This window comes from Prionailurus bengalensis, chromosome E2, assembly GCF_016509475.1.
Source record: "Prionailurus bengalensis isolate Pbe53 chromosome E2, Fcat_Pben_1.1_paternal_pri, whole genome shotgun sequence".
NCBI classification, from domain to species: Eukaryota; Metazoa; Chordata; class Mammalia; order Carnivora; family Felidae; genus Prionailurus; species Prionailurus bengalensis.
Window position 1 is genome coordinate 16,708,690 of NC_057352.1, and position 106,725 is coordinate 16,815,414.

The 106,725-nt window shown below is 37.1% G+C and overlaps 2 protein-coding genes across 6 annotated transcripts; one reads left to right on the forward strand and one right to left on the reverse strand.

The window, feature by feature from the left end:
- Positions 1 to 12,775: 12,775 nt before the first annotated feature.
- LOC122494977 (zinc finger protein 569) lies at positions 12,776 to 47,190 on the reverse strand. Of its 3 annotated transcripts, none has more exons than XM_043600582.1 (6): positions 47,015 to 47,190; positions 45,630 to 45,785; positions 34,327 to 34,384; positions 21,664 to 21,790; positions 21,256 to 21,351; positions 12,776 to 15,881 (listed from the first exon to the last, which is right to left on the reverse strand). In XM_043600582.1, the coding sequence occupies exons 3-6, from the start codon at positions 34,339 to 34,341 to the stop codon at positions 14,056 to 14,058; spliced, it is 2,064 nt and encodes a 687-aa protein (XP_043456517.1). In that variant the 5' UTR covers positions 34,342 to 34,384; positions 45,630 to 45,785; positions 47,015 to 47,190; the 3' UTR covers positions 12,776 to 14,055. The 3 variants fall into 3 exon arrangements, with proteins under 3 accessions (XP_043456517.1, XP_043456518.1, XP_043456516.1); XM_043600583.1 differs by having other exon boundaries at positions 46,899 to 47,190; XM_043600581.1 differs by lacking the exons at positions 34,327 to 34,384; positions 45,630 to 45,785; positions 47,015 to 47,190 and having other exon boundaries at positions 21,664 to 21,914.
- Positions 47,191 to 47,242: 52 nt separating this feature from the next.
- ZNF570 (zinc finger protein 570) lies at positions 47,243 to 86,434 on the forward strand. Of its 3 annotated transcripts, XM_043600649.1 has the most exons (6): positions 47,243 to 47,369; positions 48,051 to 49,092; positions 56,431 to 56,514; positions 62,811 to 62,937; positions 63,263 to 63,358; positions 82,623 to 86,434. In XM_043600649.1, the coding sequence occupies exons 2-6, from the start codon at positions 49,090 to 49,092 to the stop codon at positions 83,978 to 83,980; spliced, it is 1,668 nt and encodes a 555-aa protein (XP_043456584.1). In that variant the 5' UTR covers positions 47,243 to 47,369; positions 48,051 to 49,089; the 3' UTR covers positions 83,981 to 86,434. The 3 variants fall into 3 exon arrangements, with proteins under 3 accessions (XP_043456584.1, XP_043456586.1, XP_043456585.1); XM_043600651.1 differs by lacking the exon at positions 48,051 to 49,092 and having other exon boundaries at positions 47,246 to 47,369; XM_043600650.1 differs by lacking the exons at positions 47,243 to 47,369; positions 48,051 to 49,092 and adding an exon at positions 55,294 to 55,633.
- Positions 86,435 to 106,725: the final 20,291 nt, after the last annotated feature.

A 106,725-nucleotide genomic window follows, 5' to 3' on the forward strand; every position in this document is an offset into this window, starting at 1 on the left:
TGCCCCGCAGTTCCGCACCATTCCAGGGACTATCCAAAATGACCAAATGGAAGAATTCGTCTCAAAAAAACCTCCAGGAAATGACAGCTAACGAACTAATCAAAAACGATTTAAACATAACAGAAAGTGAATTTAGAATAATAGTCATAAAATTAATTGCTGGGCTTGAAAACAGTATAAAGGACAGCAGAGAATCTATTGCTACAGAGATCAAGACACTAAGGAACAGCCAGGAGGAGCTAAAAAATGCTATCAATGAGCTGCAAAATAAAATGGAGTTGACCACAGCTCGGATTGAAGAGGCAGAGGAGAGAATAGATGAACTAGAAGATAAAATTATGGAAAAAGAAGAAGCTGAGAAAAAGATAAAAAAATCCAGGAGTATGAGGGGAAAATCAGAGAACTAACTGATGCACTAAAGAGAAATAATCTACGCATAATTGGTATTCCAGAGGAGGAAGAGAGAGGGAAAGGTGCTGAAGGTGTACTTGAAGAAATAATAGCTGAGAACGTCCCTGATCTGGGGAAGGAAAAAGGCATTGAAATCCAAGAGGCACAGAGAACTCCCTTCAGACGTAACTTGAATTGATCTTCTGCACAACATATCATAGTGAAACTGGCAAAATACAAGGATAAAGAGAAAATTCTGAAAGCAGTTAGGGATAAACGTGCTCTAACATATAAAGGGAGACCGATAAGACTCATGACAGATCTGTCTACTGAAACTTGGCAGGCCAGAAAGGAATGGCAGGAAATTTTAAATGTGATGAACAGAAAAAATATGCAGCCGAGAATCCTCTATCCAGCAAGTCTGTCATTTAGAATAGAAGGAGAGATAAAGGTCTTCCCAAACAAAGAAAAACTGAAGGAATTCGTCACCACCAAACCAGCCCTACAAGAGATCCTAAGGGGGATCCTGTGAGACAAAGTACCAGAGACATTGCTACAAGCATGAAACCTACAGACATCACAATGACTCTAAACCCATATCTTTCTATAATAACATTGAATGTAAATGGACTAAGTGCGCCAACCAAAAGACATAGGGTATCAGAATGGAATAAAAAAAACAAGACCCATCTATTTGCTGTCTACAAGAGACTCATTTTAGACCTGAGGACACTTTCAGACTGAAAGCAAGGGGATGGAGAACTATTTATCATGCTACTGGAAGTCAAAAGAAAGCTGGAGTAGCCATACTTATATCAGACAAACTAGACTTTAAATTAAAGGTTGTAACAAGAGATGAAGAAGGGCATTATATAATAATTACAGGGTCTATCCATCAAGAAGAACTAACAATTATAAATGTCTATGTGCCGAATACGGGAGCTCCCAAATATATAAAACAATTACTCACAAACATAAGCAACCTTATTGACAAGAATGTGGTAATTGCAGGGGACTTTAATACCCCACTCACAGCAATGGATAGATCATCTAGACACACAGTCAATAAAGAAACAAGGCCCCTGAACGATACATTGGATCAGATGGATTTGACAGATATATTTAGAACTCTGCATCCCAAAGCAACAGAATATACTTTCTTCTCAAGTGCACATGGAACATTCTCCAATATAGATCACATGCTGGGTCACAAAACGGCCTTTCATAGTATACAAGAATTGAGATACCATGCATACTTTCAGACCACAATGCTAAGAAGCTTGAAATCAACCACAGGAAAAAGTCTGGAAAACCTCCAAAAGCATGGAGGTTAAAGAACACCCTACTAAAGAATGAATGGGCCAACCAGGCATTAGAGAAAAAATTAAAAAATATATGGAAACAAATGAAAATGAAAATACAACAATCCAAACGCTTTGGGATGCAGCGAAGGCAGTCCTGAGAGGAGAATACACTGCAACCCAGGCCTATCTCAAGAAACAAGAAAAATCCCAAATACAGAATCTAATAGCACACCTAAAGGAAATAGAAGCAGAGCAGCAAAGACACCCTAAACCCAGCAGAAGAAGAGAAATAATAAAGATCAGAGCAGAAATAAACAATATAGAATCTAAAAAAACTGTAGAACAGATTAATGAAACCAAGAGTTGGTTTTTTGAAAAAATAAACAAAATTGATAAACCTCTAGCCAGGCTTCTCAAAAAGAAAAGGGAGATGACCCAAATAGATAAAGTCATGAATGAAAATGGAATTATTACAACCAATCCCTCAGAAATACAAGCAGTTATCAGGGAATACTATGAAAAATTATATGCCAACAAACTGGACAACCTGGAAGAAATGGACAAATTCCTAAACACCCACACACTTCCAAAACTCAAACAGGAGGAAATAGAAAGCTTGAACAGACCCATAACCAGCGAAGAAATTGAATCAGTTATCAAAAATCTCCCAACAAATAAGAGTCCAGGACCAGATGGCTTCCCTGGGGAATTCTACCAGACGTTTAAAGCAGAGATAATACCTATCCTTCTCAAGCTATTCCAAAAAATAGAAAGGGAAGGAAAACTTCCAGACTCATTCTATAAAGCCAGTATTACTTTAATTCCTAAACCAGATAGAGACCCAGTAAAAAAAAGAGAACTACAGGCCAATATCCCTGATGAAGATGGATGCAAACATTCTCAATAAGATACTAGCAAATCGAATTCAACAGCATATAAAAAGAATTATTCACCATGATCAAGTGGGATTCATTCCTGGGATGCAGGGCTGGTTCAACATTCGCAAATCAATCAACGTGATACATCACATTAATAAAAGAAAAGATAAGAACCATATGATCCTGTCAATTGATGCAGAAAAAGCATTTGACAAAATTCAGCATCTTAATAAAAACCCTCAAAAACGTCGTGACAGAAGGAACATACTTAAACATCATAAAAGCCATTTATGAAAAGCCCACAGCTAACATCATCCTCAATGGGGAAAAACTGAGAGCTTTTTCCCTGAGATCAGGAACACAACAGGGATGTCCACTCTCACCACTGTTGTTTAACATAGTGTTGGAAGTTCTAGCATCAGCAATCAGACAACAAAAGGTAATCAAAGGCATCAAAATTGACAAAGATGAAGTCAAGCTTTCACTTTTTGCAGATGACATGATATTATACATGGAAAATCCAATAGACTCCACCAAAAGTCTGCTAGAACTGATACATGAATTCAGCAAAGTTGCAGGATACAAAATCAATGTACAGAAATCAGCTGCATTCTTATACACTAATAATGAAGCAACAGAAAGACAAATAAAGAAATGGATCCCATTCACAATTGCACCAAGAAGCATAAAATACCTGGGAATAAATCTAACCAAAGATGTACAAGATCTGTATGCTGAAAACGATAGAAAGCTTATGAAGGAAATTGAAGAAGATATAAAGAAATGGAAAAACATTCCATGCTCATGGGTTGGAAGAATAAATATTGTCAAAATGTCAATACTACCCAAAGCTGTCTACACATTCAATGCAATCCCAATCAAAATTGCACCAGCATTCTTCTCGAAGCTAGAACAAGCAATCCTAAAATTCATATGGAACCATAAAAGGCCCCGAATAGCCAAAGTAATTTTGAAGAAGACCAAAGCAGGAGGCATCACAATCCCAGACTTTAGCCTCTACTACAAAGCTGTCATCATCAAGACAGCATGGTATTGGCACAAAAACAGACACATAGACCAATGGAATAGAATAGAAACCCCAGAACTAGACCCACAAAAGTATGGCCAACTAATCTTTGACAAAGCAGGAACGAATATCCAATGGAAAAAAGACAGTCTCTTTAACAAATGGTGCTGGGAGAACTGGACAGCAACATGCAGAAGGTTGGAACTAGACCACTTTCTCACACCATTCACAAAAATAAACTCAAAATGGATAAAGGACCTGAATGTGAGACAGGAAACCATCAAAACCCTCTAGGAGAAAGCAGGAAAAGACCTCTCTGACCTCAGCCGTAGCAATTTCTTACTCGACACATCCCCAAAGGCAAGGGAATCAAAAGCAAAAATGAACTATTGGGACCTCATGAAGATAAAAAGCTTCTGCACAGCAAAGGAAACAATCAACAAAACTAAAAGGCAACCAACGGAATGGGAAAAGATATTTGCAAATGACATATCGGACAAAGGGCTAGTATCCAAAATCTATAAAGAGCTCACCAAACTCCACACCCGAAAAACAAATAATCCAGTGAAGAAATGGGCAGAAAACATGAATAGACACTTCTCTAAAGAAGACATCCAGATGGCCAAGAGGCACATGAGAAGATGCTCAACGTCACCCCTCATCAGGGAAATACAAATCAAAACCACACTCAGATATCACTTCACTCCAGTCAGAGTGGCCAAAATGAACAAATTAGGAGACTATAGATGCAGGAGAGGATGTGGAGTAACGGGAATCCTCTCTCAGTGTTGGTGGGAATGCAAACTGGTGCAGCCACTCTGGGAAACAGTGTGGAGGTTCCTCAAAAAATTAAAAATAGACCTACCCTATGACCCACCAGTAGCACTGCTAGGAATTTACCCAAGGGATACAGGAGTACTGATGCATAGGGCCACTTGTACCCCAATGTTTATAGCAGCACTCTCAACAATAGCCAAATTGTGGAAAGAGCCTAAATGTCCATCAACTGATGAATGGATAAAGAAATTGTGGTTTATATACACGATGGAGTACTACGTGGCAATGAGAAAGAATGAAATATGGCTCTTTGTAGCAACGTGGATGGAACTGGAGAGTGTGATGCTAAGTGAAATAAGCCATACAGAGAAAGACAGATACCATATGTTTTCACTCTTATGTGGATCCTGAGAAACTTAACAGGAACCTATGGGGGAGGGGAAGGAAAAAAAAAAGAGGTTAGAGTGGGAGAGAGCCAAAGCATAAGAGACTGTTAAAAACTGAGAACAAACTGAGGGTTGATGGGGGGTGGGAGGGAGGGGAGGGTAGGTGATGGGTATTGAAGAGGGCATCTTTTGGGATGAGCACTGGGCGTTGTATGGAAACCAGTTTGACAATAAATTTCATATATTACAAAAAAAAACACAAACAAAAAAACAAGCATTAGCCTTAAACACATTAGAACAGATGGATTTAACAGATACATACAGGATATGCCACTCCAGAATACACATTCTTCTCAAGTGCACATGGAACATTCTCCAGGATAAATCACATTTTAGGGCAGAAAACAGGTCTCAGTACATTTAAAAGATTGAAGACAAATGAAGCATCTTTACCAACCACAATGGTATGAAACTAGAAATTAAGTAGAAAACTGAAGAAACAATATGTGGAGACAAAACAACATGGCTATTAAACCAATGGATCAACAAAGAAATCAAAGAGGAAATTTAAAAATACGTTAAGGCAAATAGAAATGAAAACACAGTATTCAAAATCTGTGGAATGCAGCAAAAACTGTTGTAAGAAAAGTTTATATCAATATAGGCTCACCTCAAGAAACAAAAGGAAGGAAAGATTCCAAACTCATTCTATGAAACCAGCATTATACTGATACCTAAACCAGTCAGGAGGGAAAGGGGTGGGGGGAAGGAGGGAAGGAAGGAAGTAAGAAAGGAAGGAAGTTAGCAGCAATTATCCCTGATGAGCAAGGATGCTAAAATCCTCAATAAAATATTGGCAAACTGAATTCAAAAATACATTAAAAGAATCATACACCATGATCAAGTAGATGGTTCCATATGTGCAAATCAATGTGATATACCATATTAAGAAAACAAAGGATAAAAATCATGAGATTGTCAACAGATCCAGAAAAAGCATCTGACAAAATTCATTATACATTTACGATACAAACTCTCAATGAAGTGTTTATTATACAGGGAATGGACATCAACATAATAAAGGCTATGTATGACAGACCACAACTAACATCATATTCAGTGGTGAAAAGCTAAAAGCTTTCCTCTGAGATCAGGAAGAAGACAAGGATGCCCACTCTCACCACTTTTATTCATGATAATATTGGAAATCCTAGCCGCAGTAATTAGGCAAGAAAACTAAAAGGCATCTAAATCAGAAAGGAAGAAGTTAAACCATCACTACTTGCAGATGACATTATGCTATATATGGAAAATCCTAAAACTCCACCAAAAAACTAATAAATGAATTCAGTGAAGTTGCAGGATACAAATGAATATACAAAAATCTAAAAAAAAAAAAGATGAGTATACAAAAATCTGTTGGCTATCTATATGCTAATTATCAGAAAAAAATTAATAGTCTCATTTACAATTGCATGAAAAAGAATAAAGTACCTAGGAATAAATGTATCCAAAGAGATGAAAGACCTGTACTCTGAAAACTGTAAGACACTGATGAAAGAAACTGAAGATGGGGCGCCTGGGTGGCTCAGTCAATTAAACATCTGACTTCGGCCCAGGTCACGATCTCACAGCTCCTGAGTGTCGAGCTCTGTGCTGACAGTTCAGAGCCTGGAGCCTGCTTCAGATTCTCTGTCTCCCTCTCTCTCTGCCCCTCCCCTGCTCGCACACTGTCTCCCTCTCTCTCAAAAATAAATAAAAACATTAAAAAAAAAAAAAGAAGAAACTGAAGATGACACAAACAAGGGGAAAATACTATGCTTGTGGATTGGAAGAATCTATACCCAAATGTCAATGGTGGTTTGCACAAAACTAGAACAAATGATTCTAACATTTGAGAAGAACCACAAAACACCCCAAAACATCCAAAGCAATCTTGAGAAAGCTGGAGGTATACTGATTTCTAGCTATACTACCAAGCTATAGTAATCAAAATAGAATGATACTGGCACAAAAACAGACATATATATCAGTGGAACAATACAGATAGATAGAAATATACCCAGGTTAATATTGTTGATTAATCTATGATACAGGAGGCAAGAATATACAATGGCAAAAAGTCTCTTTTATAAATGATGTGGGGAAAACTGCACCAGTTTTCTTATACCATATACAGAAATAAAATCAAAATGGATTAAAGACTTAAATTTGAGACCTGATACCATAAAATTCCTAGAAGAAAACACAGGCAGTAAACTCTGACACCAGTCTTAGCAATCCCTTTCTGGATCTCCTTAGGCAAGGACAACAAAAATATAAAAATGGACTACATCAAACCAAAAAGCTATTGCATAGCATAGGAAACCATCAATAAAAAGAAAAAGCAACCTACTGAATGGAAGAAGTTATTTGTCAGTAGTATATCCATTAAACAGTTAACATTCAAAATATCTAAAAATCTCATACAACTCAGTATAAAAATAATCCAATTAAAAGAGGGCAGAAAATCTGAATAGGCATTTTCCCAAGGAAGATGACACATGAAAACATGCTCAACATCACTTAACCATCAGGGAAATGCAAATAAAAACCACAATGTGATATTACTTTGTATCTACCTATCAGAATGGCGCATATATATAAAGACAAGTGTTGGTAAAGATATGGAGAAAAGGGGGCCCTTATGCACTGTTGGTGGGAATGTAAATTGGTGTAGTCACTATGGGAAATACTGTGTAGGTCCTCTAAAATTTAAAAATAGAACTACCATAAAATCTAGTAGTAGGTAATTACTTGAAGAAAATGAATGTATCAACCCAAAAAGATATTTGTACCCTTACGCTCATCACAGAATTATTTATAATAGCCATAATATGGAAATAACCTAAATGTCTATTGATGGAGGAATGGATAAAGATCATGGTTTGTATACAACAGAATGTTACTTGGCCATAAAAAAGAACAAAATTGCCAACTGTGACAACATGGACAAACCTAGATGATATCATGCTAAGAGAGATAAGTCAGACAGAAAAAAATACTGTATTATTTCACTTCTAGGTGAAATATAAAAAAACAAAAAATAGAAATAAACACTCATAGATATGGAGAACTGATGGTTAGTGGGCAGAATGTAGTTTGGACAAAATAGTGAAGGGTCTTAAGTACAATCTTTCAGTTATAAAATAAGATGGGATGTAATGTACAGCATAGGGAACATAGTCAATAATACCATAAGAATTTTGTATTGTGACAGATAATAACTAGATTACAGGGGTGGCCATTTTGTCATGTATATAAATATTGAATCACTATGTTGTACATCTGAAACTAACATTGTATGTCAATTATTCTTCAGTTTAATCAGAAGGGGGAAAAAAGAATGAAAGTATAAAACTCTTAGAAAACAGAAGTAAATCTTCCTTATGTTGGATCTGTCCATTGATTTTTAGATCTGACACCAAAAGTAAAAAAAGACAAATTCGAGTTCATAAAAACTACAAACTTTTGTCTATGAAAGGACTTTATCAAAATGAAAACATACAGAATAGGAGAAAATGTTTGCAAACCATACATTTGGTTTGTCTTCTGGTTGGCTTTTTATTTGATTTTGATAAAGAACAGGGAAATGAAGCTGAATTAAAAGTATCTACTGAAAATATCTACTTACCCAGATTATTAACTAGAAAATGGAAATTCTTCCCGCTCCATTTTATTGTGATACAGTCAGCACACTGCACATATAAGTTTAAGATATAAAGCATAATGAACTTACCTATGTTGTGAAACAACACTTCTATAGGTAAGAAAAAAAAAACTGCGATGAGAACTTTTAGGATCTACTCTCTTAACTTTAAAATATATAGCAGGAGAGCCTGGGTGGCTCTGTTGGTTAACTGTCTGACTTCGGCTCAGGTCCTCATCTCACAGTTCATGAATTTGAGCCCCACATCAGGCTCTGCACTGACAGTGCGGAGCTTGCTTGGGATTCTCTCTCACCCCATCTCTTTCTGCCCCTCTGCCACTCTCTCAGACTTAAAAATAAAACCATATAGCAGTGTTAACTGTAGTCTTCATGTACATTACATCCCTAGTACTTATCTTACAACTGGAAGTTTGTATTTTTTGGCCACCTTTATTCAATTCCTCTTTGCCCTGTTCCTCGCCTCTGGTAACCACAAAACTGACCTCCTTTTCTGGGAGTTTTTTTGTTTTTATTTTTTAGATTCCACAGATAAGTGTGATCGTATGGTATTTGTCTTTCTCATTTGACTTCACTTAGCAAAATGCTCTCAAGGTCCATCCATGTTGTCACAAATGGCAGGATTTCCTTCTTTTGGATTTCCTTTCTTATGGCTCAGTATTCCACTGTGCGTATGTGTGCACGCACCACAAATTCATTATCCAGTTCATCCATCCAATCCATACACTTAGCTTGTTCTCTTATCTTGGTATGAACATGGGAGTGCACATACCTCTTCAACATAGGGTTTTTGTTTCCGTTGGATATATTCCCAGAAATAGAATTGCTGGATTATACAGTTGTTGTTTTTTTAAAAACTGCATACTGTTTTGCATAGTGGCTATACCAATTATGATACCACCAACAGCGCACAAGTGTTCCCCTTTCTCCACATCCTTGCCAGCATTTATCTCGTCTTTTTGATGATAGCCAGTCTAACAGGAGGGAAGTATTATCTCATTGTGGTTTTGACTTCCATTTCCTTAATTACTAGTGATGTTGAGCATCTTTTCATGTACCTGTTGGGACATTCATGTGTCTTCTGCACAAGGGATTCAAATCCTAACAACTCAGCTCGGTTGTAGCTCTGGTCATTTAAATTAAGAAAAAAAAAAAAAAGCAATCAGCTTTTCACTCTCCCCTTTATCAGAGCCCAGTGCAGAATTAAGTTTCTATTCCTACCCAACAAGCTCTAGCAACAAGGTGTGGTGTTATCACTGTTTCCTCTCCATCCTCGACACCTCTGTTTTAGCTGGGCTGAATGGGGAGGTGAACTTCTATCCTTACCCACTGAAAATGAAGTGGGTATCAGTGCTCCACTTTTGCTTGGGTTGAGTCAGTGGGGCTCAGCAGGAACATCCACACCCACCTGTACACTAAAGCTATGCCTAAACTTACCTGCAGAAAGGAGGTTAAGTAGGAGCTAGAGTCTCAGAACACAACACACAAAATGTCCAGGATAAAAATGAAAATCATTCATACATCATATCAAGGAATAGGAAAATCTCAAGCTTTAATGAGAAGACAATCAAGAGACATCAATACTAAGGTAACTGGAGTTATTGGCAAGGAATTTAAAGCAACCATCATAAAAGTGCTTCAGGTGAACAAATCATGTACACACTTGAAACAAATGGAAAAAAAAGCTCAACAAAGAAAAATATAAAGAACATGAAATAATTTGAAATGAAAATTACAGTAACCAAAAGACTCAATGGATGTGTTCAGGAGTAAAATGGAGAGTACAGAGGAAAGTATCAGTGAACTTGAAGATAGAACAAAATAAATTACCTAATATGAACAACAAGAGGAAAAACATGTTGTCTTACAAGGGAAGGATAAAAAGTATGAGGCTGGAAAAGCAGTAAAAGAAATAACAGTGGAAAATTCCTCAACTGTGGCAACAAACCTAAGTCTTCAGATTCAAGAAGCTGAGCAAACCCTAAACAGTATAAACCCAAAGAAATTCATGCTGAGATACATGATAATCAAACTTAAGAATACTGAAGACTAGAAACAATTTTTGAAAGCAGTTAGAAATGATACATTCCTCCTATAGAGGAATGGTTCAGATAAGAGATTTCTTATCAGAAAAAAAAAAAGGTCAAAGTGAAGTGGCCCCTTTTTCAAGTACTGAAACATCTGTCAACCAGAATTCTCTACCAGCAAAAAAACATCCTTTAGGAATGAAGGTGAAATGAAAACATACTCAGACAAAGGATAACTAAGATAGTCTTTTTGTTGCCAGGAGACCTATACTAAAAGAGTGGCTGACGGAAATTCTTTCAGCAGAAATGATGAAGGAGTATAGAACATCTGGAATGAGGATAGAACAGAAACAGTAAAGATATGGGTACATTTAATAGAATACCTTTCTCCTGTGGTTTCCTAAATTATGCTAGATGGGTAAAGCAAAAAATGGTTAACACTGTCTCATATAGTTCTTATGGTATATAGGGGAAATACCTGGTACAATTATATAATAATAAAGGGGGAAAATAAAGAATCTTAGTTGAGATAAAGTTTTGAACTGGTTAAATGACAGTAGATTGTGGAAGTTATATATGTATGATGTTAATACCTAGAACAACTACTAAAAAATCCATAGAGATACACTCAAGAACTCTAAAGTAGAATTCTAAAAAAATATGCTGAAGTAACCCACAGTAAGGCATGAAAAGTGACAGAGGAACAAAATAGACGGAACAAAACAACCAAATGACAGATCAATGTTCATAGCAGGTTTTTATAATAACCCAAAACTGGAAATGCAAATGTCTTTCAAAGGCTTGATGGTTAGAGAAACCATGGTATATCGATACCATGGAAAACTACTTGAGAAATTTTAAAACCAGAAAAACTTTATCTGTAATAACTGGGATTTATCTCAGGGCATCAGGTTGAATAAAAAAACACCAATCTCAAAAGGTTATATAGTGTAGGTTCCATTTATAAAACACTCTTGATATTAAACAGTATATTATAGAATATAATAATCTCGAGATTATATATTAGTGCTTGCCAAAGGTAAGGAGTGGGAAGCACAGAGGGGAAAAGGGTTATGGGTGTGACTACAAAGGGACAGAACAAGGAATATTTGTGGTGTCAGAAGTTCTGTATGTTGATTGTGGTAGCAGAGAAAAAATTGGAGTGGTAGTTAGGAGATAAAATTGTTTAGAACTACATTAACACACACAAGCGCATGCAAAACCAGTGAAATCTACTAACGTACAGATTGTGCCACTGTTAAATTTGATATTGCACTGTAGTTATGTAAGATTTAACATTAGGGAAAATCGGACATAGGGCACACAAGCTAAACAGTACTATAGGGTATTGTTTCTGCAACTTCCTATAAACCTGTATTTCTAAATAAAAACATCTTTTGAAAGTCCCAGTAGAAAACAAATAGACAAAATATACGAATGAGCTATTCACAGAAAAGTTAATTTGAGTTCCACATATATTTGAAAGGCCTGAATATATAACATTTTAGATGTGGTACAAGAAGAGCTTTCACACCCACTGGGCACGTACGTCACACATATAAAATCACCGTCATGTGCATGACCATTTAAGGATTCAGAAACCAAATAAAGCTTTGTTGAGATATGCGAAAATTCCCTCTGGTCTGATGCAGGCATCTATCCTTGGCTTGCTTGACATGTCAGAACATTATTCACATTTTACAGTAGGTATGAATGGCCCCTACTCAATCTGAAACCAAGCCAAATATAGGTTTTGGGTTTTTTTCCCCAAGTGGAGAGCCAGTTATTCCAACAATTAACTATTTCTTTAGTTTCTTCACTGCCTTCAGCTAAGGAAGAAGTTGTGTTTGAAATAAACAATTTTAAAATTGGCATCAACACACACACACACACACACACACACACACACACACTGAATCAACATTGTGAGGAGAGGGTAAGCAAAGTGTCATCTTAATTCAGGTTTTGTTTGTGTATCAGTAAAGAGAATTTCCTACAAATTTTAGTTTTGACCATAAAGAATCCATTTTCAAGTTGTTTCTATAGGTCGTGTGCCATTTTGGTTCTTATTTTAGAGAAATTAGGAAAATAAGGAAAGGCAAAAAAGAATACAAAAATAGCAACATAATCTTGACAACCTGATTTGTTACCACCATTATATTTGCTTTCCTTTCTATTAAAGAAATGTTACAGGTAAATATAACAATTCCATCTAAAACCCTCCCATTTCCTGAAAGGCAACCAATGTCATATGTGGATTTATGACCAATACACAGTACCGTTCTTTGCATTATTTTATTAAACTTATACAAATGTTACATCTTCTCATTGTACATTTTGCTTTTTCCTCTCAATATTATATACTGTGATCTACGTAACTATATGTCACATTTATACCTTCTAAATATTGTATTCTATCATAGCAATAATTACGTGGTATTAATTTATCATTCTACTGAGAATTTATGTCCAATTTAGTGTAATACAAACCACAATGCAGTGAACAGAGATGTGTATCTCGTGCCTCTGTATGTGTGCCTCTGAAGCCAATACACCAAAAGAGAAATGACAGCTTCATATTTATGTGTTCTTAGAGTAATCCTTTTACTCTAAAATAATAAATCTATTTTACTTTCATCATAGTTTTAGAATTTTGCTTATTATATTCTGGTCTTCAATGTATCTGGAGTTTATTTTTGTATATGGTATAGAGAGCTATCATTTTTTGTTCATATGAATCTTCCATTTATTGAATAGGCCATTCTTTCTCCAGTGACTTCAGTAGCACTATCATACACAAAATTTCCATATCTCCTTTCTCCAATCCTTGTATCTGCTAATTTACTTAACAAGAACACATTTAGACACCAGCTTTAAATAAAAGTACATGATGCTATCTAGTAGACTGTGCCTTCTCTTTTTTCACTGTTGTCTCTGCTATTTGTGGTCCTTCATATTCCTATGTAAAACTTTAAATCAGTTTGCAAAATTCTTAAAATATAATTAGTGAAAACTTTGAGTGGAAATACCTTAGAGATGAGAGAATTTTTGTTTTTAAAAATGTCACCTTTTTCAGACAATGTTATTTTTCTCAAAATTTCAGGTGTTATTTTGTGCCCTTGAAAATGTTTTATAACTTTATATGTATATATGTGTGCCTGGTAATTCACTGTTGTGTTTATCCTTAGACATTTTATATCAACATATTTTTGAATCAAATATTTCTTGTGTAAGAGGTTATTTTTATAGCTTCTCTTTTCCGCCAATCTTCTTCTTACTTAACACATTGGCTAGGAGCTCAACTGTAATATTGATATGCTGATAGTAGATATCTTGTTTCACATTTTAATAAGAATGCTGAATAAATATCTTTAGATATCTGTGAAGGTTTTTGATGTTCAGCTTTGTCACCTTGGTAAAAATACTCCTTGTTTCATAAATGTGTGACTTCTTCAAAAAGGCTTTCCACAGTCATAGTTTTCTGTTCTAGAACTGATTATGTGAAAGGAGATGCTAATTCTTTCTAAAGGCTTTTCCATATTCACAATATTCATAGTGTTCTACTGAGTATGAATTCTCTGGTGTCTAACAAGGTGTGACTTTTGGCTGAAAGCCTTACCACACTCATAACAATGATAAGGCTTCTCACCTGTATGTTTTCTCATATGAAGTGTAAGAGATGAGATTTGAGAGAAGGCTTTTCCACATTTACTACAGTCAAAGGGCTTCTCACCTGTATGACCTCGTATATGTATAGTAAGGGATGAGCTTTGGGAGAAGGCTTTTCCACATTTATTACATTCATAGGGTTTCTCACCTGTATGGCCTCTCATGTGGACAATAAGAGAAGTTCTTTGAGAGAAAGCTTTTCCACATTCATTACATACATAGGGCTTCTCACCAGTATGACTCCTCATATGTAAGTTGAGCAATGAGCACTGAGAGAAGGCTTTCCCACACTTATCACATTCATAAGGCTTTTCTCCTGTGTGACTTCTCAGATGAAGAGTAAGGGATGCAATTTGAGAAAAGGCTTTACCACATTCATTACAATCATAAGGTTTCTCTCCAGTGTGAACTTTCTGATGTGTAATAAAGTTTTGCTTTTGGCTGAAGGCTTTACCACATTCATTACATTCATAGGGTTTCTCTCCAGAATGAATTTTTTCATGTGCAATGAGATTTGATTTCTGGCTAAAGGCTTTGCCACATTCCTTACATATGTACGGTTTTTCTCCAGTGTGAATTCTCTGGTGTCTAACGAGATTTGACATTTGAATGAAAGCTTTCCCACATTCATTACATTCATAAGGTTTCTCTCTAGTATGAATCTTCTGGTGTGTAATGAAGTTTTTCTTGTGGCTGAAGGCTTTTCTACATTCCTTACACTCATAAGGTTTTTCACCAGTATGACTTCTCATATGTACAGTAAGGGCTGAACTCTGAGAGAAGGATTTTCCACATTCATTACATTCATAGGGTTTCTCACCCGTATGAATTCTTACATGTATAATAAGCATGGAAAATTGAGAGAAAGCTTTTCCACATTTATCACATTTATAAGGTTTTTCTCCTGTATGACTTCTCATGTGAAGAGCAAGGGATGCAATTCGAGGGAAGGCTTTACCACATTCATTACATGCATAAGGTTTCTCCCCAGTATGAACTTTCTGATGTGCAGTGAGGCTTTGCTTCTGACTGAATGCTTTCCCACATTCATTACATTCATAAGGTTTCTCTCCAGTATGAATTTTTTCATGATCAATGAGATTTGATTTCTGGCTGAAGGATTTCCCACATTCCTTACATGCATAGGGTTTCTCCCCAGTATGAATTCTTTGATGCCTAATGAGATTTGACATTTTAATGAAAGCTTTCCCACATTCATTACATTCATAAGACTGCTCTCTACTATGAGTTTTATGATGTTTAATGAGTTTTTCCTTGTGGCTGAAGGCTTTTCTACAGTTTTTACATTCATAGGGTTTCTCTCCAGTATGAATTCTGAGGTGTCTGATGAGGTCCAAAGTTTGACTGAATCCTTTCCCACAGTGATTACATTTAAAGGGGGTTACTACAAGATGGGATGGATTAATGACAAATGATTTCATAGGTTCATTATATTCAGAATGTTCCTTTCTTATAAAGATTCTATCACTATTATGACAGTCAAAATCATTATGTTCTAAACACTTTCCAAATAAGTCATATTCATAGAGATTGTGACTGGAAGGAAAAAAGTCCAAGTTAAGAGGAAATGCATTGGCAAATTTCTTATGACATTCAATGACTTTTTCTTCAGTCAGTGTTTTTGTGAATTTATCTTCAAACTGTGTCAAAAGTCTGTCCTGGATTTTCTGATGCTCATCAATTCCCCATACTTCTCCTAAAACAGATTGCAAATAAATATCACTTGAAATATTTTCCACTATTGTAACGTGAAGAAAATTTCAGAAAATATGCTATTATGGGATTGATTCTTGGTTTAAGATGTAGTTTCCCATTATAAAGCAAATTCCAAGTGCATGTATCTCCTATTTCCTTAGCTTTAGGAAATTCCAGGAAAAATATGAGTGGAGGAAGACAGGAATACAAATAACTTTGATTGTGTTTAAAAATAGGATCTGAAACAAAACAGATAAACTGTTGCATAAATAAAAGGAAGAATGCAGATGTACCAATAAAGTTAGAAATGACACAGGAAAAAACAAAAACAGGAAGTTAAAAATCATAAAACTATTTTGCAGGACTCTATTAAAACATAACTTTATAAACTGCTTGACATAAGTAATTTTCTGGAAATGCAAATTACCAAAACTGTACCTGTAAGAGGTAGAAACCTATATAAACCAACTTCCACAAAATGAACAGAAAAATACAAAAAAGCAATCCCTCAAAAACAAAACAAATCAAAAGGTCCAGAGAGGTTCACATGGGCATTTGAACAAACATTTAGGGGACATTTGCTTTCATGCTCTGCAGAATGTTATAAAAGAAAAAAAAAAGGAGAATTCCCAGTTTTGTGCATGTGAAACAAACATAACATTAACACCAAAATCTGACAAAGATGACAACCAAAAAAGCAAACTATACACCAATTTTACTTATGAATATCAATGTAAAAATTCTATCTAAAATATAAAAATGACCAAGAAGGAAAAAAAGTGACCTAGAGCACATTAAATATACATCATAATTGAGGAGGTTTTTTTCATGTACATATATATGTTTTGCTACTAGAAAAATCTGTTTCTAATCAGCAAATACATTAATAGGTCAAAAGTAAAAAATCAAGTAATCATTTCCAAAGGTATATTTAAAAGTTATAAAACTAAATATCTATTTTCCATAAAGAAACCCTCAAAAAATGGGACTACTTATTTAACTTCAGAAAAAGTACAGTACAGCTTAAACACTTACAGTACACTTAAATCACAATTTTTAATAAGAAAAATCCCCCCCCTCCACAAAAAGGAAAATCCCAAAGTACTACATTAAAGTTAGTACTATCACCACTACCGTACTGGATAGCGCATTAACAGAAGAAGAAATCAGAGGTATAAAAACTTGGAAAGTAGAAGATTAACATTTTGGTCAACAATAAAACAACTTACCTACAAAATCAAGAGTGAAAAATCATTATAAAATATAAAAACTTCATTATATTCACTATATATAGGAAATTAATATTTAGTTTCAATAATATTCATATATACACAACTATTTAGAAAACATAAGAATCATAATCACAAAAAATATGAAAAACATGTGAACAAATTTAATAAGAAATGTTGCAAAATTACAGAAAACTAAAATGCACACACACGTGACCAAATGGAAAGGTGTTATGGGCTGAACTGAATGTACCACAAAAAAGATATGTTGAACTCCTAATGCCCATACCTCAGAATGTGAAGTTATTTGGAAAGAGGATCACTGCAGATGCAATTAGTTAAAATGAGGTCATTCTGGAGTTAGGGTGACTCAATCTACTATGACTGGTGTTCTTGCAAAAAAGGATTCAATGTGAAGAGACAGAAACACAGAACACCATGTGAAAATAAAGACACAGACTGGAGTTATGGTATCACAAGCCAAGGAATGTCTGGGGCTACTAGAAGCTGAAAGACACGAAGGAAGGGTCGTTCCACTACAGGCTTCAGATGGTGCATGGCCTGCCAACACCTCGATTTAGTATTTTTAAGCCTCCAGAACTGTGAGAATAAATTCCTCTTATTCTTTTTTTTTTAATTATTATTTTTTTAATATTTATTCATTCTTGAGAGACAGTGTGAGCGGGCGAGGGGCAGAGAGAGAGACACAGAATCTGAAGCAGTCTCCAGGCTCTGAGCTGTCAACACAGAGCCCAATGTGGGGCTCAAACTCGTGAACCACAAGATCCTGACCTGAGCAGAAGTCAGATGCTTATCCTGACTGAGTCACCCAGATGCCCCTAAATTCCTGTTATTCTAAGCCACCCAATTTGTTGTACTTTGTTATGGCAGCTCTAGGAAGCTAAGAATAAAGGCATTATCACATTCCTGGAAGAGAACATTCAATACCGAAAATAACACTTACTCATAAGCTAACCTAATTTCAATAAAAATGTTTGAAAATACAGGTAACAGCTCAAAGGAAAATGAAGATAACGGTTGTCACCTTAGAGAGGAAATGTATAAGAGAAAAACTACTTTTCAATATGTCCTTTTGTACTATAAGCACGTATTATGTATTTTAAAAAGTAAATAAAGTTCTGAATACTGCAGTAATAAAGTGAGAAAAAAAAGGGCAGGTTAAAATTGGATCACAGAGCTGGAACATAAAACTGGAAGAGCCTACTTAGCATGACTGGATAGGGAATACATATGTACTGTGAGCAGAAGGGAAAACAAAGAGTGAAAAATTGAGCTTAAATACGGTAGAAGAAATACATGAATTATCTCATCCCACTCCCAAGCACACCAATGTGAGATAAATAAGGAAAAACATATCAACTAACAAAGACAAAGACCACTCTACCCTAAAGGAGATGAAGGATCACTTAAGAAATGAAAGCAGAGGGGCGGTTGCATGGCTCAGTCAGGTTAAGCATCCAACTCTTCATTTAGGCTCAGGTTATGATCTCACTGTTGTGGGATTGAGCCGAGCCCTGTGTCAGGCTCCATGCTCAGCTTGGGATTCTCTCTCTCCCACCCCCCTCCCCTGCTTGCTCAGTCTCTCTCTCTCTCTCTCTCTCTCTCTCTCTCAGGCTCCATGCTCAGCTTGGGATTCTCTCTCTCCCACCCCCCTCCCCTGCTTGCTCAGTCTCTCTCTCTCTCTCTCTCTCTCTCTCTCTCTCTCTCACACACACACACACACACTAAACAAACATTTAAAAGAGAAAAAAATGAAGCAGACATGCTGTAGAGTCAGGGACATGAGGCAGAGGAATACAGAGAAAAGGACCTGGCTCAGCATAGAGAGAATAAGTGCAGGTCTACGTACTGAAGGATTACATTCAGTTCCCTGTTGCTTCTTAGATCTGAGATGGGAGAATGGAGATTTTTCTCTCTCTGCCAGACTGATAATAAAGGAAGGGAAAAATTACTGTGAAATTGTAAAGCAGGTAAAGTTAGACAGTTGGTTGCAGATTACAAATGTAGAAAAGAAGGCAGAATACTAAGCTTTTGGGTCACTTCAGTTAGGGAAAAAAGAGCTTAATTAAGCAAAAGATTTTGAAGAAGGTACAATTAGGTTGCCAAAGTACTATTCCAACAGAAGTGAAAGGGCCAGAAAGATGTAGGGGAAAAAAAGCCAAAAACAAAATAAAGGAGAATTTCTAAAAATACAAAATACTGCTACCGAATATTTTTTTTAAAAGCAAATGAGTTAATAGGGAGCTGCAGAGAGAAGAGTAATTTGGAAGATATATCTGAAGTAATTACTGAGAAGGCCAAACAGAGAAATAAGGAGACAAAAAATAATAAAGGAAATGAAAAAAAATATGGAGGAAAAAAGATCTAGCTTCTATCTTTAGGAGTCCCAGAATGAGAGTGTTGAGAAAATGAAGAAAAGCCAATATCTGATGATGTTAGCTGAGGAATGTGCAGAATTAATGAGGACAAAACAGGAAAATACTATGGTAATTTTATACCAACAGATTGGAAAATACAGATAAAATAAGTTGTTATACAGACTACCCTGGAACTTTAGTATATGGTAAGCCTTTACAGATAGAGAACAAACTTAAATATTTATAGAAATTACATTGTTCAACTCTGTGAAAATTAATTTGAAAACCAGAATTAAGTAATTTTCTAGAACAATACAACCTATTATGTCAAAAACTAATGCCAAAGGAGACAAAACATCTGCGTAAAATTTATAAAGTAATAATGGAAAAAAGCTGTCAAAGCACTTTCCCTTGATAATCCAAAAGGTCCAAATGGGCAAACAAGTAAGATAAACCAAAACTTTAAGGGAGTTATACACCAGTGCTATTATAAGTATTCCAGAACAAGAAGAAATGGTTCTAAATTCTATTTAGGAAACCAGTGTAAAATTGACTTCAAAGCCTGAAAAAGTTAGAACAATTATTTAAATTCATGACAAATATGTGAGGATGAGTAATTACTAAGCAAACATACTAAGAAAACATAATTCACGCATATACATAAAAGGAAAAGATCACAGGGTAATCTCCTGTAAAAAAGATGGTTATTTTAACTAAATGAATATTAAAGAAACTTAGGGTGGCAAAGAGTACTTCAAAGAGGAATGACCAACTGTGAAAAAATACTGGAACAACATACAACAAATAAAAGGCTAATCACATCAATATATTCATACAAATTAAGAATTCAACAGAAAAAAGGGCAGAAGACAAACCATTTATAAAGAAACCATTTTTAAGCATATGAAAACATCCTTCACAATACCATAATAAAGGAAATACAAATTTAAACTGTAATAAATTGTTTTTCACCTATTAAATTGGCAAAAATTTTTAAAATTCTAAGACTGTGTTGGCAGAAATTTTTGGTTGAAATAAAAATGTTTCCTTGGAGGGCAAAAAAAGACTTGGCAATATCTACCAAACTAGAAATATATGTATAAATGTATGTATGTATTGTCTACATGTGATGAATGTATATATAAGTATGTATGTATACATGTGTGTATAACAAATGTGTGCACAAATACATGACAAATGTAGCAGAAAATGGAAGCTAAGAGAAAAGTATCACAGACTTTAAAACTTATTGAGTAAAAGGGTTGTAGCCATTACTAAAGTATGAGAGCAAAAGCTAAAAATACACTGGGAAATGTGCCTGTGAGCACAAAATATAATGCTATGGCATTTACAATGAAAGGAGAAGATAAAGTAGAAAGGGCTACGAACATCAACAGTATCCGAACAACTACAATTCTGTGAATATCTGAATGCAAAGGGAAAGGATCCTATGTAATAAGGTGGGCAGAGACTGAAGATGCTAATAATAGAATGACTGTCAAAGTAAAGATGGAAATGAGTTAGGAAATATTGATATCTAGCACACAAGTAAAAAGGCTAACTGGTCCTTTAAGTTCTGAGGAAAGAAGAATGTTATCTAGAAAAGACATCTTAAATTAGTAAAGAATTCAGAAGTTCACAGAAATTATCTCTATTAAAGTCTACAATCTTTAAGAAAATATTTTTGAAGACTATTTCAGAGGGCCATGGCTTAACCATTAAAGGGGCATGGCCCCTTCTCACCTGTCTGGTTCCCTCCCTGACTAACCTGGACAGTGTCTCCTTAACACTTCTTCCTCCACCACCCAAGGTTCTTCTTCTTGCTCCAACTTGAAAATCACATCAGGTTTGGTGAATGGACAGCCTGTCAAAGAGAAGTAACATAACGTTTGGGCACAAATACCAGGAACAAAAAAATCATTCAAGAATTGAGGCTAGCCCAGACAAACCAGGCTTTCTGAAGGACAAGAAAAGTGTGGTTTTGGGGATGCTGCCTCTGAAACATAAGCAAGGATGACATTTTATTTTAAAAGCTGCAGCATGCACACTCATACGAGCAAAGGCACCTAAAGGCCAAACTCACTCTAACATTTAAAGGTTCCACAAATTTCAGAAATTTGGAGAAAAAAAGGTACTTCACTCCCAGAATTTGAGTTATAAAGGAAACTACCCTTACCCACTGTGATTAAGTTGTTGTAGTTTTCTAGCATCACATTCCGGTACAGGTTCCTTTGAGCAAGATCCAACTGTTGCCACTCTTCCTGGGTGAAGTCAATAGCCACATCTCTGAATGTCACTGTCCCCTGTAACAACATACTCCTACTCAACCTGAAGTCATCCATCTTAAATGATGTGGACAAAACAAATTGAACCATGTTCTCACAGTATGCAAAGGTAATACGTTATTTAAAATTTTTCCTGGTTTTGCTATTTTCTAAAAGAAAAAACATTAGCAACATTCTGTCAGTTTATGTTCATTCACAAAAAAATTTTTTTAATGTTTATTTTTGAAGGAGGGTGAGACAGAGTACGAGCAGGGGAGGGTCAGAGAGAGAGACAGGGAGGCAGAATCTGAAGCAGGCTCTAGACTCTGAGTTGTCAGCACAGAGCCCAACCCAGGGCTCAAACTCACGAACTGCAAGATCATGACCTGAGCCAAAGTCGGACGCTTAACTGAACCACCCAGGCACCCCAACAAGCACGTATCTTTAATACCTACCATGGGTTAAAGAGATCCAGGGGACCAATTTATAACTGAGTATAGAAAATGGGGGGATATAAAACTTAACTGGTCTGGGAACTCACTGGATGCCTGTGACTCACTGAGGCAAGAGAAAATGAAAACTTGTTTGGATGGAAGCAGAAGCAGGGAGAGAATGGTATGAACAATTTGAAGTACAGTAGTAGCTGAAAGTATGGTTCATTAGGAGAAATCTAGAAAAATTAGGATTTATTGTTCATAAGCCTAAAATAAGTGCCCGCAGGAATGAAAACGGGATATGATTGCTAACAAAGTTCACATATATTGAAAAAAGAGGACAATAGCATCATACAAATACCAACAGACAAATTTAAAAACTCATTAAAAAAGTTTTTTAAATAGTCTGAACTGGAATTACAACTAAAACCATGAGAAAACAGTATCAAGAAAGCTTTAGAATACTTTCCAGAATACTTTCCAGAAACTGGTGACAAGTTTCTTGAGAGCAATAACTGCAATGTTCAGAAGAGTATAAACATAAGAAAAAAAATCTTCAACAGCAATAGAACAAAGAGGGCTGTCCAAATTTCCTGCCCTTTGAAGAATTTCTGAGAGACTGGGTGGGATAAAAAGGGAGCTAATTCACAATCAGTGTTTCTAGCATTTTATTTCTAGGTTTAAAAGGACCCAGTGAATATGAACATCTACTAACACTAAGGGTTCGGAGTAGGCTGTGGGATTGATACAAATCCTCTTTTGGAATCCTTCCTAATAAGTATCAAGGCCTTTGAAATAAACAAGTTTAAGAAACCAAAGGCCATATGGCTGAATAAGACATCCCTCATTTGTTTCCCTGCCTCAGCAACAATCTGGCTTCCATCTATGGACATGAAGTACCTTTGCAGGAGCTGTTGGGTAGAGCACCATATGTCAAGAGACTCAGGGGGAGACTTGCCTACTTATGCATTGGGTAACAGGCATACAAGACCTCAGCCCCTGTGTGGACCCTGTAGTGACCCATGAACCAACTCTAGCCCCTCTTGGCTGTGGTCCAGGACTCCTGGAAAAAAAACTGTCTTAAACAATCACCCATGAACAACAGAACTTTTGTGGAAATCCAGGTTTGCAGCAGAGAAATTCCAGCATATTGTCAGAGCAAAAACTGGAGGAGTTTGGACTCATCACAGAGGGTAAGAGGAAGAGTTTGACTTTACTCACATCATCTATCCCTCAAGGCTGCACAGCTTAGGACCATGAGGTATTTTCTTGGCCAATGAATTCATCTGTGGAGTGTATATGAGTGACTTGGTTTCCTAGCTATGTGGGACAGTGCCAGAGTGGCTCATCTCTCTCTTACCCCATCCAGAATACTGAATTCTGGGCTACATGACTAAAGGGTAGAATGAGTATGGGAAAGCGACAGATAGGAGTCTTAAAGGGCATTAACGGGATCCATATCTGGGGCACCTGGGTGGCTCCATCTGTTAAGTGTCTGACTTCGGCTCAGGTCATGATCTCACAGTTGTGGGTTCAAGTCCCGCACTGAGCTCTGTGCTGACAGCTCAGAGCCTGAAGCCTGCTTCGGATTCTGTTTCTCCCTCTCCCTCTGCCCCTCTCCTGCTCATGCTTGCTCTCTCACTTAAAAAGAAACAAACATTAAAAAAATTACATTAAAAAAAAAAGGGATCCAGATCTTACTGTGTTGCAAACTCCACTAAGAAGCCTACTCATGAACTGCTGCATGTATTTTACCTGTAGATCCTCCTCCCCCATGGGCACCCTCAGAATTCTGTAGGCTTCACCCCCCCCTCCCACTCCTATCTTGTAGCAGAGAGCCCCAATCTGAGTGCAGACCAGGGAGAGACCACAAACATGAGCTTTAGTGCCACCTTTGGGAAAACAAAGAAGAAGCTGTCAGCAGTGGTGTGCTGGCAGATCAAGAGAAGGCATCCAAGCTTCAGAATTCTGCCACAAGGAGGAGAAAGAAGAGCGGAGCAGGTACATCCATAGAATCTGAGAAAGCCTCAAAATCCCTAGCAGTGCTGACAGAAGTTATTTTTCTCCTGAACGTGAAGACTGGAGGAGGTGACTGCTACTTCAAATGTGAAGACAGCAATGCAAAACTTTAAGGAACATGAAAACATCAAGGATACACGATACCACAAAAGAATCACAATAATCTACCAGAAACTGATCTCAAAGACATGGAAACATGCAATTTACTCAATAAAGAATTCGAAATAGCTGTTTTATCTATTTTTGATTTTTATTTATTTTAAATTTTTATTTCTTGTTGAGAGAGAGAGAGTATGAGTGGGGGAGGGACAGAGAGAGAGGGAGACAGAATCCAAAGCAGGCTCCAGGCTCTGAGCTGACAGCACAGAGCTCAACACGGGACTCGAACTCACAAGCTGTGAGATCATGACCTGAGCTGAAGTCAGGCACTTAACAGATGGAGCCACCCAGGTGCCCCATTATTTATTTATTTTTAATATTTATTTATGTGGAGGGGAGGGAGAGAGGGAAGGAGAGAGACAGAGAGAGAGAGAACATGAGCAGGGGAGGGACAGAGAAAGAGAGAGGGAGAGAGAATACCAAGCAGGCTCCATGCTCAGTGCAGAACGTGACATGGAGCTCAATCTCAAGACAGTGAGATCATGACCTGAGCCGAAATCAAGAGTCAAATGCTTAACTGACTGAGCTACCCAGACACCCCTCAAAATAGTTGTTTTTAGGAAACTCAAAGAGCTATAAGAAAACACAGAAACATAATTTGATATCAGAAAAACATACATGAACAAAATGATAAATTTCAGAAAGAAATCATAAAAAAGAACCAAACAAATTCTGGAGAAGAATACAAAAAAATGAAATGAAAAATGCACTAAAGAGCACCAACTTAATAAATGACATAAATGACAAGCCTACATGTAACACAATACTTAATGGTAAAGGGTCAGTAACAAGGTGAAGGTGCCCACTCTCACCACTCCTATTCAACACGGTCCTGGAAGTCCTAACCAGAGCAATCAGGCAAAAAAATGAAATAAAAGGTATCATGGGGCACCTGGGTGGCTCAGTCAGTTAAGCATCCAACTTCGGTCAGGTCATGATCTTGCAGTTCGTGAGTTCAAGCCCTGCATCGGGCTCTGTGCTGACAGCTTGGAGCCTGGAGCCTGCCTCAGGTTCTGTGTCTCCCTCTCTCTCTGCCTCTCCCCCCTCATGTTCTGTCTCAAAAATAAAAATAAAACATTAAAAAAAAAGAAATTAAAGGTATCCAAATAGAAAAGAAAGAAGTAAAACTGTCTTTGCAGATGATATGATCTTACATATAAAAAAACTCCCAAAGACTCCAACAAAAAACTGTTAGAACTAATCAATGAATTCAGTAATCAATATACAGAACTCAGCTACATCTATACACTAACAACAAAGCAATTGTAACAATATGAAAGAAAACCCTATCCATAATATCATCAAAAACAATAAAATACTATGAAATAAATTCAACTGAGGATATGAAAGATCTGTATAGTGAATATTACACTTTGATGAAAGAAATGGAAGAAGACACAAATGGAAAGACATCCCATGTTCATGGATCAGAAGAATTAATATCGGTAAAGTGTCCATACTTCCCCAAACCATCTACAGATTCAATGAAATCCCTATTAAATTCCAACAGCTTTTTTTCCACAGAAATAGAAAAAGAAAAAAACACTAAAATTTGTATGGAACCACAAAAGACCCCACATACCCAAAGCAATCGTGAGAAAGAACAAAGCTGGAGACATCACCTTTCCTGATTTCCAACTATAACACAAAGTTAGAATAATCAAAACAGCATGGTACTGGCATAAAAATAGACATATAGGCCAATTAGAATCAAGAATATAGAAATAATCCCATGTATACAAGGTCAATTAATATTTGACAAGGGAGTCAAAGGACAGTTTCTTCAACAAATGGTGTTAGGAAAATTGGATAATCACATGCAGAAGAATGAAATTGAACCCCTAGTATAACAGCCACTAAAATTAACTCACGATGGGTTAAAACTTACACATAAGACCTGAAACTATAAATCTCCTCAAAGAAAACATAAGGAAAAAACTTGACATTAGTTTTGACAACGACTTTTTTGGATATGACCTCCAAAGCAAAAATAATTGAGACAAGAATAAAGTAAAAAGCTTCTACAAAAAAAACAAAGGAAACAATAAACAAAGTGAAAAGGGGATCAGTAGAATAAGGGAGAAATTATTTGCAAAACATGTATCTGATATGGGGTTAATATCCAAAATACACAAAACTCATACAACTCAATATCAAAAAAATCCAACAATCTCTTGGGATACCTGGGTGGCTCAGTAGGTTGAGTGTCCGACTTTGGCTCAGGTCATGATCTCATGGTTCATGAGTTCAAGCTCCGCATCGGGCCCGCCACTGTCAGGGTAGAGCCGGTTTGGAGCCTCTGTCCTCCCCTCTCTCTGTCCCTCTCCCACTCACACACTCTCTCTCTCAAAAGTAAAAATAAACATTTATGTATATATATATACACACACACACACACACACACATATATATATATACACACACACACGTATATACACACACACATATATATATACACACACACACACATATATATATATACACACACACACGTATATACACTCTCTCTCTCCCTCTCTCTCTCTCTCTCTCTCTCTCTATATATATATATATATATATCAGACAATGATTGGAGGACCTGAATAGACACTTTTCCAAAGAAAACCTACAAATGGCCAAAAGGTATATGAAAAGATATATGACATCACTCATCATAAGGGAAATGATGATTAACTCAAAACTACGAGGTTTATCTCACACCTGTTAGGATGGCTGTCATCAAAAAGACAACAGATAAGAGATGATGAGGACGTGGAAAAAAGGCAACACTTGTGCACTGTTGGTGGTACAGCCACTATGCAAAAGAGCATGAAGCTTCCTTAAAAAATTAAAAATAGAATTGCCATATGACCCAGCATATATTTTTCTGGGCATATATCCAAAGGAAATGAAATCAGGATCTTGAAAAGATATCTGCACTTCCATGTTCATTGCAGCATTATTCACAGCAGCCAAGATATAGAAACAACCTATCTATGGATGAATAAATAAAGAAGATGTGGTACACACACACACACACACACACACACACACAGTGTTATTCAGCCTCAGCCATGAGAAAAGGAAATCCTGCCATTTGCAACATGGGTGGACTCTGAGGGTATTATGCTAAGTGAAATAAATGAGACAGAGAAAAACAAATACCCTATAATCTCACTTATATGTGAAATCTTAAAAAGCCAACTCTCAGAAACAGAGTGGTGGCACCAGGGACTGGGGGCAATGGGGGAGATGTTGGTTAATGGGTACAAACTTCTAATTATAAAACAAATAATTTCTAGAAATCTAATGTGCAGCAAGGTGATTATAGTTAAGAATACTATATTATATACTTGGAAGTTGCTAAGAGAGTAGGTCTTAATGTTCTCAACACAAAAAAGAAATAATTATGTGACGGAATGGAGATGTTAGCTGATCCTATGGTGGTAATAATTTTGTAATATACAAATATTCAAATCGACACTTTTGTATACTTTATTATTATTTTTTTCAAAGTTTATTTATTTTTGGGACAGAGAGAGACAGAGCATGAACGGGGGAGGGGCAGAAAGAGAGGGAGACACAGAATCGGAAACAGGCTCCAGGCTCTGAGCCATCAGCCCAGAGCCCGACGCGGGGCTTGAATTCACGGACCGCGAGATCGTGACCTGGCTGAAGTCGGACGCTTAACCGACTGTGCCACCCAGGGGCCCCTGTATACTTTATTTTTTAAGGAATCCCTGTGCCCAGTGTGGGGACTGAACTCATGACCCTGAGGTCAAGAGTCACATGCTCTATAAATTGAGCCAGCCATTTGACCCATCATTGTAATTTAAAACAACACAGTATTATATGTAAATTATAGCTCAATAAAGCTGCAGAAAGAAAACTGTCAAATTTTTAAGATCCTAAAATTCAGGGAGTTGTTGGGAATTCCCCTTAATTGGGATAAAGACCAAACTAAGCTTGAACAAAGCACCTGGTTAAGAAGTAGGGTTGAAGAGAAAACAAAATATAGAAAGCTGGTCCTAGTAACTTCACTAATCACACTGAAGGACAGGAGCATATAAGATGAATTCTTGCTAACACTGCCTCAGTCTCAGATTTCTCCTCAGGAAGATGGATCAATAAACTAGTAAATAAAGTTTAAAAACCAACACCACAGATTTGGCAAGAAAATTCTAACTGCTCAAGAGTGAGAGAACTCAGAAAAAAATTATTAAAATTAAAAAATTTAGTAAATGTGAAAATATAAATGTCTTAAAATTAGAAGTCCAGAACTTATATACATAAATCTCTATATTTAAAAGTTGATATTTTAAGCATAAATAATACAGGCAGCAAATGTTTAACAAGTTTAATGACGGAAACACGTTTAATGATGTTTAAAAACATACAGAATTAAAAATAAATAGAAACAATCTCAATGAAAAATTTCAAGGAAATGAATAATTTCAAAGGTAATTTGGGAGGAAGGAGGAAAGATGGCAGAGTAAGATGGTCCTGAGCTCACCACTTTGTCACACAGACACACTGAGGTAACAGCTACATACATTTATGCAACTAACCGAAAGCAATCTGAAGACTGGTAGAGACTGGTAGAACAAGCCTTCCACAGCTAATCACATAGCGAGAGGGCCACTTTCAAAAGGATAAGAGGTGGAGATGTGGTTGAGAACCAAACCCCTGGTGTGACTAACCGCAAAATGGAGGGAGGGACGTCATAAGCACAGAGAAGCGTTAGGATCAGACACCACACCAGACACACCAGGCACTGGAGACATGCACTGCGAACATGAGGCCTAGTAAAAAGCCTGTATTGAAAACCAGGAAGGCTTAACTCCGGGATCTTTAAAAATCAGTGGGATTAACTCTGGGAAAGCTGGAGGGCAACAGGAAACTGCCCTTAAAGAGCCAGCATACTAAATAAGTTGGTCTGAGAGAAAGCACAGAAACAGCAGTCTAAAAAGCACCTTGGGTATATGTGAAGAAGATTACTGACTAATCTTAGGAAGTGCTTGAGGGACAGGAACAAAAGTGCTGGTGGGAGCCATTTCTCTTCCCCTTTCCCAACCTAGATAAGCCAGAGGCTTGCAAAAGCCAACACTAACATTCTCCATCTACCTGCTAGCCCTGGTGCCCTAACACAATGTTCCCCTACTGACCTTCTCCATCCAACTCATCTACCTCAGAAGGCATCCCTCCAAAGCAGCTCCTATTTCCCCATCCTCGCAGGCAGCTCTGAACAGACTGGTGCCACTCCAATGGACTCCTGCCCCCACGTACCAGTGCACATCAGGTTCTGCAGCAGAGTCTCTTAGCCCTTTCTTCAGGGAGCAAACGTGCCCTTTAGTGCACCTGCAGCTGTAGAGAGGCTAATTGTAGGTAGACAGGCTAAAAGCTGGCCCCACTCACCAACAAGCCCATGCTGGTGGCAGCCAGGCCTCTCAACAAATCAGGGAGCAAACCCTGCCCACTGTGCCCACAACAAGCAAGGCAGGTCATTGCAACTGGCTTGGGTTAAGACAAATGCAGCAAGGGTACTACATAATGACAAAGGGATTAGTCCAATAGGAGGATATAACAATTTAAGTATCTATGCTCCCAATACAGGAGCACCTAAATACATAAAAGAAATTAATGAACATATTTGTAAACTTAATTCAATTCAATGTCAATACCTCAGTAGTTTTAATTATGGAAATAGAGTAATTCTAAAGTTTATATGAAAAATATAAATAGCTACAAGTAGCTAAGGCGATGCCGAAGAAGAACAAAGATGGAGGATTCATTTGCATTATCAGATCAAGATTTATAATATATGGTAATTAAGATAGAGTGGGAGTGACATAAGGAAATCAAAACAATGGAAAAGGACATAAAAGTCAGAGTTACATATATTAACATGAATAGGTCTGAAAACACAATGTGGAGTGAAAAAAAAGGAACTGCAGAACTGTAAGCCCATTATGTTCTCAGTTATTTAAAAATCTCAAACACAGAGCAACATATGTGGTGTTCACATATACAAATCTGTGTGATAAGAATATAAAACCGTGAACTCTATGGGGGCGCCTGGGTGGCTCAGTCGGTTAAGTGTCCGACTTCAGCTCAGGTCATGATCTCGCGGTCCATGAGTTTGAGTCCCACGTCGGGCTCTGTGCTGACGGCTCAGAGTCTGGAGCTTGTTTAGGATTCTGTGTCTCTCTCTCTCTCTGACCCTCCCCTGTTCATGCTCTGTCTCAAAAATAAATAAACGTTAAAAAAAAAAATTAAAAAAACAAAAAAAACCCATGAACTCTATGGATATAGGTAACATTCATGAGAGTGCATCTGGGGCCAAAGTATCTGTAATATTCTAATTATTCTGTTGAAAAAAATCTTGAGGCCAACAGGACAAAATACTAAAATATGCTAATTTGGGGAGCTGGGTATGTGGCTATTTATTCTACTTCTCCCTCCCTCTTCCTAGATTCTTTTTTAAAAGAGAGACAGCGTGCGTGAGCGGGCTAAAGGGGCAGAGGGAGAGAGAATCTTAAGCAGGCTCCCTACTCAGTGCAGAGCCTGAGTGGGGCTTAATCCCATGACTCTGGAATAATGACCTGAACTGAAATCAAGAGCTGGACACTCAACTAACTGAGCCGCCCCATAGATTTTCAAATAATAAAGAAAGGAAGAAAAGAGAGAGACAGAGGAAGAAGCAGCTCTTTATTAGTTATACTATTTTGTGTTTTTCTAACTAACTGACTTGTATTTTATTCTTACCAATTCCTTTATTTTCTTATTTTGTTTCTAATTACCAGAACTATGTATTTTGCTCTTTCATTCTTTTGTTTATTAGCATATTGTTTTCAGCCTGTGCAATGCTTTACTTATTAAAATTTTTTTAAATGTTTTATTTTTGAGAGAGAAAGAGAAAATGCGCGCACATGCACACGCACGAGCAGGATAGGGGCAGAGAGAGCCCGAGACACAGAATCTGAAGCAGGCTCCAGGCTCTGAGCTGTCAGCACAGAACTCGATGTTGTGAGATCTTGACCTGAGCCGAAGTCGGATGCTCAACGGACTGACCTATCCAGGCGCCCCATGCATTGTTTTATTTTTTAAGATGTTCTGTAACATAAAGTTTTATGTCTCTGTTGATTTGAGTTGCTTATCCTAGTTAAAAAATTTCTATGTGAATGTTTTTCTTTTTGAATCTTTTATTATTTACTTCATATTTAATTGTATTGTAGAACTATCACATGTATAGTTTCTACGTTTGAAATGTATTAAATTTTATTCAGGCCTAATACATGGTCAGTTTTCAGGTTACTACATATCCAAGTAAGGGATAGTAACTGAAGGGATAGTAACTGTTTCCAGGCTATAAACTATCTTAATCTAGTAGCTCAATCAAAATTTTTTTTTTACCATTTTTTAAAAACTTTATTTTTTAGAGACAGAGTATGTGCACGTGGGGTGGGGAGGGCAGAGAAAGAGGGAGAGCAAGAACCTGAAGCAGGCTCTGCACTGTCAGCACAGAGCCCAATCTGGGGCTTGAACCCACGAACCATGAGATCATGACTTGAGTCAAAGTCAGATGCTCAAATGACTGAGCCACCCAGGTGCCCCAACTCTATCAAATTATTATTGGTAAATACATTCTTTTCTTGGTCTAGTTTATCTAGCATGAGCTAAGACAGGTCAATGAAAGTTTCCTATGGATATGTATCTTCTTATTTTCAGTGTTCTTTATAGTAACTTTGCTGCAGGTTATTTGATAAAGAAGCAGTCCTAAGCCATTTATCTTTATTAGCTATTGCACTCATCATTTTATTTTTTTAGAGTTTATTTATTTTGAGAGAGAGAGGGACAGCATGTGCATGTGTGAGTGGGAGAGGGGCAGAGAGAGAGAGAGAGGAGGGAGAAAGAGAATCCCAAGCAGGCTCTGTACTATCAGCACAGAGCCAAATGTGGAGCTTGAACTCCTAAACCCTGAGGATCGTGACCTGAGCCAAAATCAAGAGTCAGACACTTAACCAACTGAGCCACCCAGGACCCCTGGACAACCACTTTGGAAAACTGTTTGTCAGTATCAATAAAAGGTGATATATATGTGTGTATATATATATATATATGTATGTATATATATATATATATGTATATATATATATATACACACACACATATATATATATGGTCTATAACTTAGCAATTCTAGTTTTGGTTTATATACAAAAGAATGTGTACATATATGCAACAAAAGACATCTACAAGACAATTCATAGCAATAGTATTTGTAATTGTCCTGAAATAAGAACTACCTAAATGGCAATCAATAACAGAATGGATAAATAAAATTATGGTTTATTTACATAACTGAATAATATACAGCAATCTGAAATTAACTGAACTACAACTACATGCAATAATTCAACATGAACCTGAAAAACATAGTATTAGGCAAAAGAAATCAGACACAAAGTATATAGATGAATAATAGAAATCATCTATGGCGACAGTAGTTGAATAGTGGTTACCCTTGGGTGGGAGTAATGCCTTGGAAATGTGCAGAAGGAATCTCATGGTTTGTTAGATCTATTTCTTGATCTATTGCTTATGCAGGTTACACAGTGTGTTCACTGAAAATTAACTGAGTTTCAGGAAAAAACTAGATATACCGAGAAACTGCGAGATAGGGACACACCATCAAAGAAAGGTACATGTCAGTATAGGAAAGCTTTGAGCTAAGGGTGAAAAGGCAGTGAAGTGAGATATGTTTAATAGCTAAGAGTGCAGGATAAATCTGAAAGAGAAAGATTCCAAAGGAAGTATAAAGAAAAAGATGAAGTTTTGAGGAAAAGGAATTATCCTTGAAGAGGAGGCAAACATCACTTATTCTAAGAGTAAAATAAAGAAGAAACAAGGAAACATGGATTCAATTCACTAAAACCATAAATACTCACAAAAACTATGTATACCAGGCATAGAATGTTCTAGGGGCTGGAGATATATCAGTAGCCAAATAAAAAATACTCTCTGTTCACATTTCAGTGGACTAAAATTATAAGAATTTACCAGAAATTATTAGACTGTGGCCCAATCTATAGCAAATACCCATTGAAAAATATAATTATGTAGGGTCATTTGAAAGACACACATCTTGTCTATTTCTTAGGATATTCTAGTATTCTTCTTTACTATTATGTATGATACATATAGAACAAATGGCAAATATACTAATCTTAAGTGCATAACCTGATACATTTTTATACATTTATATATTTGTGTACTTAGGTCAAAATAAGAACATTTTCAGCACTCCAGAAGATTCTCTCATATCCCCTCCCAGTAAATATCGTAGGGGTAACTACTATTCTGATTTCTATCACAAGGGATTAGTTTTCCCAGCTTTTAAACTTCATATAAATGGAACCATATCTTTTGTTTGTGAATTTACCTATATTGTTGTGACTAACCAGTATCTGCCATTTTTTTATTGTTGTGTGGTCTCCCTTTGCATGAAAGAGATAATTTATCATTTTTCCTGATACTCTTCATTTCCATTCTTTCCAATGCTGGCTATTTTAACGTACATTCTTTGTTTTCTCCTTCATCAAAACAGACCATCAAAATAGCTGGGTTTTTCAACTACAAGAGGTCACACTATAATATATTCACTGACCTACAACAATAGGTGCCAGTGACAAACATACTTCTAAGAAATGTTCATTTTAATTCTTATTTACAATGCAAATTATGTAATGAATTTCTGCTCTGGTTTGGTAATAATAATGAAATTGAAAGTTGAAGCCCAACTTTAATCTCTCTGAATGAATGTTGGTATTACCATTTTCACTCTTTCCTGGACTTAAACTTCCAACTCTGCTTCCTCTGAAAATGCTTATGTATATGCGATTTTCCAATTTACTGTACAGATTGCTGTAATCCCCTTAAACTACACTGTAGAATAAAGGAGAGAATATACTATTTAAAATTTACCTGGGACTCAGTCATTTCCTCTTCTGTCTGGTAATGGAGAGGGCTTAAAAAGGCAGAGCTGGGAAAGAGAAGAAAAGCCATTAGACCAGGTGTGCTTTGTGGTTTCAGAAACCTGTACCCACAAGGTGGATTAAAGGTCAACCTGTAGCAAAATGATTCTTGGATCCATCAGAAAGGCCAAGAATATTCACACCAGAGGTGCTGAGAGGTATAAGGATGACTGGTAAGATCATGTATAGCTTAGGCATAAGGTGGATAAGAATACGATTTCACATGTGGGGGATGTCCCATGAATCTGTCAATAGCTCTGTATCAGAAAATAAATAGTTCACAGGAAGCAGGAAGACACACAGCTTCATGAACGCACATAACCAAGAAAATCAGAAAACTGACAAAACACCTAAGGTATTTTAATGTATTGAGACATTACCAACTAAATGAGAATTTAAACAAAATGGTAATGTAATTATATCCTTTCAAGGAAGGAGTAAGGAGAAGTTTGTGTGTCTGTGTGATATTTATTGGAGATATTGGTGGTGGTAAGAGAATTTCTTTTTTGCCATAGTAAAAAAAATATATAAGAAATCACACAAGAGCTGAAAGAGGTTTTAAAAAAGGTGAAAGTGTTTTTTTCTGGCAATAGGAATTAGGGATGGGAAAAAAAAACAGTACAGTTTTCCTTCTTTTTATTTCAAGTCTAGTAGCACTATTTCATTTTCTTAAATAAAATTCATATTAGGGTGCCTGGGTGGCTCAGTCAGTCGAGTGGCCAATTCTTGATTTCAGCTCATGTCATGATCTCACGGTTTAAGAATTCAAGCCATGGGGTGCCTGGGTGGCGCAGTCGGTTAAGCGTCCGACTTCAGCCAGGTCACGATCTCGCGGTCCGGGAGTTCGAGCCCTGCTTCAGGCTCTGGCCTGATGGCTCAGAGCCTGGAGCCTGTTTCCGATTCTGTGTCTCCCTCTCTCTCTGCCCCTCCCCCGTTCATGCTCTGTCTCTCTCTGTCCCAAAAATAAATAAACGTTGAAAAAAAAAAAAAAAGAATTCAAGCCCTGCATCAAACTCTGCACTCACAGCACAGAGCCTGCTTAGGGTTCTCTCTCTCTCCTCTCTCTGCCCCTCCCCCGCTCATGCACGTGCTCTCTCAAAATAAACAAACAAACAAAAAAGAGAGGACAGAATAAGATGGTATCTCAGTAGTTTCCCAGCACCAACAGTACAAAATTCTGTAAAGAAAATTTGATACTTCGCTAAGCATAGAGAACCAGCATACTCCGAAAGGCCGCATGTGGCAGATAATGTTACTAACAATAGCCATTGCCCTCATCTTATTCCTTGAAAAATAAACCTTAATTTTTTCACATGGCAATATACCTTCTCCCAAGGATGAATCATGATTGATCTAGGTCAATGAGGGTAATCCTACTTCCGTTTGCCAGTTACTCACTTTCCCAGCATCCCCTGCAGCTATGAGTTATAATGTGACAAAATATTGGCTAAAAGGAGAAGGGTTATGGAAAAATTTATATCCCTCCCCCCACCGTACATATCTCTTGCACAGAGCCCCTTTGGCCTGAGGGTGCATACCAGCACATTCTGTTGTCCGGACAGTTCTGGCTCTTGTAGTGGACGTGGGTCTATGTGGGCATAGGTTAAAAGAGGAATTATCATATTAAGGGCATTTGCTTAAGGTGAACTGAAGTCGTCAACTAGCCAGACAGAAGACGCCAATCAGGACTCCCCCCTACTGTCTTTCTTCTTTCTCTGAATCATCAAATTTCTCAAGTACAGGCAAGAAACAGAAAGTGGAGAGAAAACAACTCCAAAATTTCTTTGAGGCACCTTATGATGAATTTCATTGTAGAATTTCTAATAGCAGTATGTGAACTGGAAGGATGGTTCAACAAAAACTACTTTATATATTGTTAAGGACTTACAAATGATGAAAAGAAATGAGAGCTCTTATTTAAAGAGGATTTCTTCCCCATCACCTTCAATGAAGTTATGCCACATTTATATTACAGTACAGGTAAATATATTTGTCTCATTCTGCCTTGCATTTTGGGTTCTACTTCCATCCTCATTGATATCTATAAAAAAGATTGCTAGGAATTTGATTGGGATTGCATTTAACCTACAGATCAAAGAGACATGAAAACATGAGTCTTCCGATCCACGAATGTAGTATATTTCTGCACTTATTTTTTATTTCTTTCATCATAGTATTTTTTTTTTTTCGTTTTCAGCATACAGTGTCTACACATATTCTGTGAGATTTATTTTTAAGTATCTTATTTTGGGGAGTGTTACTAAATTTTTTATTTCAAATTCCAACTGTTCATTGCTGGAATGTAAAAATGATTTGACTTCACATACTGATTATGTATCTTGCAACCATGCTACATTCATTGAAAACATCTAGGAGCTTTTCTGCAGATTCTTTGGGGTTTTCTTTTTTCTTTTTTTAATTTTTTAGTTTCAAACTATGTAAATACATATCTTTTTTTTATGTTTATTTTTTTGAGAGAGAGAGACAGACAGAGACAGAGCATGAGCGGGGGAGGGGCAGAGAGAGAGAGGGAGACACAGAATCCGTAGCAGGCTCCAGACTCTGAGCTGTCAGCACAGAGCCCAATGCAGGGCTCCAACTCACGAACCGCAAAATCATGACCTGAGCTGAAGTCGGACACTTAACCGACTGAGCCACCCAGGCGCCCCTTGGGGTTTTCTATCTAGATAATCACGTTGCCTGCAAATAGAAACAGCTGTATTTCTTCCTTTCCGATTTATATGTCTTTGTTTTTCTCTTGCTTTATTGCACTGGCTAGGATTTACAATACAAGGGTAAATAACGGTGGTGATAGAGGACATCTTCACTTTGTTGCTAATCTTAGAGGTAAAGCATTATCTCACCACTAAGTATAATGCAAACTCCAGTATTCAGGTTTTTTTAGATGACCTTTAGTAAAGAACATTCCCTTCTGCTCCTAATTTGCTGAGAATTATTTTTCATGAATAAATGCTGAATTTTGTCGTGCTTTTTCTGCATCTATTGAGATAATCATATGGTTCTTCTTTACTCTCTTTTGGTGAAGTACAGTCACTGATTTTCAAATAATGAACTTAAAATTCATCTTGTATTCCCAACATGAATCCATTTAGTCATGTTATATTATCCTTTTTATGCTAGATTCAATTTTTCAATTCAATGTTAAGGATTTTTGTATCTAAGTCCGTGAAAAATACTGGTCTGTGGTTTTCTTGTCATGTCTTTGTCTGGTTTTGATATCAGGGTAAGGCTGGTCTCATAAAATGACTTGGAAAGTGTTCTGCTTCTTCTACGTTCTGGGAGAGTTTATATAGAATTGTTATAGTTTCTTCCTTAGATGTTTGCTATTTCACTTGTGAAATTATTTGGGTGTATAGTTTCCTTTTTAGAAAGTTTTTTTGTTTACTGAGGTATAATTGACATATAACATTATATTGGTTTCAGGTGTACAATGTAACGATTTGATATTTGGGTACACTGTGAAAGGATCATCAAAATAAGTCTAATTAATATACATCATCTTACATAGTTACAATTTTTTTCTTGTGATAAAAACTTTTAAGATCTATTCCCTTAGCAACTGTCATATATGCAGTAGAGTATTGCAAACTATAGTCATTATGCTATACATTACATCCCAGGACTTGTAACTAGAAGTTTGTACCTTTTGACCACCTTCACCTATTTGTCTTATCCCCTACCCTACCCCCTGCTTCTGGCAACCCCCAATCTGTTTTCTTTACCTATGACCTTGGTATTTTGGGGAGGGGAGGCATTTTTAATTTTTTTTAGATTTCACATATAAATGCAATCATACAGTACTTGTCCTTCTCTGTCTGGCTTATTTCACTTAGCACAATGCCCTCGAGGTCCATCCATATTGTCACAAATGTATTCTTTCTTATGGCTGAATAATATCCCATTGGATATTATCTGGATCTACTCTACTCCGATATTCAGGATGTTCAAAAATCACCAAGCTGGCTAAACAGCAAAAATCCATACATAAGGATATCATACTCACAGAAAATAAAAAAAAGAAAAAAAAATCCATACATAAGGATATCATACTCATGGAAAATAAAAAAAAGAAGCCAGTAAAAATAAAACACCTTATGTATAACACGACAAGAATAAGAATTACAACAGAATTCTCATCAGAAACCATACAAACAAAAAGACAGTGGAGTAAAATATTTAAAGTATTAAAAGAAAATCCTACCAACATAGAATTCTCTAACCTGGGAAATTATCCTTCAAAAGCAAAGGAAACTAATATTACACTGTATGTCAACTAACTGGAATTTAAATTAAAACTTTAAAAAAAAGTGGAGAAATAAAGACTTTCTCAAATGAACAGAAACTGAACTTTATCACCAGTAGACCTGCCTTGCAAAAAATGTTAAAACTTCTTCAGGCAGAAGAAAAATGATATAGGTCAGAAACTTGGACCTACATAAAGAAAAGTAGCATATCAGAGAAGGGATAATGAAGTTAAAACAAAATCTTCTGGCTCTTTCATTCTTAATTTTTCTAAAAGAGAAATGTTTATTTAAAGAAATAATTATATTAGGTGATTATATGTATTAGGTGATTTTACAGCACATGCACAAGTAAAATGAATGACAGGAATGTCACAGGAATGAGAGGGAGAACTTCGGAATACAGTTGACCCTTGAACATCACAGGTTTGAACTATTTGGGTCTACTTATATGGGGATTTTAAAAAATAAATATAGTACAATATTGGGGCGCCTTGGTGGCCCAGTTGGTTAAGCATCTGACTTCAGCTCAGGTCATGATCTCGTGGTCCATGAGTTTGAGCCCCGCGTCGTGCTCTGTGCTGACAGCTCAGAGCCTGGAACCTGCGTCACGTTCTGTGTCTCCCTCTCTCTCTGCCCCTCCTCTGCTGTGCTCTGTCTATCTCTGTCTCTCAAAAATAAACAAAACAACAAAAGAGTTTAAAAAATACAGTACAGGGGCGCCTGGGTGGTGCAGTCGGTTAAGCGTCCGACTTCAGCCAGGTCACGATCTCGCGGTCCGGGAGTTCGAGCCCCGCGTCGGGCTCTGGGCTGATGGCTCAGAGCCTGGAGCCTGTTTCCGATTCTGTGTCTCCCTCTCTCTCTGCCCCTCCCCCGTTCATGCTCTGTCTCTCTGTCCCAAAAATAAATAAACGTTGAAAAAAAAAATTAAAAAAAAAATACAGTACAAAACTGTAAATGTATTTTCTCTTCCTCATGATTTTAATAACTTTTCTCTAGCTTACTTTCCTGTAAGAATACAGTATATGATACATATAACTTAAAAAAAAATACATGTTAATCAATAGTTTACATTATCAGTAAGGCTTCCAGTTAATATCAGGCTATTAGTAATTAAGTTTTGGGGGAGTTAAAAGTTATAGGTGGACTTTCAACTTCACAGTGTTTGACACACCTAACTTCCATATTGTTCAAGGGTCAACTGTACTGTTATAAAGCTCCCTGCACTTTATCTGAAGCACTATAGCATTTTTTTAGAGTGAACTCAGATTAGGTAAAAACATATATTGTAGGGGCACCTGGGTGGCTCAGTTGGTTAGGTGTCCAACTTCAGCTCAGGTCATGATCTCACAGTTCCTGAGTTCGAGCCCTGCATCAGATCCATGCTGACAGGTCGGAGCCTAGAGCCTGCTTCGGATTCCGCACCTGTCTGTCTGTCTGCCTCTCTCTCTCTGCCCCTCCCTTGCTGTGCTCTGTCTCTCTCTTAACAGTAAATGAACATTAAAAAATTAAACAAAAAAGAATGATAAAAATATATATAAACTCTAGAGTAATACCAATTTTCTTTTTACAAGGATAAATGATACAGTAAAAGAGTGGACAAAATGGAAACATGCTCAGTGAAAGACAGAAGTCCAGAAGGGAAAAAAAGAAACAGAGCAAATGGAACAAATAGAAAAGAGTTACAAAGATGACTGATATTAATTCAACTATATAAATAATCATATGGGGGCGCCTGGGTGGCTCAGCTGGTTAAGCAACCGACTTCGGCTCAGGTCATGATCTCACAGTTTGTGAGTTTGAGCCCTGTGTCGGGCTCTGTGCTGACAGCTCAGAGCCTGGAGCCTACTTCAGATTCTATGCCTCCCCCTCTCTCTACCCTCCCCTGCTAACGCTCTGTGTCTCTGTGTCTCACAACAAATAAAAACGTTAAAAAAAATTAAAAATAAACAAACAAATAATATTAAGTATAAATGGTCAAAATACAAAAATGGAAAAACAGGTTGTTACCAGTGGGTAAAAACACCAAGACCCAACTATATGTGCCTACAAGAAACACATGTTAAATATAAACATCAGATAGGTTAAAAGTAAAGGAATAGGAGTGACATCAGCAAAAATATAAGAGTAGGAAACTCTAGGGGTCTATGTCTGTTCAGAAACTGAAAAAACTAGCAAAACCTGTCAGGATCAGCCTGATAGTAACTCTGGAAGACAGTCAAAGGATACAAACAAGTAAATGCTTAATCAGGAGAGAGGTGAATTAAACGCAGTAGGAGATCTCTGTGGTATTGTAACTAACCTATTCACAATCACAAAAGCAAGAAAAACACTAAGGTACTAAGAATAATGCAAACAAAAGCTGTGTAAGAGCCATTTATTCGATTTCCTGATGTTCATTAAAAGTGGTCTTGGGGCGCCTGGGTGGCGCAGTCGGTTAAGCGTCCGACTTCAGCTCAGGTCACGATCTTGCGGTCCGTGAGTTCGAGCCCCGCGTCAGGCTCTGGGCTGATGGCTCAGAGCCTGGAGCCTGTTTCCGATTCTGTGTCTCCCTCTCTCTCTGCCCCTCCCCCCTTCATGCTCTGTCTCTCGCTGTCCCAAAAAAATAAATAAACGTTGGAAAAAAAAAAAAAAGTGGTCTTAAATAAGTATCAGGCTTTAAAATAGAAGTGAGCATGGTAATGATGACACCTTTCCCAATATTATCTATAAAATTAACATAATTCCAGTAACCTTTCAAAAAACACTTTTCATTCAACTTGTCAAGTCAATCTTCAAATTTATTTAAGATGATCTGAGAAAAGTGAGATTAAAAAAAACCCTAAAATTTATCTAAGAGGGATGACATTGAATATACACATATCAAGCATATTTACTCATATTAAAAAATGGAATAGAACCCAAAAAAACTAAAAAAATTTTTAAAGTTACTAATCAGAGTAGAGAGAAACAAGGTAATAGAGGCACAAATATAATATAAACAAGACTTCTTTACCTTATCTGACCACAATGCTATGAAACCAGAAATGGGTCACAAGAAAAAATCTGGAAAGACCACAAATGCAGGGAGGTTAAACAACATGCTACTAAACAATGAACGGGTCAACATGGGAAATCAAAGAAGAAATAAAAAAATACAAGGAAACAAATGAAAATGAAAACATGGCAGTTCAAAACCTACGGAATACAACAAAAGCAGTCCTAAGAGGAAAATATACAGCTATACAAGCCTATCTTAAGAAGCTAGAAAACTCTAAAATAAACAACCCGATCACCTAAAGGAGCTAGGAAAACAAATGAAGCCTAAAGTCAGCAGAAAGAAGGAAATAATAAAATTACAGCATAAATAAATGATATAGAAACTCTACTCCTGAAACCAATATTGCACTGTATGTTAACTAAAGTTAAAAACAAAAATAAAGGGGCGCCTGGGTGGCTCAGTCGGTTGGGCGTCCGACTTCAGCTCAGGTCATGATCTCGCGGTCTGTGAGTTCAAGCCCCGCGTCGGGCTCTGGGCTGATGGCTCAGAGCCTGGAGCCTGTTTCCGATTCTGTGTCTCCCTCTCTCTCTGCCCCTCCCACGTTCATGCTCTGTCTCTCTCTGTCTCAAAAATAAATAAATGTTAAAAAAAAAAATTTTTTTTTAAATAATAAAATAAAATAAAAACCAGACAATAGAACAGATCAATGAAACCAGGAGTTGATTGTTTGAAAAAAACTGTAAAATTATAAACCTCCAGCCAGACTTATCAAGAAAAAAAGAGACAGGACCAAATAAATAAAATCACAAATGAGAGAAGAGAAATAACTAACACCACAGAAATACAAACATGGATGAATAAATGAGCAAACAGAAGATACATTAATAAAACCAAAATAAAAAGTGGGTAATTCTGAATTTTTAAAATTGGAAATAGCAATATGAACTCATGAAGTCCATTCTGTTAAGAATATACTTCCTGCTACAACATTAATGAACACTGAAAACATGCCAACTGAAAGAAGCCAGTCACAAAAGATGATATATTATATGATTTCATTTATACCAAATGTCTGGAAAAGGCAAATTTATAGAGACAGAAAGCTGATTATGGTTGATTACACTGGGATGAAGAAGGGGAATAGGAGACTGATTGCTAATATGTATTTCTTTTAGGAGGGGCAAAAATGTTCTAAAATTACATTATGATGATGGGTATACCTGTGAATATAGTAAAAAAAACAAATATTGAATTGTACACTTTAAATGGATAAAATATTATCAAGCTATTAAAAAATAAAAGAGTGTATTTCCTAGCTCTGTCCACCAAAAAGGAAAAAAAAAAAAAAAAAAGTCTAGAAACAATGACCATGCCAATAACAATAAGCACTGCAACGGTGGTCTCAAAATATCATTTCCTAATAAAAGGAACCAGAGCACCATAAAGAAAGGCCTGATTCCATGCCTAAGGCAGGAAATATTCAAAATGATCTTGGAATAACCTTCATACCAGAAATGTAGGACACTATCAAAGACTTCCAGAGATGTGTTAAAAAAAAAAAAAAAAACTTAAAAGACATCTTGAAAAGACAACCAAAGATGGGAAAATTTGAGCTTAACAGAGAAAATAAGCACAATGGTTTGAATTACATCAAATATGCTAAAATCTATGAGTACATAACAGTAAAAATAACAACTCATTGGGAAATGCTAAGGAACCAATTCAATAGCCTGAAAACCTATAAAGGGAAAGAATCAATTTATTCTGCTTTTCCTATAAAAACTTTCTTCAAGGTAACCAAAGGGTTGATGAGGGAAATTTTTTTCTTTACAATATTCCAGCCACTAAATGAAGAAGGAATGCAGAACTCAAACACTATTTATACCAAATATCATTTTGTAACCCCTACTGAAATATAGTTGGTAATCTTCCATGTTTTCTTAAACTGATATAGTGGTAAAAAGAGGGATTGTTCTATTTTGAAAACATTTGACAAGTAAAGGAAAAATATGCCCCCATCTCTCTACCTTACTTCCTCTAATATTTCCACCCAACAGTCCTTCAACCCCATCAGGAACTTCGTTCATTCTACCAATTTTTCACTGTCCCTCACCTCCTTCCTATCCTCACTTTTCTACTTACCTGGCCTAAAATTCAGTCAATCAATATAATTAATTCCTGCCAACTTAGACACCCTTACTTCACATTACTCCTAATTAGTTCATGAAACCAACACTCTGGTTAAATCCAACTCCATCTACCCCTCTATTTCACTCCTCTTCCATTTAAAGCAAAACTTAAAGAATTATCTATAACATGTATCTCCAAACTTTTTTCTCTATTTCTCTCTTTAGCCCCATACTCCACTGAAACTCCTCTTCAGGGTCACCAACGACTTTCATGTTGCTAAAGTCAACATTCCTTTCTCAGTCCTCTTTTCACTTGGCCTATCAGCAGCACTGACACAGTTCTTGTTAACACACATTTTTCCTTTGGTTTCCAGGGTATCAAACTCACTTAGCTTCCCTCCAACCATTCTAGCTAATCCCTTCCAGTCCTTTTTGCTTGTTCCTTCTCATTTCCCAGGCTTTGTTGGAGTGACCCAGATATAAGTCCTTTACCTCTATCTTTTTCTATCTATCCTACCCTTTAAGTGATCTCATTCAGTCTATTCACTTTAAATATCTACATATTGATAATTCCCAAATTTATGTCTCTAGCCTAGATCTCACATAATTTTTTTTAAAAAGTTTATTTATTTTTTGAGAGAGAGTGTGCACGTGTGAGCACACAGATATGCATGAGAGCGGCAGTGGGGCAGAGAGAGACAGAGAGAAATCCCAAGCAGCCTCCGTGCTAACCTAACCACTGAGCCACCCAGGCACCCCTCAGATTCTTCTTTTGAACTTCAGACTTGTATATCCCACTGCCAACTTAATATCTCTACTTGAATGTCCAATGGGCATCTCATGCTTCATATACTATATTCCAAACTGAAATCTCACTATCTCCCTTTGCCCCAAGTCAGTTTTTCCTACTTTCTTTCCTTTCTCAGTTAATAACTCTGTTCTTCAAGTGTGCCAGATTGAAAAATACTGTGTCCTCTTGTCACAGTTATACTCCACATCAGTTCCTTCAGCAAACCCCATCAGCTCTATCTTTAAATTATATCCAATACATGACTACTTGTCACCATTTTTACTACTCTGTTCCAGGTCATGGACATCTTTTCCCTAGATTATTGTAAAGGTTTCCTAAATGGTCTCTTCTGCCCTTGTCCCCCCACCCCCATCCTTCTTCGTATAGTTCCTCATCAGAGCAGCCAAAGTGATACTCTTACATTGTAGGCAAGATAATGTCACTCCCATGATCAAAACTCTCCAACAGCTTCCCACCTCATTCACAGTAAAAGCCAAATCATAATATGGCCCATGTTATGAACTTGATCTACCCTTCTTCCCTCCACTTACCTTTTTTCTCTCATTTCCCACTAGTCTCCATCTCATTTGCTCTATTTCAGCCATACCAGCCTCTCTGCTGTTAACAGGCAGGTTCCCACCTCAGGACTTTTATAACTGTTGTTCACTCTGCCTGGAATAACCTTCCCTCAGTTACATGCATAAATAGCTCCTTTACTTCCTTCATATCTTTTGTTTTTTACTTTTATTTTGAGAGAGAGAGAGAGAGCACACACATGAGCAGGGGAAGGGCAGAGAGAGGGAAAGAGAGGATGCCAAGCAGGCTCTGCAATGCCAGCATGGAGCCTGACTTGGGGCTCGAAATCATGAACCATGAGATCATGACTTTAGCCAAAACTGAGTTGGATGCTTACCTGACTAAGACACCCCGGTGCTCCACTTCCATCATATCTTTATTACCTTTTCAGGATGCCTTCCCTAGCCACCCCATCTAAAACTCGAATTCCCTTCTCTCACTGTATATACCATTCTGTTTTACTTTTTCTCTTAATATTTTTCACTACTGAATGTATGTTATACTTAACTCACTTACCTTATTATCTGGTCCACGACAATGTAAGTACCATGACAGCAGAGAGTTTCTCTTTTGTTCAGTGCTATATCCCAAGCATCTAGAATTATTCCTTTCACATAGACAGCATTCAATAAAGGGAGTGCTGATGGATAAATGAATTAGTACCTGAAGAATCTAGAAAATAAATTTGAAAAGAGAATACTGCTTCAGAAAAATATTTTAGAAAACACCTATTTCACAAAGATTTTTAAAATGTAACCAAACTGCAAATTAATGAAATTTTACATCTATGAGGTTAGCAAAGATTACTAATAGTGGATAACCATTGTTATCAAGGGTGTATGAATACAGCAATCTTATACTATGCCAATAATACTGTAAATTATTGGAACCTTACAGGAGAATAATTGGATAGCTTTAAGGAGCCTTTAATAACCACCTACATTTTGACCTATCAGTTCCCCTCCTAGAAGCCTACCCCTCCACCTCCTCCCCCAAATTAGTAAGTGCATTATAACATATGACAACTAGTTGTGATAAACACTTTGTTCATAATGGCAAGAAATTGGAAAAAACAAATTACCCATCAACAGGGGTAAATGTATTAAACTGTAGAGCATGAAAAACTTTAAAATGACGACATACATTTGTAAATGTTTAAATGGGAAGATATTGTGTATTGTTAAATGACAAAGGCAGGTTACAGAACTGTATGTGTAGTGTGATACCAATTTCTTAGCTATTATGGACATATATAATAATATAGCAATGCATGAATGTATTCACAGAGGAGTGAAAAGATGAGAAGTAAATTTCGACGGTGGCTGGCAGAATTATGAATGTTGTTTTCCATGACCTTTTCTGTATTTTGCGACTTGGGGTGGGGAGTCGGGGGCAAGGAGCATGAAGTTGGTACGCACACAAACAACGAGGCTGATACACAAAAATAAAATTTAACGTAAATAAATACCAAGTGTTGGGGCTATCGATATCTCACATAAAAACACATTTCCAATTACCATAACCAAAGAAATGAGGCACTGATACAAACAGTCGCACAAACCTACACACACAACCGTGCTCTACCTTTCATCCACCGAGTTCATCATTCACTCACGATCCCACAATCACGCACGTTCGCACCCACATTCATACTGAAACGTAAAAGGAAAAGCACACCCACAAAATCCGCTTACACACACGTTCTCACGGCCACACTCAGTCACAAATGTCTGGCAAACAGTTCCATCACGCGCCACTCCCACGGCCGCAGGGAACCACCCGCACCTGCACAGCCCTTCCGGCATCCTCCTCCAGCACGGAGGCACGGGGTCCGCAGGCCCCTACTCCCAACCAGCACAAAGGGTCCAGGGCTCAGAGCGCGAGGCCTCCCGAGGACTCACCAAGGAGCCCGCGGATACAGGCCCAATCCCACAACTCAATGCCGCCCAAGTGGCACAACCCCTGCGGGCTGAGTCGGAGGCTCCTGTAAGGTCAGCGTCGGCTGTGACTGAGGGCAGCACGAGCCTCGGTCCGTTAGACGCCGGACAACACTTCCCAGAGGCCCCCGCGGCTCACGGGGGTGGGGGCGGGCCGGCTTTCTTGTTGGCGAGTAGCGGTAATTAGCGTACCGCTGCGTTTAAGGGCGCCAAGATCTGCCCTGGAGGCTCAACAGTTTTGCTGCAGCTGCTTCACTTGAGCCCGGCACTCCGCTAGGAGCCTGGAAGTGCAACTTGGTGTTGAAAAGAATCTGAAAAGGTTAGCAACTTTTCGGCCGAGGACTACATTTCCCAGAGGCCTTCACGGCCAAGTCTATTTTCTGCGCAAAGCGCCTGCCTTCTTACGGTTGGCTGGGTCGCCGGTTTCCCGGTGTTACGGTGCCTAATACGTGAAGGAAGCTCGGCTGAGTGGGTTTAGTTCCGTCTTGCCCGGGCCCCACACGGACTTCAGCAGGGTGAAGACTGGGAAAAGTCAGGGGCCTGTGGCGGGACGAGATGGACCAGCTTGACCCTCAAGTTCCTGGCAGGCAGAAGAGGGGAGTGGTGTTGTGTCGCCGTGTGTGGCAGATTTAGGCCGTGGACCTGGTGGTAGGGCGTCTATGGAGTCCAGAGACTCTCAGGTCCAGTGACTGAGGGTCTTGCGAATTTGCGACCATTTGTATGACAATGGTCGCGTTGTATGTTCTTGTGACCATTTGATTCTGACCCTGCAGTTTTTTCAGATACTGTGTGCTTTTGTCAATTCTTTGTGTGTTTCTGCTTTTCGGACTCGAGCCTGTTACAATATTGAAACTTACAAGGTTCCGTTTATAAACCACAGTCACCAAGATATTAAATGGGAGGAATTTTAAACGTTTGTGAATCCATGTAACTGAAACACCCATGCTTTTTTATTCTGTTACTCCACTACTGCCCTAAAGATTTTTCCTTTTTTTTTCAGCATTTCATATGGTTCAGGCTCTGACTTGAGAAGAAATAAAAAACCATTGACAATGAAAGTTGAATACTCTGCAGTAATTTTGCAGAAGATACTAAAATGGAGAAAATGCCTCTGAAAACACTAGCCCAATGCTTTTCTGCTATGATAGGCTGGCAATGAGAACAAAATGCTGCAGACTACAGCATGCTAAATATCGGGAACTTGTAGTTGTTGGAGATTATCAGAGAGGCTACTGACTCATAAGCTTACCATGAAGCTATATAAAGCCCGTAGGACTATGGTACCTCTAGGATGTCTTCCTTTCACTAGATGATATTGGGCGCTGTTTCAGAGAGTATGAATTGGTCTGGGAAGGGACAAGAAACTCCCAAACACTACATAAAAGGAACGTGCCCTCCAAATGAGTTTTGTTTGTTTGTCTTTACCAATAGTAAATTTTTTCCTGTCTGCTGTAAGAATTATTTTTGCTTATCATTTTGTTAAGAGATGATAAAAGAACAGAATTGGGTGTTCTATGTCCATCCAGCTTCCTGATTTTTTATACTTGGAGATTTGTCTAGATCTCCTTTTATTTGTTAACTTTGCCTTATATATTTTGAAGCTCTCTTATTGGATGGTATACATTTTGAGTTGTTTGAATTGTAATAATTTCCTGTTGGATCAGTCCTGTTGGAGTTTACTCTTTATAATAATGGCTTTTTTTTTTTTTTTAATTCTTGGTCTATTTTGATATTACTATAGTTTCACCATCCTTCTTTTGGTTAGTGCATGGTTTATCTCTATCCTTTTGTTTTTAACCTGTTTTATTTTTAAAGCATGTCTCTTATTAAACAGCATTATTTTAAGATCAATAATGACAATCTTAATCTTTAATTTGACATATTTAGTGAATTACATTTAATGTAGTTGGATTTTGGTCTACCACCTTAGAATATATTTTCTTTTTTGGCCTAGCTTTTAATATTAATTTTTTATTTTGAGATAATTCTAGATTTGCATAATTCAGAGATCCTGTGTGCCCTTTATCCAGTTTCCTCCAATGGTAAGTAACATCTTCCAAAATTATATATAGTGTCACAACCTGGATATTTACATTGATACAGTGAAGGCTTAGAATATTTACATCATCACAAAGATAGTTCATGTGTTCTTTTTAACCACACCCACTTCCTTCCTGCCCACAGCCCCCTGTTTAAGGCCCCACAACCCTAATCTGTTCTCCCATCTCTGTAATTTTACCTTTCAAGAATATTATATAAATGGAATGATATAATGTGTAATTTAGGCATTGGCTTTTTCATGCAGCATAATTCCCTGGAGATTCATAAATGTTTTTACATGTGTAAGTAATTCATTTTTATTACCGAGTGGTATTCCATGTGGATATACCACACATCGTTTAGTCAATCACTCACTGAAGAACATGAGTTGTTTCCAACTTTTGGCTGTTATAACAAAGCTGCTGTACACATTCATGTACAGTTTTTTGTGTGAACATAAATTTTCATTTCTTTTAGGTAAACACGTAGGAAGGATTTTAGAAGGAATTTGTCAATGTATACCAAAAGCACAAATGAAAAAAAAAAAACTATCTGGGATTTTGATTGAGATTGTGTTGAAAATACAGATCAATTGGGGGAGAAGTGCCATCTTTCAAATGGTGAATCGCATGACCCATGAACATAGTATATATCTCCATTTATTTAGATCTTCATTCATGTCTCTCAGCAATATTTTGTAGTTTTTGACATAAAAGTAATGAAATCTTTTGTCAGATTTACCCCTAAGTATTTCACAGTTTTTGATACTATTTTAAATGGAATTTTTAAAAATTTCACTTTCCAATTGTTCCTTGCCAATTTCTGATTGTACCTTGTATTTCATATAAAAACACAATTGATTTTTGTACCTTGATCTTGGAACCTATTAATTTGCTAAAGTCGCTTAGTGTTTCTACTAGAATTTTGGAGGTTCCATTGGATTTTCTACATTAAATGATTATGTCACCTGTGAAAAAAGACATTGGTACCTTTTCCTATCTGTTGTGAATTGTGATACCCATTTATTTTCCAGTATGCAGGTACCACCCACAAAATTTGGGTGGGGTGTTGAGACTCTTGATGCCATACACACACCAAGAGGGTATGAAAAGTTTTATTACTCACATAATGAAGCTTCCTAGGAAAAGCAGGACAGGCTTCCCAAGAAAGTCTGCAAATGGTTTGCAAGAGGAAGGAAAGGAAACTGGCAGGGAGGGTTTTTTTTTTTTTTTAATATTTATTTATTTTCTTGAGAGAGAGAGAGAGCAGGGGAGGGGCAGAGAGACAAGGGGACCAGGGACCTGAAGCAGGCTCTGTGTTTACTGGATTAAGGTTGGTATGATATACTTTGTTTTCCTTTTAATATTTGTAGAATCTGTAGAGATGTCACTTCTCTCATTCCTGATATGGGTAGTTTATGTTATTTCCCTTTACTTCCTCATCAGTCTGGCTAGTTTTATCATATTTATTAATCTCAAAGAACCACTTTTTGGTTCCATTGATTTATTTGTCAGTTTTCTATTTCACTAATTTCTGCTTTGATCTTCATCATTTCCTTTGTTTTACTTACATTGTGTTTTATTTGCTCTTCTTTTTCTAGTATGTCAAAATGGAAAAGTCATTGATTTGAGACTTTGATTTCTTCTTTGCTAATATAGTATTTGTTTCTATAAATTTCTCCCTGAATACTGCTTCAGTGGCCTTCCATAATTTTTATATAGTTTTCATTTTCTTTTGGTTCAAAATACTTTCTAATTTCCTTTTTGATTTCTTCTTCAACCCATGGGTTATTTTGAAATGTATATATGTTTCTGGGGTGCCTTGGTGGCTCAGTTGGTTAAGTGTCTGAATTCTGACTTTGGCTCAGGTCATGATCTTGTGGCTCTTGAGTTTGAGCCCCACATGGGGCTGTCTGCTGCCAGTCAGTACAGAGCCTGCTTTGGTTCTTCTTTCCCCCCTCTCTCTGCCCCCCCTCCCCTGCTTGCATGCTCTCAAAAATAAACATTAAAAATATTTTAATGTATATGTTTCCAAATATTAGAGAATTACCCACATATTTTTCAGTTACTGATTTCTAATTCAGTTTCATTGTGGAAAGAGGCTTGTTTTCTGGTCCAGTATATGTTCTACCTTTGTAAATGCTCCAGGTACACTTGAAAAAAATGAGTATTTTTTTGCTATTTTTGGTTTTGCTCTGTAAATATCAATTAGCTCAATGACAGTGTTTTCCAAATCTTCTGTGTTTTAGCTTATTTACTGAGAGTGGTATTGGAATTTCTGACTTACCACTGTGGATTTTCTCTTTCTTAGTTTTATCAGTTGTTGTTTCATGTATTTTGAAACTATTGTTAGGTGCATTAAACATTTACAATTGTTATTTCCTCTTGATGAGCTGACCACTGTATTATTATGAAATTAACTTTATCCCTATTGTTTGTTCTGAAATCTTCCTTGTAGATATCAATACACCTACTCCAGTTTTCTTTTTTTTTAATAGCTTTATTGAGATATAACTCACATGTCATACAATCCACCCACTTAAAGTATACACTTCCATTTGTGGTATGTTACATTATTAAATTTTTATATGACCATAAAATGTATAACACAAAATTTGTCATTTTAAGAATTTTTTTATGTGTACAATTCAGTGGCATTAAGTATATTCACAGTGTTGTACAATCACCAATACTATCTATTTCCAAAATTGTTATCAACTTATTTTTTTTTTTTAACATTCATTTTTGAAAGGCAGAGAGAGACAGAGCGCGAATGGAGGAGGGGCAGAGAGAGGGAGACACAGAAACAGAAGCAGGCTCCAGGCTCCAGGCTGCAGGCTCTGAGCTATCAGCACAGAGCCCGATGTGGGGCTCCAACTCACGGACCATGAGATCATGACCTGAGCCGAAGCCAGCCACTTAACCGACTAAGCCACCCAGGCGCCCCCAAAATTGTTATCAACTTAAATGAAGGCTCTGTAGTCACTAAACACACTAGGCAATCAAGTCTCAATTCCTCCCTCCCCACATCCCCTGGTAACCTCTTATTTTCTTTCTCTATGAATTTGTCTAATCCAAATATTTCATGTAAGCAGAATACAATATTTGTCCTTTGTGTAGGTTCAGTTCACTTTGCATAATTTTTTCAAGATTCATCCATGTAGTACCATATTATCAGAACTTTATTCCTTTTTATGGCTGAATAACATTCCATTGCATATATATACTACATTTTGTTCGTCAATTTATCTGTTGATGGACATGGGTTGTTTCCACCTAGTGGCTATTTTGAATAATGCTATAATGAACATTAGAATACAAGTATCTGTTCAAGTTCTTGCTATCACTGCCTTTGGGAGTGGAATTGCTGGGTCATATGGTAAACTATGCTAAGCTTTTGAAGAATTGCCAAACTTTGTTCTTTAAATTTTTTGTTAATATTTATTCATTTTTGAGAGACAAAGACAGAGCGCAAGTGGAAGAAGGGCAGAGAGTGAGAGGGAGACACAGGCTCTGAGCTGTCAGCACAGAGCCAGACACGGGGCTCCAACCCACAAACTGTGAGATCATGACCTGAGCCCAAATCAAGAGTTGGACGTTTAACTCACTGAGCCACCCAGGTACCCCTGTTTTTCATTTTGGTGAAGTCTGATATATCTCTCTTTTTTTTTTTTTTGGTTGCTTGTGCTTTTGGTGTTGCATCTAAGAATCCATTGCCAAATCCAAGGTCATTCCAGCTTTCTCTACACAGCATTAGTATGGTGTATCTTTTTCCATCCTTGTACCTTTAACCTATTGGTGGAGTTAAATTCAGTTTCTCATAGGCAGTGTATGGTTGAGTCTTGCTTTTTTATCCCCTATGATACTCTGTTGCCTCTTAATTGGATTTTCAGATAAATTATATTTAATCTGATTATTGATACAAACCTTCCGTCTTGCAATTTGTTTCCCATCTGTTTTTTGTTCCTTTCTCTATCTGACTTCTTTTGGATTGAGTGATTTATGATAATTTATGATTCCATTCTATCTCCCTTGTTGGATTATTAGCTATAACTTTTTGTTTTATTAGTTTAGTAGTTGCTATAGGACTTAGAGTATACATCTTTCACTTATAGTGTTTGTTCAAGTGATATTACTTCACACAGAATGGAGGAAACTTCCAATAGTTTATTTCCATTTACTTCTCTTGGTCTTTGTGCAATTGTTGTCATATGATTTACATTCACATCCTAAACTACATTGTTTATATTTTTGTTTAAACAATAATTTATCTTTGGACAAGATTTAAATAATATAAAAAAAGGTCTTACGTATTTACCCAGTAGTTATTATCTCTGATGCTCTTCATTCCTTGTGTAGATCCAGATTTTTATTTATTAAAAAAAATTTTTTTTTTTAATGTGCATGTATTTTTGAGAGAGAGACAGAGTGTGAGCGGGAGAGGGACACAGAGAGAGACAGACAGAATCCGAAGCAGGATCCAGACTCCCAGCTATCAGCACAGAGCCTGAGGTGGGGCTCGAACCCCTGAGCTGCAAGATCATGACCTGAGCCAAAGTCTGATGCTTAACTGACTGAGCAATCCAGGTGCCCCCAGATTTTTGTTTTTAAATGTTTATTTATTTTTGAGAGCGAGCGAGTACAAGTGGGGGAAGGGCAGAAAGAGAGGTGGACAGAGGACCCGAGGCGGGCTTGACGCTGGCAGCAGAGAGCCCGATGCAGGGCTTGAACTCATAAACAGTGAGATCATGACCTGAGCCAAAGTCGGATGCTTAACCAACTGAACCACCCAGGCGTCCCTGGATCCAGATTTCTATTTGTTACTCAATTATACATGTAGGGACCCATGGGTAGCTCAGGTAAGCATTCAGCTCAGGTCATGGTTTCACGGTTCTTGGTTTCACAGTTAGGGGCTCATAGTTTCATGGTTCTGCACTGGTAGCATGGAGTCTGCTTGGGATTCTCTCTCTCTCCCTCTCTCTCTGCCCCTCCCTGCCCTCTCTATCAAAATAAGTAAACATTAAAACAAAATTACACATGTATTAAGCCTCTTGAGGTTACCCTTCTACTCACTTTCTATTTGCTATTTTCATCTTTATTTTTGTATTAATATATTTTTTTTACATTTATTTTTTAGAGACAGAGACAGAGCATGAGCAGGGTTGGGGCAGAGAGAGAAGGAGACACAGAATCTGAAGCAGGCTTCAGGCTCTGAGCACAGAGCCTGTCAGCACAGAGCCTGATGCTGGGCTTGAACCCACACCCATGAGATCATGACCTGAGCCAAAGTCAGATGCTCAACTGACTGAGCCACCCAGAAGCCCCTCTATTTGCTATTTTTAAAAGTTTATTTTGTTTATGTCTATCCCAGCACCTCCAAGAGCATCTGGCACCCACTAGGTGCTTTCTAATTTGATACCACAAGGAAAAATTCCACACACCATCCACATCCACTAGTATAATCCTCAGGATCTGTCCACACACACTATTATATCACACTTCTACTCCACTTTACACCAGGCAGTCCCTTTCTATTTTAGCACATTCTCACACACAACACAATCTCACACATGGTCACAGAAAAACAGCATGCCCTCCCCAACACCTAGGGTTTTACACGTACACACAATGACAGAATCAGAGGGTCGTGGCACCACTCACAAAATTAGCCAGGTTACAGAACTTGTTCAAATTTAAACACCATTCTAAGGGAGTATAGAGTCAGATTAAAGTGGTCAGAGTGGTGTGATCAGGGAAGGCATTTTTGGAGATGTGACATTTGTATCTGAATGGACAGAATAAGAGAACTTGGAAGACACCCGCTAGAAGAGCCATTTTAGGACGGGAGGACACATTCACACCCATCATCACCAAATCACAAATACTTTATACCCCAACCCCTTCCCTCCGATCTTCGAGGTAACCATTTCCGAAGCTGAAACGCTCTAGGGAAGTCGGGACCTGCGCACTCTACTCCCTGCCCTCCCTGTCCCACACACTTTTTCGGGTACCCCAGCACAACTGTAGGTGCTCGCCCCTCACTCCGTTTGTGTGGGCGCGCGCTCCCGAACCGCACCCCCTGCGGCTGCTCCGCGACTCTAAGTTCTGCCCCTGGTTGCTAAGAGAGGTGGACGGAGCACTCGTGTCTGCGCACTTCAATCGTAGGCCATCTAGTTGACACTCTACCCCGTTCCCGTGGCGGACCCAGGCTCCGAAGTGAGATCTGGGCTCCCACTGTAGGGCCAGGAAGAAGTCAGCGTGGGAGGACCCAGGGCAGAGGGGCGGTGTTACGAATCCCCCAGCGGAGACGCGCCAGTGTAGTCGGACTCTGCAGCGCCGCTTTTTCTGGTCCGGACTACATTTCCCAGTGGCCCCTGCGATTACTGGGCCGGCGGCCCCTTTGTGTCCTCCGGAGGCCCAGTAGCTTCTTTCCGGGCCCGCGGGGGTGGGTTCCATCAGACTCTTAGGGCAGGAGGTGGGCCGGGGTAGAGATTGCCTGAGCATTCAGGGCGGAGACGGGATCTTCCCGCAGTTACTTCTGCAGGTAGGGAATGGGCTGAGGAATGGCTTGTGGGTCACCCGGTCGTCGGTTTCCGGGCCCTCGGCGTGACTCTAGGTGCGAGATCGTGGTTGGTTGTCATACAGTGTGAGACTGTCATCCGATGTGCCTGTGCACGTCGTATCTGTGACTGTGGGTGCGAGTGAGTAGATAGTTGATGCTACAGAGTGAGACTGTGAGGGGGGTGGGGGGTGGAGGGTATTGTGTCCCCCGTTTGTTCCAGTACCCTCGGCCTCTTTGTGACTGGGGTTGTGAGTGTGAACGTCGTTTGCGATACTCTAGTGTTTGAGACTTAAAGCTTTGGGAGAGCGTGATGGTCGTGGCCGCTGACTGCTCTGTCAGCAGACGGTGGTTGGCGCTATAGTTTTTATGAATGAGTATGTGGGGGGACTGATTGAGACTATGAAGCCAGCCAGGTGATGCCGGTGTGCCACCAACTTTCAGAACCACTGGTCTATTGGAGAGGAGAGAGAGTGTGGAGTCAAGAAGACCTTTATTTTATCTTGGTACAGTTAGTCATTAGTTGTGTGCCTTTATGTAAATGATTACATTCCTCAGAGTCTTTATTTGTAAAAATCGAGAAAATCTACTGTTAAAATAATAAGGAAGTGATTTAGGCATGGGTTAACTTGTATGCAAACAAATTTCTAGGTCTCCAGTATGCTTTCTTTCTATTGGAAGGAAGGGTGTAACAGAGGAAAGAGAAGCCGAAAAATTCTAGGCTGATGATTCTGGATGCTATAGGGAAATGCTACCTTTTCTTGTTCTTTTCCCCATCTCAGTCATCCAAGGACACTGCCATTTCCCAAGAGAAGAGCCAAGAAGAGGAAAGAATGGCTGTTGGACTTCTTAAAGCCATGTACCAGGTGAGTTGGTGTTTTCTATTTCCTGAATGATTTTCCTGCTCTTCAGATGTCAAAGCAGACATTAACTTTGCTTATGCTGACACTTTACTGGGTAACTAATCTCATGTCACTTATTAAAACTCTCCAGCAGTTGATTCCCACCTCATTCAGGATACATGCTGAAGTCCTTGCCTTGGCCTGCAAGACCATACATAATCTGGTCCCTGACTATCCTTCTGACCTCATTTTGTCACTCTGCAACTCACCTACTCAGTTCTAGCCACACTAGCTAGCTTCCTTGTAGTGAACGGAGTACATTCTTTTTTTTTTTTTTTTTTTTTTTTTGCTGAGTACGTTCTTAACTCATGACCTTGGCACTTGCTATTTCCTCTGCCTGGAATGCTGTTCCCCAAGATACAGACCAACTTCTTCATTAGTCTCTGTCCAAACATTCATTCACTCAACATTGTTTTATTAAGCACTTATTAAGTAAAAGGTCTTAGTCTTTGGTCCTCTATCTTCTTTTCTCTATCTACAGTCACTCCTTTGGAGATCTCAGTCTGTCTTATGGCTTTAAATGCCATCTATATGCTGACAACCACCAAATTATATACAGCCCAGTCCTCTCTCCTGAAATCCAGACTTCTATATCCAACCAACTAGACTTAGTATCTTCACTTGGTTATATAGTAGATATGTCAAACTCAAACGTCTCAAACTTGGTGAAACAAGCCACTGTAAGTTTGCGGGCATAGAAGTGACATATCTAACTCTCATTTAATAAAATCACTCTGGCTACTATTGAGAATTAACCGAATGGAACAAGGATAGAAACAGGGAAACCAATTAGGAAACTCTTACATACTTCCTTATCTCAGATGCTCAACTTAAAAGTCTTCCAATCGTGAAGTTCTATTTGTTCTACGTTCAAAATGTATCCAGAGGTTGACGACTTTTACTACCACTGCTGCTTCCATTCTGGTCTGAACTGTCATCTCCTACCTAGATTACTGCTATAGTCTTCTAACTTTTCTGTCTGCTTCCACCCTTCTTTTAGTCTATTCTCAACAAAGCAGTCAAAGTGATTCTGTTACACATGTTCCGTTATGTGATTCTTGCAGGAATAGAAATAATGGAAAATACAGCAACTCTTTCAAATAATTTAGCTGTAAGGATGTAAGAGAGATGGGTGGTATCTGAAGGATAAACTGGTCAACAAGGTTTTTAATTTGAACTGTAATTTTTAATGTTTATTAGAGAGAGAGTGTACATGTGCAAGTGAGTTGGGGAGGGGTTGAGAGAGAGGAGAGAGAGAATCCCAAACGGACTTCATGTTCAGCATGGAGCGCAGTGTGGGCTTTATCCCATGACCATGGGATCACGACCTGAGCTTAAACCAAGAGTTGGTTACTCAACCAATTGAGCCACCCAGGTGCCCCAACAACAAAGTTTTTTAAAGATGGGTTTATATCTGTATGCTGATGTTCAAGATTCAGTAGAAAGGGAAATTTGAAGATGAAGAGAAGCAAAGAGGGAAGTGACGGAACACTGCTTGAGTAGGTGAGAGGAGCTGAGGTCTAGTGGACAAGTGGAAGGGTTGGCCTTTATTAGGAGAGTGACTGTTCATATAGAGTAGTAATAGGAGCAAGTTAGAGTATGTAGGACAGATGCAGAAATATGTGTAGATGTTGTAGGAGTTTCTGGAAATTCTCTTTGAATAGCTTTCGGTTTTTCTAGTGAAACAGCAAGATCACTAGTAAGGATGAGGAAGGAGATATTGAAGACTTGAGGAGAGAGGAAAACGTATGTAATGGTCATTTAGGAGAGTGGGGAAATGAATGGACTAGAGAAATGTATCATATAGGTAGCATTTTGGTCCACTTGAAGTTAGTGTCATGAATTTAAAGTGAGACCAGATAGCATGATTGGTGTGACTTTCTCCAGCAAAGTTCAGCTGTTCAGGGTACAGAAGTAGAGTATTCTGAGAGATGGCTGTGGTTTAACCAGGTGACTAAGGGCAGGGAAACTGAGGGTATATCCATAACAAAGTGAGGGAATGTGGGGTTGAGAAACATTGAAAATGCGGTAAGTAGAACGTGATTTGTAGGTTCTAGTGGGGTCAGAGAATTTTCCTAATTGGGGTACTAGAGGGCAAAAGTTGGAATATAGGAGGAAGAAGTCAGGGTAGGAGAGGTGAGATTATGGAGGGTTTGCTACTTATTGGTAATGACAAAGTCTGGGGCATGGCAATAGAAGTGAATGACTATACAAGTGTGGAAGACAAGACTACTGGAGGAGAGAAGCGACACAGCTGAGAGCCCTGGATGTTGGGAGGATTATTTATATAGATATTGAAATGACCAAAGATTATATATGATAGGAGTAGTGCTGGAGAGAGTGACAGTGAGTCATGTGCTGAGGTGTTAAAGGAATGACAGACTATTGGTATCTACCAGGAATTGGTAGGTAACTAAAACAGGGATGATAGAGTCTGATTTCATGAATGTTTAAAACTAGGTGGCTTTTAGGTAGGTGGGAGGGGTAATGGTCTAGAAACAAATTTTTTTTTAAATTTTTTTTTCAACGTTTATTTATTTTTGGGACAGAGAGAGACAGAGCATGAACGGGGGAGGGGCAGAGAGAGAGGGAGACACAGAATCGGAAACAGGCTCCAGGCTCTGAGCCATCAGCCCAGAGCCCGACGCGGGGCTCGAACTCACGGACCGCGAGATCATGACCTGGCTGAAGTCGGACGCTCAACCGACTGCGCCACCCAGGCGCCCCTTTTTTTTTTTTTTTTAATTTTTTTTCAACGTTTATTTATTTTTGGGACAGAGAGAGACAGAGTAGAAACAAATTTAAGGAGCAAAGAGGTCTCCGGGTGCTGTGGTACAAGGAGTGTGGGAGATAAAACAGTCACCACATGACAGGGCTTCAGGGGAAGTAGTAGGTCCTCTCAGGTGGGAGCCATGTTTCTATGAAGGCAAAAAGGTGAAGGGAACTGTTGACTTTCTTCATACTGGCTTGATTATAATTATGAATGGATTTTGAAACCACATGTATTTGGTTAGAGGTTAAATTTATTTATTTTCATTTATTTATTTTTTTAAATTGCAGTGTAGTTAACTTCCAGTGCTTAGTTTCAGGTGTACAATATAGTGATCCAACAGTTCCGCACATTACTCAGTGCTCATCAAGACAAGTGCACTCCTAATCCCCTTCATCTATTTCACCTACCTCCCACACCTTTCCCCTGGTAACCATCTTTTTGTTTTCTATATTTAAGAATCTGTTTTTCCTTAAGAGACTCTTAAATACAGAGAACAAACTGAGGGTTGCTGGAGGGGTGTTGGGTGGAGGGACAGGCTAAATGGGTGATGGGCATTAAGGAAGGCATTTGTTGGGATGAGCACTGAGTGTTCTATGTAGGTGATAAATCACTGAATTTTACTCCTGAAATCATTATTATACTATATGTTAACTAACTTGGATTAAAATAAAATAATATAAAATAAAATGTTTTCTGGTTTGTCTTTTTCCCTTTGTTCATTTGCTTTGTTTCTTAAATTTCACATATGAGTGAAATCATATGGTATTTGTCTTTCTCTGACTGGCTTATTTTGCTTAGTATTATACTCTCTAGATCTATCATGTTGCTGCAAATGGCAAGGTTTCATTCCATTTTATGGCTGAATAATATTCCATTGTATATATAGAGGTCAAATATTTTACGAGATTATTTGTTAGAGGTCAAATATTTGACAGTAATACTTTAAGCTCATTATATTGACATTGTCATTATTTTCATTAAATTTCATCAAAATAATCATTGAGGGGTACCTTCTGGGTGTCTCAGTTGGTTGAGCGTCTATTAATTTCGGCTCAGGTCATGATCCCAGGGTTGTGGGATCGAGCCGTGTTGGGCTCCATGCTGACTGTGGAGCCTGCTTAAGTTTCTCTCCCCCCCCCTCCCTCTCTCCACCTCCCTCCCTCCCTCTCTCTCCCACCTCTCTCCCTCTCTCTCTAAAATAAAAAAATAATAAAAAACAGAATCCTTGAAAACATGTATGCCATATATTAAAAATAGTTATACATTTATTATATATATTTATATAAGGTAAGGAAAACGTTTTGGGAAGCATATATGTAACATATGAGGGATGTTATTGTTGGTAGAGCAGAGATGAAGAAACTCACAATCTACTTCATATAATTAAGAAAAAACTTATTGAGTGTTGTAAAATACTTCAATAATTTTTATTCTGTAGAGACAGTTTAACTATGACAAAATTTTATCAAATGCCCAATAAATATTTTCTTGCCTTGACAGATTCACCTCTTTTAATTTTGTAATATATAGTTACCTATATATAAATGTATGCATACATGCACACAAACACATATGTTAGTTTTCATCAGCAGGTGGTCACATTATAGACATCTAGAAATCCAGAATCCAGCTTAATCACAGCATAGCCCAAGTTTTTAAGAACTTTGCCCAGGCCCTGTAGGTAGAACCAGTATTATAAGCAGAACACCCATTTCTTTGCACAAGATTTTAAGTACTCTGGATTAAAGTATTTGAATTAAAATTTTTCTTTAATTTTATTTTTTTTAATTTACATCCAAATTAGTTAGCATATAGTGCAACAATGATTTCAGGAGTAGATTCCTTAATGCCCCTGACCCATTTAATCCATCCCCCCTCCCACAACCCCTCCAATAACCCTCTGTTTGTTCTCCATATTTAAGAGTCTCTTATGTTTTGTCCCCCTCCCTGTTTTTATATTATTTTTGCTTCCCTTCCCTTATGTTCATCTGTTTTGTCTCTTAAAGTCCTCATATGAGTGAAGTCATATGATATTTTTCTTTCTCTGTCTAATTTCACTTAGCATAATACCCTCTAGTCCCATCCACATAGTTGCAAATGGCAAGATTTCATTCTTTTTGATTGCCGAGTAATACTCCATTGTATATATATACCACATCTTCTTTATCCATTCATCCATCAATGAACATTTGGGCTCTTTCCATACTTTGGCTATTGGAGTTAGTGCTACTATAAACATTGGGGTGCATGTACCCCTTTGAAACAGCATACCTGTATCCCTTGGATAAATACCTAGTAGAGCAATTGTAGGGTAGTTCTATTTTTAATTTTTTGAGGAACCTCCATACTGTTTTCCAGAGTGGCTGCACCACCTTGCATTCCCACCAGCAATGCAAAAGAGATCCTCTTTCTCCACATCCTCGCCAACATCTGTTGTTGCCTGAGTTGTTAATGTTAGCCATTCTGACAGGTGTGAGGTGGTATCCCATTGTGGTTTTGTTATTTCCCTGATGATGAGTGATGTTGAGCATTTTTTCATGTGTTGGTTGGCCATCTGGATGTCTTCTTTGGAGAAGTGCCTATTCATGTCTTCTGCCCATTTCTTCACTGGAGTATTTGTTTTTTGGGTGTTGAGTTTGATAAGTTCTTTATAGATTTTGGGTACTAACCCTTTATCTGATATGTTGTTTGCAAATATCTTCTCCCATTCTATTGGTTGCCTTTTAGTTTTGCTGATTGTTTCCTTCGATAAAAAAAATTTTTTTTTAATGTTTATGTATTTTTGAGAGAGAAGGACAGAGTGTGAGCAGGGGAGGGGCAGAGAGAGGGAGACACAGAATCCGAAGCAGGCTCCAGGCTCTGAGCTGTCAGCACAGAACCCAATGCAGGGCTCAAACTCATGAACCGTGAAATCATGACCTGAGCCGAAGTCAGACACCTAACTGACTGAGCCACCCAGGCACCCCAAAGTATTTGAATTTTAATGGAACTGGTGATTTTCTCTGCTTGGTCTAGCACAATTTTCAGAGATATAGCAAGCACTTTCTCGTCTCATTTTTGATCCTTTCATAGTTTCTTCAACTTTTCAAACCATTCTTTCATTAATTCAATTTATCCAGCAAATATTTGAATGCCTCATGTGTGCCAAATACTCTTCTATAACTAGGGATATAGCAGTGAGCAAAGCAAAAATGTAGTCTACCCTTATGGACTTCACATGTCAGTGGAGGTTGGGGCAGACAATAACAAAATAATTAAGTGCCATGGAGAACAATAAAGGAGGGCTAGGAAATGGGGAACAGGGGTAAGAGTTTGCTATTTTTATACAGAACGATCTGAGAAGTACAAAAGGCCTGAGGGGGAACATGCTTGACATATAGTTGAGGATGTAATATAAAGGAGAGCCCAGTATGCTTGGGGCAGAACAAATAAAGTGAGTATGTTAACAGATGAACTTATTTCACTTCATTTATTGATTTCATTTCAGGAGTTGGTGACCTTCAGAGATGTGGCTGTAGACTTCTCCAGAGAAGAGTGGGATTGTCTAAATTCTTCTCAAAGGCATCTGTACAGTAATGTGATGTTGGAGAATTATAGGATCTTGGTGTCCCTAGGTAAGAATATTTCTTCCAAAATTGAGTTTCTACTCATAAGGACCTCTTTGCTACCACCATTATGAATCTTTGGATAGCATCCTCAGTGGTTGGCAGAATATCTGTTGCTGTGCCAAAGTAATGGTTTAATATTTGTGGAGTTGCCAGTGGATGGGTCTATTATTAATCTGTGTTGGAAGCTTTAGCTTTCTTGTACTTTGAACACATGTCTTTACACATTTGTCTCCAACTTACTGTAAGCTCCCTCTTCCCCGTTAATCAAAGGATTGGTTATGAGTTCTGGGATATCACAGCATGACCAAATTGTTTCTTTTCATATATGCAGGACTTTGCTTTTCTAAGCCAAGTGTGATATTATTATTGGAACAAGGGAAAGAGCCCTGGATGGTGACAAGAGAGCTGGCCAAAGGCTTGTGCTCAGGTGAGTGAAGAGGAAATAGAAATAGGCAGGCAAAAACCTCTGCAGGTGACAACTCTGCTGGACATAGAGGTGTCACCCCTTCACTCTTCTTTGGTGGCATGTTTTTGGATGTTCTAGGTTTTACTAGACACTGGGACCTTTTAGAGCATTCTCACAAATTTGTTTTTCTTCCTTTTAATGTTTATTTATTTATTTTGAGAGAGAGGGAGAGAGAGAGCAAGACCCAGGGTTGGGGGGGGGGCGCAGTGGGCAGAGAGAGGGAGAGAGAATCCCAAGTAGGCTCCACCCTGTCAGCACAGAGCCTGACAGGGCTTGATCTCGCAAACTGTGAGATCATGGCCTGAGCCAAAATCAAGAGTTGATGTTTAACCAACTGAGCCAGGCACCGCCTGAATTTGTTATTCTTAACTATCTCTCCTTTAATACTTTGCTCTCTCCTTTCTAAGAACTCTTCCAGTCTTCAATCTTTTCCTAACCTGATAAGCTTTTGAACTTTACAGACACCTGTAACTCAAGTGCCATGTTCAGATCTTGACACTTACAGGCAGTAAAATTTTGGGCAAGTTACTTAACCTTTCTATAAAATAGGATAATTCTTTTAAAGTACTTGAAGAGTTCCTGTCTCATACTGTGAACTCAAAGGCTGTTACTTGCTATTGCTGTAGTAGTAGTGAATCTCCAAATGCCTCATTTTTCTCTCAGTGGTCAGTTCATTCATTGTTTCATCAACATTTATTGAATTAAATTTTTTTTTACTGTTTATTTTGAGGGGGGGAGGGGCAGAGAGAGATGGAAACACAGAATCTGAAGCAGCCTCCAGGCTGTGTGCTATCACCACAGAGCCTGACACAGGGCTGGAACTCACAGACCGTGAGATCATGACCTGAGCTGAAGTCAGATGCTTAACCGACTGAGCCACTCAGGTGCTCCAACATTTACTGAATTTAAAAAAAAAAATTTTTTTTTTCAACGTTTTATTTATTTTTGGGACAGAGAGAGACAGAGCATGAATGGGGGAGGGGCAGAGAGAGAGGGAGACACAGAATAGGAAACAGGCTCCAGGCTCTGAGCCATCAGCCCAGAGCCTGACGCGGAACTCGAACCCACGGAACGCGAGATCGTGACCTGGCTGAAGTCGGACGCTTAACCGACTGCGCCACCCAGGCGCCCCAACATTTACTGAATTTTTAAACAAAGTACATGCAAGATGTTAGAGCGCTACATATTTGTATAAGTAATCAAACAATTGATAGACTAGTAGCAGAGATACAGTATTAACTATAAATAGCATATTTGAAAAGAAAGCTGGTATAAGGACGATCAGACAAAAAGGTGAGAGGCCAAGGAACCTGGGTAACTGAGAAGATGATGGTCTCTAACAAAAACACAGGTCAGGAACACCTGGGTGGCTCATTTGGTTAAGCATCCAACTTTGGCTCAGGTCATAATCTCACAGCCAGGGAGTTCAAGCCCCGCCTTGGTCTCTGTGCTGACAGCTCAGAACCTGGAGCCTGCTTCGGATTCTGTCTCTCTCTCTCTCTCTGCCCCAACCCCACTTGTGCTCTGTCTCTGACTCTCAATAAATAAAAAATAGAAATAGAAATAAAAACAAATTAAAAACAACAACAAAAACACAGGTCAGAAGCTAGAAACCATTTCAGAGAGAAGAGACTAAAGAGTTTAGGGTTGTGGCATAGGAAGGATTTTTAGGGGCACCTGGGTGGCTCAGTCTGTTGAGCTTCCAACTATTGGTTTTGGCTGAGGTCATGATCTCTTGGTTTTGTGGGTTTGAGCCCCACATCAGGCTCTGTGCTAGCAGTGAGGAACCTGCTTAGGATTCTCTCCCTCTCTCTCTCTGTCCCTCCCCTGCTCACACTGTCTCCGTCTCTCTTAAATTAAATAAATAAAAACTTAAAAAAAAAAGGAAGGATTTTTAGATAGACATAGGAAGCATTAAGGTAAAATGGAGGACTAAAGTTCAAAAGAAAATTAGGGAAATTGTAAACATCTCTTGTCACTACCACTCCCCAACTCACCTCACCCCCCGCTACCTCTCTCCAGTCTTTTATGTCCTTGTTCAGTTTTTTAAGAAAAATATTTGATGTGGAACTGTAGTTTCAAGGAATATATGGTTAAATTTTATTTATTAATTATTATTAAATAAATCACACACACAGGAATGTATATTAATATATGTATATAGCTTAAATATTAATAGAACAAAAACCCAGGTACATACTTCTTAGCTTAAGAAATAGAAAATTGTTGGGGCACCTGACTGGCTCAGTAAAAAAAAAATCTTAAAAAAAAAAAGAAATAGAAAATTGTCAATGTTATTATAGACTCATGAGGGCCCCTGCCTAATGGTATACTATTCTCCACCTATGATCCATCCCCAACCCTCACTGGAGAAACCATTTTTCTACAATTTTGTTTTCTTTTCTTGCATTTTCTTTCTTTCTTTCTTTTTCTTTTCTTCTTTTCTTTTTTTTTTTGAAAGAGAGAGAGAGATTGAGACAGAGCATGGGGGAGGGGCAGAGGGAGAACGAGAGAGAGAATTTTAAGCAGGCTCCATGCCCAGCTTGAGCACTATTCAGGGCTTGATTTCACAACTGTGAGATCATGACTTGAGTCGAAATCAAGAATTGGACACTTAACTGACTAAGCCACCCAGGCGCCCCATTATTGCCTTTTCTTTAGTATACCATATACTCCTAAACAAAATATTATATTTTTGTGTTTTCAACTTTTTACATGTGGAAATTTACATGTAATTCTGACTTTTTTTTAACTCAAAATTATATTCCTGAGATTTATCTGTGTTAATTTTAGTAACTATGGTTTCCTGAATTTTTGTCTGCTCAAATGTAATGTATTCCACCATGTAAACCATAATTTATCCATTGAAGGTCATTTGAGGTGTTTTCATTTTGTGCTATTATAAATGTTAACTGCTGTGAACCTTATACGTGACTATTGGTGTACAAATGCTGGAGTTTGTATAGAGAACATAGCCAGGAATTTACTAAATAATGCTATTTACTTTCCAAAGTGCTTGTATTAATTTACATTTCTCATAGTTGTGTGTGAGAGTACTCACTGCTCTATACTCAAAATTGACCAATTAAAATTTTTTTTGCCAATTTGATGAGTGTGAAATATTATCTGCTATACTTGCCATCTGAATTTCTTTGATTACAAAATAAATTGGGCATCTTTTGGATTTGGATTTCCACTTTTGTGAGGTGCCTGTTTAAGTCTTTTGCTCATTTTGGGGAAGGTTGTCTTTTATATATATGCTTGTAGTTTATATTTTTGATTTTGGTATTTTGTTTTAAGTAAACTTTGTATTCTAAAATCATATAGATATTCTTAAATTGTCTTCTAAAGATTTTCCTTTCATATTTAGGGCTTGAATCAATTGAAATTGATTTTTGAGATTGAAGTAAGAATTTAATTTCTGTGCCTTAGTGGAAAACCAAATGTCCTAGAGTTATTGAAGAAATGAGCTCTCTTTGATCATTGTTCAGAATGTTACATGACTTGAGTCAAAATCAAGAATCAAATGCTTAACTGACTAAGCATCTTAATGTATCGGATTATAGTATATTTATGGGTCTGATTTTGAGCTCTATTCCATTTCATTGATCTCTGTTTCCTTATGCCAGTACCACACTTTCTTAATTAAAATACTTTATTATAAGATGGGATATCTGGAGCACCTGCGTGGCTCAGTCAGCTAAGTGTCTGACTCTTGATTTCAGCTCAAGTGGTGATCTTACAATTCGTGGGATGGAGCCCCATGTCTGGCTCTATGCTGAGCATGGAGTCTGCTTGGGATTCTCTCTCTCTCTCTCTCTGTCTCTCTCTCTCTCTCTCTCTTTCTCTCTCTCTCTCTCTCTCTCTCTGTCCCTCCCCTACTCATGTACACTTTCCCTCTCTCTCAAAATAAATAAATAAACATTAAAAAAAAAAAAGAACAGGATATCTTTTAGGGCAAGTCCCCTACACCTTGTTTTATGTTCTTCAGAATTTCTTCTTTGCCCATTGGCCATATGAATAGTTTAGAGCCAACTTGTCAATTTCCACCAGAAAACAACCAAAAAAGTGATTGGCTTTTGATTGAAATTTTACTTATACTCTATATCAGTTTTGTAAATTTTTCTATTTGTAAATTTTTTATTCTGTAGTTTATCTCTCCATTTATTTAGGTTTTAAATTTTCCTTTGGTATGTTTTATAATTTTCTTCATAAAGGCCATGCATATCTTCCGTTAGAATAATTCCTAGGCATCTTAATTACTATGTTAAAATATTATATATATATTTTTTTATTTGTTGCTCATGTTTTAAAATGAACTTAACTTTTATACATTGACCTTATATCTAGCAATGCTGCCAAGCTTTCTCATTAATGCTAATAGTTTTTATATTTCTTTGGATTTTTTTCTATGGGCAGGCTATCTGTGAATCATTTTAAATTCTTATACCTTTAATTTCTTTTTCCTATTGCTCTATCTTAGATCTCCAGTACAGTATGAACTAAAGTAGTGATAGCAGGCATTCTTTTTTTAAAGTTTTTATTTTAATTCTAGTTAGTTAACATATCATGTTGTATTAGTTTCAGGTGTACAGTATAATGATTCAAAAATTTCATACCTCACCCGGTGCTCATCACAAGTGCACTGCTTAATCCCCGTCACCTATTTAACCCATCCTCCAACCCCCCCTTACCCCCAGTAACCATCAGTTCTCTGTATTTAAGTCTATTTCTTGGTTTGTCTCTTTTTCTCTCTTTTTTCCTCTTTGCTTGTTTGGTTTCTTAAATTCCACATGAATGAGTTATATGGCATTTGTCTTTGTCTGACTTATTCCACTTAGCATAAGACTATCTAACTCTATCGATGTCATTGCAAATGGTAAGATTTCATTCTTTTTTATGACTGAATAATATTCCGTTGTGTGTATATATATATATATATATATATATATAAACACACACACACATATATATATATATATATATATATATATATATATATATATACCACCTTGTCTTTATCCATTCATCAATCAGTGAACATTTGGGCTGCTTCCATAATTTGGTTATTGTGAATAATGCTGCTATAAACATAGGGGTGCATGTATCCTTTTGAATTAGTGTTTTTGTATTCTTGGTAAACACCCAGTAATGCAATTGCTGGACCATAAGGTAGTTCTATATTTAACTTTTTGAGGAAGCTCCATACTGTTTTCCACAGTAGCTGCAACAGTGTGCATTCCCAACAGTGCATGAGGTATCCTTTTTCTCCACATCTTTGCCAACACCTGTTGTTTCTTGTGCTGTTGATTTTAGCCATCCTGACAGGTATAAGAAGTGATATCTCATTGTAGTTTCCATTGCATTTCCCTGATCATGAGTGATGATGAGCATCTTTTTATGTGTCTGTTGGCCACCTGTATATGTTCTTTGGAGAAATGTCTGTTTATGTCTTCTGCCCATTTTTAAAATGGATTATTTGGGGATTGGCTATTGAGTTGTATAAGTCCTTTATATATAATTTTGGATAGTAACCCTTTATCAGATATGTTATTTGCAAATGTTTTTGTGTATGGTGTAATAAAGTGGTCCAGTTTCATTCTTTTGCATGTTGCTCTCCAGTTTTCCTAACACCATTTTTTGAGGTGACTATCTTTTTTCCATTGGATATGCTTTCCTATTGTGTTGAAGATTAGATAACCATATAATTATTGGTTTATTTCTGGGTTTTCTATTCTATTCTGTTGATCTATATGTCTATTTTTGTGCCAGTACCATACTGTTTTTTTTTTTTAAGATTTTATTTTTAAGTAATCTCTACACCACATGTGGAGCTCAAACTCACAACCCCAAGATCAAGAGTCAGTTGGCTCCACCAACTGAGCCAGCCAGGCACCCCTGGCACCATATATGGTTTTTATTATATTACAGCCTTGTAATGTAACTTAAGTCTGGAATTATGATGCCTTCAGCTCTGCTTTGCTTTTTCAAAGTTGCTTTTGCTATTTGGGGTCTTTTCTGGTTCCATATACAAATTTTAGGATTATCTGCTCTTCTTCTGTGAAAAATGTTGTTGTTATTTTGCTACGGATTGCATTAAATGTTTAGATTGCTTTGGGTAGCACAGACACTTAAACAGTATTTGTTCTTCCAGTCCATGAGCATGGAATATCTTTCTGTTTCTTTATGTCATCTTTAGTTTCTTTCATCAGTGTTTTCAGAATATAGGTCTTTTACCTCTTTGCTTAGGTTTATTCCGAGTTTTCAGAATATAGGTCTTTTACCTCTTTGCTTAGGTTTATTCCGATTTATCTTACTGGTTTTGGTACAGTTGTAGTTGGATTGTTTTCTTAATTTCTCTTTCTGCTGCTTCATAATTGGTGTATGAAATGCAACAGATTTTTGTACATTGATTTTGTATCCTGCAACTTTACTGAATTCATGTATCAGTTCTAGCAATTTTTTGGTGGAGTCTTTTGGATTTTCTATATAGAATATCATGTCATCTACAAATAGTGAAAATTTGACTTCTTCCTTGCCTATTTGGATGCCTTTTATTTCTTTTTGTTGTGTGATGATAGCAGGCATTCTTTTCCCCTTTGGTCTTAATGAGAGTGCTTTCATATTTTGTTATTAATAATTCTGATGTTTAAAGGTTTTTGGTAGATACCTTTTTGTTCCTGTTTGCTAGAGTTTCATTGTGGAAAGCTTTTGAGTTTCAATAAATGTTTTTCTTTATCCATAGATGATTAGATGGTTTTTAGTTTTTTATCTGTTAATGTGGTGAATTACATATTACATTTTTAATGTTGAACCAACTTTGTAGTCCTGATACCAATCCATTTTTACAGCTTTTTCATTCATGGCTACTTGCTCTTTGCCAATATATTTAGTATTTTTTGCATCTGTGTTAATCAGTGAAGTTGACCTGCAGTTTTTCCTTCATGAACTCTTCTTGTCAGATTTTAGAATCAAGATACTAGTCTCATAAAATCTATTGGTGAGTATTCCTCTTATTCTTCCTTAGAATAATTTGTGTAAGATCAAAATTCTTTGTTTTTTGAATGTTTGGTAGAACTTTGTTCATCTTGTCCTGTGATTTTCTTGTAAAAAGAATTTCTTGTGAAAAGAACTAATTCAGTTTGTGCTAAGATTCTGTTTCTCCTATAGTAATGAAGTTATAGCATTTTTTCCTGAGAATTTTTATGTCCTATGTAAATTTTCAAATTTATTAAAGTTGCCCATTATCTTCTCTTATCTAAAGTTGGTAGTATATGTAACTATGATCTCTTTTTCCTCCCAAAAAGGGAGAAACAAATTTTTCCATGGATTTATCACTTTTTTTTTTAGTATTTTCAGTCATTTTTCTCTTCACTGACACTCTCTAATTTATCTTTTTAAAAATTTCATTTATTCCTCCTCTTTATTATTTAATTCCTCCTGCATTTATTTATGCTGTTCTCTTTTTTTAAGTTTTGGTTTTTTTCAAAAAATTTTTTAGTGTTTATTATTTATTTTTGAGAGACAGAGCACAAGTGGGGGAGGGGCAGAGAGAGAAAGACACACAGAATCTGAAGCAGGCTCCAGGCTCTGAGCTGTCAGCATAGAGCTAGATGCAGGGCTTTAACTCATAAACTACTAGATCATGACCTGAGCTTAAGTTGGATGTTTAACCAATTAAGCCACCCAGGTGCCCTTCTTTTCTTAAGTTTTAAAGTTAGATAATTCATTATTTTTGAGGCTTTCTTTTTTCTATTATAAGCACTTAAGACTATATTAGGGATATATTCCACATGTTTTGATATGTCATCTTTTTGTTGTCATGTATATCTAATCATTTTCTAATTTCCATTGATTTCTTCTGGACCCATGAATTAAGTGGAATTTTTAAGTTCCAAATTAAAAATTTTTTAATTGCATTGTGGTTAGAGAAGATGGTCTGTTTAACTCAAATTCTTTGAAAACTTATTTTATGTCTTAGTGGTTAAGTGGTTGTTGTGTCCTAAAAAATATTATCTGTTTCTGGTTGTGGAGTGTACAGCATTTGATATATGTTCATTGGATTAAGCTCATTAATTTTGCTGATCAAATCTTCTGTGTCTTTATTGATTTAAAAAAAATCTCTGAGGGGCACCTGGATGGCTCAGCTGGTTGAGCGTCCAACTCTTGATTTTTGACTGAGGTCATGATTTCATGGTTTCATGGGTTCAAGCCCCATGTCAGGCCCTGTGCAGTGACCCTGTGGAGCCTGCTTTGGATTCTGTCTCTCTCCCCTTCTCTCTGGCTCTTTGCCATGCACGTATGCTCACTCTCTCTCTCTCTCTCTTTTCTCTCTCTCAAAATAAATAAACATTAAAAATTATTTTAAAAATTGTGATGATGAATATATACATTTTTTTAGAATTCTGACAATTGGTTATTTCTGTTTTGAAAATATTTTATTAGGTCATATGTTTTTGGATTGTTCTATCTTTCTGGTAAATTCTTCCATATATTATTGTTACCCTTTTTAAATCTACTGATGATTTTTCTCTTAATTATTTTGCTTGATATTAGTGTAGCTATATTAGGCTTCTTTTGTTAATACTTGATGTAGTTTTTCTATCCCTTTATTCTCTTATTTTCTGTGTTTCTCTTGTAAACAGTATATATAGCTAAAAAGTTTTTTATTCTATGATAATCTGTGTTTTAACTAAATGATGGCAGTCAATTACATGTTTTGGTATTACTAATAGAATTGGACTTATTTCTACCATCTTATTTTCTTTTATAAATTCTTTTTCCATTTTTTTCTTGTTTCTTGACTTTTTCTCCATCTGCTAATTTGAAAGTTATACAGTCTATTTTTTTTCTTGTATTGATTAGCTTAGAAAATTTAACATTTATGGGACACCTGGCTAGCTCAGTGTAGATTTCATTAAAAAAGCTCAATGTAGATTTCATTAAAAAAAATGTTTTAATGTTTTTACTTATTTTTGAGACAGAGAGAGACAGAGTGTCAGCAGGGGAGGGGCAGAGAGAAAGGGAGACATAGAATCCAAAGCAGGCACCAGGCTCTGAGCTGTTAGCACAGAGCCTGACGTGGGGCTCGAACTTGTGAACCATGAGATCATGACCTGAGGTGAGGTTGGAGGCTCAACCAACTGAGCCACCCAGGTGCCCCATATTTCATTTTAATTGCTCTACTTAAGATTTATTATGATTCTTGTATCTGACTATTCTGGTCTTAACAGTTTCTGGGTAATGATCAATGGTTATTTCTTCACATATTATTACTCCCCTATTCACTGTATTTTCTTTTCCTAAAACTCCAGTTAGATGTGCCTATGACCTTCTTTCTCATCCAGGTTAAACTGATGCTTTAAACTGATCCAGGTTGGGGCGCCTGGGTGGCGCAGTCAGTTAAGCGTCCGACTTCAGCCAGGTCACGATCTTGCGGTCCGTGAGTTCGAGCCCCGCGTCAGGCTCTGGGCTGATGGCTCCAAGCCTGGAGCCTGTTTCTGATTCTGTGTCTCCCTCTCTCTCTGCCCTTCCCCCGTTCATGCTCTGTCTCTCTCTGTCCCAAAAAATAAATAAAAAACGTTGAAAAAAAAAAAAAAATAAACTGATCCAGGTTAAACAGTTGCCCCTTACTGACTCAAAAGTAACTTTTGAAGTCTTTTTGACCTCTGGGAGTTTACCTTAATTTTTTGCCAGATTTGCAACACATCTAAAAAGATATTTTCTCTCTTTTACACAACATCTTAAGTTTGTTTGTTTCAATATGTCTGGTTTGTCATTTTAACTAGCCTGCTGTATTGCTGGACAGGGATCCTGTGTACTGTTAAAGGATCTAGTTACTCACTACCATGTTGCTCTAATTTTATACCCATGTACACTCTCTCTGAATGAGAAAGGATGCATCTACACCTTTTGGTAATGTGGTAGATTAAATATAATATCATAATGTGTTTTCTTAATTTTCTTTGAACACATGAGATTGATTTTGTTACATGCCTTTATTACCCAGTTATTTTAAAAATTGTCTCTTCACATCATTTGTCTGCTTTTAATGGACCATAGTTCTTTTTACTTATCTATAAGGTCTCTTCCTTATTCAGGATTTTATTCTTTTGTCTCACATTAAAAACAGATTAAAATTATTTTAATTATGGTAAGACACATATAACAAAATTTACTCTTAACTGTTTTTAAAGTACTGTCTATTCACTACCATTAAGTACTTTCATAGTGTTGTGCTACTGTCACCAGCATCTTGCCATAGAACTCTTTTTATCTTGTAAGTCTGAAACTATACACATTAAACAGTAATTCTCCATTCTCCCTTTCCCCAGTCTCAATAACCATCATTCCACCTTCTCTCTGTGACTTGCACTGCTGTAAGTACCTTATATAAGTAGAATCATACAGCGTTTGTCTTCTTTTGACTGGCTTATTTCACATGGGGTAATCAAAGTTCATTCATCTTGTAGCGTGTGTCACAATTTCCTTTTTCTTTAATGTTTGCTTATTTATTTTGAGAGAGAAAGAGAGAGAGCGAGCAAGCCAGGGAGGGGCAGAGAAGGAGAGAGAATCCCAAGCAGGCTCCACGCTGTCGGCACAGAGCCCAACACGGGACTTGAACTCATGAACCATAAGATCATGACCTGAGCCCAAAATCAAGAGTCTGATGCTTAACTAACTGAGCCACCCAGGTGCCCCACAATTTCTTCCTTTTTAAAAGTGAAATAATATTCTATTGTATGTATATATCACATTTTGTTTATCCATTTAATGACATATGTTTTGGTTGCTTCCATCTTTTGGCTATTGTAAATAATGCTCCTATGAACATATGGGTAAAAATACCTGTTTGAAACCTTGCTTTCAATTCTTTTGGGTATATACTTAGAAGTGGAATTGCTGGATCTTATGGTAATTTTATTTTTAATTTTTGAGGAACTGTTATACTGTTTTCCACAGAGGCTCTCCCATTTTACGTTCTCACCAACAGTGCCAAGGGTTCCAGTTTCCCCACATTTTCACCAACACCTGTTCTTTTCTTGTTTGTTTTTAATCTTTTTTTCCCCTTTTTTATTTTAGAGAGCACGTGAGCAGGGGAGAAGGGCAGAGGGAGAGAGAGACTCTTGAGCAGGCTCCACACTCAGTTCAGAGCCCAACATGGGGCTCAGTCCCACAACCCTGGGATCATGACCTGAGCTGAAATCAAGAGTTGGATGCTCAACCAACTGAGCCACCCAGCCACCCTTTTCTTTCTTTCTTCTTTTTAACAGTAGCCATCCTAATGAGTATGAAGTGGCATTTTGTGGTTTTGATTTGCATTTCCCTAATGATTAGTGATGTTGAACATCTTTTCATGCTTGTTGGACATTTGTATCTCTTCTTTGGAAAAATGTGTATTCAAGACCTTTGTCTATTTTTAAATTGTGTTCTTACTGAGTTGTAGGAGTTCTTTATATATTCTGGATATATATGCATTTTCAGATGCATGATTTGCAGATGTTTTACCCCATTTTGTGGATTGCTTTTTTATTTTGATGATTTTAATCTTTAATGCATAGAAGTTTTTAATTTTCATGAAATTCAGTTTTTTTACTTCCTCTTTTGTTGTCTATGTTTTATTATAGTATTATAACCAATAAATCATTGCTAAAGTCAATTTTATGAGGATTTTTTTTCTCTATGTTAACAACTAAAAATATTTCAGTTTTAGGTCTTACATTTAGGTCTTTGATCCACTTGGGGTTAACTTTTGTATATGATGTAAAGCAAGAGCCCAGCTTTATTGTTTTGCATGTGGATATCCAATTTTCACCGCATTTGTTAAAAGCCTGTCCTTTCCCCATTGAATGGTTTTGGCACCCTTATCATCTGTATGTCTTCTTTGGAAAAATGTCTATTCATGTTTTCTACCCATTTCTTAACTGGATTGTTTTTTGGCTGTTGAGTTGTATAAGTTCTTTACAGATTTTGGATACCAACCCTTTATCAGATATGTCATTTGCAAACCTTCTCCCATTTTGTAGGTTGCCTTTTAGTTTTATTGATTGTTTCCTTCACTGTGCAGAAGCTTCTTATTTTTATGAAGTCTCAATAGTTTATTTTTGCTTTTGTTTCCCTAGCCTCAGGAGACCTATCTAGTGAGAAGTTGCTACGACCAATGTCAAAGAGGTTACTGCTTGTGTTCTCCTCTAGGATTTTAATGGTTTCCTGCCTCACATTGAGGTCTTTAATCCATTTTGAATTTACTTTTGTGTATGGTGTAAGAAAGTGGTCCAGTTTTATTCTCTTGCGTGTTGCTGTCCAGTTTTCCCAATACCATTTGTTGAAGAGACTTTATTCTGTTGGATGTTCTTTACTGCTTTGTCAAAGATTATTTGGCCATATAGTTTTGGGTTCAATCCTGGGTTTTCTTTTCTGTTCCATTGATCTATGTGTCTGTTTTTTGTGCCAGTACCGTATTGTCTTGATCACTACAGCTTTGTAATATAATATGAAGTCTGGAATTGTGATGCCTCCAGCTTTGCGTTTCTTTTTCAAGATTGCTTTGGCTATTCGGGGTCTTTTGTGGTTCCATACAAATTTTAGGATTGTTTTTTCTAGCTCTGTGAAAAATGCTATTGATATTTTGCTAGGGATTGCATTAAATGTGTAGATTGCTTTGGGTAGTATAGACAGGTTAACAATATTTGCTTTCCAATTCTTAAGTATGGAATGTTTTTCCATTTCTTTGTGTCATCTTCAATTTCTTTCATTGGTGTTTTATAGTTTTCAGAGTATAGGTCTTTTCATCTCTTTGGTTAGATTTATTCCTAGGTATCTTATTGTTTTGGGTGCAGTTGTAAATGGGATTGATTCCTTGATTTCTGTTTCTGCTGCTTCATTATTGGTTTATACAAATGCAACAGATTTTTGTACATTGATTTTGTATCCTGAAACTTTACTGAATTCATGTATCAATTCTAGCAGTTTTTTGGTGGAGTCTTTTGGATTTTCTGTATAGAGTATCATGTCATCTACAAATAGTAGATCCTTGCCAATTTGGATGCCTTTTACTTCTTGTGGTTTCTGATTGCTGTGGCTTGTACTTCCAGTTCTATGTTAAATATCCGTGGTAAGAGTGGACATTCCTGTCTTGTTCCTGACCGTAGTGGAAGAGTGTTCAGTTCTTCCTCAATGAGAGTAAGATTAGCTGTGGGTTTTTCCTATTTGTTGGCACCCTTATCAAAAGTCATTTGACTATACATGTGAGGGTTTATATTTGGACTTTCTGTTTTCTATTCCATTAGTCTGTATGTCTCTTTATGCCAGTACCACACTGTTTTGATTACTGTAGAACTTTGAAGAAAGTTCTGAAATCAGGAAGTGTGAGATCTCCAACTTTCTTCTTCCTTTTCAAGATTGTTTTGACTATTCAGGGTCCATTGAGGTTCCATATGAATTTTTCTTATTTCTTGAAAAAAACATAATTGGAATTTCGATATGGATTGCAACTGAATCTGTAGGTAGCTTTAGGTAATATGGCTGTCTTAGTAATATTAATGTTGTAACCATGAATTCAGGATATCTCCATTTATTTACATCTTCTTTAATTTCTTTCAGCAATGTTTTGTAGTTTTTTCATTGTACCAGTTTTTCATCTCGTTAATTCCTATTTTATTCTTTTTCATGCTATTGTAAATAGAGTTGTTTTCTTAATTTCCTTTTCAGATTGTTGATTGTGCATAGAAATACAACTGATTTTGGTGTGTTGACTTTGTATTTTGCTACTATGCTGAATTTGTTAATTCTAAGTGGTGGGGGTGATGTAGAGTCTTTAGTGTTTCTACATATAAGAGCATATCATCTACAAATTTTAGTTTTTCCTTTATAATTTGGATTTTTAAAATGTATTTTTCTTGACTAATTGCTCTGGCTAGAACATCTAGTACTATACTGACAAAGTGGTCAAAGTGGGCATTCTTGCCTTGTTCCTGATCTTAGAGTTTTTAGTCCTTCACCATTGAATATGATGTTAGCTGTTGGCTTTTCATATATGGCTTCTATTATATTGAAGTAGTTTCCTTTTGTTGCCAGTTCAGTGTTTTTATCATAAAAGGGTGTTGAATTTTATAAAATGCTTTTTCTGCATCATTTGAGTTTTTTCCTTCATTTTGTTAATGTGTGTTACATTAATTTTTGCTGAACCATCCTTGCATTCCAGCAACAAATTCAACTTGGTCATGGTGTATAAGCCTTATAATATGCTGTTGAATTCAGTTTGCTAGTATTTGTTGATGAGGTTTACATCAGTGCTCGTAAGGGATATTGGTCTCTAGTTTTCTTATGGTATCTTACTTTGGCTTTGGTATCAGAGTAATGCTGGCCACATAAAATGAGTTTGGAAGTCTTCACTCCTCTTCATTTCTTTGGAAGAGTTTGAGGCGGATTATGTGAATTCTTAAACCTGTGATAGAATTCACCACAGACACTATCTGGTCTTAGGCCTTTATTTGTTGGAAGGCTTTGGATTACAGATTCAGTCAACTTACTAGTTATGGGTCTGTTCAGGTTTTCTTTCTTTATGATTCAGTCTTAGAAGGTTGTGTGTTTCTTAGAATTTGTCCGTTTTATCCAATTTATCGGCATGCAGTTGTCCATACTACTCTCTTATAATCCTTTTTATTTCTCTGTAATTGGTAGTAATGTGGCCCCTTTCATTTCTGATTTTAGTTACTTGTTTTTCCCCTAGTCAGTCCAACTAAAAGTTTGTCAGTTTTGTCAATCTTTTTGAAGAACTAACTCTTGGTTTTGTTGATTCTATTATTTTTCTATGTATTTTGTTGATCTCTACTTCAGTATATTCTTTTTCCTAGCTTTGGGTTTAGTTTGCTCTTTGTCTAGTTTGTTCACATGTAAAGTTAGGATGTTGATTTGCAATCTTTCTTTTTTAATGTAAGCATTAACAGCTTTACATTTCCCTTTTAGCACTGCTTTTGATGTATCCCATACTTTTTGGTATGTTATATTTTTCTTTTCATTCAAGATACCTTGTGATTTCTTCTTTGACCCATTGGTTGTTTAAGTGTGTGTTGTTTAATTTCCACATATTTGTGGATTTTTCCAGTATTATTTTGCTATTGATTTCTAGTTTCATTTCATTATGATTGAGAAAGATAATTTGTATGATTTCAGTCTTTTAAAATTTATTAATGCACGGGGGCACCTGGGTGGCTCAGTTGGTTGAGCATCCAATTTCGGCTCAGGTCATGATCTTGCAATTCACAGCTTCAAGCCCCATTTTGGGCTCTGGGCTGACAGCTCAGAGCCTGGAGCCTTCTTCAGATTCTGTGTCTCCCTGTCTCTCTCTGCCCCTCCCCCATCACGCTCTGTGTCTCTCTCAAAAATAAATAAAAACATTAAAATTTTTTAAAATTTATTAATGCATGTTTTATGGACAGCATATAGTCTTATCCTGGATACATGTTTACTATTTTGATAAACTTTAGGATTTAAAAAAAAAATTCTTGAAGTCAGTTTGCCAAACTGAAAAATCTGAGAGAATGGTGCTCCACAAGACTGTGCTTATTTCAGATAGTTTCTGCAAGTTTGGGGATTTTCAGGGCCACTCTCATTTGACTAGCTGGCTACAGATAAGAGGGTGCCTACAGTCACCCTCAGGTTTGATAACTCACAACAGTGACCTCCAGAGGTCAGGAAAGAACCATATTATGATTACAGTTTTATTGTAGCAAAAGATAACAAAGAACCAGCCAAAAGCACAGCCACCAATGGCAAGGTCTGGCAGAGTTGGAAACATGAAAGGGCCTTCCAGACATCTCAATATTCAAAAGAATAAGCTTTCAAGAGAGCTTCAGTGTTACAGAGTTATTTGTTTGTTTGTGTTTTGGTTTAACTAGGTAGGTATGATTGAGTGGATCATTGCCCAATGCCCAATGTGATTCAGTCTCCAGCCTCCTTCCCTTCCCAGACTGATACCATGATAGCTCAAAGCACCAACCCTTTAATCACATGGTTGGTCTTTCTGGCACGGCTAGCCTCCATCCTAAGTCATCACATTAGCAAAAACTATCTAGGGGCATGCCATGAGTCATAAACTATAGCTATAAACTATCAAGTATGGGGGCACCTGGGTGGCTCAGTCAGTTAAGTGTCTGACTTTAGCTCAGGTCATGATCTCACAACTCATGAGTTCAAGCCCTGCATCAGGCTCTGTGCTGAAGCTCAGGGCCGGAGCCTGCTTCAAATTCTGTGTCTCCCTCTCTCTCTGCCCTCTGCCTCCCCCCATTCGTGCTCTCTCTCTCTCTCTCTCTCAAAAGTAAATAAAATATTAAACTATCAGGTATGGTCCAAGGGCCTCACAATTATACTCCTTCCAGTAACTTAGAGTGGTTAGAGGGTTACCTCTTGGAACTATGGACAAAAGCCTGCCAAATTCTTTATTACCCAGTTTTTTAAAAAATTCACTATGAGGCTCTGACTGTAATTGAATGGAAGTAATAGGTTAATTTTAGAATTAATGGCTTTACATTTTGGTTCTTCATATAGAAAAACAAAGTATGCATCTTCTCCCTTTATTCAAATTTAAGGGGAGGGGGGCAGTTCCCTCATTAGAATTGTAAAGCTTTTTGCTCATTTCTCGCAAAGTTTATTTTTAGGGTATTTTCCCTCTTCATTGTTGTTGTCAATGTTAGTTATCTCCTGATGTTATTTTCTTTATGCCTTCCTCTATTGCTTTTTAAAATTGATTCAGAAGTTGCAAAATGATACAATCTTATTTGAAAAAAATAAGTATAAATAGTATAGTAATCTCCCTTCTTCTACATAGCTTCTACATTCTATTTGCATTTTATTTATGATATGATTCATATCTGGTGTTTTGCAAGTCACAACATATTCATAATTCTTTTTAATGGTCATTATTATTAGCTGTTGTTATTATTACTTTTGTGACATTTCTTGACTAATATTCCAGTACTGTGTGTGTTTTGTGATTCTGTATTTTAATCTTTTTCAGTATAAATCATTGAACAAGTTGATTTTCAAAAAAATTTTTTTTAACATGTATTCATTTTTGAGAGATGGAAAGGGACAGAGCATGAGTGGAGTAGGGGCAGAGAGAGAAGAAGACACAGAATCTGAAGCAGGCTCCAAGCTCTGAGCTGTCAGCACAGAACCCAACGTGGGGCTTGAATCCACAGACTGTGAGATCAAGACCTGAGCTGAAGTTGGATACTTAACTGACTGAACCACCCAGGCACCCCAGAACAAGTTGATTTTCATTACAACATTTAATTTCATATCATGTGATGTTAATATTCTTAGCCATGATTTTTTTGGTTTACATTTGTTCCTTCTTAATCTCTTTTGGTTTGTTCTCTTTTCCCAAATATCTTAATGTTGGATACATTGTCTCTGGGGTAATGTCTCTGGGGTTCATTACTTGCTCCTTTCTCTTCTCTTTATACTCATTCTCTTGGTAATATATTCTCTTTAACTGCCATGTATATGCTGGTAATTTCTAGTTTAAAATCTCTAGTCCAGACTTCCATCTTAAATTCAGTCTTATGGGTCCATAACACTGCCTTCTCAGCATTTCCATTTCAGTGTCTAAAATCAACTTGGCTGGGTGGCTGTCAGTTAAGCATCTGACTCTTAATTTCGGCTTGGGTCATGATCTTGCAGTTTGTGAGTTCGAGCTCTGGATCAGGCTCTGTGCAGACAGTGTGGAGCTTGCTTGGGATTCTCTCCCTCTCTTTCTGCCCCTCCCCCGCTCATGCCATCTCTCTCTTTCAAAATAAATAAATATTTTTAAAAATAAAAATTAAAAACACTTTAAGTTTATTATGTTCAAAACTGAACTCCAGATCTTACATATATCCCCACCTAAACCTGTGCCCATGGCCTTTCCCATCAATGTTGATGGCTAATCCATTCTTCTATTGCTCAGGACATAAACTTTGAAGGCTTGCTCATCTCTTTTTACTGTTACTTTCCATATCCAATCTGTCAGCATATCCTCTTGGCATTTCCTACAAAATACATCTAGAATCTGGCCACCTCACTATACCTCCATTGATAGCTCTCTGGTCTGGATCCTCATCATCTTCACCTGGATTACTACATTCATAGGTCCCCTTACTTCTTCCATATTTGCCTCCATTCAGTATTTTCATTGAACTGTACATAAGTATCACTCCTCTACTCCACAGACACTTCAGTGGCTTTCCATCCCACTCAGGATAAGAACCAAATTCCTTAGAAAGTATATAAACCTTAAATAATCTTATCTTTTATTTCCTGACTTCATCTCCTACAACACCTCTCCAGACACACTGGCCTTCTTGCTATTCCCTAAACATATCATATGTGCTTCTACTTTTAGGCTATTTCTTCCGCCCACAATGCTCTTTCTCAATATCTAAGTGACTGACTTCTTCACTTATTTCAAATCTTTGCTTAAATGTTAATTTATTAATTATTCCTACCTCTGACTTTACCAACATTCCTAATCTCTTTTACCCTGCTTTTCTTCTTGTGAAGCACTTAGTACCTTCTAACATATAATAAAATTTACTCATTTAGCATTTATTTCCTATCTCCCCCAAGAATATAAGGTCCATAAAGGTAAGGATCTTTGTTTTGTTTAATATCAAAAGCATTAGAAGACTTTGGCACAAGGTTTGATAAATATTCTTGCAAGAAAAAACTATAATAATGGATGTTATTTCAGTGCTTGTATTATTCATACATGCATAAAATTGTAACCAAGTCCATCCATCTCCATAATTCCTTATTGACATGAGATTTACCTTTCTGATTTTTAAAAAAATGTTTATTTTGAGAGAGAGAGAAAGTGTGAGGGAGGGGCAGAGAGGGGGGCAGGGACAGAGGATCCAAAGTGGGTTCCATGCTATCAGCACAGAGCCTGATGAAGGGCTTGACCTCACAAACCGTGAGATCATGACCTGAGCTGAAGTTGGATGCTTAACCGACTGAGCTACTCAGGCACCCCTACCTTACTAATTTTCTTATAATTTCTAATCATTCCTCTTCAAGTTTCTGTATGATCTATTTTCAGTTTCTTACAAACATCAGAACTACAAAAGCCAATGTTCTTGTGGGTTTTGTTATTAAATTCACATACTTCACTTTATGAATGTAAATTCAGAAATGTTCCTTCTGGTACATCATAGAGGAGACATGTTTTTAAATTATTTTTCAGGCTGGGAATCTAGGTGTGAGACTGAAGAATTAACCTCAAAGCAAGATATTTATGAAGCACAATCATCCCAGAAGATTCTAGAAAAACTTACAAGCTGTGGCCTTGAGTATTCCAGTTTAAGAGAAGAATGGAAATGTGAGGACCATTTTGAGACACAGCCAGTAAATCAGAAGGCATGTTTCAAGGAAGAGACAATCACTCATGAAGAAGCCCTTATTAATAAAAGAGCACAAGAATATAACAAATCTTGGGGAAATTTCCATCCGAACACACTGCTTCATACACAACAGATAACCACCAAAGAGGAGAAAGTACATAAACATGATACACATAAGAAAAGCTTTAAAAAAAATTTAATGGCCATTAAGCCCAAGAGTATCTATACAGAGAAAAAACTTTTGAAATGTAATGACTGTGAAAAAGTCTTTAGCCAGAGCTCATCTCTTACTCTTCATCAAAGAATTCATACTGGAGAGAAACCATATAAATGTGTAGAATGTGGAAAAGCCTTCAGCCAGAGATCAAATCTTGTTCAACACCAGAGGATTCATACTGGAGAGAAACCCTATGAATGTAAGGAATGTAGGAAAGCCTTCAGTCAGAATGCACACCTAGTTCAGCATCTGAGAGTTCATACTGGAGAAAAACCTTATGAATGCAAAGTGTGTAGGAAAGCCTTTAGCCAGTTTGCTTACCTTGCTCAACATCAGAGAGTTCATACTGGAGAGAAGCCTTATGAATGTATTGAATGTGGAAAAGCATTTAGCAATAGATCATCCATTGCTCAACACCAGAGAGTTCATACTGGTGAGAAACCTTATGAATGTAATGTCTGTGGGAAAGCATTTAGCCTTCGTGCATACCTTACTGTACACCAGAGAATACATACTGGAGAGAGACCCTATGAATGTAAGGAATGTGGGAAGGCTTTCAGCCAGAATTCACATCTTGCTCAACATCAGAGAATTCATACTGGAGAAAAACCTTATAAATGTCAAGAATGTAGGAAAGCATTCAGCCAGATTGCCTACCTTGCCCAACATCAAAGAGTTCATACTGGAGAGAAACCCTATGAATGTATTAAGTGTGGGAAGGCTTTTAGCAATGACTCATCCCTTACTCAGCATCAGAGAGTTCATACTGGAGAGAAGCCTTATGAATGTAACGTTTGTGGAAAGGCTTTCAGTTACTGTGGATCCCTTGCCCAACATCAGAGAATTCATACTGGAGAGAGACCCTATGAATGTAAGGAATGCAAGAAAACTTTCAGGCAGCATGCACACCTTGCTCATCATCAGAGAATCCATCTTGGGGAGTCACTCTCACCACCCAATCCAGTCAATCACCAAGTTCTCTAGACACTATCTCATAAATATATCCAGAATTTATATTCTTTTTTTTCTATCTCTAAAGTCACCGTAGATTCATCTCACCTCAATCACCATACTGTAGCTTTCCAAGAGGTCTTCCTATATCAACTTTTGATCCCCTTAAATTCATTCCCACCATGCCCCAAACTGATTTTTTTAGTATAAGAATATATCACTGCCTCCAGTTAAGACTTTTTTTTCTTTTTTGGCTTATTATTTTCTTAAGCTAACATCCTCAGTCTTTAAATTGTCTGTGAGGTGCTTCATTATCTGGTTCTTACATACCTTTCAGTCTTATTTTATTTATTCCAGTCTCCTTCACTGAGCACTAGGCACTTCCCAGGACTAAGAGCTTAGATTCTGGAAAATCAGCTCTACAACTGCTGTGGTATTGTACGACTTTGAGTAATTTGTTTGACTTATCTAAACCTCAGGGTTTTCTTTAATTCTTAAAATAGGGATAATAAAGGATACTGTATTGTAGAACTGTGATTATTAAATGATATAGTGTCTGTTGTAGACTGATGCATATAAAGGAATAAATTTGCATGTAAAGTGCTTCACGTAGCACATCAATTATAGCAGATATTCAATAAATCATAATAGCTAACGTGTATTGAGTGTCTACTCTGCACCAGGCACTGTTCTACATACTCAGCATATGTTAAGTTACTTACTCCACAGCTAGAACAAAATTCTTCAGTGGACAAAGTAGAACATCCCTGGGAAGCAGCAGGTCAGAATTAAGAAAACCTAAAAATTTTAGAAACATAAGTGGGAGTCTTTGCACTCTAGATACGTAATCAGGATAGACAACAAGTAGAACTACTAACACCTACAACCAGTTTTAGGAAGTTTCTAAAGAGAATTGGATAAACAATATAAGGAGAATGATGATTGAGAAGAATATAGAACTCACATTTAGATCAAGAAAAGAATAGAGGATCACAACTCCAAAAAACCAATAAACATAGAAATTCACACTGTCCCATAAAAATATACCAGGCCCACGCAATTGTATGGGTGAATCTAAGTAATTTAAGAAGCATTTAAATTGTTCTACACCACAGAAAAAGTATAAAGTTTGTGAATGTTTTAGCCAGTGGTTGTAAAATTTAAACCAAATAGGAATTAAGGGTAAAAAGCTACAGACAAATATATATAGGGTTTCCTATATATATTATATATATATATATATATATATAATATATATAATTTCTCCTTCAGTGAATATTGAGTACCTACTGTTTGCTGGACATGGTTTTAGACACAAGAAGACAATAGTGATCAATACTAAGACTATGTCTTCATGGAGTTAAATTTCAAAGGCTAAAATCATTAACACTTAAATATAAAACAATAGATTTTCTAGACCTAGCAAAATGAAAAATAATAAACTGAGGAGTATTATATGGTCTAAGCTGAAGAGACAGCCTAATAAAAGTTGTCAGCTATTCCTAATTCACAAATTCACTCCAATTAGAACCAAAATTCCTCAGGTCTTTTTTCCTGCTAATTTCACAGCTTTGTTCTAAATTCATCTATGAAGTGTGAACTCTTAAGCAAGACAGCTGTCGAGTCTGACCTATTTCTAGAAATTCTGCATATGATTAAGATGGCTTAGACCCATAGAGAAAAGATGCATTTGGGGTTATTAGAATAATTGTTTATATCCATTACAGTAAGGAAAAAGCAAATAAAATCATAGTGAACTATTTCAAAATCATTACATTGGCAAAAGCATCATAGTACCAATTACTGGAAAGATGTGGAGTAGTACGAATGTTCATACAGTGCTATTGGAAGTAGTTGTATTTAGGATAATTTAGCAATATCTAGTAAAGTTGAAAATGCGTATACTCTCTGACCCAGCAGTTCCACACTTAAACCTCTTATAGTCTCTCCTCTCTTCATGTGTCTAGAGAAGTATACATGAAAGTCTATTTCAGTATTATTTAAGAATGAAAAGCTTAAAGCAATCAAAATAACCATTAGGGTGAATAGAAGTTAGATCCCAAGTTAAAAAGAATGAAGTAGAGATATTTCTGTCAGCATGGATAAATCTTAAAACAATGTTAATGAAATTGAACTAGACAGTATTTTGTATTATATGGTACCATTTATATAAAGTTTGAAAATATGCAAATTGATGCTATGTGTATTTTCCATGGCTAAATACCATATAGATTTAGTATAGCAACATTCATGGAAATAATAATTAAATCCAAAACAGTGGTGACCTCTGGAGGGGGAGAAAAATGAGCTTGAGAAAAGGATGCAAAAGGAGATATCTGTTAATCACTCACTTCTTTAAAAAATAAGCAAACATGGCCAATTCTTATAAATTGATAAAGCTGGTTGTTGGTTTATAGGTAGGTTCTTATTCTCTATATCTTTCTGTATATTTAAACTACTTCATAATAAAAAAATAACATTTAAGTATTTGCTTTTGTCAAGTTACTTCCTTACTATATCTCAGGCATGCCACTGGTGTTCCCATCCATATTCATCATTCCCTTCAGAAAGAAGCTGACACATAATTGATTTCAGATGCAATCACTGTTAACAATTTGGTATATCAGTGTTTTGACAATGACTGTATTCTTTTTTTTTTTTTTAAATTTTTTTCAACGTTTATTTATTTTTGGGACAGAGAGAGATAGAGCATGAACGGGGGAGGGGCAGAGAGAGAGGGAGACACAGAATCGGAAACAGGCTCCAGGCTCTGAGCCATCAGCCCAGAGCCGGACGCGGGGCTCGAACTCACGGACCGCGAGATCGTGACCTGGCTGAAGTCGGACGCTTAACCGACTGCGCCACCCAGGCGCCCCCTCAATGACTGTATTCTTATGCTGACGGTTTTGTGACCTACTTATTACACATTTTCCCCCATCAGTCTTTTTCTTCCTCCCCAGCTTTACTGAGTTGTGACTGACAACACTGTATGTATAAAGGTGTACAGTGTGATGTTTTCATATATTTATACATTGTGAAATGATTACTACAATCAAACTAATTAACATATCCATCACCTTACATGTTATCGTGTGTGTGTGTGTGTGTGTGTGTGGTGAAAACACTTGAGGTCTCTGCAAATTTCAAGTATACATTAACTATAAGTTACCATGCTTTACATTAGGTCTTCAGCACTTACCCTTATAACTGAAAGTTTATACCTCTTGATCAATATCTCCCTTTCCCCCCACTCCCCAGCCACTCATCACCACCATTCTGTCACTGTGAGTTCAACTTATTATAGTCTACATGTAAGTTAGATCATACAATATTTGTTTTTCTGTGTCTGGCTTATTTCAGTTAGCATAATGTCCTCCAGGTTCAGCTATGTTTTTGTAAATGGCAGGATCTTCTTTGTTTTTAAGGCTGAATAACATTCCATTGGATGTGTGTGTGTGTGTGTGTGTGTGTGTGTGTGTGTGTGTGTGTGTTTTCTTTACCCGTCTACAGACACTAAGGTTTTTCCATATCTTGGCTACTGTAAATAATGCTGCAATGAAGATGGGCATGCAGATAAGTTTGAGATCCTGATTTCATTTCTTTGGAATATATACGCAGAAGTGAGGTCATATAGCAGTTCTATTTTTAATTTTTTGAGAACACTACATACTGTTTTCCTTAATGCCTGTACCAATTCACATATTGACCAAAAGCGTACAAAGGGTTTCCATTTCTCCATGTCCTCACCAACAGATATCTTTTCCCTTTTTGATAACAGCCATCCTAACAGGTGTGAGGTGATAACTCGTTGACATTTTTGTGGTTTTGATTTTCATTTCCCTTATAATTAATGATCTTGAGCACTTTTCATGTACTTGCTGGCCATTTGTATATCTTCTTTGGAAACATGTTTATTTGGGTCCTTTGCCCATTTTTGTTATTGTGCTTTTTTTTTTTTGCCATTAAGGTACATTAGTTCCTTATATATTTTGGACATTAATCCCTTACCAGATATGTAGAATCATATTTTATGTATCTGGTAAGGGGTTAATATTTTCTCCCATTTCATAGATTGCCTTTAATTTTGTTGATTGATTCCTTTGCTGTGCAGAAGCTTTTTAGTTTGTTGTAGTTCCATTTGTTTATTTTTGCTTTATGTTGCCTGTGCTTTGGTGTCAAATACAAAAATCATTGCCAAGACCAATTTTAGTGAGCTTATTCCCCATGTTTTCTTATAGGAGTTTAATGATTCCAGGTCCAAATGAAAGTCTAATACATTCTGCATTAATTTTGGAGTATGGTATAAGATAAAGATCTAATTTTAATCTTTTGTATATGGGTAACCAGTTTCCCCAATACCATTTTTTTTAAAGAGATTATCCGTTCCTCATTGCATTCTTGGTGACTTAGTAAAAAACTAGTTGACTGTATATGCAGAAATAAATCCATCATCATTCTTAACATTTACAGAGAACCTTTCTGTATGCACCATGATTTATTAATTCCCTGTTCTTTCCAACATTTTTAAATGTCTAGATTTTTCATAGGCCAATTACTATCCTTTCAGAACTTTTTCTCAGATGTTAAAAGGAGATAATACCTTTTTCATAGAATTATTGTATGAATTATCATCACACATATTAATGCCTAGCAATGCTTAATGTTAACTGTTACTATTCTATAAAATGTATGGGGGCAGTGGAAAGGGAACTGGAGAAGGGAAATGGTGTGAAGTCATTATAGTAGAAACAGGAGATTGAAATTCACTTAAGACAGGTATGTAGCACACAGGAACAAAGATATGTAGTAACTCTGGATTAAAAGATGTATGCCTAAATTAACTTGGTCACTATGTTTATAATCACTGTCCAGCATAATTTTTATTTCTGGTGACTTAGATTTTTTCACTATACTTTTCTTATTTATAAGTCAAATGTAAACATAAGCAATTAAAATATCAAAGAACTTATTTACCACTGTCAGAACTTAAAAGAAGCCCCAGACCTATATGCCTGCATGATTGGGAATATTAACAGGGGATAGGATGACAGAATGAAGCAGAGCACTTATCTACCACACTCCAGGGAATGAAAATTAGTAAAAGCAGTTAAAAAATAAAGTGACTGCCCTCATTTCAGGTCTATTACCTCATTAATAGCCTTTAGATGGAAATATATAGATGCACAGCACTATAGCTCAGTCCCTTATAGTAGCTTAGGAAAGAAATACTGTACTTAAATACTTTTGCCATAGGTCCCTAGGATCTGGAATGTCACTGTGCTTCTTATAGTCTATGCTCATAAACAGCTCTGAGGTGGGCTATGTTCACCAGGCAGCCAGGTATTGAACAGGAAGGAATATACTCCTAAGTTTTTAGACTGACAAGTAGATACAAAAGAGAGAATCCAAATTTAAACTTCCCAGTTTCTAAGGCAATTCTCCATATATCTCTAGCCCTACTGAATTACAAAAAAAAAAAAAAAAAATACTGCATTACTAATTGTCAGAGAATACTTAAAATAACTCTAAGCTCTTGCCATTTTTTATCTGGAGTCTTTTCAATTTCTTAAAAAAAAATTTTTTTTTAACATTAATTTTGAGACAGCATGAACGGGGGAGGGGCAGAGAGAGAGGGAGACACAGAATCGGAAGCAGGCTCCAGGCTCTGAGCCATCAGCCCAGAGCCTGACGCGGGGCTCGAACTCACGGACCACAAGATCGTGACCTGAGCTGAAGTCGGACGCTCAACTGACTGAGCCACCCAGGCGCCCCAGGAGTCTTTTCAATTTCTGATGGGTTCCTTCCCAGCTATACTGAAGTAACTAGATCAGCACTGCCCAATAAAAATATATTATGAGCAATAGAACAATATAGGTAATGTCAAATTTTCTAGTTGTCACATCAAAAACATAAAAGAAATAGGTGAATTTAATAGTAAGATATTTTATAAACTTATCTAAAATATTATTTCAACATGTAATAAAAAAATAGTGTGACACTTTACATTCTTTAATTCAGACTGACCACCTTTCAAGTGCTCAATAACCATGTGACCAGTGTAACCATATTGGATAGCTAGAACTAGACCTTTATCAGAAGGAACAGGCAGGTAGAGAAAAACTGCTAAATATATAAAACCACTCCAGGAATCTAACAGAAGGACACCAAATAGAAAAAATGATACTCAATGAAACAGAATTGAAAGAAAAAAAGGGAGAGAATTTTTCTAAAGCTCTAATTGTATTCTCAGTGTACTAAAAAGGGAGCGTTCTGAAATTTTTTTTTTTAATCAAAGATGATTCAAAGAAGGAAAAAGAAAGAAAATAATTATCAGAATAGATATTGTAGCTATTTTAAATGACTTTCTGAAAAACTAAAAATCAAATGGCAGGAGTACCAATAACCTCATTTGAAGAAGTAAAATATCAGATACTCTGCAGAAGGGAAAGAGGGACACAAACTCACCAACAATGGTGCAGGATCCTTGTGTTTCCCTCTCTCTTTCACTGTTTCTCTGGATTCCTTAATATTTATTGTGTGAGAAACCACTAAAAGAACTGAAACCAGGAACGGGTAAAAGATACTGTCTCTTAAAGGTGAGAGTGTAAATAAAACCTCTTTGATGAGTAACTTGGCAGGATCTTCAAAAATATAAAATGCAAATACCTCAATTCATGCCCATGTATGTATCTACCTTGTACATTACAAATAAACATAAAAATTCACCCTGAGCAGTGAAAATGAAATATAAGTTGGTATAAAAGGCATGGAAAGAAGGGTGGATAGGAAACAAAATATGATTAAAATACTATTTTTTTAAAAATAAAATTTTTTCATTAATACTTCACTTCTCAAAGAAGAAGCCTTCAATCATTCCTACCTTCACTCTTCTGGTCTTGTCACTTTACTTTGAAATATTTGTCACCAAGGACCATTTATTTTGTAATTCCAAAGGTCTAGGCTTTCCCTTTTTCTGAGTTTGGTACTTTTCTAACTCCCTTTCATATACTATTCTCTTCTTTCTTCTTAATAGCTAAAATCATGTTGTCTTAGTTCTTCTATTTTATTTAGACACCCGTAAGTCTTTTCTCTCAGTATTCATTCTTCATAACTGACCTCATTACCTCCCAAAATGTCAAGCATGTGGTTGATGCCACAATCATATCTGTAATCCTGAGGATGTTTTGATATTCAGTCTCAATTATCCACTTCAATTTTGCACCTAAATCTCAAAATCTCAAACCTTAAGTTTCCCAAGCCAATTACATTGTGTGTGTGTGTGTGTGTGTGTGTGTAGGTATTTACCAAACCAACACTTCTGATGTCCCTTTATATGTATGTAAATGTCACAGTTTCCCTTCCAATCAAGCTTAAAGTTAAAATTTCAAATGTTTTCTAGGCTGTCATCTATAGTATCCTTTATTGTTAGAACCTTATGTGAATAATATTACATGGACATATTATTATTCTCCATTATTTTATGCATTATTTGAAATTTCTGATCAAGTTTAATGTTCTCCATAAAGATCAAGCACATCTTTGCTACATTTTAAATTGTGGGGTTTTTTAAAGTTTATTTATTTTGAGAGAGAGAGCACGAGTGGGTCAGGGACAGAGAGAGGAGAGAGAGAATCCACGCTCTCAGGTGGATTGAACCAATGAACTGTGAGATCATGACCTGAGCCAAAATCAAGAGTCAAAGGCTCAACCAACTGAGCCACCCAGGCAGGCGTCTTTGTAAATTGTGTTTTTTAAAGTTTTTATGCTGATACATAAAAATACAATAGATTTTTGTTTAGTATTATATTCTGCACCTCTCTTAGTTCTAATATTTTTTCTATTGATTTAGATTCTCTTGGGCTTTCTATATCTTCTCTGAATAATGACAACTTCTCTTTTAGTAATCTTTCTATTGTGTCTTCTGGCCTTCCCTTCCCTTCTTCCTCTCTTCCCTTCTTCCTTTTATATTTTATTTGCTTTGCTAGAACCTCAGTATAATGGTGAATAGAAGTAGTATTGCTAGATATCCTTGTCTTATTTTGAATTTTTAAGGAAAAATAATTCTAATATGTTACACTTTAAGTATGATGTTTACTGTAGGTTTTTAAAGATAGATATCCTTTATCAGATTAAGAAATTTACACTCTTTCTGGTTTAATTTAAAAAAACAAGAACAGTTTTGAACTCCAACGAATATTTTTTTCTGAGATTCTTAATATGGTTTTTACTCTTTAAGTCTGTTAACAGATTTTTCTAATGTTAAGCTAGCCTTGCATTCCTAGGACAGACCACCTTGGTTGTAATGTGTGTATATATGTGTACAAAAGCCATATTTAGGGGCGCCTGGTGGCCTAGTAGGTTAAGCATCTGATTTCAGCTCAGGTCATGATCTCATGGTTTGTGAGTTTGAGCCCCACATCGGGCTCTGTGTTGACAGCCTGGAGCCTGCTTCAGATTCTGAGTCTCCCTCTTTCTTTCTCCCTTCCTTGCTCTGTCTCTGTCTCTGCCAAAAATAAGTAAACATAAAAAAAATTTTTTAAGCCATACTTATTTTCTAATATTTGGCTATTATTTTTGACTTTATAATCATATGACTGATATTTAATTTTCCTTTACTTTTCTCCCCATTTTTGCCTTTATGGTATTATTGGTTTTATACACTGAATTAGCTGATGGGCATTTACTCCTATTCTTTGGAAAATTTGGAACATAAATGTAATTATTTGTTTTTTGAAAGCTTGGGGAAACTCAACAGTAAAACTGCTTGGCCTGATGTTTCTTTTTGGAGGTGTTAAAGTAGTTTTTCAAATTCTTTATTATCTATTTAAATGTTCTATTTTTTGTAGCTTTGGGAAGTTATTTTTCTGAGAAATTTTTCATAACAACTATATTTTCCAACTTATTAGCATGGAATTTTTCATATATTCTCTTATTTTGTGTATCTCTACAGCATCTCTTGTTGTGTCCCTACTTTTACTCCTAAAAATATTTGTAGCTTTGTTCTAGTTTTTAAAAACCCTGTCAACATATCTTACATAGTTGACCCTTGAACAACACAGGAGTTAGGAATGCCAACCCCTCTGTGTAGAAAGAAATCTGTGTATAACTTTTGACTCTCCAAAAACTTAATTATTAATAGCCTACTACTAACCAGAAGACTTACTCATAACATAATCAACTAACATTATTTTTTTGTAATATTTAAAAAAAAATTTAATGTTTATTTTTTGAGAGAGAGCACAAGCAGGGGACAGGCAGAGAAAGAGGGAGACACAGAATCTGAAGCAGGCTCCAGGCTCTGAGCTGTCAGCACAGAGCCCCATGCAGGGCTGGAGGTGGAGATGATGACCTGAGCTGAAGTCGGACACTCAACCAACTGAGCCACCCAGGCGCCCTTCAACTAACATATTTTTTATGTTATATGTATTATATAGCATATTCTTACAATAAAGTAAGCTAAAGAAAATTTATTTATTTCTGAGAGAGAGAGTGCATGCACGTGAGTGGGGGAGGGACAGAGAGACAGGGAGAGAGAGAATCCCAAATACGCTTCATGCTGACAGCGTAGGACTCAAACTCATGAACCGTGAGATGATGACCTGAGCTGACATCACGAGTTGGATGCTCTACTGACTGAGCCACCCACGTGCCCCAAGAAAAGAAGAAAATCATAAGGAAGAGAAAATATTTTAACAGTACTTTACCCTAGTTATTGAAAAGATCTGTGTATAAGTGGACCCATACAGTTCAAACCCATTTTGTACAAGGGTCACTATGCTTCAATAGTCTCTTAATTAAAAAGCTTTTGTCTGTATCGGTCCATTCTTGTAGCTATACTTTCTAGTTCATTAATTTTTAAACTTACTTTTATTTTCTTTCTCCTATTTTTAGTTTTCTTTAACTCTTTGGGAAGAGACACTTCTGTCAATTCTGAGTGGGCTGCTATCTATATCTAAGTGTGTTTGTGAACAGATACATACACTGAGGTCAGCAGGCCAGGATACACTTGCTGTGCTTTCCAAATTAATCCTTCCCTTGATTTTGGATTTAGCCACCTCCTACTTCAGCTTCCACTCATTCTGGTTATGGGATACTCTTCAGGGCCTGCCTTTTGTGGTGTTAATATAGTATGATGGAAGATAGTCTGAGCGGCCATTTACCTCTTTAATTTTATACACATTTTTAAAGTTTATTTATTTATTTTGAGAGAGACAGAGACCGCATGAGTGGGGGAGGGATAGAGAGAGTGAGAGAGAGAGAATCCCAAGCAGGCTCTGCACTGCCAGCACAGAGCCCAATGCAAGGCTTGAACCCACGAAATCATGAGATCATGACCTGAGCCAAAGCCAAGAGTCGGATGCTTAACCAACTGAGCCACCCAGGCACCCCTTTCTTTAATATCATTTTATATTCATTCAATCTCTCAAAGATTTCTCAGTTTTGTGAGTGGTGATACTTTGTCTTCTTGTTTTTGAGCATGACTATATTTCTAACACACTGGCCTTTACTTTCTCAAAAAAAAAAAAAAAAGTTTTATTTTCTGACCAGTTATTATTCCCACTGTTTTTCTAACTAGTTATTATTCCACTATTTATTATGCATATTTCTTTCCTCCAGAGCACTTCAAAAGTTGTATTTTAAATATATTTATTTGTTTATGAGGAACCTGGTCTGAAATTGAAGCTTTCTCCCTCACTCTTTCTTTCTCTTACATGGAAAAAGAACTTTGTGTATTCATTAGGCCCATAGTCTTCTCACTCCATGGTGATTTTTATATATTGAATATGGGTAAATCACGTTTAAAAGCCTCCAGTAAATGACTATCAATATCTGTCTCCTGATCTGAGTAGATTCTCATGAAGAACCCATACACTGAAAATCATCCATACTCTAACACAGAGACAAATACATAGGAGGTATTAATGCTGATTAACCTGTGCAGCAAGGGAAGTGATGTGCCATTACCAGTCTGATTCCTGAATTTCAACACGTTGGTGCTGTGGAGAAGAGATAAGCAAATGCATATTCTCATTTAGTGTTTATAATAATGCTGTGAGAAAGGGATTTCATTCACATCCCTATTATACAAAGAAAAATCTGAGGCTCAAAGCTGTTCCTAAAACTTTAATACCAATTTTCAAAATGAAATACTAGAAGTCTGATGGAAAATACAAGAACAAAATTATTTTACTGCTACCATTATCTTTTGTGAATGTGATGGGATCATGTCAAGGATATGAGAGGATATTGGAATAAGGAGAAAGGATTATATAATTCTTTGAGCTGTGTTTTTGTAGATAGATAATTAGTAAACTGCTGTAAGACTTTTTAAAAATGTTTTTATTGGGGCGCCTGGGTGGCGCAGTCGGTTAAGCGTCCGACTTCAGCCAGGTCATGATCTCGCGGTCCGTGAGTTCGAGCCCCGCGTCAGGCTCTGGGCTGATGGCTCAGAGCCTGGAGCCTGTTTCCGATTCTGTGTCTCCCTCTCTCTCTGCCCCTCCCCCGTTCATGCTCTGTCTCTCTCTGTCCCAAAAATAAATAAACGTTGAAAAAAAAAATTTTTTAAAAAAATGTTTTTATTTATTTTTGAGAAAGAGAGAGAGACAGAGCATGAGTAGGGGAGGGTCAGAGAGAGAAAGGGAGACATAAAACCTGAAGCAGGCTCCAGGCTCTGAGTTGTCAGCACAGAGCATGACACAGAGCTCGAACTCATGAACTGCAAGATCATGACCCGAGCCAAAGAGAGACTTAACTGACTGAGCCACCCAGGCGCCTGCTGAATTGTACTTTTTAAAGGGTGAATTTTATTGTGTGTGGATTATATCTTAATAAAAGTAGATTAGAAGAAAACAATGTGCCTCATTTAAAAGTCTTACATTGGGGCGCCTAGGTGGCTCAGTTGTTAAGGGTCCAACTTTGGGACCAGGTCATGATCTCAGGGTTCATGAGTTCAAGCTCTGCTTGGGGCTCTCTGCTGTCAGCATGGGGCCCACTTTGGATCCTCTATCTCCCTCTCTCTGCCCCTACCCCATGCTCTCTCTCTCTCAAAAATATACACTAAAAAAAAAAAAATAATAAATACAATCCAGCATTTTAAACACACACACACACATGCACACACACACACACACACACACACACACACACACACAGTATGGCAGCCAGGCTCTGGCAACCACTAATCTACTTTCTGAGTCTATGAATTTGCCTATTCTGGATATAAATGGAATCACAGAATATGTCGTCTTTTATGATTGGCTTCTTTCCACTAGCATAATATATTCAAAATCCATCCATGTTGTAGCATGTAACATGCAGCATTTAAATTCATTTTCCTTTGGGGCGCCTGGGTGGTGCAGTCGGTTGAGCGTCCGACTTCAGCCAGGTCACGATCTCGCGGTCCGGGAGTTCGAGCCCCGTGTCGGGCTCTGGGCTGATGGCTCGGAGCTTGGAGCCTGTTTCCGATTCTGTGTCTCCCTCTCTCTCTGCCCCTCCCCCGTTCATGCTCTGTCTCTCTCTGTCCCAAAAATAAATAAACGTTGAAAAAAAAATTTAAAAAAAAATAAATTCATTTTCCTTTTTATACAAAAATACTTTATGCTTTAGAGAAGTTTTAGGTTCAGAGCAAAATTGATTGAAAGGTACAAAGATATCCCATATATCCCCTGTCCCCATACACATGTACCTGCCCCATTATCAACATCCCCCACTAGAGTGGTACATTTGTTATAGTTTATGAATCTTCATTGACATATCATTATCATCCCAAGTACATAATTTACATTAGGGTTCATTTTTGGTATTGTTTATTCTATGTGTTTGAATAAATTTATGATGACATGTTTTTACCATTACATTATACAGAGTAGTTTCACTGCCCTAAAACTTCCCTGTGTTCCTTTTATTTATCCATCCCTGTCCAACTGACCACTGGCAACCACAGATCTTTTTACTGTCTCCAAAGTTTTGCCTTTTCCAAAATGTTATATAGTTGGAATAATATAGTGTTTTTTTTTTTCAGACTGATTTCTTTCACTTAGTAACATGCATTTAAGTTGCCTCCATGTCTTTTCAAGGCTTGATATGTCATTTCTGTTTAGCATTGAATAATATTCCATTGTTGGATGTATGACAGTTTATTTATTCATTTTGCTGCTGAAGGACATCTCGATCACTTCCAAGTCTTGGCAATAATGAATAAAGCTCATATAAACACTGTAAGCAGGTTTTTGGGTGTACATAAGTTTTCAACTCCTTTGAGTAAATACTACCATATGATGATTGCTGCATCATATGGTAAAAGCTTCATACCTTTTTATTGCTAAAAAAAATATTCCATTGTATGGCTATGACACATTTTATCTATCCATTCATCAATAGATGGACATTTGAATTAATTCCACATTTTGACTTACATGAATATTGCTGCTGTGAACATTTGTGTATGAGGCTCTGCATGGACATATGTTTTCATTTCTTTTGTATATATAACATAGAGTAGAACTGCTAGGTCATATGGTAATTCCATGTCTAATTTTTTGAGGAACTGCCAAGTGTTTTCCAAAGTGACCACATCATTCTCAACACCAGCGTATAATGGTTCCAACTTCCCCATATCTTCACCAACACTTGTTATTGTACATCCTTTAGAGTATAACCATCCCAGTGGGTATGAAGTGCTACTTATGATTTTGATTTGCATTTCCTTAATGACTAATGATGGTGATCATCTTTTCATGTGATCTTTTAATCATTTTTCTTATTGGCAAAAAAAGGGGGATGCCTGGATGGCTAGGTTGGTTGAGTGTCTGACTCTTTATTTCAGCTCAGGTATGATCCAAGGGTCATGGGATCCAGCCCCACATTGGACTCTGCACTGAGCATGGACCCAGCTTAAGATTCTCTCTCTCCTTCCCTCTCCTTCTCTCTCTTTCCCTCTGTGTGGGGCTCTCTGCCGTCAGCATGGAGCCCACTTTGGATCCTCTGTCTCTCTCTCTCTCTCTGCCCCCCCCCCCCAACTCCTCTCTCCTGATTGCACACGCTTTTTCTCTCAAATAAACAAAATTAAATAAATCACATGTTTATTGGCCATTTGTATATCTTTGAAGAAATGTCTATTCAAATCTTTTTTCCAATTTTTAAATTGATGTCTCAGTTCAGGCTGATATAACAGAATACCATAGATTGGGTGACTTAAACACATATTTACACAGTTATGGATATTAGAAGTCCAAGACCAAGGCCCTAGTTTGTAGACGGCCATCTTCTTGTTGTATTCTCACATGGTCAAGAAAGAAATCATCTCCATGTTTCTTTTTATAAAAGCACTATTACATTCATGAGAGCTCTACCTTCATGATCTAGCTACCTCACAAGTGCTGTACCTCCCAATACCATCACATTGGAGGTTAGGATTTCAACATATGAATTTGGGGAGAACACAAATATTCAGTCTATAATGATTGGGTTCTCATTTTGTTGAGCTTAATATATTCATTCTTTATATATTCTGAACATACCTTCTGCTATGGTTTGAAGTTTGTGTTGCCCCCCCTCATCCCAGCCCACCCAAATTCATACATCAAATCCTAAAGCCCAATGTGATGGTAACTGGATGATGGGAGGCTTTGGGAAATGATTAGGTCATGAGGGCGATCTTTCATAAATGAAATTAATGCCCTTATAAAAGAGGCCCCAGAGTGACCCCTTGCCTCTAACTATGAACCAGAAAGCAGGTCCTACTAGACATGCAATCTGCTGACATCTTGATCTTAGACCTCCTAACCTCCAGAACTACAATAAATTTCTGTTGTTTATAAGCCACCCAGCTATGGTAATTATTTTTTATTTTTTAATTTTAAGTGGACTCCACACCCAGCATGGAGCCCAACAGGGGGCTTGAACTCATGACCCTGAGATCAAGACATTGAGCTGAGATTAAGAGTTGGATGTTTAACCAACTGAGACACCTAGGTGCCCCTACTACAGTAATTTTTATAGTAGCCAGAAGGACTAAGAGAAGTCCCTTATCAGATATGTTATTTGCAGACATTTTCTCCCATTTTGTAGGTTGTCTCTTGTAAACAAAAAATTTCAAAAATTTCTAATGTATCTATTTTATCTTTTGTTGCTTATGCTTTTGGTATCAGATCTAAGAAAACATTACTCAAAGGTCACAAAGATTTACACTTATATTTTGTCCTAAGAGATTTAGTTTTTGTTCTGACATATTTCTGTAGAAATTGATATGATCATATAGTTTTTCTCTTCATTCTATTAATGTAGCACATTACATTGATTTTCATAGGTTGAATGAACCACCCTCAAAGGACTGGGATAGATTCCATTTGATCATAGTATGTAATTCTTTTACTAGGCTGCTGAGTTCACTAGAATATTATTATTGCTAGTGTTATGTTGAGGATCTTTGCATCTATATTCATCTATATTCACAAAGGATACTGGCCTATAGTTATTTCCTTACAGTCATTTTTTTGTTTGTTTTTGTTTTTGTTTTTTAATTTATTTTTTGGCTTTAGTAGCAAGGTAATGTTGACCTCACAGAATGAGTTTGGAAGTGATCCCTCTAATAAAAGTTTTGGGAAGAGTTTGAGGAGTATTGGTGTTAATTCTTTAAATTTTTGTAAGAATTCACCATGAAACCATTTGAACCTGGGCTTTCCTTTGTTAGGAGGCTTTTGCTTACTGATTTAATTTCCTTTTTTGGTTATAGGTCTGTTCAAATTTCCTATTTCTTCTTGGGTTGTTTATGTAGTTTGTGTATTTCTAGGAGTATATTTCTAGGAGTTTGCCCATTTCATCAAGGTTATCAGATTGTTTAGCCTACAATTGTTTATAATATTATAATCCTTTTTATTTCTATAAAATTGGTAATGTCCTACTTTCATTTCTGATTTTAGTAATTTGAGTCTTCTCTCTCTTGTCTGTTTTCATAGTCAACCTAGCCAAAAGTTTGTCAATTTTGCTGTTATTATCAAGGAACTGACTTCTGGGTTTGCTGATCTTTATTTTATATTGTTTAGTTTGTCTGTGCTCTAATCTTTATTATTTCTATTCTTCTTACAGCTTTGGGTTTAGATTATTCTTTATTCTAATATCATATGGAGTAAAGTTAGGTTATTGTTTTGAGATCTTTCCTTTTTTTAATGTAAATATTTACAGCTATAAATTTCTCTTAGCCTGATTTGGATGCATTCTGTAAGTTTTGGTGCATTGTGTTTTTCAGTTTGTCTGAAGATATTTTGTGATTTCCTTTGTGATTTATTCTTTGATGCATTGATTAAAAGTCTGTTTAATTTCCACATATTTGTGGATTTTCCACGTCTGCTATTGATTTCTAGTTTCATTCCACTGGGTCCACTATATCCTATAAGTTTTGGTATGTTGTGTTTTCATCTTCATTCATCTCAAGCTATTTTATAATTTTAATTTTTAGAATTCTTATATAATCCAGTGTTCTTTAAAGAGTGTGTTGTTTAAAAAAAAAAAAAGACTCTTAAATACAGAGAAGGAACTTGTGGTTGCTACAGTAGAGGTTGGTGTGGGGATGGGCATGGACAAAATAAAGGGAATTAAAAAGTATAAACTTCCAGTAATAAAATAAATAAGTCACAGAGATGAAAAGTATAACATAAGGAATACAGCCAATACTATTACAATAATGTTGTATGGTTACTACACTTACCATGGTGGGCACTGAGAAATGTATATAGAATTGCTGAATCCATGTTGTACACCTGAAACTAACAAAAGTAACTGCATATTAATTACACTTCAAAAGAAGTGTGTTGTTTAATTTCCACATATTTGTGGACTTTCCCTCTGTCCTACTGTTATTTCTAGTTTCTTTCCATTGTGACTGGTAAAGATATATGGCATATTTTCATTCTCTCAAAATGTATTAAGACTTACTTTGTGGTTTATGATCTATCCTGGAGGATGTTCCATGGGCACTTAAGAAAAAAATCTGTGTTCTGCTGTCAGGGGTGGAGTATTCTGTATGTCTGTTGACTCAGTGTTGTTCAAGTCATCTATTTCCTTATTGATCTTCTATTTCATTGTTTTATTCATTATTTTGTTTTGTTTTCAAGTTTTCATTTACATTCCAGTTAGTTAACATACACTGTAATATTAGCTTCGGGTATAGAATTTAGGGACTCATTGTTTTATTCATTATTGAAAGTGGAGTATTCAAGGCTGTAGGTATGATTGTATAACTATTTCTAATGTTCAATGTTGTCACTTTTTGCTTCATAATATTTGGCAGCTCTGTTGTTAGATGCATATTATAGACTGTGTGCCCCCGAAATTCATATGTTGAAGCCCCAACCCCTAATGTGATGGTATTAGGAGATGCAGCCTTTGGAAGATAATTTGGGTTAGAAAAAGGCATGAGGGACAAACCTTGATGATGGGATTAGTGGTCTGATTGTAAGAGACACCAGAGAGCTTATTCACTATTTCTCTGCACTTGGACAAAGAAGTGGTCATGTGAGCACACAGCAAGATCGCAGCCATCTGCAATCCAATAAAAGAGCTCTCATTACAAAAAAGAGCTCTCACCAGAAATTGACCATGTTGGGACCCTGATCTCCAAATTCCGGCCTCTAGAACTTTTAAGAAAAATAAATTTCTCTTGCTTAAGACAGTCTATGGTATTGTTTTATAGAAGCCCAATCTAAGACACTGTATATGATTATAATTGTTTTATTAATAATTATTATATTTACTTAGATTGAAGTTCTTTTTTTTGACTATGGGAAGTGGATTTATTTTTTTTCATTTAAATTTTAGCCAATATACAGTGCATTATTGGTTTCAGGAGTAGAATTCAGTGATTCATCACTTACATACAATACCGAGTACTCATCACAAGTGCCCTCCTTAATTCCCATCACCTATCTAGCCCATCTCCCACCCATCTCCCACCCATCTCCTTCTATCCATGCTCAGTTTGTTCTCTATTGCTAAGACTTTCTTGTGGTTTGTTTCTTTCTTTTCTCTTCTCTCACATTTCCTTATGTTCATCTATTTTGTTTCTCAAGTTTGGATGGAAAAAAAAATTTGTTTTTGAGAGAGAGAGAGAGAGAGAGAGAGAGAAGCAAGGCTCACCCAAAGTGGGGCTTGAGTGCACCCAAAGGGGGGCTCATGCTCACCTGAAGTGGAGCTTGTGCTCACCCAATGCGGGGCACAAGCTCACCCAAAGCGAGGCTTGAGCTTGCCTGAAGCAGGGGTTGAGTTCACCCAATATGGGACTCAAACTCACAAACCATGAGATCATGACCTGAGTCAAAGTCAGATGCTTAATGAGTGAGCCACCGAGGCACCCCTAGATTGAAGTTTTAATCAGTATCTCTGCCTGACCTCAGAGATAATGTAACAGAAACTTTGGTGACAACATGCAACATGGGAAATACACTTTGCAAAATAAATAAATAATAAACTTTCACTAAATAAATGGATGGCTTCAGTCTGCAACATACAAAAATCAGCAATCCCCAAGGAGGGAAAAATCTGACTTCCAGAGTTACATTATACTACTCAAAATGTCTAGATCTCAGTAACAAATTACAAAGCACTAAAAAAGGAAAGCATGTTCCATTCATATATAAAAAGAATAATTTTATAAAAAATGTTTTATTTATTTTTGAGAGAGAGAGAGAGAGAGCATGGAAGGGGCAGAGAGAGGTGGGGACAGAGGATCTGAAGTGGGCTCCGTGCTGACAGGAACAAGCCTGATGTGGGGCTCAAACTCAGGAACCAAGAGATCATTACCTGAGCCGAAGGTGGATGCTCAACTAAGCCACCCAGTGCCCCAATAAAAAAGAATTTCATAGAAACTATCACTGAGGAAACCCAGACATTGAAATTACTAGTCAAATACATTAAAGCAGCTATCCAAAATATGCTAAATGAGCTAAGTAAAACACTGGAGAAAAGACTAAAGGAAATCAAGATAATAATATATGAACAAAAATGAAGGTTTTTAAAAAATGTTTATATTTCTTTATTTTTGAGAGAAAGTGCACATGCAAGTGGGGGAGGGGCAGAGAGAGAGGGAGAGAGAGAGAATCTGAAGTAGGCTCTGTGCTGATAGCACACAGCCTGACATGGAGCTCGATCTCACAAACTGACCTGAGCCAAAATCAAGAGTCAGATGCTTAACGACTGAGTCACTCAGGTGCCTCCAAAAATGAATGTTGATCAAAAAATAGAAATTATAAAAAGGAACGAAAAAGAAATTCTGAGGCTGAACAGTATGATAGCTGAAATGAAAAACTTATTAGAGGAGTTTAATGGCAGGTATGAGGAGGCAGAAAACTTCATGGACTAAAAGGTAAGGCAATTGAAATGATCTAGCCTGAAGAGTAGAAGCAAAAAGAATGGAAAAAAAAGGGCCTGAGAGGGCTATATGACACCATCAATCATATCATTATATGCATAACAGAAGCCCAGAAGGAGGAAGAAGCAGAAAAAATATTTGAAGAAATGACTGCCAAAACCTTCCCAAACTTAAAGACATGAAATATATACTTTCAAGACCCTCAATCAACTGCAAGCATGATAAACTCAAAGAGATCAACATTGAGACATGTTACACAATTAAATCATTGAAGAGCAAATACAAGGAATCTTGAAAGCAGTAGGAGGTAATCAATTTGCTACATACAAAGGTACTTCAATAAAATTAACAGCCGACTACTCATCAGAAACGAGGGAAGACAGAAAAAAATTAGATTACATATTTAATGTTCTGAAAAAAATCCTGACAGCTATTCTGTATCTAGCCAAACTCACCTTCAAAAATGAAAGAGAAATTATGATATTCCGGTAAATAAAAGCTGGGAAAGTTACTAGCACACCTCTGTTTTAACTTTGCTAAATTAGTATTTGTAAAGTAGAGCACCGCAGTGTTGGATGGTGAGTGGGAGTTCAACAAAAGGTCAAAAAAGAATTGAAATAGAGTTTATTACTCACAGGTCCAGGAAGAGTTACACAGCATGTGTCCAGGGGCCACGCAGGGAGGTCCAGGCAGAATGCAGACAGTGCAGCAGGACCTAGGGCACATGCTTTTATTAGGGGCTGCAGGTGGTGTGTTTTAGGGTCCTAATGCTAAGGGAAGATTGGTTAATTCAAATCAAAAGGGTGAGGCTTGCATAAAATTCATGGGGGTCTTATAGAAGGGTAACCCAAGGGAAGGCTCTGGGGAGCAGGGGAAACTGTTTATTACAAGGACCATTAGGGAAGTCCTATCAAGAACTTATTTGTGAAGCTATAGGCTATATTCTATGGTATGTACCAATGGAGGGACTAGTGTTTTAAGCCCTGGTTTCATTGATCTTTACTATTTTTGTTTCTATTTACTTCTGCTCTATTATATCCTTCCTTCTGCTGGTTTGGGGTTTTGTTTTTCTTTTTCTAGCTCCTTTAGGTGGAAGGTTAGGCTGTTTTGAGATTTTTCTTGCTTCTTGAAGTAGGCCTGTATTGCTATAACCTTCTGCCTTAGAACAGCTTTTGCTGCATCTCAAAGATTTGTGGCTGTTGTATTTTCATTTTCACTTGTCTCCATGTATTTTTTTTATTTCCTCTTTGATTTCTTGGTTGACCCATTCATTGTTTAGTATCATGTTATTTAACCTCCATATATTTGTGGCCTTTTATTTTTTCTTGTGGTTGGTATCTAATACCATAGTGTTGTAGCCAGAAAAGATGCATGGTAATGACTTCAATGTTTTTGAATTTGTTGAGACTTGTTTTGTAGCCTAATATGTGATGTATTCTGGAGAATATTCCTAGTGCACTTGAAAAGAATGTGTATTCTATTTTAGGATGGAATGTTCTGAATATATCTGTAGCTCCATCTGGTCCAATGTGTTTTTCAAAGCCATTGTTTCCTTGTTGATTTTCTGTTTGGATGATCTATCCATTGATAGAAGAGGTATATTAAGGTCCCCTACTATTATTGTTGTAACTCATTTGTGTTTCAAAGATTTGCCTCCTGCTTGCTCAACAAGTATAGATAGCTCTAGCCCTGGCACTCCCACCAAGATTCACCATTCAGTGGGGCTGAAACCATGCCTTCTATGATGAAATCTGAACCCCAGACTTACAGATGGGGCCCACTTTCAAAATTTATCCTTTCTTGGATACTCTCCTTCAGTCTTTGGGTACTCTTCAGAGTTCTCTTACCATAACTCTTTTACCACAGCTTCATATTTCTTTATACTCCATCTTGGTCCAGAACTGGAAGTAAAATATATCCTTTAATAGCCACATTAAATATTTATACTAACTGTAAATAATAGTATACTGGGAGTTATTTCTATACTCCTATGGAAATTGTTGAGCCTATGAGAGGGAAGTTATGTATCACTTCTGATGTTTCACTTAGTCACAGAGCCATGACTGTCAAGGGAGAATGGGAGATTTGGTACATATCAGGGCAGCTAAGCACTTAAAAAAAAAAAAAAAGAAAGAAAGAAAGAAAGAGAGAGAGAGAGAGAGAGAGAGAGAAAGAAAATTCTGGCAGTCTACCAAAATTATGGCATATCACTAAAAGAATATATAGCTGTAACAATAATATGCCACCATAAAAACAAGGCAACTTCACATAGGAGAGGATCTCTGGGACAGAATATATTTCCCCAAAAGTCCCACCAAAATATAGCCTACCCCATATGCTCTACTTACAATATGACACTCTCCCATCAAGATGTAGCTGCCTAGGGCACCTGGGTGGCTCAGTCAGTTGAGCGTCCAACTTCGGCTCAGGTCATAATCTTGCAGCCCATGAGTTCAAGGCCTGCATTGAGTTCTGTGCTGACAGCTCAGAGTCTGGGCCTGCTTCAGATTCTCTGTCTCCCTCTCTCCCTGCTCCTCTCCTCCCCATGTTCTGTCTCTTTCTCAAAAATAAATAAAGATTAAAAAAAAAAAAGATGGGGCATCTTCTGAAGTCAGTTGAGCATCCAACTTCAGCTCAGGTCGTGATCTCGCAGCTCCGGAGTTCGAGCCCCGCGTCAGGCTCTGTGCTGACAGCTCAGAGCCTGGATCCTGCTTCAGATTTTGTCTCCCTCTCTCTCTGCCCCAACCCACTCGCATTCTGTCTCTGTCTCTCTCAAAAATAAATAAACATTCAAAAAAAAAAGAGAAAGATGTAGCTGCCTACACAAGTAGAGAATGGCAGAAGCAAGACTATGTAACTTCCCAGGCTAGGTATGGAAGCATCTTTATGGCATACTGCATTTTCCAAACATGGTCACAATATATCCTATCCTGCAACCTCTTCTTAAAATGTGACACTTCTTTCATAGAGCTGTAATTGCCTCAGCTAATGGTGTATGACACAAGTGAGGTTATATGATTTCCAAGGCTAGATCATTAAAATTACATGCACTTCTACCTTGTTCTTTGGGACACACTCTTGGAACCCAAGATACCATGCTAAGCAGCCACAAAGAGATATCACATGTAGCTATTCTCGCTACCCACACTAAGGTCCAGCAAACTGCCAGACATCTGAGCTTTTGAGTCTTCACATGATTCCGGCCTTCAGCCATCAAGTGACCCCCTACCTTTCACACCACCCCATCTGAAGCTGTGTAGATCAGAGATAAGCTATTGCTGCCAGGCCCTGTCCAAATTTTTATAGATGTGTGAGCTAAATAAATTGTATCTTAAGCCAAGTTTTGGAGTGACTGTTACACAGCAATACCAACTGGAATGATTGCCAAAACATGTAAGTGAAAAAAAACCCTGCC

Excerpts from the sequence above, each read along its gene's own strand:
- LOC122494977 (XM_043600581.1), bottom strand. The coding sequence starts at position 21,862 with ATGGTTCAATTTGTTTTGTCCACATCATTTAAGATGGATGACTTCAGG. Across the intron at positions 21,352-21,663 it reads CAACAACTTAATCACAGTGG|GCTGTCCATTCACCAAACCT; the intron begins GTAAGGGTAGTT and ends TCTCTTTGACAG. Across the intron at positions 15,882-21,255 it reads GTTAAGGAGACACTGTCCAG|GAGAAGTATGGGGAATTGAT; the intron begins GTTAGTCAGGGA and ends AATCTGTTTTAG.
- ZNF570 (XM_043600649.1), top strand. Across the intron at positions 62,938-63,262 it reads TAGGATCTTGGTGTCCCTAG|GACTTTGCTTTTCTAAGCCA; the intron begins GTAAGAATATTT and ends TCATATATGCAG. Across the intron at positions 63,359-82,622 it reads GGCCAAAGGCTTGTGCTCAG|GCTGGGAATCTAGGTGTGAG; the intron begins GTGAGTGAAGAG and ends ATTATTTTTCAG.